General features: G+C 39.3%; 2 protein-coding genes across 8 annotated transcripts; one reads left to right on the top strand and one right to left on the bottom strand.

Annotated features, from left to right (window-relative positions):
• Positions 1–7,364: 7,364 nt before the first annotated feature.
• LOC127427270 (mRNA decay activator protein ZFP36L2-A-like) lies at positions 7,365–9,214 on the bottom strand. Its single transcript, XM_051674767.1, has 2 exons — positions 8,967–9,214; positions 7,365–8,599 (listed from the first exon to the last, which is right to left on the bottom strand). The coding sequence occupies exons 1-2, from the start codon at positions 9,006–9,008 to the stop codon at positions 7,508–7,510; spliced, it is 1,134 nt and encodes a 377-aa protein (XP_051530727.1). The 5' UTR covers positions 9,009–9,214; the 3' UTR covers positions 7,365–7,507.
• A 45,135-nt stretch (positions 9,215–54,349) lies between these two features.
• Positions 54,350–120,752, top strand: LOC127427268 (protein phosphatase 1B-like). Of its 7 annotated transcripts, XM_051674762.1 has the most exons (7): positions 54,350–54,719; positions 66,288–66,396; positions 107,259–108,104; positions 108,848–108,965; positions 109,531–109,642; positions 109,869–109,926; positions 112,233–115,576. In XM_051674762.1, exons 3-7 carry the CDS (start codon positions 107,274–107,276, stop codon positions 112,539–112,541), a joined length of 1,428 nt encoding a protein of 475 aa, XP_051530722.1. In that variant the 5' UTR covers positions 54,350–54,719; positions 66,288–66,396; positions 107,259–107,273; the 3' UTR covers positions 112,542–115,576. The 7 variants fall into 7 exon arrangements, with proteins under 7 accessions (XP_051530722.1, XP_051530723.1, XP_051530724.1 ...); XM_051674763.1 differs by lacking the exons at positions 66,288–66,396; positions 112,233–115,576 and adding an exon at positions 120,071–120,752; XM_051674764.1 differs by lacking the exons at positions 66,288–66,396; positions 112,233–115,576 and adding an exon at positions 115,584–117,180.
• The last annotated feature ends 23,427 nt before the right edge of the window (positions 120,753–144,179 follow it).

Here is a 144,179-nt window from a genome sequence, read left to right as displayed (position 1 = left end):
TCATCTTGTCAGTTAGTGAATGTGACCTGCCAGCTACCTGCCAAAATAATAACAAATAGTCTCTTCTGAGTTCAACCAAAGCTCCCTAAGATTTGCGTAACACCCTACAACAAATGAAGCTACCTGTGCATTAAACATAATATGCATTTCTTGTGTTTATCTGCAAACAAGACTTTCAGGCATGTCTTTCTGTATCTCCCTAAAGGAGGTAGGTAATGACTGCATGTGAACATCTCATTTCCAGTCAGGTGAAACAAAATGGCTGTTCTCTCTCATCAGCCTTGCGCTCAAGGTCAGTTTCGTGTTCCCTTCACATTGACGTCAGTGAAGTCTCCAACCATGGCTAATTGCATGTTAGTGTGTGTGTGTGTGTGTGTGTGTGTGTGTGTGTGTGTGTTTGACCTATTTAGCAGGGGGATCAGAAGGGTGGCTTACTCCTGGACAGTGGCGATTTCTCAGGGCCAGCAAAGCCTTCTCTGCTGGCGTAACATGCCTAATAAATAAACATTTTTTCATCCTTTCATTCTCATTTACCTTTTTCATGTATTTTCAATCGCTTTCCACTTAATCTACAAACAAACAGCAAAAAAACAAAAAAATGTATCCAATCAGAATTTATTTCTCGATGCTTACAAGCAAAGTGTGACAACTGCTTCACAAATCGCATGCCCAAAGCCATGCTCCTTAGCCAAAGCAGCGCGTGAGTCTGAGCTCCACCCCGTCAGGCCTTCAGAATTTCCACAGAATCCCCCAACAGTGTAAGTGAATAGGCATCTAAAGTCAGAGTGTCAGATTCATCAGCCAGTTAGATTTGTTTGTTCTTGTGGGTGTGGTCTTTAGGATATGTCCCAGTCGAGGACTTCTAGCTGGCCTTGAGTGACGCAATCACGCTTTAAGTGATGTATGTAATTTGAAAGCGAAGAGCGCGGGATCTAACTGACGAGTCGGCTGTCATCACTGATGTATTGCCATTGAGAAAGAGATCCTTATGGATTTAAAAACCTAAGACGTTCTGCATGATCGTGCGATTGATCACACAGGAACAGGAATGGAGGAATGATTTTCACTTCAAGTAAATTTGTAAGTGCTTTTTGCATTGTTATAGCAACATCAGGAGTTTTCTAAGTGTAAATTAGGTTGCTTGAGCATTCAGTGTCAGATCAAGTTTTGAAAAGTAACCATGTTCCCTGACAAAACAAAATTTATTGCAAGCAAAATTTAAATTGCAAATATTATTAGAGAGCTTTTTCTTGGTATTAGACCTCCTTGGTTCTGGCTTTCATGCATGGACGTGTTTTTAAAATGTCAATTGGTATTATTCGTTGACTGCCACGTAATATATGATATGCATATGGTGTCTTATTCATTGTGAAACTGTTTTCTTAATGGCATGAATCGCTCTGAAAGCCTAGACTTAAAATACATCCATTAAAGCTAAAACTGGTTGAACACACATAGTAAAACGAAGCACCAGGTCATCACCAGTCTAATGAGAGCATGGATTTCAATCAAGCTGTTTATGTATAAGAACAGTGAGAATTTCCCATCTCACAAGTCATCTCACATCTGCAAGCAAACAGCACAACATACATTCTGTGGAGTGAGCAGGTTGTGCCATTGTTCTTTGCTGTAGTATTATGATTCAAATCCCAGATGGGCCTCTCATTTCCTTTAGTTTAGAGCCCTACTGAGTGCATTGCTCTTTAAGTGCTCTTTGAATTAACTGTTTTGCACTGTGGGCACTGTGTGTCATGGTAGATTCATTGTGCTTGACTGTTTATTTCTGTGTCCCTGATTCTATTATGCTAGTGAATCCATCAACTGTGGAGACTTCCCGTCCTCTTGAGTCCACATGGTGGAGTTTGTCTTGACCCAAGCATCTCTATTGCTTCACTGGATTCTTGCCCATCTTGGAAGAAACAAAATCTATGAGGGCAGTATCCTTATCAGGCCAGTAAACACTTAGCCTACCACACCCCTCTGATTTTGTGTTTTGGATGTGATGTGCACTAACTTTTCTAATGACTCACTGAACTATATTGTGTTGGCCTTCCCCCGGTCACTCTCAGATAACACTTAAGACAATAAGGCCACCACAGAGGCAGAACACATGGGGTTATGAGTATAGAACTGTTTGCTTAAGGAAGGAAGTGTTCACTTAGAGCTTTTCAGACTCAGACACTTGAGGAAGAGGAGGAGGAGGGTGGAACTTCCTTGCCTTGTGCATGGAGGCAATGAAACTCGCACCAAGCACACATTTTGGACAACAAAACAGGAAAGGCACAGTCCAGTTGGTTTGTTTGTCACAGGTGCTCAGCTGCTTATGATAAGCCTGAGCCAAAGTGGAGCCTGTCCTCTATCCTTCATTGAAACAATCCTGTTCTTCAAAATGTAAAGAATTAAGTGGCCTTGTATTAAAAACACAGCCACACCCAATAAAGGCTCTTGTAAAGTCTTATGGTCTTCTTCTACTATGGCTTTCCAAGTTCACATTTTACTAATTTATGAAAGGATAATGTAGTCTTCTATCACCCTAGAGGGGTTTATTTTGCGATAACAACTGGCTGACTGTACATTATCCCCCTTATTACACAGATGTCTACCAAATCAATCAATACATAGACATGAAATATTGATTTGCATAAAATTATGTTATTATGTGTGGAGAAAGAAATCACAGAGTCTCTAGAAACAGCTGAATTCCACCTATTTAGTTCTGTTGTTGTTTATTTAGCAAAAATAACCGTCTGATTGCTCGTTATCTTGCTTATTACACAACTATTTTCCAAATAAGCAAATAAATGGACATGAAACATTGATTTGAATTTATTTTATTAGCTCCCTTTAGAGATCGCTGATTGATACGAGAAGTAGATGACATGTCTCACAATACCCAGATGACTGGTCTGATATCACTTAGTCCCTTTTGAAATGACTGTCAAAGAACATGATTCACACTGACTCAAAGTTTGACAAAACTTATGCGTTTCTGAAAAATGGCCCTGTGCCTCAAGCCCACTCAACATAAATCAGAGATGAGGGGTGTAGTGGAAAAATGTCCAAAAGGAATGGCTCTGCTCCCAAGAGCCCCTAATCAGCGAACAGAGTTGTTTCCTGCTATTGTGAGATATGGTTCATTAATGTCTGAAAGCCTTTCTTTTACACTTGCACATTTACACGCAATGCCCCCCACTACCCTCACACGTGTGCATGATACATTCAGATATGTTCAAATATACAGGTGCATCTCAATAAATTAGAATGTCGTGGAAAAGTTCATTTATTTCAGTAATTCAACTCAAATTGTGAAACTCGTGTATTAAATAAATTCAATGCACACAGACTGAAGTAGTTTAAGTCTTTGGTTCTTTTAATTGTGATGATTTTGGCTCACATTTAACAAAAACCCACCAATTCACTATCTCAAAAAATTAGAATATTTTGACATGCCAATCAGCTAATCAACTCAAAACACCTGCAAAGGTTTCCTGAGCCTTCAAAATGGTCTCTCAGTTTGGTTCACTAGGCTACACAATCATGGGGAAGACTGCTGATCTGACAGTTGTCCAGAAGACAATCATTGACACCCTTCACAAGGAGGGTAAGCCACAAACATTCATTGCCAAAGAAGCTGGCTGTTCACAGAGTGCTGTATCCAAGCATGTTAACAGAAAGTTGAGTGGAAGGAAAAAGTGTTGAAGAAAAAGATGCACAACCAACCGAGAGAACCGCAGCCTTATGATTGTCCAGCAAAATCGATTCAAGAATTTGGGTGAACTTCACGAGGAATGGACTGAGGCTGGGGTCAAGGCATCAAGAGCCACCACACACAGACGTGTCAAGGAATTTGGCTACAGTTGTCGTATTCCACTCCTGAACCACAGACAACGTCAGAGGCATCTTATCTGGGCTAAGGAGAAGAAGAACTGGACTGTTGTCCACTGGTCCAAAGTCCTCTTTTCAGATGAGAGCAAGTTTTGTATTTCATTTGGAAACCAAGGTCCTAGAGTCTGGAGGAAGGGTGGAGAAGCTCATAGCCCAAGTTGCTTGAAGTCCAGTGTTAAGTTTCCACAGTCTGTGATGATTTGGGGTGCAATGTCATCTGCTGGTGTTGGTCCATTGTGTTCTTTGAAAACCAAAGTCACTGCACCCATTTACCAATAAATTTTGGAGCACTTCATGCTTCCTTCTGCTGACCAGCTTTTTAAAGATGCTGATTTCATTTTCCAGCAGGATTTGGCACCTGCCCACACTGCCAAAAGCACCAAAAGTTGGTTAAATGACCATGGTGTTGGTGTGCTTGACTGGCCAGCAAACTCACCAGACCTGAACCCCATAGAGAATCTATGGGGTATTGTCAAGAGGAAAATGAGAAACAAGAGACCAAAAAATGCAGATGAGCTGAAGGCCACTGTCAAAGAAACCTGGGCTTCCATACCACCTCAGCAGTGCCACAAACTGATCACCTCCATGCCACGCCGAATTGAGGCAGTAATTAAAGCAAAAGGAGCCCCTACCAAGTATTGAGTACATATACAGTAAATGAACATACTTTCCAGAAGGCCAACAATTCACTAAAAAATTTTTTTTATTGGTCTTATGTATTCTAATTTTTTGAGATAGTGAATTGGTGGGTTTTTGTTAAATGTGAGCCAAAATCATCACAATTAAAAGAACCAAAGACTTAAACTACTTCAGTCTGTGAGCATTGAATTTATTTAATACACGAGTTTCACAATTTGAGTTGAATTACTGAAATAAATGAACTTTTCCACGACATTCTAATTTATTGAGATGCACCTGTATGTTCACATAAGCTAACATAATTATATGTGCGTGCATCAACAGTCAGACATATACTTGTGAGAGTCCATACATTGTGAACCTTCTCGCACACTGTTAAACAGCTTTGTCTAAGTTCTTAGGATGTAAATATTTGTAGAGCGCCTTATCTTTACAAGCAAACCTTAACAGATACATTTGTCTGCCTGTGTTTTCCTAATTTACTGTGTGAAGTATTGACTTCAAGAATTTCACATACTGGCCCACAGGAAAGTCTCTAAAATCACATCCCGTAGTTTATGACATTGTTCATAACATTCAAAGCCAGACTTTTCAAAAGACTCTATTTTCTGTGGTGATACTGAGCACATCTGGATAAACTGATAGTTAGTGAATTATCGTGAATTTGACCCTCTGGACATTGTTGCACTAGTAACTGGGTGGGTCTATAAACTACCTCCCACAGATCGATGTTGAAGGCCAGCACACCCCCTTGCACTTCTCTGTCTGCCATTCACACAAAACATGCCTCTATTGAAAATTCTGCCAGGAAAGGAGACCAAACTCCAGGACATTGTGGTAGCTATTTTTCCTTCAAAGAAAAGCAGGAGGACAGGAAGAAGTGCAGAGAATAGACAATCATTTACAGTCCCTAACCCAGGAGAACACTGTGTTTGAATGAGCCTTGTTTCAGCGTTCAACCCCTCCTCTTTTCCACAGTCAAGTGAGAAACACAAAACATCCAGATCTTGTTTGAAAAATGCATTTATTAAGTTCTAGGGGAAATATTAAAAACACACAGTACAAATTTACTCTACACACTGTGTATACGCACTCCCTCAAAATCTCCAGCTAACTTTTTACTTGTTACATTCAAAGTTGTGTTTTACTTCTCCAACTACAAAACTTAATGTTCCCAGCCAGAAAGTTTAGAGAGGAAAGTACAGTTGATAGGCAGAGTATTTTTCATTAGGAATGGTACAATATTATCTAAAATAGACAAATTAACAGAATGAAAGAGCATCTCAGTCGCCATAAAAAAGGCACATTGATCTAAGTATAAGCTACATTCAATTTGATTGGCTTTAGATATACACTAAAGCAACTTGCTTTGTTAGGTTAGATTTTGTGGGATTATTAACCCCAGCAGGCACATGTTTATTACGCTCAAGATAGGTGAGTGCTACATTCTCTGGCACTAGACTGCAATCATCACTCAACTGTGTGCAAATACTTTTTTTTTTTTTTTTTTTTTTGGTTGTCCTTATTGTTGCTATCATAAACAAAAACAAAAAATACTCATACTAATAGGTGCGAAGTCAGTTCTTAATAGCCAAAAAGACCATATAAGACAGGCTACATTCTACAAATGCCCATAGATCCTCTGACACCCCATACCAAAAAAAAAAAAAGAAAGCATGAACTCATCAGATGCTCCCACTCTTTAATATATATATACACACACACACACACACACACACACACACAGTAAACAAAACTGAAATAAATAGCATACAATTTCTTAAATTATTTTCCTATTTACAGTAAAATAAATGAGTTAACAAAAATATATTATTGTGAGAAACCCAACTGCTTCCAGATTAATATCGGAGATCACAATTTAAACAGGAATATAAATGTATTGCTTTAGATTTGATAAATACCATATGGACTCAATTTATCCTTGAAGGCTATACTTTCACATAACAATAAATAAGTTAAATAGATTTCATAGCATGATGCAAAATGAAGTGATAAGATTTTTTTTTTTTTTTTTTTTTTTTTTAAATATCATCTGCAGTGACATTCCATGACCAACCTATAGGTCCCTCCAGTCATTGCTTGTGCTTTCTCACACCACAGTGCAGCACTGCCAAACATTTAAACTTATGGAATGTTTTCCCAAGACAGTTACTTTAAAGGAATATTCCAGGTTCAATACAAGTTAAGCTCAATCAACAGCAATTGTGGCATAATGTTGATTACCACAAAAATGAGTCATCCCTCCTTTTCTTTCAAAAAGGCAAAAATCAAGATTACAGTGAGGCACTTACAATGGAAATGAATGGGGCCAATTTTTGGAGAGTTTAAATGGCAGAAATGTGAAGCTTTTCATTTTATAAAAGTGCTTACATACATTTTTCTGTTAAAACGTGTGTATTATTTGAGCTGTAAAGTTGTTTAAATCGTCATTTTGCAGGTTTACCAGGTTTACAGTGTAACGTCGTCGTGGCAATAAAGTAAAATTGGATACAACTTTACTCAGTAAAAGGTTAGAAAGCGATTTTATCACACTAAAATCATTTTAACATGCATATGGTTTATGTCTTGTGACTATACTTTTGAAACGGTGAATATTTTGACGTTTACAGGTTGGCCCCTTTCACTTCCATTTTAAGTGCCTCACTGTAACTTAGATTTTGTTTAAAAAAAAAAAAAAAAAAAAAAAAAAAAAAGGAGGAACAAGTCTAAATTAATTTTTGTGGTAATCAGCATCATGCCACAAATGCTGTGGACTGATCGTAACATGTATTGAACCTGGAATACTCCTTTAACGGTCTACATAAAAGCCATCATCTTGGTATATTATTTGTAAGGGGGAAAAAAAAGATCTAAATCATGAGACAAACACTTAGCGCAAACAAACAGCTGAAACTCATTTGATATTTGACCTGAAACTCATGTTGGCTCTACTTGGATAAAAGGCTATAACAATAATAGCAAGTTAATCGTCTGAAATCGACAGCCTGCTGAAGATTGGCAAACGTCTATTGGCATCCATACTGGGTGACTCAGAGCCACTGATTGTGCCAGAGGAACAGCAAGAGCCACTCAGGTACCCATCTGGATCTGAGAGGGAATCTGGTGGGCTTGGAGGAGAATCAAACACTGGAGACTCAGAGAGTGGATGCATGGAGGGCAAGTGGCTCATTTTGAAAGGAGGTGATGGGGGGCAAGCATTAGCATGGATGTTACTGAACATGGCACCGCTGGTCTGATGGATTATAGGCGCAAGAAAAGCCTTAAGATCCTGATCGGGAAAAGTGAACGCGTTCAGACAGGGGGAAGTAGGAGTGAGCGCGTCCTCGTAGAAGCTGAGCGCGCAGGTGGGCGGTGGGGGCGTGCGTGATGTCGGGCTATCGATCAACGCTGACTCGTTGCCGCGGGAGCTGGAGAATCCCGAAAAGCTCAAGCTGTGATGCAGCTTCGGTCTTTCCCTTCGTGTAAGAAACGGATTTGTTGACTCCTGTCCCAAGACACCCATCTCCCGGTTAAGTCTCAGTTGAGCGTTACTCGTGGCGGCTCTGCGCTCATCCGCGTTATGAATGAAGTGACATCGGGGGCCATACGGGCAGAAACCGATAGTGTGGAATGTGCGGCACGGCTCGGTCTTGTACTTAGGGTGGCGAGACAGATTTCTCAGTTCGTAATAGCCGTGAGCGAACTGACACTTTTCTCCATACTTGCACGAGCCGTTTTCCTCGAAAGGTCTGCAGAGTTCGGTTTTGTAGCGGGTCGAGTTGATTTGAGAGCCGGGCTTTTGTTGAAGAAGTTCCTGAAGTTGTTGGCTGCGTTCCCCTGTCTCACTGAACGCACGGTCTCGGTACTTGTTCTCTTTATTCATGAATGCAGCCGTCGAGCTCTCTAACCCGATCTGGAGTCTGTTGCTCATGTTGATGTCCATGTGGTTTGTCGAGTTACTCCTGAAATAACTAAAAGATCTGTTGTTGTTGTTGGAGGCGGCGAATGGGACCCCGTCATTCCTCTTTTCCAGCAAATTGTGAAGATGGATTGCATTTGAATTTGGGACTTTTTCCTGAAATCAAAGAAACAGTATTTTAAGCATATATGTCAAATACGTTTATGTTGCGCTATGTGTGTCACCAGACGTCTGAGTGGTCACATTAGTAAACACGGAACACTCAAGTTACCACTTTTGCCAGCGCGGCCAACATTTTTCTTTTTTCTTTTTTGCGTCCGTCTGTGTCGTTTTAAATTGTTTAGATTTAGACTTAGTGTCAAGTTAAAAGGAACTTAAACTACTTTTAAAATATGTCTCGTGACACTAACTTTTTAGCGCAAGAAAGTGTTCGGTTTGAACGGCCCCTAAGGGAAGTACATTCAAAGCCATATTGAAAAAGTCTACCTTAGCACTCGTTTTAAAAGAAAACCCATTATCTTACCCTGTCGAAATCATATATGGAAGACAGCACCGAAGCAGACATTTTCTATAGTGAATTCCAGCTCAGGAGAAAAATAAAAAAAAGGTTTAAGACCGAGAAGGATCGTTGCGGACTCAAAGACGTATGCGAAATACACGGCTGAAAGTGTTTTGCCTCTTCAAACTGAGTTGGGAAAGATCGGTGAAGTTGAGCCGCACAGGTTTGGGGAGTGTCGTACATGGGCAAAGTTTGCACATGTGTATAAATGCGTTGCAGCTGTTAAAGGGGAGGAGCTGGATAAAGTTTCAACAGTGAGCCGCCCGAAGCCACGCCTTTCCCGTCACCTCCTACCCCCTTCCCTTTAGGGCGCAGTGCTTGACTCAAAACGATCGGCCTTACACAAATTCAACTCAGGTGCTTGAAACAGGATTCTTCTCTTCCTCCTGTAGCTCTGAACAAGAGGTTGGATACTAGATGCCTTCTTTTGTGAACTCAACGGTATACAAAGTGAGAAATCCACCCTCCCTAAAGACTTAATTTTATGCTGTTGTCCTATCTCTCCATCTAAGCTGCTTGTAAAATTGCACAACTGATAGAAGTGTAGGCCACCATTCATTTTTTGAGAAATTTACTGATTAATTTAAGGAGAATATGTTTCTTTTTGGCCTTTTTTCAAAACCAACATTTGACTTGAAAGTGTAGCGTGAACTGTAAGAAATGCAAGTTTAGCCTACTCAATACCTCAGCAACTGGAAATGACAATGTATTGCGATTTCCAGCCTTCATTTAGTGAAACAACCATTTTTAACTGTTGTAATAATAAGAAAAGATTCTTAAAGGGATAGTTCACTCAAAATTTAAAATTCTCTCATCATTTACTTACCATAATGCCATCCCAGATGTGTATGACTTTCTTTCTTCTGCAGAACACAAACGAAGATTTTTATAAGAATATCCATACAATGCAAGTGAATGGTGACCAGAACTCTGAAGGTCCAAAAGCGACATAAAGGCAGTATAAATGAAATCCATACAACTCCAGTGGATTAATCCATGTTTTCTGAAGATTGGTGTGGGTGAGAAACAGATTAATATTTAAGTCAGTTTTTACTATAAATCTACACTTTCACCTTAATTTCCACATTCTGGTATGGAAGTGACTTTCATTTTCACATTCAGCTACCTACTGGTTGGGGCTGTTCAAAGGTGGAGATTGATAGAAAAAAGGACTTAAATATTGATCTGTTTCTCCCCTACACCTATCATATCATTTCTGAAGTCATGGATTTAACCACTGGAGTCAGATGGACTACTTTTATGTTTCCTTCATGTGCTTTTTGTACTTTCAGAGTACTGATCACCATTCACTTGCATTATGAGGATCAACTGAGCTGAAATATTCTTCTAAAAATCTTCATTTGTGTTCTGCAGAAGAAAGACATACACATCTAAGAAGGCATGGGGGTGAGTAACTGATGATATCATTTTTATTTTTGGATGAACTATCCCTTTGATTACTAAATTATCAAATCAGAATGATTTCATAAGGATTAGGTGACGCAGTATATTCTTAATGTTATGACTGCTGAAAATGGGGTTTGCCATCACTGGTAAAAATAAAATGTCAGAATAAATAAAAATAAACAACACTTATTTCAAACAGTAATAAAAATGTGCATCATTAATGTTTTAGCAGTATTTTGATCAATATGATGCATCACTGGTGAACAGATGCAAAAATGTCTGTGGTCAAAAACTTTTGAATGGTGGTGTATATTTGCTAACTGAGTATTAGTATTTTCATAAACTATCTTAGTGCTGCCTTTCTATAAGAATTTTAACCCTGAGTATCCTGCAATTCTATATTCAAACTCATTCTATTACAGTATATTCATAATTTGTCCAAAAAAAAGTTCAATATATGCATGATTTCAATAAATATAAACATTGTTGAATATAAACATTGTTACGTCCTCCCCAGTCTAGTGCTGGGGAGGAGTAACAAAATGGTTAAGAGTGGAGAGATCAGAAGGTTTCCCATTTCCAGCCCCAGCACTACAAAGACCACAATTCACCAATTAAAGAAAATTGATTTTATTGTATAACAAAGTGGGAGTAATAGAACAAGTTTTCAGGAGAGGGCTAGGCCAAAATAACAACAAAAAAAAAGTCTTCCCTTTAGGGGGAAGTAAATTACCTGTAAAAGAAAAGAACAAACAACAGAAAACTTCCCTACCTCCTTTTGTCCAAAAACGAGAGAAAAACTTTTACACAAACAAAACTGGCATCCACCTCCCTACGAACGTTCCCACATAACTTATAACTTAAAAGAGTAATTTTCAAATTGACAAAATAATGGGTTGATGACCAGAGGGGCGTAAGTGACATTTTGGGTGAGATGGAGATATATATATATATATATATATATATATATATATATCAAATGAAAGCTCTTGATGAGCTCTTTCTACAAGTGAATTCTTAATCATTTTAGAGTTATTCATTAGAAACCAAAAGACTTAACACTGAACATACTAAGTCAGTTGGTGCCAAAAGGGCGTAACTGCACTTACGCCCTTTTGGTATTGTTGGTAAAGCCTGTGGATAGCACATGAGTCAAAATGGCCAACACCACATGTAAGCCAGGTAGGTCAACCATGAGAAGAAAACAGTTTTTAACTGTTTTTATTTCGTGATAAAGAGCTGGATGATGATGGAGAAAATGAAAATATCCACACATTAAGCCTTTCCCCACATTTGAATCACACTACTGCAGGAAAGACACGGCAAAGCAGTACCTTGAGGAAAATCTTAATGTAACTAAGATGTATGACCTCTATGTACAGAAATGCAACAATGAATGGAAACTGAATTCTGAGAACATCCTGGTTACTTGCGTAACCTCCATTCCCTGATGGAGGGAACGAGACGTTGTGTCGATGTAGTGACACTAGGGGTCACTCTTGGGAGCCCGAAACACCGCTGGTCTTTGATAAAAGGCCAATGAAAATTGGCGAGTGGTATTTGCATGCCACTCCCCCGGACATACGGGTATAAAAGGAGCTGGTATGCAACCACTCATTCAGGTTTTATGCTGAGGAGCCGAGACAAGGTCCAGCCATTTCAGCGGGTAGTTCAGCGTTGTGGCAGGAGGGACACAACGTCTCGTTCCCTCCATCAGGGAACGGAGGTTACGCAAGTAACCAGTACGTTCCCTATCTGTCACTCACTCGACGTTGTGTCGATGTAGTGACACTAGAGGTCCCTATACGAAACGCGGCAACTAGCTGAACTGTGATACGTGAACTGGCGGTGTGTGATGGGCAGACCACTGTGTGCCTCGTAGCCAGTACACCAGGCCGACACGTAACCTCCCCCAACATAGTTATGAGTGTCGAACGGCCCTTTGGGGACAAGTCGACTACCCAAAAGATAGAGACAGGCTAACCCAGTCGTGGCCTCTTTTCCCTTTCTTTTTTTCCACTCCCTAAAAAAGAAAGGGGATTATTTGACTGGGCCGCCATGTCTAGTCGGGGGGTGTCCCTCCCAAGGGGAGGACACCACGGAGACCACATCTTGCCCAAAGAGGGGGGGGATATTTAAGTGGAAAAAATATATCACATGGTCTTGCTGACCACGTGGAGAGTCTTATGGTAGATCCTACCCAATGGGGGAGGAGTTACTACAAACATGGAGACTGTGGCAGAGGGGGCTCTGCCCAAGGAAGACGCAGTTTGCCAACAGGGAAACAAATTAGCGGAAGATATACATCACATGGGGTTACCTTACAGGGAACCGCCACATGCGGAGCACCTACCCCAGAACAGTGCTCTTTGTTAGCACGTGTTCTGGGCCGGCAGTGAGTCTCTCCGAAAACTCGACTGCCACAGGGCTCGGAGGAAGTCAACCAGGGAACATAGTTTGTGAACACTACTGGGAATTAATGGCGCACGTCTTCAGCTCAGAGGAGGTGAAAGGCGCTATGTGCAAGCAATACACCCGGCCGGCTATCCCGGGTTTATCCGCTTGTATTGCGTGCCACTACCTGGGACGAAACCGGTTCCACCCGGAGGTTGTAGAACCTTGCAAAGGTGTTGGGTGTTGCCCAGCCCGCTGCTCTGCAAATGTCTGTTAGAGAGGCACCCCTGGCCAGGGCCCAGGAGGCTGCTACACCCCTGGTAGAATGGGCTCGTAGCCCTACCGGGGGTGGCACGTCCTGGGCGTGATATGCCATAGCTATGGCGTCAATGAGCCAGAGGGCGATCCTCTGCTTGTAGACAGCACTTCCTTTCCACTGTGCACCAAAGCAGACAAAGAGCTGCTCAGAGATCCTAAAGCTCTGCGTGCGATCCAAATAGATGTGTAAAGCGTGCACCGGAAACAGCAACGACAGGACACGGTTTCGTCCCGTGTAGTGGCACGCACAAGCAGGTTAGTCTGGGACAGCTGGCCAGGTGTATCACTTGCGCATAGCGCCCTTCACCTCCCCTAAGCTGAAGACGTGAGCTGTTGACTCCCAGTAGTGTTCACAAACTGTGTTCCCTGGATGATTTCCTCCGAGCCCTGTGGCAGACGAGTTTGCGGAGAAACTCGCTGCCAGCTCAGTACACATGCTAACTAAGCCCTGTACTGGGGTAGGTGTTCCGCATGTGGTGGTTCCCCGTAGGTAACCACATGCGACGTATATCTTCCACTAATTCATTTCCCTGTTGGTAAACTGCATCTTCCTTAGGCAGAAGCCCCTCTGCCCCAGTCACCATGCTCATAGAAACTCCTCCCCCGTAGGGTAGGACCTACCATGGGACTTCTCCACATGACATACTTCCGACAAAACTCGGCAAGACCATGTGACGTATTTCCACTCAAAAATTCTGCCACTGGCAGAAAATCAAGTGGCTGCTCTACACAAAAGAGGATCCAAAAGGTATTCAGTTCAAATATAATATGAAATATGATCACAATAGCTTGTTATTTCTTTTAAACTCATTAATGTAATGCTTTGTTCTTATTGTCATCAGATACGCCCATGTTTTTATATACGAAATGGAATGAAACATTGGTGCCAAAAAGGCGCATGTGACTTTTTTTTTTAATTAAAAAAATTTAGAATTTTTTTTCTGAATAAATGTTAAAATAGTGTTCAGTAAATACACTGTCATCCATGTGTGTACACATTTTTATTATAAAAGATTTAATTCAGTACACGAATCAGATCAAACTATGGTAATTTTTTGTTTTGGCCCTGCTGTAAAGTTGGTGAAATGTCACTTACGCCCCTCTGGTTTACATCCAATATAGGCAACATCTCAAGATGGCGCCACGGATGGCAGCCTTGGTGTGAAATACTCCAATTCTTTTGTTGTTTTTGTTTGTTTGTCCTGTGTTTGGTAATTTTTTTCCAATCAGTTTTGGAAAGGGACGAACAGCTGAACATTCTGCAGCACATACCTGACAATCTTTTCCCAGTTTTTGACCATTTGGATGTTTTGCTGGACATTTTAGTCGGCGATGCAACTGTGTTGTTCAAGCGCGCTATGAGAGGCAAGCTAGGCGGCACGCTGGTCAAGCTTCGCCAACGTGGCTTCTGAACAGTGCTGCCGAGTATTCATCTAGCGAATCTCCTCTCTCTTCCTAACAAAATGGACGAACTACATCTCCTCATCTGTACAAACAAGGACTTTTCAAACTCTGCTGCCTTGTGCTTCACAGAAACCTGGCGTGTGAAGCCATTCTGGACAGTGCGTTACATCTGCCAGGCTTTCATCTGTTCAGAGCGGATTGCATTGCGGTGTTAACGGAGAAAATGAGAGGCGATGGAACATGCTTTTACATCAATGAATGTTGGTGAACAGATGTAAGAACATTTAAAGACAATGTGCTGTCCTAATTTGGAAGCGCTCTTTATCAACTGTAAGCCTTTCTACTCACAGCGGGAGTTTTCCTTGTTTATTCTGGTGAGCGTTTATGTTCCTCCACAAGCATGCGTGAACACAGCGCTGCAACAGCTGGCTGATGAGATCACAGACACGGGACAACAATACCCAGATTCACTTATTATTATTCTCGGCAATTTTAGCAAAGCCAGCCTCACCTGTGAACTGCCAAAATACAGACAGCACATTACATGCCCCACCAGAGACAGAAAAATACCAGATCGCTGCTACACAACATAAAAGGATGCATATCGCTCTGTCTCTAGAGCAGCTTTGGGACTCTCTGATCAATGTCTGGTTCATCTTCTTCCGACCTACAGGCAGAAACTTAAATCAGCTAAACCTGTAGTAAAGACTGTAAAAAGATGGACCTATGAAGCAGAGCTGGAACAACAAGCCTGCTTTGACTGCACTGATTCAAGTGTTTTTGAGGCTGCAGACACCAATCTGAATGAGCTCACAGATACTGTGACATATATCAGTTTCTGAGGATATGTGCATCTCTACTAGGACTTATTTAACATACAGCAATGACAAACCATGGTTTACAGCAAAACTCAGACAACTTCGTCAGGCCAAAGAGGATGCTTACAGAAGTGGGGATAAAATCTTGTACAATCAGGCCAGAAACACACTTACAAAAGGGATTAGAGTGGCTAAAAGAAGCTACTCTGAGAAGCTGAAAAACAAGTTTTCAGCTAATGACCCTGCATCAGTGTGGAGAGACCTGAAAGCCATTACCACCTACAAGACACCATCCCCCAACACTGTGGGGAATCAACAACTGGCTGACAATCTGAATGTGTTTTACTGTAGATTTGAAAATCCCAGTCTCACCCCACACCCAATCTGACCTTCACTTCACACAAACATTATCACCTCCTGCGACCCCCCCCCCCTCCTCCCCCCTCCTGCTATTCAACCTGCACTTAAGATCTGTGAAGAGGATGTGTGCCTGGGCTTCCGGAAACAAAAGACAAAGAAACGGTGTTTCACCCACTTGTCTGACCAGCTGGCCCCTATCTTTAACAGATCACTGGAGCTGTGTGAATTTCCCTGCTGCTTCAAAAATTCCACCAATCTCCCTGTCCCAAAGAAACCCAATGCTCTCAAACACAGACAGTTACGATACGACCCCTCAAGTTCTAACACCTCACTGTCCCTCCACTGACTACCTTCGCAGATGTCTTCCATATTCACCGAATGACCAAAGAACTGCCGTTCTTTGAATGGCAAATGTTTGGAATGACTCCCGCCAGCGCACTGAGCTCAGAATTGTGACGAATGTCGATGTAGAGTGACATAAAAGTTGCATGAATTCCGATATGACTGTTCAGACTGAGGTTGCATTGCAAAAAATCAGACCTGTATTGGATTTAGGACGACATATGGAAGTGGCCCAAATCAGAATCGAAAAGATCAGATTCTATGTGGTTTGTGCTGTTCACACTGTTATGAAAAAAACAGATCTGAGTCACATATGAGCAAAAAAATCAGATTTGGGCCACTTTTGCCTGCTGTCTGAACGTAGCCTTAGTGAGACTGGGGAAATTCACTTCCAGCACTTGTACGAACTGCACTGGTGCCCCCCAGGGATGTGTGCTCTCCCCACTACTCTTCTCCCTGTACACAAATGACTGCACCACCAATGACCCCTCTGTCAAGCTCCTGAAGTTTGCAGATGACACTACTGTCATCGGCCTATATATATGTTTTTTTTGTTTTTTTTCCTTATTGTGTATTTCTGTATATACTTATATTTTCTATTTGCTTTTTATTTTTATTCAATTTTTTTATTATCTCTATCTTGTTGTTGCATTGTTTGTGCACTGGAAGCTTCTGTCACCAAGACAAATTCCTTGTATGTTTAAGCATACTTGACAATAAAGATAATTCTGATTCTGATCCTGATTCTGATAAAGCAACAAGTCAATGAGACACACAGCACAACATTGACAGCACACGGCAAACAACAATCCAGGTGGCACACAGCAACACCATTCAACACACAATGGCACACAGCAATACCAATCTATGCGCAACAACACCGTCGGGGCAGAGGTGATTCTAGGGACTCTGGAGGCCCTAGGCAAAAAACAAATAAAAGCCTCACTCAAAAAAAGATGAGAGCTCGCTTTAATGGGCATGTGTGTCTTTATTACATGTTTGTGTCCGTAATTCTCGTTTTGATTTTGCATGTCAGATGTGTACTCCTGGGTAGGGTTGCACCAGCTTTCCGCAAGTTATCACTTAAGTCGGGATGTAAAGTTCAAACTAAAGGCTTAGTAACTACTAGTTAGTTTGTAACTAAGTCAGTGATTAATTTGGTTGCACCACCTGTCTTTAAGGCACGACTTAACTATTAGGTCGTAAGCTCTCTGTAAAGTAACGCGTAGTCGCATTAAACCCCCCTAACAAAAGTTGCTGACCGGAGTTTCGCCCAGGGCATCATACAAGCTAGAACTGCTACTGTTTACCTGTATTGATCCAATAAACAGCCTTCAAATTTGTTCACAGAAGTGTTAAAAAGCCATGCATTTTAGTTTTATCTTGTTACAGTTTGCTCACGTCAGCTGTCACAAATTATATTCTGATTGAAATACCACATGTAATAAAAGTAGATTTAAGGGGAAAGCTTAATAAATAGTATATTTAGTCTATGTAAATAACATTATTCTGTAACTGTGTCTAAAATTTATAAGAGGCAATAAATAAATACTAATACAACAGGCTGGAAAAATGTACATTTATTAATTTTAATATCCTATATATTTTGTATGTGATGAAACTTGACGCACCCCAGAAAGTGTACCGTTAGATCGGTTTCATGCTGAAGAGCAGCTAAGAAGCAAGTTTTTTTTTTAGATAGTATCCTCTCTCGTAAATGTCAACAAGTGTAAATATCAACATCATCATATATGTCTAAAGAATTTAAGTCTGTCACGCAAAACATGAGTTTATCGATGTCATTAAATCAGTCTGCTTTTTTATTCCAACCGTTACTCCTGGTTGGAGGGTTCCATAAATATTTAGTTCATACATAGGTATACAAATCTCTCTTGGTCTCTCTCCTTGAATATGAGGTCTGTTGGGCCTTTAACCTGGCACCCTCCTCCCACTGGCCAATCACAACAGGTAAGGGTTCCGAGATGGCAATGAGAAACAGGTGGCAGTCATCAGTACCTGTTAGAGGAGAGCAGAAGGAGCAACAGGAAAGGTGGGAAACAGAAAACAACATACATCAAAACAGTGGCATACAACACACAGACAATACATCCACAGATGTAATTCAAAATAAAACAAAAATACGTCCTGGGACATAACAGTTTCCACATAGAATTAATAGACTGACAAGAGAGCTGCTCAGTGCAGGCACTATTTGTGCAATTCCATGTGAGAGTCCCATCACTTTAAATTGGCAGTGTATGTTAGCAATCCTCACCACAGTGGCATCCCATATGAAGGATGATTAGACCCATGAATTATGTAATATGTTAGATGAGTTATAGGGACTGTTTCAGTTTGTGTGATTCAACTTGTGTACATGTGTACGAGGATTTGCTGTTCATCCTTTCATAGGAGATAGGAAAGTGGCTGAACACAAATCATAGCATATGCGGGTCCTGGCTACAAACCATAAATTTAGAGTTTGAAATCCTACAGAGAAAGCTGAAAAGATGCACACGCAACATGCAAACCTTAGTCTTGGTATGATCCAGGTAAAATCAAACTGAATCAACCTATGAAAAGAATTCTCAAAACTCTGTCCACAGAAACCACTCATCCATTATACTGACTCCAGTTCTCGCAGAGCTGCTCTGATCCTTCCAAAACATTACATCATTGCACAGAGAGGGAACATCGCTACTATGGCCAGAGCGGCTGCCAAGGCGTGTGCACAGTACTGTACACTGGCTTCTTTGTGATGTCCACAATGTGTATCCAAGGCGACTAGTAGGTAGACAGGACAGCCCATGAGGGAAAGCTTCTTGTCTTACTCTACAACACATGGTAATGTTGCCCATTCTTTCACTCTCAGTACTGTTGCTGTGTTGAGTCCCACACTGACTGGATGCAGTTTTTAAAATACAAATCTGTAGTAGTCTGCTTAGCTTTCTTATATTGTATGGTCTTTGTTTTTAAAGATGGACCATTCAGGGTAAGAAATTAACCGGGGTTTGGGGCTGGCTAGTTGGCTGTGGCAGGCGTGGGCACTGGCTGCAACAGGGAAACAGCCCTCATGGCCGTGGACATAGGCAGTGGCAGGGAGATGGCCTCAATGACCGTGGGTGCAGACAGCAGCAGGAAAATGACCTCCATGGCTGTGGAAGCTGTAGTGTATACCTTTGTATGAAATCTTCAGTTTTTGGCAATTTCAAGCATTGTATAGCCTTCATTCCTCAAAACAACGATTGACTGATGAATTTCTAGAAAAAGCTGTTTCTTTTTTGCCATTTTTGACCTAATATTGACATGCCTGTGTATTGCATAATGTGGCAACTCAAAAACAAACACAAAGACAATGTTAAGCTTCATTTAACTAACCAAATAGCTTTCAACTGTGTTTGATATAATGGCAAGTGATTTTCTAGTACCAAATTAGCAATTTAGCATGATTACTCAAGGATAAGGTGTTGGAGTGATGGCTGCTAGAAATGGGGCCTGTCTAGATTTGATCAAAAATGACTTTTTTTAAATAGTGATGGTGCTGTTTTTGGGCACTGGCAGGGGAACAGCCTTTGTGGCTGTGAATGCAGGCAGGGACAGGGGAAAACCCTCCATGGTTGTGGGCACTGGCAGTGGCATGGAAACAGCCATCATGGCTGTAAATGCAGTTAGGGACAGGGAACGACCTCCATGGTTGTGGATACTGGCAGTGGTGTGAGAACAGCCTTCGTGGCTGTGAACACAGGTAGAGACAGGGGAACGACCTTCATTGTCACTGGCAGTGGCAGGGGAACAGTCTCAGTGGCTGTGAGCACTGGCAGCGACTGTGGAATGGCCACCGTGGCCGGGATTGCTGGTAGCGACTGGGGAACAGCCTCTGTGGCCAGGAGTGCTGGCAGCGACTGGGAAACTGCCTCTGTGGCCAGGAGCGCTGGCAGCGACTGGGGAACAGGAGCCCTTCTCCTCCTCCTCTTCCGGACGGCCGGGAACACTACTGTGGGAGCGGCCATCATGACCGAGGACGCTGGCTCTGGGACGGCCGAGGCTTCAGGCACTGGCTATGGGATGGACGAGGCTTCGGGCACAGGCTCATTGACCATGGCAGATGTAGGCACTGGCTTGTTGGCCGTGGCCTGCAGCAGGGAAACAGCCCTCATGGCTGTGGACATAGGCAGTGGCAGGGAGATGGCCTCAATGACTGTGGGTACAGACAGCTGCAGGGAAATGGCCCTCATGGCCGTGGACATTGGCAGTGGCAGAGAAATGGCCTCAGTGACCGTGGGCGTTGACAGCAGCAGGGAAATGATCTCCATGGCTGTGGAAGCTGGCAGCGGCAGAGGAGTAGGCGTCTGGCTCCTCCTCCTACCCTGGGTGGTGATCAGTTCATCACTGCGTGAGACCAGGTCGAACACTCAACAGAGCTCCATGCCGAAATCCAAGAACGAGGCACAGTGAGGGCATTCATTGTCCCACATGGTGATTCCCCACTCAGCAGCCTTTCCGGTGAGGCGCAGGATGATGTAAGCCACCCGCATACTCTCCGTTGGGAAAGCAGAGGGTTGCGAAGTGAAGAACAGAGCACATTAGGACAAAAAGGCGCTACAGGATCCCTCACCTGAGAATGGAGCTGGAGGGAGGATGCACTCCTCTAGGCGCCATGGGGTGTGGGGAGCCGACGAAGCCGAATGGGGTGTCCTGAGGCGAGCCGGGATCAGAAGATGGGCGGAGTCACTGAACTGCCGCGTGAGTTCCGCAAGCTGCGATGCCTGCCATCCTCTCCAATACGCGGCTCGAATCGGAAATCTGAACCTAGTGCCACCTCAGCAGGGCTTCTCGCTGCAAGAGGGCGGAGCGAAGAGCTGATTCCTCTGCTGGGTCCATGTTGGGTTGTGTCATTCTGTCAGAAGGGTGAGAGACAGGAAATAAGAACAGAGGTGACAGTTCAAAAGGATTTATTAGTCAATACAAATTTCTCTCAAATAAAGCAAAGCCCAGACAAGTTCCCCTCCCCTCCTCCAAGGGAACTGGGCGACGATATCAGGTGAAGTCGAACTGCAAGGTAAACCAATATTAGATCGATAGATTATTGATCGCCTTGAACAACACAACAACAAGAAAATGATCCAACATCGGACATGACAGACGAGGGGATTTAAATAAACGGGGAACAAAGAAGGGGCATGTGCTGCTCGCAGCTGAAGGTTGTAATGAGCGTTCCCATGGAAACAATCAGGGTCCACATGGAAACACAGATTCAGCATGCCAGCAGCACCTGAAACACAATAAGGGCAAAACGTAAACAAACTTTCACAAAAACAGACAGGGAATGATGATACCACGGCCTTCATCAGACAAAAACTCAACCTGGCAAGGTGACAGGGCCGTGACATCACCGGAGGGTGCACGGCGGCAACTCACGCACTGCGGTAACCCACCACCGGACCCGTGTGCTCACACAAGGGGGTACACAAAACACTGAGGCAGGCCGATACTGCCACAGTCCCGTCAGGCAGAACCCCAACCTGACAAGGTGACTGGACAGATGGTTTGTACTATCCAAATGTACAAAGTCACGTCTAATTATCACAACCCATGCGTTTTTATTCCACCAGAATTTTTTTGTGTCTTCATTTTATTTTTCTTCAGCTGAACGTCATAAAAACCAAGATATTAACAGTACAAACTATTGAACAGACTATAAGTCTATCCCTCACAGCCTTGGTTTCAATGGCAAAAAGTTAAATTTGGTGTCTACCCTGACTAAGGACTATTGGGACCACTGATGTCTTCATTTAATATTATGGCAATGGAATGATTGTGTGTGTTGTAAAGACTGTCTGCCACTGACAGGTCTGTGCCCTTGCCTTTGACCTTCTGTCCCTGGAATCTTCCCTACAGGCAGCAGTGCATCCAGAAGCCATGTTTGAGGTCTGCTCTTCTTGTTTTTGTTCGGTTACACCCAGAGCTGAATTTAACCCCAGCTTCCATCTGCAGCAGCACCCAGGCCCCTGTGCAGAGATGAGACTGGTTTGGGTCGGTTTGTGCCGCTCGCCTGCTACTAAGCACAACGTGCCTCTATGTGTTATTATCGTCAGAGGCGTCTCCTCTGTGGCAATATTCATTTTTAGCCAGATTTTCTCTTTTTTTTCTACGTTTACAATGACCTCCAGGTTCATGTGAGGTACTTTTCTGGCAATTTGATATGAAAATATTCCAATATCAAATTATAAATTCAGTGTAGAGTCTTAAAAAATATTATAACAAGCCGTAAAAAAACATGTCTGACGTCAAAAATAAATAAAAAAAATCATATTATTTTATCATTAATAGGATTACATTTTTGTGTTGTCATTTTTGTTTTTGAGAGACTACATGGAATATTTGTATAAAAAAAAATTATTTGTCACATTGCAGGGCAATTTAAAATGAACTAGTGAAAACAAAGATGATTGTTTTGATGATGACCTAATAAACTTTCCCTTATGTATTCAAATAAATTTGAATCTAAAATCTTGATGTGGATAAAAAATTCAATGGATGTCAACTACCCTCGTCTATTATCAAATGATCAAATCTTTGTCAAATTCATACTAATGTATTTATGTGCTCACCCTTGTTTTCAGATTACATTTCAGCAGTCACTCATAAACTAGTGCTATTCCTCCCTCTTCTCCATGCCACAGAGCTGGTATTCTGGGCTTCAGCATGCCCTATTGGCCTAGCCACAGTCAGGCAGCCTTTCATTACACCAGCCGAAGGAGGTGCCCTGGACATCCCCATCGAAGGCAGCATCACCACACCCCAAAGACCAAACCCCAAAGTGTGCCCAGCTCCTCGAACCTGTGTATAATTCGACATGAGATAGGAGCAAAACAGTCTCTCTCCATACATATAATTTTATTGCAAGTCGTAGAGGTAGTTAAACCACTTCTAAATCTTAAAATTTGAGAGCTATTTCCTTGTTATCACATTGCATGCTGACTTAATTACATTGAGTGGTGTCCTTCTCAGTTGACTTAATCATTTTTATTGTGATAATTTGTGAGGTTTAATAAGAAAATAACAATATGCAATGATTTTATAATGAATGTGATGGTTGTAATGGCATGATCACTATTATTGTCATCACAACTATCGTTTCAAAATGACACGTCATTGATGGAGCCACATCGCCCCCTGTTGGTGAAAAAGAACGTGAGGAAATGCAAGGTGTTTTCTCTTTTCCACACCCTCATAGTTTTAAATGGGAAAGGTATTACAATAAATAAATAAATAAACATAAAATAAAATAAAACATTTGTAAGTAGCAAGTAAGATTATACCAGCTAATTCCACTTTGTGATATAATGATGATTACAAAATTTGACGTTTTTACTTTGTTTTACTGGCATTGTTTTATTTCCATTGCTTTAGTAAGAGTTAAAGAGGGTAAGTTTGCAGCCAAATCTTGACAGTTTAAAGGAATATTCTGGGTTCGATACAAGTTAAGCTCAATCGAAAGCCTTTGTGGCATATTGTTGATGACCACAAAAATGAATTTAGACTCGTCCCTCCTTTTCTTTACAAAATAAAAAGCAAAAATCGATGTTACAGTGAGACACTTACAATGAAAGTGAATGTGGTCAATTTTTGGAGGGTTTAAACACAGAAACAGCACCTGCATTCATTCTTCTGTTAAAACTTGTGTATTATTTGAGCTGTAAAGTTGTTTAAATTGTCATATTTACAGTCATTTTAGAGTTTGTTGATATTACATCGCCATGGCAGAGAAGTTGTAAAATTGGCTATAACATTAAACAGAAAAGGTTAGTAAGTGATTTTATCACACTAAAATCATGCATACTGTTTATGTCTTGTGGCTATACTATTGAAACAGTGAGTAGGCTATTTTAAGGTTAAAAAATGGACACCCAGTGCCTCACTGGAACCAAGATTTTTGCTTTTAGTTTTTAAAGAAAAGGAGGGACGAGTCCAAATAAATGTTTGTGTTAATATTATGCCACAAATGCTGTCGACTGATCTTAACTTGTATTGAACCCGAAACACCCTGCTAACACATGACGTAGGTTACCAGTTACGTAATTTATTCGTCCTTTTTGGTAATTTCATGACTTACTAACAGGCAACGTAACTGCAACGTCACAGGCTCGTAATTTCATTACCGTTAAATGACCAATTCACAACATCGTCTTTACGTCCTCCTAATGTTGCAAGCTTACCCAGAATGTTCCAGTTACGTAATGTAGGCTACTGGTAATATTTAGGTAATTCTGTGACGTATTGGCAACGTAACTGCAAGGTCATAGGTCTGTAATTAATTACCACTTCAACTTCCAATTCCACTTTTTTACGTTCTCCTATCTGATCCAAAACACACACACACACACACACACACACACACACACATAGGCCAAGTCCAGTTGCAACACAGGAAAACTGCATTTCTGTTTGTGTTTTAGCAGTTTAATAATTGCTATCACTCAAGTTTTGTACATGAGAGGACAGGAATTAAATCTTACAAAATGTATCATTATAAAACAAAATGTTTACATACTAAGTAGTGTTTCATGTAGGATATAATTTGCTTTTGTATCTGTTTGCTTTACAGTGTCAGATGATGAATCATTTGTACATTAAATATTCTGAATCCTCTGCACAATTTAAGAGCCTGTGTGTCAAATTCAAGTGAAGAAAACCGATTTGAATTAGATATGTTGGGAGACAAAATGTGCATAAATAAAGTGCCTACATATTTACACAATAACTAATTTAAACCACAATAACTTTGCAATGTGTTATGATGATCAGAACTGGCTATCTGACATGTTTAAAACGTCTCCAGTCGCAACATAAAAAAATTAAAATCTCTCTGAAGATAGAATGTGTTGCTTTTCGCAAAGTTAAAACATTTAACATGATACGCATAAACAATGATATTTGAAAATAGTGATGATCTACTGTAATATAACAGCACGCGCCTCCACCTGAACTCGTGCGCGCGCACAACGGAACTGCGTCTGACAGGACCGTTGGTTTTTCGGTGGTAAGACACTTTTTATTTCACAACAAAATATAAAATTGTATAAGTTATTAAATAACATAATAAGTTATGAAAATAACACTTGAATATTTCCATATTCACATAAAGCCTGACAGAATCTAGTCTGATAGCAGATAACCAAGACAACGCGTATTTCTGAGGCACTTTTTTTTATTTTCTTCTGCTGCGTCTGACAGGAGAGTTCGTTTTTCTGAGGTAAAACACTTATTACTTCACAACAAATAAACGACTTTTATTAAAATATTTACTGAAATATTGTGTGTGTGTGTGCGTGCGTGCGCGCGCGCGCGCGCGCGTGTGTTGGCAGGTTTAAGTGGTTTACGAGGACTTTTTTTAGGTTACAAACTGGTAATTACAAGGGTATTATGCTATAAATGTGGTTTATGAGGACATTTCTAGTGTCCCCATAATTAAAATCTCTTAAAAAACATACTAAACGATGTTTTATTGAAAATTTAAAAATGCAGAAAGTTTTTTGTGAGGGTTAGGTTTAGGGGTAGGGTTAGGGGATAGAATCTATAGTTCGTACAGTATAAAAATAATTATGTCTATGGAGAGTCCTCATAATGATAGCTGCACCAACGCGTGTGTGTGTGTGTGTATGTGTGTGTGTGTGTGTGTGTGTGTGTGTGTGTGTGTGTGTGTGTGTGTAATAATATGCTTTCCTTGACCTTTGGAAAGACGCTAAATACATAAACCCTGTTTTTATATAGTACTGTTAGCAGTGGAGTTGCCATGGCAACCGGTCTAAACCCAAACTGCAGAAGACAGCAGCTGCACCTCCGTCTCAAAGTTCAACGACCACATCAGATTGGTTAAGTAACATTATTAACTTCAAGTTGAAGTTCTGGTAATATTTTTGTATCTGTGATTATTTGGCAGCTCGTCTGAAATGTCCGCTAACATTATGCCAAATGTTTATAACGGAAGTGTCCAGGATAAGTGTATGTAAATATGTTTGATGCTATTTGTTAATATTAATGTATACATAATATAATATAAATGTGAATATATTATTCACACACACACACAGTGTGTGTGTGTGTGTGTGTGTGGTCTAAGTAAAAAAGTAATTTAGGCTTGTAATTGCGTTGCAATTCGGTTGCAATAGGTTTCAGTTTCTTTTATCGTTGCATTTTTTCTCTGTTCTCTGTCAAAATAAATGAAGTACATTAACTTTTAGTCTGCATTCGTTATTCATACGCACAACTGTTTAAATAGCCTTTAAATTAATCTTGGGCAAATGAGGACATAAATTATGTTAAACTACTGCATGTTCCCTCATAGAATAATTATTAAAAGCAAAAATTACCAACTGGTTACCAACAAACAGCTATTGATCCTCAACGTTGCCACAACGTCGTTGTCCTGACGCCGTTCCAAAGTTACGTTGTGGATACGAATCCAGGAATTTCACTTTTCCTGTTGTTACGACGTAATCATTTAAGTTGCCACGACGAAAGTTTGGTCATCAGATTACGTTGCAGTTACGACATGGCCACGTTATTTGGCTAGCTGGTGATTCCTTTAACCCGCGCTATGTCAAATTGATTTGTGAATGATGTTGTTAATTAATCAAATTATTGCAGGTTTTATTCCATTTTATTTGCATGAAACTATTATACCTGTCACCAGAGGGCAGTATGGTCATATTTTATATCTGCTTCAAATTTCACAGCACGCACATGGCATTGTTAGGTTTTGTGATTTGTTCTTCCGTTTTTGCCAGTTGTTGATTCACTTAATTTTTTATATATATATATATATATATACAATATAAACATTGTTTAAACCCTTTACAATAAAGGCTCCTGAAAAAAGTATGTTTCTTTTTTTGCTGAGTTATATAATGTTTTATATATATATATATATATATATATATATATATATATATATATATATATATATATATATATATAACTCAGCAAAAAAAAGAAACATCCCTTTTTCAGGACCCTTTATTGTAAAGGGTTTAAACAATGTTTTCCATGCTTGTTCAATGAACCATAAACAGTTAATGAACATGCACCTGTGGAACGGTCGTTAAGACACTAACAGCTTACAGACGGTAGGCAATTAAGGTCACAGTTATAAAAACTTAGGACACTAAAGAGACCTTTCTACTGACTCTGAAAAACACCAAAAGGAAGATGCCCAGGGTCCCTGCTCATTTGCATGAACATGCCTTAGGACTGCAGATGTGGCCAGGGCAATAAATTGCAAAGTCCGTACTGTGAGACACCTAACACAGCGCTACAGGGAGACAGGAAGGACAGCTGATCGTCCTCGCAGTGGCAGACCACGTGTAACAACACCTGATACATCCGAATATCACACCTGCGGGACAGGTACAGGATGCCAACAACAACTTCCCGAGTTACACCAGGAACGCACAATCCCTCCATCAGTGCTCAGACTGTCCGCAATAGGCTGAGAGAGGCTGGACTGAGGGCTTGTAGGCCTGTTGTAAGGAAGGTCCTTACCAGACATCACCGGCAACAACGTCACCTATTGGGCACAAACCCACCTTCGCTGGACCAGACAGGACTGGCAAAAAGTGCTCTTCACTGAATTAGTCACGGTTTTGTCTCACCAGGGGTGATGGTCGGACTTGCGTTTATCGTCGAAGTAATGAGCACTGAGGCCTGTACTCTGGAGCGGGATTGATTTGGAGGTGGAGGGTCCGTCATGGTCTGGGGCAGTGTGTCACAGTATTATTGGACTGAGCTTGTTGTCATTGCATGCAATCTCAACACTGTGCGTTACAGGGAAGACATCCTCCTCCCTCATGTGGTACCCTCCCTGCAGGCTCATCCTGACATGACCCTCCAGCATGACAATGCCTCCAGCCATTCTGCTCGTTCTGTGCATGATTTCCTGCAAGACAGGAATGTCAGTGTTCTGCCATGGCCAGCAAAGAGCCCGGATCTCAATCCCATTGAGCACATCTGGGACCTGTTGGATCGGTGGGTGAGGGCTAGGGCCATTCCCCCCAGAAATGTCCGGGAACTTGCAAGTTCCTTGTTGGAAGAGTGGGGTAACATCTCACAGCAAGAACAGGCAAATCTGGTGCAGTCCATGAGGAGGAGATGCACTGCAGTACTTAATGCAGCTGGTGGCCACACCAGATACTGACCCCCCCTTTGTTCAGGGACACATTATTCCATTTCTGTTAGTCACATGTCTGTGTTCAGTTTATGTCTTAGTTGTTGAATCTTTTTATGTTCATAAGTTTGCTGAAAATAAAAGCAGTTGAAAGTGAGAGGACGTTACTTTTTTTGCTGAGTTTACATATATATATATATAATGTAACAGTATAAGGACGAGCAAGGAGCAGGTGGGAACCGGCTGAATGGTAAACATAAACTTTAATGGTAAACTTAAAACCAACATAAACAAACGTGCAGCGCAGCCACGTGCATCTCTCTCTCGAACCGGCGTCTCCAGCCGCCCCTTTATCTCGTTAAAATGTCGAAAGATTTATTTTACGGATAGGGTTAGAGTGTGGGTGTTGGCCTATAGTAATTAATTAGCTTTATAAAACAGAGTTCCGGTCCTGGATGCTGACTGGTCAATAGCCGTGCTTTATTCAGGATAACTTTTTGTATCACTGTGCAGTAGAGGTCGACCGATATTGGATTTTTCCGATACAATAACTAAGCTGGAAGAAAAGGCTGATAACCGATTAATCGGTCGATAGTTTTTAAAATAAATGTATTGAATGTAAAAAAAAATACAAATACAAATAAATAAATAAATGTTAGTCTTTCCTTACACAGATATAGAGGCAACAACACTCCAAAATGAATAAAATCCAAGATGCAGTTTATTGTGCAACCAAAATCCCAGTTATACAGAGAAAAAATAAGATTTGTTGCATAATGCAGGACTTTAAACCATCAACAAGACCAAAATACATGGGTGTCTGTGCTTGAAATTTTGATTAATTTACTGTATATCTACTTAACAAAACCTATTCAGAGTGCATTGTTGATTTTTTGTTTTGTTTTTTACTATTACTGATGGTTCCAAAAATGCAATTATCGGTGCAGATTAATCGGTAAAACCGATATATCAGCCGATCTCTGCTGCGCAGCACCCATAGCTGACAGGTATTCTTGTTCTGTTTACTCTTTACAGTCAGGCATTAAAGGCAAAGTCCCTTACAAGGCAATTCAGTTCACTCGGCAGTCATCTTTGGAACGCTTCCTGGCAGGCTGGGTGGCTATTTCCATGGATACCAGCTAATGCGCATGCACATTCTCGAGTTGATCGACAGGCGATGTTTGTATCTAAAAGGTCATAGGCTCTTTTACCTGTATGGTGGGACTTCCTTTTCTATATCCGTTGGCTGTTGGGCGTTCAAATTTCTCCCATTCATTTTGATATTTAACTGTTTCTGCTATAGGTGTGTTAAAAATTGCACACTTCTGCACTATTCTATGCCATTTTGTAGTGTAGTGAGAGTAGTATGTTTATACTGAAAATGCAACAAAAAGAAATGTTCTATGAGTACGTAGATGACGGTTTGACGAGTCCACGAGAACAGAAGAACACATAAGAATGCACGTTGGAAACAGCCTATATCTCAATAAGTGTAATGTACACCATTCATTACAATTGTTTTGTCAGGCCTGCATCGTGCCCAGGTTGCTACAGTTGCTGGAGTTACCTGGGCACGATACAGGCCTGACAAAACAATTGAAATGAATGGTGTACATTACACTTATTGAGATATAGGCTGTTTCTCAACGTGCATTCTTATGTGTTCTTCTGTTCTCGTGGACTCGTCAAACCTGGTCTGCAACACACCACACCATAACACACCAGCTTATTGATTTAATTTTCCGGCTCAATTTCACATTTTTGTGTTGAAAAAAGAAATGAAAACATTTCTATTGACTGCTAGTCATGACAACGGGCCCCACTGTGCAAAAATTGTCATAATTTTAAAACATATAAAACCACTGTAAATGTGATGAGTGGATTTTTTTTATAGAAAGTACTAAAATAAACATTATATTGCTCAGACAAATAACATGTCTGAAAACTTTTTTCCCAACATAGAGATGTTAGGTTAAAATGTACATGAAAGTACAAGGGAAAGTGTGTATTTTAGGTGCTGTGACAAGTCAGCATTTCTTCAGAGTTTTTAAAGATTTTAATCACCTTTCAACTTTTTTCTAGATGTGCAAATAAACTATTGTCTTAGTTAATATGAGGTCATGGAAACAACAAGTATAATAATATATTATATATGCGTATACAGTATATAGCTATACAAGTTCATAAAATGTTGTTTAAAATAGTTAGATAAAGAAAGTGTCACACAGCAGGACACTGATGACAATGCTTAAAATTTCATGTTAATTACTCATATGTATAAATTTTTATTTTTTAAAAATCAGTGAAAACAAATTTGGCCAGAATATGTACATATATAAATATAAACAAACATAAATATATGTAAAACAAAATAAACAAACCTCTTAAATTGTTTAACTTTGCAGATATTTTGCTGATTAATTGCTCATATTTTCACTTTATGTGAGTTTGTTGCATCTTTATATCTGCAGTGTTTTAAATCCTTCCCCAGATTATTCTTGAGAAAAAATGAAAAGCCCTGTGCTTTGACAGGAGCTGTTTCTGCTATCCTTTAAACAATGTAGGCCTCAAAGACTCAACCACAAAATAATATTTTTCATGACTTACTTTCTGCAGTTTTATCAGGTGTGAGCATTATTCAGCCAGCTGCACTTCAGCTCCCTGTGGTATGAATAAATTATGCAAATGACTATGTACTGCTCATAGCTTTACTGTTTGCCTATTTTATTTACGCTACTGTTATTGTATTTGTTGTAGCTTACAGTTATTTCTCATTTTGTGATTATTCAGAGCTCATCTAATGTCAACTAATGAGGTCCATGCAAGGTACGGTGTTGATATGCTCAAATGAAAACATACTACAATGTGGAATTTCAAAGTAAAAGTAAATTCAGTTTTTCAAAATAAAAGCCATTTGATTGGCTTTATATTCCAGAGTTTTTTGAATATTCACTCTGTAATGCAGTCTGCGCGAGCATGTTGGAGCCCAGGACGGCTGCCTATATCACCTGTAGGCCGGGCCGGTTCTTGCGCAGCAGCGGGCTGACCCAAATTACCCAACGGGAAAACGCCCAGTACTCCCGACGGCCAGTCCGCCCCTGGCTGTGCTATACTGTGAGAATAGACTATATTCACAATATAGCACAGCCTCTCATATATTACTTAAGAATATAAAAACAATAGCTAAGTAAATACATACATATCATACATTTATTGTGCAGGTTCTTAATTAAGAACCATTTCACATTGGTGTGGGCTAGAGTTTACAGACAATATCTGTAGCTAACCAACCAAACAATTATAAAGACTAACAACTGAAGAACACAGTTTCCCCCAACTGCTGAGCCAAGCCTTATTTGTGCCTTAAAAGCAGTGACTATTTGCTGACTATTCGGCACATAAAACTTTCATTTGATACATTAATGATGCTGAGTGGATTAATGTGCTCAGCACAGGGAGCTGGTTGGCTGAGGCGCCCTAACGGACACTGGAAGTGAAAAGCTGTCTCATGCTTGATTGGACCTCACCTCCCCACCAACTCATACAACTCTGACCCTCGTCTGTGCCTAAGCTGTAGTGACACGGTCAAGGTGACATGGCAGAGTGAAGCTGACTGAGAGAGAGGCCGTGCGCTGGTCTGCACCCCAACGTGGTCACATTAAAGGAGTCCAGCAGTAAATAATTCAGACCAAGCAGTCGCAACAATGCAAACATGTTGTTATTAGTGTTCCGCTTCAGTATTCATAGCTGGGAGTGGGGACAGGGTGCTTGGGACAAGCAAATAGGCGAGGATAGAGAGCAGTGATGCATTTATTCATGTGTGGCCTATACTTATATATGTGTGCTGGATTGGGGCTTTATGGTGTCAGGCCGTTTTTTTCACAACCACTGCCACAATATCACCCCTCTGGCACCCAACCCAGTTAAAAACACTGCACTGAGATACTGAAGAACAAAAATACATAGAAATTAGTATTTCATTAGATACAAAAAAAGAAATAAAATAAAATATTTAATAAGTATTATGCCGCTTCCTGTGCTCTAAATATGAGCAAAGAATTGTTACGCATTCTTCTTCTAAGCTGTTGCCAAGCTGCTTAGTGAACAGTAAAAAACCATATACAATGTGTTCTTTGACTTAAATATCATGGAAAGAATAATCTTTCCCAGATAAAGATACAGTACATCTCAGATATAGATCAGGTAGTGTTTTTTATGATGAAACTAGAGATACTGTATATCCATGAGTACTATGGACTCATCCCTTCTTAACAGCTTTTGGTACAAGCCGGTTAGTCTTCTCAACCCCACCCCCCCCCCCCCATGCACGCAGAAAACAGATCCCTTCATTTTTTCCCTAAGCGTAATTCTCAATCAAACTTGCTCTGTGCCTTATTTTTTTAATACAGAGTCTCAGCAGATTAATCTGGCTGTTGAACTGAGCATCAGCAGCTGCTCCTTATCCTTATCATCGCCGTAACAACCGGCCAGCCGTCGCCCCGCAGAATCCTGCGGGGACCTGAATTAATACTCTGAATAATTCCACACAATCCCAAGAAAAAAATCTCATCCTGCTGCCAGGCCACTTGACTCATGTGTTCCAATAGGCTCTGGATGGCATCAGCAATCTGTAATCGGTCACTAAGCCCCAGCGCTGCTCAGTTCAACTGCTTTTTCAGAGCATTTGGGCAAAACGAGCAGAGCTGGGGTGCAGACATGTATGTTTATCCGGTCTAGTAATTAAAATGGGGTACCCTTGACATGGGTTATCTATGTAAATACATTTATGCTCATGCTAACAAATGTCACATGTGTAACAAACACACACATTGACACCATCATCTCAATATACAACGTGAGGTATTGACATTTTTGACACAGTATCATTCGAAACCATTTGAAGTTGTTCTCATACATTAAAGGGGGTCACATCAATTGACAATGCCAAAAACGGTCATAATTTGTTGTTTTTTTCATATCCATTTTCCATCCTCTCTTTGACTCTTTAGAATAAAGAGACTTATATGTAAGCCAGGGATTTCTGCAGCTTGGTTTTGATAAATTATCATTCTGTTCAGGGGAGAACGTTTCAAATAGTTTTTTTTTTTTAGAAGTTACAGGGTGTTTTCATGGTTTGTGAACCAGAAAGAAAATTTGATTCCACTTGATATAACCCCTTAAGTATACTATTAAAAGTTGTAACCTACTATTGTTACTATAAAGAGCTGTTTCTATTCTTTAAAATTGGTTTATTAGTGTAACTTAATACGTTCTGGCTGATTCAAGGATGGTAATGAATATTTTTGACTTGAATAAAACCAATTACTTTAGATGTTACCACATGAAGCAAATTTCTAGGTAGACATGAGTCCACACATTTAATGTCAGAGAAAGTGTATAATTTGTTTGATTTTAAGAACAATTACTAATTTGCATTTATTACAAATTTTTATGTTCACTGTGAAAAACAGTATGCACCCACTGATGTACAGAGCTGTATGAAGGTGGCACATCAGTTACAAAGCAATAGATTGTTTTTTTGTTGTTGTTGTTGTTGTTGGTTTTTTTTACGATCTAAGTAAGAGATTAATCTATTTTAACTAAATTAAATCTGTACCTACAAATATGAACAGCTCTCCTTCAACTATAAGCATTTCATGAAAGCATACTCACTCTTTGTGCTAGCTTGCTGAATGGATATGCCCTGCCAATGCTATGCCTCATTCTTCTTTTACTATTAAGCTTTAGTTGTAACGTTGGATACGTGGAGTGGAAGAGAGGAGACATAGGAGTAGATATTAGTGGTTAATATTCTTCTACTTTCATAATTCCATGCTCTCCTTGACTTTGTACATTGACTTCAGTTTTTTTGAGACATTTTGCTAGTACTGATGAGACATCAGAATAATAAGAAAATAAGAAAATGTTTCCTCTTATTCACCAGTCCTTCAAGTCGAACTCAGCAGTGTTTACATGAATTTACGTGGGCTTCAGTAGGTGTACAGTATGTGTGCATTAGGCAGGTATATAGTGGTGCATGTGTCCAGGGCGAAACAGACTGTAAATATCTGACCGGTATGTGTGTGTCCTGATCTGGAGGAAGTGAAAATGAGAGTGTGGCTTTGTGTCTCGTCTCCACTGCGACATAATCAGAGCCCCAGATTTATGAGCAACCAGATCCCTCCTGAGGCTTAACGCTGTAAACAACTGGGATAAGGCCACCGATTTAAGAACATGTACCACTTGCACTTGGTACTTTTGGTCAAAGAAGATTAGACATGACAATTTTTAATTTGTCCCTGAATCCATTTTATAAGACGATAAAGTCTTTTTAAAGCAGAGGGTCTGATATTCTTATGAGAAGATGCCAAATCAGGGTTTGAGCAATCAGAGAGATGAGAGCCACAAGAGATAAGGATCATGGGAATCACTGGCACTTTACAAATTAAACTAGTGAGAATTAAGAATCCTTCAGTGATGCTGTTGTCGCTCAGTGCTCAGATTTTTAAGATCAGTGAAGAATGATCACATTTTAGGACGTCTAAATCCTCTTTTTATTCATTAATGAACTGTCCCGCACCATCACACACATATAACAGTAGACTGTAAAATGCTTTCATCATTATGTTACAACATCTTTTTATCCATCTTTTTAACCTGTCACAATAATTTCTGTTATTTCTACTCGATTTTGAGTTTCCGTTTCAACTTGATTTTCTTTACCATGCTCAAAAAATAATAATTTTAAGATTTATGTATTTTAATTTAATAAAATTACATAAAAATAAATTGAGTAAAATTTAATAAAACAAAATAAAAATAAAAAACTAAATATTTTACTTTTTTTTCTTTACTTTTTCTTCAACATTACTCAATTTGATGGAATTTTGTTATGAAATTGAAATGCGTAAATCTTAAAAATAGGCTAAAATAATTTTTGAGTGCAGTAATTATATTAAAAGTGGTCGAAAAAATTATTATTCCTTGTCATTAACTTATCACTGCAGGTTGTACCTTTAACATCACTTTGATTTTGATTCTAAGCAATTAAACTTATGTTAGTGTGTTAAGTTTTGGGATGTTTTAGGTACTCTGCTCAGCTTTCTGTTTGTAGACAATACAGAGAGATGAAAGGCATAGACAAACAGTATGCGTCAAGCTTTATTCTGTGCAACCCTGTCCTGAGACGCCCATGGTGGCTTATCTTGTAAACTTGAATCTCTGATCCATGCAGACAGAATTATTCAGGCCTGGCGTGTATTTAAATGTTGCAAATCTCTGGGACCTTTCCCAAGCTTTGTCCTCTGTCTCTTAAACATTTTCTTATCCTATGTGAGCAGGAGCTGACATCCGATGAGTTTTTCATTAATAAGACTGGACTTAATCGCACTATAAACAGGAATACCAAAAAATGACAATGACAATAATAATCATATTTCAGCAAGGATAAGGCAAGGAGAATAATCTTGGCGTGACACAGATGTAATCCCAGCTCTAGCACATTGTCTGTGAGCATCTAAAGACCACACGTACACACAAAACCTAAAGCCTAAATACCATTCAATAATTAAACTTTGTAATGTGAAAAAAGTTTAATATTTCTTATATGTATGTAAGTGCTATTCAAATATACATTTCAATTGTACGTTAATGTTGGTTTCAAAATAAAATTGTATGCTGTATCCTTCATTAGTCCCCAGAATAAAAAGGAACATAAAAAAAAAAAAAAGCTCTTTATAAAACATTTAACAGACTCATCTGATAAAATGTTATGAGGTCTGGAAGACATTTTTTATTCAAATATCAAATTAAATAAAAGACCTCAATCTGACAAAACATGTTGTTGCAAGCGTAATATCCGGGGTACGTCTGAATGCCTGTTATTAGAAATGTTTTTGACCATTGCCCTGAATTAAAATAAAAGTGGGACATTTAACCTTGCCATCTTCCACCAGAAATTATGAGGCTGACAAAAACATGATTGCAGCTGCAGTGCAGATTTCTATTTTGGGTTAAATTTGAAAGGAGAGCGGCTTAAACAAGCTTATTCTTTCAGTTCTCACTGAGACAAAATGAATATGTTTATAGATTACAGAGACATGACTAATAATGGCAGATCATCCCTGTCAATTAAAATCGTTGAGTTTGTACTTTCATCTCTGTGGGGGGTAATTCTAGGCCTACATTATCTAGCAAACAAAGATTTTGAACTTTTTGAACATATGTATCATTTTCTCACATCATATACATTACTGTGCAAAAGTCTTAGGCACATGAGATGTTTCACAAAAGCATTTGTCTTAAGATGGTTAATAATATCTTCAGCTTTAGTGTGTCAATAGGAAATATAAATGTTAGACTCCCAAACATTACTTTTGCAAATAGAAAAGATTAGAATATAAGAACAGGGAGCCTTGCAACAGATGTCATGTTCCCCACAAAGCCCCCCACTGAACATCATGTCAGTCTGAGATTACATAAAGAGACAGAAGCAATTGAGACAGCCTAAATAGATAGAAGAACTGTGGCAAATTCTCCAAGAAGCTTGGAACATCCTATCAGCCAACAACAAAGAAAAACTGTGTCCAGGTGTTTTAAAGGCAAAGGTGGTCACACCGAATATTAATTTAGCTTTTCTATATTTACTGGACTGAAAACTATTTATGTCATTATGTTTGTGTGCCATTATGTATGTTACACTGTGTATTTGTGTACATGTCAAGCAGAATGTTTGTATATGACTGTATGGTGCAGTTCCCATCAACTCAAGCAAATTCTTGAATGATGATGAGATTATGATGGAAATCATTTGCATGGTGCTGTAACAGGCACTGTTTTAGAGTGCGGAGTGGCACACTCTCTTGCTGTTTCATTCCCATCTATTATGCAAATCAAGCACAGCTTCTTTCTTCTGTCAGAACAATGAGAGAAGGCACAGAGGGGGCATCATCTGGGTCACGTTGGGTTTTCAAGCTCTCTCTTTTGTTTCGTGTTTGGCACAGTCTCGAGGGTCATTAGACAGGAAAGTAGGACATGCCAGAGCTGTAGTGCCGAAGAAGATGAGCGGAGTGAGTGGGACCGCTGGAGCTCTGCCCAGGTGGTTGAGTGGATGGTTAGAGATCACTCAATTAGCACATTTAAATTGGTGCTGACCAGTGTTGGGTAAGTTACTCTAAAAAAAGTAATTAATTACTAACTACTAATTGCATCTTCTACAATGTAATTAGATTACTGTACTAATTACTCTGTCTGAAAAGTAATTGCATTACTTATTACTAATTACTTTCTAAAACCCTCATCAACCTTGACCAGATGAAAAATACAAGGATAGACATGAAGCTTTTCTTTTATTTCTTTCAAATAAATAATATAAAATCAAATAAATGTATTCATGAACTGGCCAAAGAATTTAAGGGGACTGCATTAAATTAGAAAACATTTTACATTATACATTTTAACATTAGATGTTAAATTTCTTTTTCAAATTCACTAATGTTTTATATAGAATTTTTCTATAGTCTATACAGTATTTAACACAATTCCATCAGAAATAACTGTAATTAAATTACTGAAAAATTAAGAGTAATCACTTTACTTTCTTCAATGAAAAAGTAATTTAATTACAGTAATTAATTACTTAGTAATGCATTACACCCAACACTGGTGCCGACATTGTCAAAGAGAGCTGCATCGAACAGTCTGTACACAACCTTTTGAGCTGAGTAGGTGACAGTGTGGGTTCCTGATGTCTGGAGGTGGCGGAAATGGTGGTGAAATGGGCTGAACTCCTCAGTGTTGGCACATAAACCCCCACACACAAACACACCCAGTGAGGCACATTAAAAAAGGGTGACAGGTCTGCTGGTCGGCAGCCAGGCTAATGGCTATGTCGCCTGAGAACATAACGCTTTGGCTTTATGCAGAGTGTGTGAAATGCTCAAAACATTCTCCCATTACTGTCTGACTGAGTCGCAGTCACACTGAAGTGTTAAGACTGCCAAGCAGAGGCATGCTGGAGGCAGGAACAGAAAGGAAAAACAGAGAGAGAGATTAGCAGAGTAAATGTTAATTTATCTGCTTTTTCATGTCCTATTAAAATTAAATTAGACCTACTGCTTTTTTACTGCAGTTGGGTCAATTCGGGAAATCTGTACCTTTCCATTTCAAAAAGCTGATTTTATAAGTACGTTTCTATAATATTTTAAACATTCCACCAGACAAAGAATTTCTTTAAGTGTACATAAAATGCATCGTGCCATCTCAAGCTGATTTTTTTTTCTTAAATTATTATTATTTATTTATGTTCATATAAACTGGGATTTAACTAAGCCTTGGTAACAGGGTTGACAGTTTTACAGTTCATTTAGACATTACTAGATTTATGTTCAAGGTCATGAAACTACAAGGTGATTAATAGGATAATTTAATGCTGATATTTCTACAAATATCCGCTTTTTAATTTTTAGCTATTTTCTGTACAAAACCATGGTAACAGGGATGACCATTTAAGAGTGTCTCTAATTGAAAAAATGTTAGATATAGTGATAAAAAAAGAGGAGACAATTATTTGTACTTGAAGAGTACAAATCCATTCACATCCTGAGAGGAATATGATGTCATTATTACATAGTTTTATTTATTTATGAAATTATAAAAAAAAATTTAAATGATGCAAACAGAGTTGACATAGGGACACTACAGCTTGAAAAACTCTTCTTGCTCCAAAAGGGGTTGTGGGCAATATCAGATGCACACTTCGAAAATCTATACTAAAAGTTATGTCAGCTAATGGAAATCTTTAAGTTCAAAGGGGGTAGCAGTTTCACAAGGCATTTTTGCATGACATCTGTCATACTGTAATATGTGATTTGGTATGAAGTCATTTTCATTTTACACACCGTTTAGGATGCAAAGCATGCATATTGGAATGCACCCCAACCTCTGAGAAATTAAGTGAAGAAACAGGAAAAATGGCAATAGGTGCATTGTAATTAAAGGCACTTTTGTCTTCGGCACAGGTCACAGTGTAACGTTTTACAACCCAAAATGAATTTATAGGCTTTGTGGGTGGGTGCTATCTGAAAACATACACATGGCATCAGTGGTACTGACTGTTGGAAAGTAGCACTATTTATCTGTTTACCACACTGTTCAATCACAGACATTAAATGACAACAGTCAACTCAGTGAGTCAAGGGCAAAATATGTTTATCATACAAGCCTCAGGGAGACTGGAGATGCCATAGTGTAAGGAGTGAGATCAACCATATGCTTGTTACATCATTAGTCCACTGATTCACACCATTAAGTGCCTCTGGCCCCACAGGCACACCTAGTGCCTTGCCTAAAGTCAACCCTATGAGACTTTGTAGTCTAGACAGTGGTACATGAAGGCCCTGGGCCTTTGTAGTGCAGACCCTTATGCATATGCAACAGACTCATTGACCCATGGCTTGAACCACCTCTGGTTCAGAAAGTGAATAATTTTAATGCACTTTTGTGAACTGTGGTTCAAGCAACTGCATCATGGAACACCATTGTTAAACTCTGTTTCAGCACTTCAGGGAGAGAGAAGCTTGCTAAACACTGACTTTGTTACTTTAAGGTCTTGAAGTCTCAATATTCACCCTGTGCTGAATAAAAGATTAATTTGCTTTTATACTCTGTGGTGCCACTAAAATGTTTGGGGAAAAGGGGGATCTGGGAAGGATGTGAATTAAGTTGAACCAGCAGTTATATGGAACATGCGCTGATTGAAATCCTTCCTCTCACACTCACTTCCTCCTTGATGCCCCTTCCATATCTCAATGGACTGCCCTCCATTCATCTTCACACTAACCTATGAAAGGGAAGTAGACTGACCTAGATCCTGAAACCTTTGAATCAAGTTGTTTTCTTCCTCCCACCCCTACCCTAATAAAACAAGCCATTTCCTTTTGAATTATCAATCGCCTTGGTGGTTTGGCACACTGGAGAGTAGATATGGCACAAGGTTGAATGGAGTGCTGCTGCTTGAGAAAAAGGCTTTCACAAGGACAGGCAAGAAAGAGCTCCAAGAAAATGGCATACTTCCTTTGCTGCTGTCTCTGGGAAAACATTAAGACATGTTTGGAACAAAGGCAGGCAGGGACGTGTTGACTATCTGTGTGCATGCTCTGTGTCACAAGAAATGAAACAAACTAGGCTGCCTGACAGTCTGCCGCAGCAGAGAGCCTCTAGCCTACTTTGTTCACTCATTTGATGGCTCATCAAAATGCAGTTACCTCTCATGGTCTCAAAGCTATGGCTGCCAACACCACCTGTGGGGAGAGAAATTATAAAAACAAAATGACCCACTTGCTCAATATTTAATACTGTGTTGGACAGTGTGCCTAATGTGAAGCGAATCCCCTCAAAGCGCTCAAAATTCAAAAAGAATTAAAATCAATCTTAATTCAAAAGTGAGGATTGAGGAGAAAGACAGAGTGAGAGAGAAAGAGTAGACATAAATGGAGTGTTTTTTTGTGAGGTAAAGCAGATGGAGATAAGCCATATCTTTCAAGAGTCTGAGGTCCTTGTTACAGAAAACTGAAGAGCTGGGGAAAAGATGCTCTCATTCATAGTGACAAAAGTCAGCAAAGAGGTTGACTGTCCATACATATCGTGCCATCTCCTCTGTGTATATGCTGTGTACAAGCACACACAGCCATTCATAATTAACCATGCATACTAGATGTATTAATGCAGACATTCACAAATATTTAAACATGATGTTGCTTCCAGGCAAAACTGTCCAGTCAGCAACAGCTGCATGATGTCACCAGTAATAATGATCTAACTCTGCCTCAGAGCAGCACTTCCTCAAGAATGCACATAATGGCAGTGTTGGAATGTGCAATTATTATTACACGTGGCAGTGCACAGTGTCACTCACTCACACAAACACAAAATGCCATCAGGGTACATGTATTCTCTTGTTAAACATAATATACAGTACATTTTTTAGCATTAATTATGTGGTAAAATGATACTTTTTACATAAAAAATTTTTTTTACAACATTTTACAGAAAAATTACATATTGTTTTTAGATACTTTTACTGTTAAAATTACAGAAATTTTTTACAGTGTAGTCATTTGCAATTATTGGATAGGGATTTTAAAATAGCATGTTGTTCAATTTCATGTTTATTAATCTTTATAGCTGAAGTGTGTAACTTTTTCGGTGTTAGAATACTTTCTCCCATCCAAGCTCAGAATGCAGAGAGAACTATAAGTAAGCCATTTGTAGGTTAATTTTCTTGACAACTGTAAACACTGTGACTTTGTGGCGCTATAGTTTTTTTAAGCGACCCATCTAGCCCTACACAACAACACTGACTCAACCCATGGCTTGAGTTGGGGGCGAGAATATGTGTTTGTTCAATCAACGGCAGATAGGGGGTGTATTCAGAAGGCTGTTTTAAAAATAATGCTTATAATTGCAATTCTGTTCAGTGGGCTAGTGGTGCAGAAATTACACACTTCAGCTTTAAAGGAAAAGTTCACCAAAAAAATAAAAAATAAAATGTATTCTCTCATCATTTACTCACACCCTCAAGCCATCCCAGATATGTAAATGTTTTTAAAATTGACTTAAATATTGATATGTTTCTCACCCACACCGATTGTATCTCCTCTGAAGACATGGATTTATCCACTGTCATATGGACTACTTTTATAAACTATGGATTACTCTAACTCTTCTTTCAATCAAAGTGTTTACTTACTACATTTGGTACTCACATGCAATTAGTACTTAGATTTCCTAAAACATGTAATCTAAAAAAAATTACATTATTGATTACAGTTTTAGTTTGTAATTTTTAGTTTTTGTAACCAGTACCAGATTACATTTCAAAGTAATCTACCCAACACTTAGTGATTTTAGGGAAAAATTGCTTTAGTTAAATATAAATGTGTCATCAACAACAGGCCATTTTCCATCAGTTGCCTCTTTTATATAGGCTATGCCAATTTTATCCAATGTTTCACCACCTGGTGCTGACCGTTGCTAGAAAAATGTAGATTCACTATAAACATTTTCATGTCTCATCCATGGTGTTCAATTACAGTACATGAATTTTCCAGGCCTTTTAATAATACATTTAAAAGTACCTTATATTTCCAGGTTTTTCATGATTAAGAAAAGAAAATATCATTTTTTTATAATTTGAAGTTGTAGACAACGTAATGTCTTTGACTCACAGACGACACTGGGTATTTCCTTACTGATGTTCTGTTAAATCTGTGCTGTTGCCACTTTCAGTACCAAACAAGTACAGTAAAGACAGGCTACCAGTGACCACTTGATGGTGCTGTCAAGCAGCCAATGATGGTCTGTCCTCTCAGAACTTAATAAAAGATTATTAAAACAGCAGAGGGACACCTACAGCTGTTAAACTTTCAGCTCTTAAAACACATAACATAAAGGCATTTGTGTTTCTGTGTCTCTGGTTTGTTAACCACAGTATAATGTGGACACACCAGGCAGACCAGCAGACAGTTTGGCCGGTGTATCCACAAGAAGCATTCGGGCAGAACTGTATCAGGGGAGATCTTAACCTATGAAAGACAATGCAACTATTGTTTTGTACTTCCCATGATGATAATTTAATCCCACATACATTAATTCAATCATACACTTAAAAGTGGTAGCCTTCAGGTACACAGGAAATGTAGTCATTGTTTAGGCTATTTTGTGAAAAACGATACAACATACAAGTAAAAACAGCAGAGGCATTGTAATTAAGGTTTGAATGTCCAAGTCATAGTCATAAATGACATTCTATTAATAAGAAGACCAAGTACAGTATAGCAACAACCAGTGCTGGGTGTAATCTGATTATAATGTAATTACAAAGTAACAACATTATTGCTTTTTAGTCAAAAATTGTGTGACACATGGCATTCCTTTTAAATACATTACTATTATTACACATATTTTAAAATAAATGTATTTATGTAAAATACATTTAAAATATTAATTCATATGTTTCATATGTACAGTACCTCTGTTTGGGTTTCTGTGTCAGCTAAAGGCTGTGTGACAATAAACAAGGAGGAAATATAGAATTTGTTTTTTATTTGTTAAGCATACAAACAAAAATGTTTCTGTGAAAAGTGTATTAGAAAGTAAGTGTGCAAGTGTAAGTGTGTAATTTTATGCACCAATAATGCCACCGAATAGAATTTCATAAATAAACATTATTTTCAAACAGCTTTCTGAATATGCCCCCGAACTGCTGTTGGTCAAACAAACAAATAGTCCTGCCCCCAAATCACACCATTGGTTGAGTCAATGTTGTTGTGTCCAGCTGGAAAGGCTACTCAAAAGGAAAATATGAATTTTTATAGAGCCACAAAGACACAGAGTTTAAATTTTTCGAGAAAATTAACCTACAAATGGCTCATTTATTTATAGTTTCTCTGCATAGTAATCTGAAATAGACTAATAATTTGGCAACGTCACCGCCTACGTCACACATGGAAGTGATGGCAGAAAGACCGGCATGAACAGTAAACCAAACGTGTAGTTAGCTGACCCAACATTCCTCAAACAACAGTCCTGTGCAGCAAATATTTTATTACAGATATGCTATTAAATAATAGTATAGCTATAAAACATGGTTACTTTCGTAACCTCCCTGATGGAGGGAACGAGATGTTGTGTCGATGTAGTGACACTAGGGGTCACTCTTGGGAGCCCCAAACACCTCTGATCTTTTTTTTTTAAAAGGCCAATGAGAATTGGCGAGTGGAATTTGCATGCCACTCCCCCAGACATACGGGTATAAAAGGAGCTGGTATGCAACCACTCATTCAGGTTTTGTGCTGAGGAGCCGAGATAAGGTCCCGGCCATTTCAGCAGGTAGTTCAGCATTGTGGCAAGAGGGACACAACGTCTCATTCCCTCCATCAGGGAACGGAGGTTACGAAAGTAACCATGACGTTCCTATCTGTCACTCACTTGACGTTGTGTCGATGTAGTGACACTAGGGGTCCCTATACAAAACGCCACAACTAACTGAACTGTGTTACGTGAAGTGGTGGTGTGTGACGGGCAGACTGCTGTGTGCCTCGTAGCCAGCGCACCAGGCCATCACGTAACCTCCCCCAACATTCTTTATGAGCGTTGAACAGTCCTTCAGGAACAAGTCGACTGCCCAATGAATAGGTGGACAGGCTAGCCCAACCGAGGCCTCTTTTCCTTCTCTTTTCTCCCCAAAAAGAGTGGAATATGTTAACTGACTGGGAGCCCTAAGTGTCTTTGTCGGGGGAAGACACCGCTGAGACCACACCATGCCCAAAAAAGTAGGGGGGTATTTTGAGTGGAAATACGTCACATGGTCTTTACCGAGCCTTGTCGGAAGTATGTCATGTGGAGAGGTCCCATGGTAGGTCCTACCCAAAGGGGGAGGAGTTTCTACAAAGCATGGTGACCGTGGGGCAGAGGGGCCCCTGCCCAAGGAAGACGCATTTTACCGACAGGGAAATGATTTTGCGGAAAATATCACATGGGGTTGCCTTCGGGGGAACCAGCACATTCGGAGCACCTACCTCATTACAGGGCCTCATTAGTGCACTTACTGAGCCGGCAGCAAGTTTCTCCGCAAACTCCACTGTCACAGGGCTAAGGAGGAAAGTCATCCAGGGATCACAGTCTGTGAACACTACTGGGAGTCAAGAGCGCACGTCTTCCCCTCAAGGGAGGGGAAAGGCGCTATGCGCAAGCGGTACACCCGGCCAGTTGTCCCGGAACTTACCTGCTCATGCCTGCCACTACTTGGGACAAGACCGGCTCAACCCGGAGATTGTAGAACCTCGCAAAGGTGTTGGGCGCTGCCCAGCCCGCTGCTCTGCAGATGTCTGCCAAAGAGGCGCAACTGGCCAGGGCCCAGGAGGCTGACACACTCCTGGTAGAGTGGGCTCATAACCCTGCAGGGGGTGGCACTTCCTGGGCCTGATATGCCATCATGATGGCGTCAATGACCCAGTGGGCGATCCTCTGTTTGGAGACAGCGCTTCCTTTCCGCTGTCCACCAAAGCAGACAAAGAGCTGCTCGGAGCTTCTAAAGCTCTGCGTGCGATCCAAATAGATGCATAAAGCTCACACCGGACACAGCAACACCAAGGCTGGGTCTGCCTCCTCCTGGGGGAGCGCTTGCAGGTTCACCACCTGATCCCTAAAAGGGGTCGTGGGAACCTTGGGCACATAGCCCGGTCGGGGTCTCAGGATCACGTGAGAGTAACCTGGACTGAACTCCAGGCACGATTCGCTGACAGAGAACGCCTGCAGGTCCCTCACCCTCTTGATAGAAGTAAGCGCAGTCAGGAGGGCAGTCTTCAAAGAGAGTGCCTTAGCTGACTCCAAGGGCTCAAAGGGGGCTCCCTGTAGACCCTGCAGGACTACAGAGATGTCCCACAGGGGGACAAGGTGTGGTCTAGAGGGGTTCAACCTCCTAGTGCCTCTCAGGAACCTGATGATCAAGTTGTGCTTTCCCAAGTACTTACAATCTACCGCATCGTGATGAGCTGAAATAGTGGCTACATACACCTTCAAGGTGGAGGGGGACAGCCACCCTCCAACCTCTCCTGCAGGAAGGAAAGCACCGATCTGACTGAGCATCTCTGGGGGTCTTCGCGTCGGGAAGAACACCACTTAGTGAACAGACACCACTTCAAGGCATACAGGCGCCTAGTAGAGGGAGCCCTAGTCTGAGTGATCGTGTCTACCACCGCGGGCGGTAGGCCACTTAAGTCCTCTGCGTCCCGTCCAAGGGCCATACGTGGAGATTCCAGAGGTCTGGTCGCGGTTGCCAGATGGTGCCCCATCCCTGAGAAAGAAGGTCCTTCCTCTGGGGAATTCGCTGGGGGGGGGGGGGTTTGTCGCAAGGAGCGTGAGATCCGAGAACCATGTCTGGGTGGGCCAGTAGGGTGCTACTAGGATGACTCGCTCCCCGTCCTCCCTGACCTTGCACAGGGTCTGTGCAAGTAGGTGCACTGGGGGAAACGCATACTTGCGTAGTCCAGGGGACCAGCTGTGTGCCAACGCGTCTATACCGAGAGGTGCCTCGGTCAGGGCGTACCAAAGCGGGCAGTGGGAGGATTCCCGGGAAGCAAACAGGTCTACCTGTGCTCGACCGAATCAACTCCAAATCAGCTGGACCACCTGAGGGTGGAGTCTCCACTCTCCCCTGAGGGTAACCTGATGTGACAGCGCATCTGCTGCGGTGTTGAGGTCGCCCGGGATGTGAGTGGCTCATAGCGACTTGAGGCACTGCTGACTCCAGAGGAGGAGACGGCGGGTGAGTTGTGACATGCAATGGGACCATAAACCGCCTTGGTGGTTGATGTATGCTACCGTCGCTGTGTTGTCCGTCCGGACCAACACGTGCTTGCCCTGGATCAACGGCCAAAACCTCCGCAGGGCGGCAGAACTGCCAACAACTCTAGGCAGTTGATGTGCCAACACAGCTGCGGGCCAGTCCAGGAGCCGGTGGCTGTGTGCCCATTGCATACGGCGCCCCAGCCTGTCTTGGAGGCGTCTGTTGTAACCACCACGTGCCTGGAGACCTGCTCTAGGGGAACCCCTGCCCATAAAAATGCCAGGTCGGTCCAAGTGACAGACCGGTGTAATGGTCATGCAATGTTTCCCGTGGCGCCATGCCCATCTCGGAACTCGAGTCTGAAGCCAGTGCTGAAGCGGTCTAATATGCATCAACCCGAACAGTGTGGCCGCTGCTGAGGATGCCATATGACCCAGGAGCCGCTGAAAGTGTTTCAGTGGAACCGCTGTCCTTCGTCTGAACGCCTTCAGACAGTTCAGCACCGACTGTGCGTGCTCGTTCGTGAGGCGCGCTGTCATCGAGACTGAGTCCAACTCCAAACCGAGAAAAGAGATGCTCTGACCCGGGGAGAGCTTGCTCTTTTCCCAGTTGACCCGAAGCCCCAGTCGGCTGAGGTGCCAAAGCACGCGGTCCCTGTGTGCACACAGTAACTCTCGAGAGTAAGCTAGGATCAGCCAGTCATCGAGATAGTTGAGGATGCGGATGCCCACGTCCCTTAGCGGGGCAAGGGCTGCCTCTGCGACCTTCGTGAAGACGCGAGGGGACAGGGACAGGCCGAAGAGGAGGACCTTGTACTGGTACACCTGGCCTTCGAAGGCAAACCACAGGAAGGGTCTGTGTCGAGGTAAGACCGAGACGTGGAAGTACGCATCCTTCAGGTCTACCGCCGCAAACCAATCTTGATGCCGGACGCTTGCTAGAATACGCTTTTGTGTTAGCATCTTGAACTGGAGTCTGTGCAAAGCCCAGTTCAGTACTCGCAGGTCCAGGATTGGTCGCAACCCACCACCTTTCTTTGGTACGATAAAGTAAGGGCTGTAGAACCCTTTCTTCATCTCGGCTGGAGGGACAGGCTCTATCGCGCCCTTGCGCAGAAAGGTAGTGATCTCCGCACACAAAGTAGTGGCGTTCTGGACCTTCACCGAGGTGAAGTGGACGCCGCTGAACCTGGGCGGGCGCCTGGCAAACTGAATCGCATAGCCGAGTCGGACGGTTCGGACCAGCCATCGTGACGGTTGAAAAGTGCGAGCCACGCACCCAAACTCCGGGCGAGGGGGACCAAGGGAATGTCGAGAATGCGGCGGGGCGGAGCTCGAGGTGCTACGTCGAGGGGATCCGAGCCCCGTGGCCATGCTGAGTCCAGGGACATCGAAGCACTTATCTGGCTCCTGCACCGCAAGCACCTTATCTACTGGGGGATCACTGAGTACCCCCTGGCCGCTCCGCCATCGAGGGTAGCGAGAGCGGCGGAGCTGAAAGATCGGGACCGGGCAGTAAAAGGTGACTCCCACGATCTTGTCAGCTCCTCATGCACTTCCGGGAAGAAAGGAATGGGGGCAGGGCATGGCTGTGAGCGGGCCCCGAGCCCAGGAACCAATCATCGAGCCGCGAGGGTTCCGGGAAGAGTGGAAGGTTCCATTCTAGCCTGACAATCGCGGCCGCCCGGGAAAGCATGTCCATCATTTCCGCATCAGCCTGGGACTAGGCGACCATTCCCGAAGGAGGAAGCCCAGTCGAGGCCTCTACGTCTGACTTTTTCATAATGATATTACAGTAAGATCTACCATGTATAATTTAAATATACATTGTAGGCAGTGTTGTCAATAAACCAACATTCCAGTAGTCGGAACCAATACCAATGAAATTTGATGATTCTTGATGCAAAAACTAATACTGACTAATTTGTTAAGCATTGTTTGTAAACATTGTTCCAAGTTCTCAAGTAATTATTCAAGACAAGGAAACAGTCAGTAATAAAATAAGAACAAAGAAACAAATTAAGAAAACAGTGCTTAAAATTTCTAACAGCAGCATCAAATATTTAATTAAACATTCTTACATTCTCTTGGATTGTCTTCACTCTATGATTATAAAACATTCATATTTGTTTTTTTGTTTTTTTTAGCTACTAAAATTATCCAGCCAAGAGCAATGGCTGGATTTATTGTTTTGTTGTTAATTTGAATGAAATAGACAGAGGCATGTCTATCAGGCAGCATAACAAATCAGGTAGAGCTTTCCTCATAAATATTAATGAGTCTTCTTCTGCCATCGGTGGTGTCTAGACGTCAATCTCGCGAGATTCTTACACAACATTAATTTTAAGTCATACAGCAACACGGAATGCTCGTAAAAGATTATTTTAAATTGTCTGTTTTGATGAATAGTCATTCTTGATTACCAATTCAAGCTCTAAAATAAATATTTAACAGATTTTATAACTTCAGCTCTATGTTTGCTACTGTCAGTCATGAGATATTGTTGGTCAGTTTAGAAGTACATCATTCAGTTCTTTTGCTAGGCATCTGTCTGGGTGGTCTAGTGTAGCTCGTTTTGCCCTTCAAGTAGGTATAGCTGCAGGCCGGAGACCTCCAAATGGGGGCGGAATCTCCAAAAGAAGGCAGGGTTACTCCAAAAGGGTGTGTGGTTTCTCCAAAAGGGGGTTACACCAACTCCAAAAGGGGGTGTCACTTCCACTCATGGTTAAGGGTAGGTAAGGGGCTCTCTATATCTTCAATGGCGATTTGGAGCGACCGGCCCTTTTTGGAGCAATGCCTGCAGCTGTACCCTTCTCCTTGCACTAGAGGCTCCGGGTTCTAATCCACCCATGTGCAACTTTATATTTTAATAAACAAAGATTGCATCCACATCTCAGTGGATGTATATCTTGAGTGGAGACATGCTTGTTTGCATTTTTCTTTGTGAATCGACTGGAAAGGAGCACCAGCTGCGGAACTCGCAGCAATGAGTGCTTGCCACCCATTCTCGTTTCCCCAAGTACATCACTGCAGCAATATGTTGCTATCTTCTTATTACTGTATGGATTGGGGATGGCTCCTAAACTGTGGTCAGCAGCCTCTAAAAAACAGAAAAAAGCAATGGTAGTGACAGAAGTAACTAAGATGGAAGAGTATATGATTCGAGCAGTCAGCCAGCAGCAGCAAGGACGCTGGACAGTGTGGGAAGGTGTATCTAATAGAGTTTTTGGATGGGCTGATCTGTGGAAGATACCCCAGGCCAGGCTAAATTTTCTAATAATATCCACCTATGACACTCTTCCAAGCCCTGTAAATTTGTCTCTGTGGTATGGTAAAGAGGAGAGTTGTCCCCTCTTCGGGGCCCCAAGAGCAAATCTGCAGCACATGTTGGCTGGGTGCAAGACCGCCTTGGCACAAGGACGGTACAGGTGGCGGCATGATCATGTTCTGCGAAAGCTGGCAGAGATCCTTGAGGTGTGTAGAATAAAGACCAACAAAGGCCATCATGCTCCTCAGAGGAAGTACATTGAGTTTGTTAAAAAGGGAGGTGGCATGGCACAGATGGAGGAAAGGACAATCCTGTTACATGAAAGTGATTGGTAAATGATGGTTGACCTTGGCCAGCAGCTAAAATTTCTTTCTGAGATCGCCATTACCTCATTGAGGCCGGACATAGTGTTATGGTTGCCATCAGCTAGGAAAGTCATAGTGATTGAACTTACTGTCCCATGGGAAGAGGGACTGGAGGCAGCCTATGAGAGGAAGAAGCTAAAATATGCTGATTTTGCTGCCAAGTGCAGGGAAAATGGATGGAAGGCTGCTACTTACCCTGTGGAGGTCGGGTGTCAAGGGTTAACTGGAACATCAATGTAGCACCTATTTAAAAACATTGGTATCTTTGGATCATTGTTGAAGAAGTATCTGAAAGAAATGGCAGAGGAAGCAGTAAAAGGGAGCTTCTGCTATGGTTAAGAAGGAAGGATGAAAAGTGGGGTGTGCAGAAGTGAGAAAGTAGGAATAGGGAACAATTGCGATATGTGGTGAGGTAGCATGTAGAAGAAAAAGGGGTGGGGAGGAATTATAGAGTCATATATTATGACCCTCTCGGTTCTTATCCAGCAGTTTCTGGAGGGAGACTAAGTGGGGGAGCAAAACCAAGCCAAGCTAGGCTAGGCATTGCAGGGGTGGCTGACACAGTCTCACATTCTCCTACTTAATCTGTTGGAGGATTGGTTTTAGGCACTGGACGGGCGGTAAGCAGAGATTCATAGCTTGGGTTTTTTCTAAAAGAGAAGAGGCCTTGGACATAGGGTAGGTCTGCTCATGGGGGGGGGGGGGGTTGTATTGAACCCTGGTTGTATGGTTTGTCTCGACAGGAATGGAGGAATGTCTTGATGTGAAAGCAAGAACTGGCTCTGACCGCCGCCCCACCACCAGGATGTTCCAGGTTTAATGGGCGAAACATCAGTGATAGGTGGCTCCCGGCTGATGACCCTATAGCTGGACAACTGCAGGCACAGGCGTAGGTGCAGCAGGCAGCAATGCCAGGCAGGTTTAGTCATTTACCTGTGCATCTGATTATTATTAATCCACATGATGTGTTTTTATATTAAAAGCAGTTCATGAGCATGCCATAATTTACCCGCATCAAACCTTTCTCTCAACTCTCTGATCTTCATCGTGACCAAATCACTGTGAGGAAATCAACTTTATGTTCATTTTATCTATTATTATATAGTATTAAAGAAAAATATTAAGAGTGGAGACAAGAAAAAGAATGGGAAAAACTGGGTCAAAAGGAGGACTAGAACCCAGGTCGTTTGTATGGAAAAAAACACATCTTTACTGTCTTTACACACTAAACCATCGCAGTGACACTTAAGGATGCAGTTTGTCTTTAATTTTTTGTTTCCACCATACTATTTGTGTGCAAATAGCTGCACTGTGTGGCAGGTATGTACACCTAATGTAAATAGTCACTCCTAATAATAATGTTATATTATTGATATTATTGAAGTTTTTAATGCTCTCCATCATTAATACATTGAGAGACAAGCGGAAAAAAACACCATATCATCATAACAGAATGCGCATGCATGAGAACTTGACATGAGAGGGATCCTTTGTAGACATGACCCCTGCCATCCTACATTTTGGAAATCCACCGACGTGTGAGCTGAAATGAGGAAATAAAAAGTGACCTTTAAAGGTGCAATATGTAAAAATGTTCATGTAATATTCGCCTTTTTTTTGCCAATGTGTGAACAGCTTGTAATGCAACTTAAAAAATTATGTTTTTTAACTCTTAACCGGACATCCTAGGTTGACTATTAAAGCCTGTAGATTAATTTTCATGCGAAGGGAGCGGGTCGGTTTTGCCGGGAAAATCCAAAGGATGTGACGTTTATGCGCGCTCCCGAGAGCCTTGCCTCAGTAATAGCTTCTCTTCCGCTAATCAACAGCGTCAACAGACAGTCTGCAACACTAGGTAACATTATCTTAGAAATGGAATCCAGCAAACGTCCGGCTCCCAGCACAACACCGACTCCTACACAAACACAGAGTAATGAAAAAAAAAAAAAAAACATTTATCTACTGAATCCCGTCTGGATAAGCGGGAATGTGATCGTGGTCGAGCGAAAACTAGAGTGAACATCGGCAGGGCACTTGATTCCTGGAGGGACCTTCATTCGGTTTTGGGAATCAAAACCGACCCTGAATTGGCGTTCTTCTTATTGGACAGGTAAGCTTACATAACTGCAAAGCATGTGAAATATAGTGCCATAAGGATTGATCTGTGTACTTTTAGCTAACTTGATCTTGCCTGCTAACGCTGACGAATTCCAAGCTACCTTGCTTCGTAACTTTCAAATAATTTCAACGATCTTCTCTTTATGCTAAAAGTCAGGTATACAGGATAAATTTTAGCAATACGCTGGTTTCTTGATCGTGGTACAACATACACTACCGGTCAAAAGTTTTGAAACACTTACTCATTCTTTATTATAAAATGTTTTTCACATTTTAGAATAATAGTAAAGTCATCAAAACTATGGAATAACATAAATGGAACTATTGGAATTATGTTGTGACTAAACAAAATCCAAAATAAATCAAAACTATGTTATATTTTAGCATCTTCAAAGTAGTCACCCTTTGCCTAGAATTTGCAGAAATGTACTCTTGACATTTTCTCAACCAACTTCTTGAGGTATCACCCTGGGATGCTTTTTAAACAGTATTGAAGGAGTTCCTATCTATATGCTGGGCACTTATTGGCTGCTTTTCTTATTTATTAAGAAACATAACAGTGCAGTGCAACAGTAAACTGTCTGGTATAGTTTGGTAATATGTAGCTGTATGTATGTATAAGTATGGTATGTTAGCTGATAAGTAGTTTTAGTTTAGTCTCAAAGTTTGTAGTAAAACATGCTACCTCATCTGTCAGCATGATGCCAGTGAATCACTTTCAGTGTCTTTGTACGTTACATCATTGTTTTGGATGCTCGCTAACTCGCGTCCCTATGGAGTGTGTGCGCGAGCACGAGCAACAGGTAGCTGGCTGCAGTTCACTTAATGGCCACAGGTGTCATTAATAACAAGGGTTTCTGAATCTTACATACAGCATAAAGAATTTTGTTATTTAAGTAGTTTCTCTCTAAACTCCCTTTACCGTTTGACCTGTTAGCGTGATCGACCAGTCGATAAAGATCAACGTAATGAGCACCCCTGCTATGGGCCTACGTCTGTCCCTCACAGCCTCGTTTTCATTCCTGTTAAAAAAAAAAAACAGAGTTGGTGCTGCTGTGAATAAGGACTATTTAGAATAAAATTAGCCTTCAGGTTCAAAACTAGCTATGTTTGGGTACAATATTGCTAGTAACACAGCTAGTTATAATCATAAATTAAACGAAAATATGACACAAAGTTATTATCTAGCTAGCGCTAGCTGTCAAATCTGTCAAATCGAACACAACAGTTTGCCCGCTTCCTGCCAAAACAAACCCTTTGTAAACAAAGCTTTTAAACCACTGATAAATATTCTAAATCAGTGTTTTAAACACTGAAAAAGTTACACACTTCAGCTTTATAAGTAAAGCAATTAGTAATGTGATTACTTTTTAAATTTAGTAATCAGTAACATAATATGATTACAATTTTAGAGAAGTAATTAGTCAGTTGTAGTGGATTACTTTTTTGAGTAACTTACCCAGCACTGGCTACAACACCTATATCACAACAAATAATTCATTTTTGTCCCTTGACAATTTCCTTTTAAAGACCAAAAATAAATAGATAATAGCATTTTTGAGGAGTGACTATAATTATTTGTATTGTTTTACATTATTATATGAAATAATAATATAATAAATATTATATAATAAATTATACTATTTTGTACTACAAACCTTGTTAGTCTACAACGGTCAAGAGACCAATAAAATATGTATCCTGTGAGTTTTTCTCTACCCAAAATAGAAACCAATAAAAAGCAAACCAAACAGTGACCTCCGTGTCACCCTGGAGATGTATGGAGATATTCAGCATAAGCGATACGTTTTGTGCGTAACGTATGTTTCTCCTCAAGATGTAAATATTTAATTTTGGTTATGTCTTGCAAATAAAAAAATAAAAAATAAAATAAAAATTGTCCTCAAGCGTCATGACGGTAAATGACAACACGAACACCAATCAAATCGTGGGATTGACCCTCTGTCGTCTAAACTGTCAGCAAAATAATCCAGTTAGCAAACACGCTTTGCGGAGTTTTGGCCAACCATCGAGCCACTTGAACAAACTATCCCTCCCCTTCATCAAGACGCACAAGACTCTGAACCGAAGGATATCTTGGCCTCCCCATAGAAGCTCATTATTCGGATATGTGTAGTTATTTATCCTTTAACATGATCCAATATTGATACGGAGCTTGGAAAGATTCAGTCATTAAGTCGACAGGTTTGTTCAGGGACATCTGCGTTGGCATCAAACATGCGCAAAAATTCACGCGATCAAAGCAGAGAATCGCCGTAAACGGAATGATCGCTTCTCATGTGAAGTCACCCTGATTGTTTTTAGAGGAAAAACATATAGACTCAGAGAAATCACCACAGCCTAGAGACCGAAGTGGGAACGAACGCAGACACTCGCAGTATATCTGGAAATGTAAGTATGGGGACGTGTGGGCCTCGGGTTTGTTCGACTGGAACTCATGCTAAGCTAACCAGCGCGAATCTGCGCGTGATTTCATTGCTAAGTATTTCGGAGCTGGTTGTGTAACAAGCGAGCTGACACAAGAACGGCTATAAATATAATAATATTAGTCTCACATTACCGCCCAATTTGCGTTTGGGGGACAACAAAGAAATGTTATGTTGTTGTGACTGTGTGTGGATTCACAGTTTTATGGCTTATGTTTGTCCAGCAGCAGCTCGAGCGATAGACAAACAAGCGCACGTCAGAAATAATCCCATCGGCTCGTGCTCAGTGTTAGTAAGAATTCATTGCATTATGTAATCACATTGGCTACTGTTACCTCTCCTCTATTTGTGTCTTAAAGTGAAGTATGTGTAACCTTTCCACTCACAGTTGACGCTCTTTCTATTTGTCCATTTTACACAGTGTGTTGGCTCACATTTACAGTCGGTTACTTTTGTTTTGCTGGACGTATAGCATAGATTTATGCTGAAATGTTGTCATCAAGCTTGATCTAACTGAAAACTGTTAATGATTTGTTTTATTTGCGTAGTCAGTTTTGTTTTTTTCTCAGCTAAACAATTTAAGACTTTACTTAAGACACTGTTGGTAAGGTTTTGCTCATAGCTGACTAGTAAAAAAGGGTTGGTGATTACAGTTTTGTAGACTTTTAGGATGGCTAAGAATACTTGCCTCGAGGAGATTTTTTTTGTGTGTATTTTTTAGCAAAGGACTGCATGAGGCAAAACTACTTTGCAGACTTAATTATTGATGAGTTACTCATTTTTGTGGCCTAAGATAATTTCTCTATCTTTTCATAGTTTGTGAAAGTATGTCATTTCTGTTTAGAAATTATTCAGATTTAATAAGCAGCACAATAGGCCTAATTTTTCATAATTTCTTATTTTTTTTTTTATTTAATTTTTTATTTTTGAGTGATATACAGCAAACCTTACTCAGATCTAAGCATTGTGGATTCATGCTTTCAAAATGTTATTTTGCACATTGCTGCTGTTTAGGGATGCAAATTTTCATACATTTCCATAATTGCAGCAAAACAGCAAAACGCACATGAATTACTCCAAAAAAAAAAATATATATTTAGCCTACTGTTTAAATATTATTTAAATTAATACACTTAAGAAATGTACGTATTGGCATTTTCATCTTAAAATATTCTTGGTTCAGTGTATTTTAATACATTTAGGCTATGTTTAGTACACATTTGTGAATTGTATAATTATTGTTAATGAATTACTGTTAAAGTGCACCTATTATGGTTTTGAAACGTGCCTAATTTTATTTTAAAGGTCTCATACAAAAGATTTACATGCATCCAAGGTCAAAAAACACTTTAATTTGCTAATAATTTAAATTGCAGCATTACCTTTTTTTTTTTCTCAGTGTCTCAAACAACTGGTTCAATCATCCATTCTAAAGGATTCATTCTAAACTCCTCCTTTCAGAGAGCCTACTCTGCTCTGATTGGCCAGATGTCCCAGTCTGTTGTGATTGGTCTACCGCTGTGTAGTCTAGTGTTTGAGGGTGGGTCAAAGCGGTTCACCAGCAGCCAATGAAGACCAGAGGCGTGTTTTTTTGTTACCAAATTATGTAGGTTAGTACAGGAAGTAAGTCTGGAATTGCTAACGACTCGTTTAAGGTCTTTCTTTTGGGAGTCAAAAACTCCATTTGTCGTGCACTTTGATTTTTGAAACTTTGCAGACTTTTTACATTCACAAACAGCTATATAACACACTACATGAAAGGTAATATTTGAAAAACCATAATAGGTGCTCTTTAATAATAAATTGTGCAGAAGATACAGTTAGAAGTTAGAAGTTTACATACACCTTAGACAAATACATTTAAACTCAGTTTTTCACAATTCCTGACATTTAATTGTAGAAAACATTCCCTGTCTTAGGTCAGTTAGGATCACTGCTTTATTATTTAACTACTTATAATTTAAAGAAATGTCAGAATAATAGTAGAGAGAATTATTTATTTCATCTTTTATTTCTTTCATCACATTCCCAGTGGGTCAGAAGTTTACATACACTTTGTTAGTATTTGGTAGAATTGCCTTTATATTGTTTAACTTGGGTCAAACATTTTGGGTAGCCTTCCACAAGCTTCAAACAGTAAGTTGCTGGAATTGTGGCCCATTCCTCCAGACAGAACTGATGTAACTGAGTCAGGTTTGTAGGCCTCCTTGCTCACACACATTTTTTCAGTTCTGCCCACAAATTTTCTATCGGATTGAGGTCAGGGCTTTGTGATGTCCACTTTGTTGTCCTCAAGCCATTTTGCCACAACTTTGGAGGTATGCTTGGGGTCATTGTCCATTTGGAAGACCCATTTGCGACCGAGCTCTAACTTCCTGGCTGATGTCTTGAGATGTTGCTTCAATATATCCACATAATTTTCCTTCCTCATGACGCCATTTATTTTGTGAAGTGCACCAGTCCCTCCTGCAGCAAAGCACCCCCACATCATGATGTTGCCACCCCCATGCTTCACGGTTGGGATGGTGTTCTTTGGCTTGCAAGCCTCACCCTTTTTCCTCCGAACATAACGATGGTCATTATGGCCAAACAGTTACATTTTTGTTTCATTAGACCAGAGGACATTTCTCCAAAAAGTAAGATCTTTGTCCCCATGTGCACTTGCAAACTGTAGTCTGGCTTTTTTATGGCGGTTTTGGAGCAGTGGCTTCTTCCTTGCTGAACACCCTTTTAGGTTATGTTGATATGACTCGTTTTACTGTGGATATAGATACTTGTCTACCTGTTTCCTCCAGCATCTTCACAAGGTCTTTTGCTGTTCTGGGATTGATTTGCATTTTTTGCACAAAACTATGTTCATCTCTAGGAGACAGAATGCTTCTCCTTTTTGAGCGATATGATGGCTCCGTGGTCCCATGGTGTTTATACTTGTGTACTATTGTTTGTACAGATAAACGTGGTACCTTCAGGCATTTGGAAATTGCTCCCAAGGATGAACCAGACTTGTGGAGGTCTGAGGTCTTGACTGATTTCTTTTGATTTTCCCATGATGTCAAGCTAAGAGGCACTGAGTTTGATGGTAGGCCTTAAAATACATCCCCAGGTACACCTCTAATCAGAAGCTAATTGTCTAAAGGCCTGACATAATTTTCTGGATTTTTCCAAGCTGCTTAAAGGCACTGTTAACTTAGTGTATGTAAACTTCTGACCCACTGGAATTGTGATGTAGTCAATTAAAAGTGAAACAGTCTGTCTGTAAACAATTGTTGGAAAAATGTCTTGTGTCATGCACAAAGTAGATGTCCTAAACGACTTGCCAAAACTATAGTTTGCTAATATTAAATCTGTGGAGTGGTTAAAATTAGTTTTAATGACTTCAACCTAAGTGTATGTAAACTTATGATTTCAACTGTACTTTGTGTTCATTAAAACAGCGTTGTGGATTGTGGGATATTTCTGACATTTAGACTTTTTTTATTTATTTGAAATTAAGTCAAATCATAATGCTGTACAAAACATACTGCTTCTCTGGTGATGGTGAAATGTCAGCTGAATGTGTCTGCTGGCATGATTACTGAATGCATTTGTTCTGAAATAAATTATAGATCAAATTATAAACAAAAATGAATCGATTATCGATTAATCATTAACATCCCTGCTGTAGATTTATGTCTTGTTAAGAAGGTTGTTTTATTGCTTCTGGCAAATACTGTTTGATATCTTGTCTGGGACCCTGCAAATAGGTGAACTCAAACTTTGACACAGAGTTCATCTGCAAAGAGATTAAAGGTCTGATTATAGCTCTAGATAAATGACTTTGATCATCACTTGTTATCCAAATCGGTACGACTATAGAATGATGACAGCAGTTAACAAGTGAAACCTACTTCGTCTTTTATCACGACTGAATACTATGTGAAACTTTGACCCAGGCTGTAGATCAGATAGTGCTGAGCAAGCAGTTGGACAGCTGATGCTGATTGCTAAAGGATGGATTCTGCTGAAAGTGTAGCACTCTAAACAAGTGGGAAGGACGGAGGACTGACAGCATAAAAAAAGAGCAGATGAGGGGACCTCTTTGTTTGTTCACTGGCTTCCTCAAAGTCTGCCCAGATCTGTGACGGGCACAGAACTATTGGCAGGAAACGAAGCACAAGACTGCCATACAAATCTCTTGATTACAATGAAATGGCTAGTGTTGTGGGAAAATACTCTGTATTTAATGGTGGTTGCTTGAGGAAGTAGTAAACCCCTGTGTTATCACTTACAGATATTGTATGTGTCTGCTGTGTGCATGCATTTGGTACCTGATTGGATTAAATCATCTTTGTATTTAATAAGCAAATCACATTGATTCAAATGGGCTGGTGTGATATAACAATAAACATAGTAGAAGACAAAAGCGGTGAAAGAATGGTGGCTAAAATTTGTTTGTGTTGATAAATCTCCTAATAAATAATTATTAAAAACGATCATAATCTGCATCATAAAGGCACAGGTAGCACTCCTGATTTCCTCTGCATGCTCTCAATATGCATATGGTTCAAAATCAGGTCATGTGGATCACCTTCTCCATGCTGTCAGCTTGACACCACTGATGTCACAGAAACTGTAGAATGCGATTTAATGTCAAGAGGCCCAAATAGGTGGAGATCGGACAAGTGGTGTGCAAGCACCACAACATAGGCTGCAGTGTGTGAATACATATACACTGATCAGCCACAACATTAAAACCACTGACAGGTGAAGTGAATAACATTGATTATCTCATTACAATGGCACCTGTCAAGGGGTGGGATATATTAGGCAGCCAGTGAACAGTCAGTTCTTGAATTTCATGTGTTGGAAGCATGAAAAATGGGTAGGCGTAAGGATCTGAGCGATTTTGACGGGCCAAATTGTGATGGCTAGATGACTGGGTCAGAGCATCTCTAAAACGGCAGGTGTTGTGGGGTGTTCCCGGTATGCAGTGGTTAGTACCTACCAAAAGTGGTCCAAGAAAGGACAACCGGTGAACTGGCGACAGGGTCATGGGTGCCCAAGGTTCATTGATGCGCGTGGAGAGTGAAGGCTAGCCCATCTGGTCCGATCCTACAGAAGAGCTACTGTAGCACAAATTGCTGAAAAATTATGGCTATGATAGAAAGTTGTCAGAACACACAGTGCATCGCAGCTTGCCGTGTCAGAGTGCCCATGCTGACCCCTGTCCACCGCCGAAAGCGCCTACAATGGGCACATGAGTGTCAGAACTGGACCATGGAGCAATGGAAGAAGGTGGCCTGGTCTGATGAATCACGTTTTCTTTTAAATCATGTGGATGGCCGGGTGCGTGTGCATCATTTACCTGGGGAAGAGATTGCTGCAGGATGCACTATGGGAAGAAGGCAGGCCGGCGGAGGCAGTGTGATGCTCTGGGCAATGTTCTGCTGGGAAATCTTGGGTTCTGGCATTCATGTGGATGTTACTTTGACACGTACTACCTACCCAGAGCATGTGAGCGGAGCGGTGTGACACTCCACTCAATAACCCGTTCCATGCACGTGCACTCTGCTCAGCCGCTCACGGCCCAAGCGGATGCTCCGCTCAAGTACAGTTCACGCTCACCGGTAAAAAAGCATTCGCTCAAATCCCGCTCCGACATTAAATTACTCTGTAGTATACTTGGTTCCAAACACGCCCCTTTGCCCACTTGGGCTGAGGTGCCCCTCTGGGTGAAATATAGACAATAGGCCGACATTTATTAAATTATCAAATGATTAGTAACGTACACATCTGAAATTATGTGATTGTATTGTTGTGTTTTTGTAAATAAAATCTTGCTGTTTATTTTGGATTGGTTTACAACTGCTGTTAGATAATCGGGTCAACCAGACCTTCCTTATCATTTGTAATCAGTCAAATATTTCTCTGTTAGCACATATGTCATTGAACATCTTCAAATAATGCCTTAAACTGAGTTCAAAATTACCTTTATTTACTTTAAACAAGTCATCAAACACGCCTCTACAAGTGATAAAACATATGTGCGTTGGCACGGGAACTCGCATACGTGCAAATTTGCGCTTTTCATTTTAAACTGGACCTGAGTGATACAACCCAGAAAAACACAATCTTTTCAACTTTAAAGTTTGTTCGGGTCCTTTATGGCAATAATGAAAACATGGACTTATACCAGGAAAAATATTGCAGGTAAAAGTGAAATTCATAATTGATTTTCAGTTGTCTCCACAGAATGATTATACTGTAGATTTGATATGTTTAATAGGTTTCTGATTTATTGCTATCAGACTTTGGGTCTGTAAATTAAAATGAGCAATTTCTCATCCTAATTTTGTGTTCAGTTTTAAAGGGTGTATTAAGTTATCCAGAAAACAACAGTTAAGGTTTTTCTCTTTTTCAATGTTGTTGCTTTATTAATATTCCCTACAATTTTATATGTACGAATCATATGCAATCTAAAGGACTGTGGTTATTTATATAATAATTAATATATTAGTAGATACCATGTGCACCCTTTGTTTTTCCTTGATATTTTTAAAGCATTATAAAGTGAATCTGGACTTTATGTGTGAAATGATCATGTCTTGTGCATGCACTCTTTATATGTACAGCAAGGTTTAACCATGGATTTAACAAATAAAAAATATTTGTCCTGCATAAAGTGAGATTTTGTCATATATATATATATATATATATATATATATACATACATACACTACTGTTCAAATGTTTTGAAACACTCATTCTTTATTGTAATTTTTTTTTTCCCCCCACATTTTAGAATAATAGTAAAGTCATCAAAACTGTGGAATAACATAAATGGAACTATGGGAATTATGTTGTGACTAAACAAAATCCAAAATAAATCAAAACTGTGTTAGATTTTAGCATCTTCAAAGTAGTAGTCACCCTTTGCCTAGAATTTGCAGACATGTACTCTTGACATTTTCTCAACAAACTTCTTGAGGTATCACCACTGGGATGCTTTTTAAACAGTATTGAATGAGTTCCCATCTATGTTGGGCAGTTATTGGCTGCTTTTCTTTATTATTTGGTCCAAGTCATCAATTTAAAAAAAAATTTTTTTATTAAATTTTAGTTTTGTAATGAAATAAATTAATATGGTGGCACAATTATATTTTTGCCTACAAAACTAATTTCAAACATTTAAGCATACGCCTTCAGATCAAAAGATTTTTAAGATCATGAGAAACATTTCAGTCAAGTGTTTCAAAAGTTTTGACTGGTAGTGAATATTAGATTAAATCATGTTTAATGATCCTAAAACAAATAAAAATTTTAATTCACAAATTACACTGCCTTCGTTTAAGAAGTTTTTTTTTTCTCTAATGTACAATCATTTATAGCTTTTTTTTCTCTGCGCATGAATGCAGCAAGCGATGTCGGAAGATGTTATCTGCAACCACTAATCTAGAATCATTCATTTTCACTTCTCGTTAAGGTGTATATTTGGCTTTTGGAAACTGACCAGCAGTTATGAGCCACTTTATCCCGAAGCAGAAATCAAAAGCTGGTCGATTTAAGTGAGATAATTCCGCTATGAAATTCTCTATGTGAGAGCGGAAATCTTTACTAATCAAATGATCAGTTGTACAATAGAAGCATGAAAGCAGAATGCTCTGCCTGCAAACTAGGACACACTGATCTGCAAGATCATACATGTTTATTGGTTTTGTGTGTGTGTAAGCCGGGATTCAAGGCAAAATGCTTTGCCAATATACAGTATTATCAAGCTTACATATTCAATTGAGGGTGCTCTAACGTTCGCAACCCCGCAGAACCGGGCTTTCATCTAGCTGGCAGCTGCACTAACATGAAATACTTATCTATTAATTTATTATCGAATAGTAGTGTAGCCTACTAGCTCACCTTTTGCTGCACTACATCGCGTAGCACATCCTCGTGCTCTCTGGCAATGTGACGCATACAATTCCAAAAGGAATATTTAATAATTCTCACGGTCTCTCCACACTCCCTTTTGATTTCCTCGTTCTTAGCTTTGATTAATACTTTGCATTTATTGAGGTTATAAGGTTTGCAACTTCACTAAAACAATGTTAAAATATTGCTTATTTAGCAGATTCCCAAACTAGCATATCACGAAGTGCATTCTGGGTTGAGCGAGCGGCCTGAGAAAGTGGAGCGGAATCTTTAAAAAGGCACTCAACGCTCCGGTGGAATTATCACCGCTCCGCTCGCATGCTCTGCACCTACCTAAAGATTATTGCAGACTACGTACACCCCTTCATGGCAACGGTATTCCCTGATGGCAGTGGCCTCTTTCAGCAGGATAATGCACCCTGCCACAAAAATTGTTCAGGAATAGATTGAGGAACATGACAAGGTTCAAGATGTTGACTTGGCCTCCAAATTCCCCAGATCTCGATCCAATTGAGCATCTATGGGATGTGCTGGACCAACAAGTCTGTTCCATGGAGGCCCCACCTCGCAACTTACAGGACTTAAGGATCTGCTGCTAACGTCTTGGTGCCAGATACCACAGGACACATTCAGAGGTCTTGTGCAGTCCATGCCTCGATGGATCAGGACTGCGTTTTCCAAAAGCATCGTAAACCTAAGTAGATCGTAGAAACCATTGATGCCAGTGGTGTCTACGATCAACTTTTGGGAGTTGTTTTGGTGGCACAAGGGGGACCTACATGATATTAGGCAGGTTGTTCTAATGTTGTGGCTGATTGGTGTAAGATGTTTCCTATGAGGTAAGAGTGTTTGTATGTTTTATGGGTTTGGCAGGGTGGTGTTGAGAATGACTCAGGATTAACTCTTTACTTCTCACCTCTTCCCTGAGTGAGTTTTGTCTGGGTGTGTGAGAGGGTGTGTGTGTGTGCTCATGTTTGTGCAGAAAGTGTAAAGTAAAGAGGAGCTTTAGTTAGCCCTGGCCTAACAAAACATGCAGGCTTTGCTCAAGCTTAGATTTGCAATGACACCATTATTGTGTTGCTAGTAAATCTGACTATTCATTGGTTGTACCTTTGCCTTAAAATTTGGGATTGTGTTCTCGGATACATATAACTGTATTTGTCTCTTTATCTTTATGTCTGGAATGTGTATATACAGTTGAAGGCAGAAGTTTACATACACCGTAGCCATGTACAATGTCCATCCCTAATTAACACATTATTTCAAGGGATGCACAGTCCCTCCAATACTGACATTACCCTATCCAAATCCAATATTGTGTGCATGGTCATTATCGTCAAGCTACAAAAATGGCATAAAAGCACCATTAAAGTAGTCCTTATGGCTCATGCATTTTATTTAAAGTCTCTTGAGGACATAAAATAGCTTTGTGAATCTTAAAAGTCTGCGTTTAATAAATAAATAGTCTGCATGCGCAGCGCGCTTCAGTAAATGAGTGATGCTCTGTTATCTCACACACACAATATGTGTGCCCCATACAAACTACACTTCAGATGAAGATGCTCGATAGTTCGTTTCGCTGATATCCTATTTCAACTAAAGTTAACAAAAAAGTCCAGATACAGTTTAAAAAAAAAAAAAAAAAAAAAAAAAATGTGTAAAGAGAATTGGCTTTTCTGCTGAAGACTTTCGCTGGAATTACTGTTCATTTTGTTCCTGCATTATCCAGTAGACTATTTAAAAAAAAAAAAAATCTCAATAGACTACACATTTTTGATGTAATTGTTTTGTTTTATCTACAGTATTTTATAATGAAATAATGTGAAGTTAGGTCCACACAGTGAGGTATAGATATTCTAAACTGATTAAGAAAAAAACAACACTGGTATCGGTCGATACTGAGAGTTCAAGTATCTAAATCTGATTGGGAGAGAAAAAATGGTATCAAAGCATATTTCTATAATTGATTTTTAGAAAGACTAGCTACATTGACTTAACAGAAATTAGGAATCATTCATGGCCTTAACTAAATATTAGGGCAAGTGCATAAAGGGGTTTAAAGTCTGGACCTCCAAGACTTACAGTATCAACAAACTATGGTCAAAGTTTTCCTCCTGTCTTATATGTTCTGTTCAAATGATGTTTCATATTCAGAAACAAACTGGCCTTGTTTGCCTTCAGATCTTCCTAAAGATTACTGAAATTATTCAGAGACGAAAGGAAAACAATATCTGTTATGGAGTAGCAGTTCCCATGAGTCTTTTCATGGGAACAGTCAGAATATTATTAATTGCTGAATTTATAAAAAAATATTTATGAAAATATTTATTTTGCTTGAAATTATTTATGAAAAATAGCCTAAACACATTTAGAAACATTAACTACAACTGCCACAGTTATAAAAAAGTTAAATCCACCTAATAGATTAGCATATTTAAAATTAAACTGCAGCATTTTTGTTAAAAATGAGTTACTGTAACTGCTGTTAAATTGTGATACATTTTTGTAAGGGTGAAGGCGTGTATTTGAAACCTTTATTTTGGCACATGTCAAAATAATCCAGTAGAGAAGATCACTTGCACTAGTGGTTCTGTGATGGCTTGCACGTCTCACGATGGGTGGCGTGGCTGCACAAACGCGTGTCTCAGAGAAGTATATTTACTATGTATAAAGCACTGAATGTTTTGTTTCAGCAGCCCAAAATTTCACTTGGGTGGAAATTTTCAATGCAGGAAAAACACTGACTAAACTCGGTCTGTGCCTACCGAAATTCTAAGCACTGCCTCCCAGTGGCCCAAGCGGGAAATGTTTTTGAACATTAAGGCACATGTGAGCTCCAGTTTCTGTGTGAAACATCTGCAGAGGTTTGTAGCTGTAAAAGATTTATTACAGTGAAGAGGAATATATATTTGATTAACTTTACCGCAGTGGAGTAAAAAAATATTGTTAGAGGGGAAACGGAACCTCTGAATCACGCTAGTCACTATTTGTGTATGCGATTACTTTCTGGTTTCAACGCAGGACGAGAACCGGGGTCTTCCATGCGGCTGACTCGACGTGCTTCCAGTTAAGCCACAGGAGAAGAAGAAAATTCTGACTGAAAAACAGAATCACCATTTTTAGCCATTTCAGAGCAAATTTAGAAAATTGTCCAAATGATGAAAAATCTCAAAGATAAAAACTCAAAAATCTGCTAGCTCGATCATAATTATGCATGTTAACTTACTGACTCAATTAACACTCTGATGCTCCGCTCCCACATGCAGCCATCAGTACGATTCCCCAGTTTATATGCCATAACACTCAAAACAGATGTTTTTTTGTGCCATCCGTCCTTAAACAACAATGCTGCCTGATTCAGCCCTTTGTCTTCATTGGTAGAGATTAAAAACTTTTGCCTCTGCACTTTTGTCACAACTTAGAACAAGTGCCAGGTCATAGCTGTGCTCTAACAGAAGGTAAACTGTTTTTGGCTGTGTTAGTGTTGGGGTGGATATACAGTATATAGAATCTTGATAACTCCTTTGAGTATCTCAAACAGACTTGTCTGTCATGTTCAAATACAAAGCTTCTCTTTCTTACAACACAAAGTTGTCTGCCTTTTCTTCTTGTTTTGTCTTTTTCTTCCTAGCGCTGCCGTTTTGTTGATAAAGCAACTTCTCCTTTGCGTGACTGAGCATCAGCATTGTGGCGAAAAGGAGACAAGTTTCTACTGCAAGCATGTCTGAAAGATTCACAAGGTGCAGATTTTTTTATTGAGTTTGGAATATAAAGCACTTATGGGCCTCAACTCAAAATCAGTTTGTATGTTGAAGCACCATTTTTTTTATACTTCCTCTGCACCCGCTTTGGGTCACTTTCCTTATGAATGGTCATCTCATAGCCCTTTTCCACTGAAATTGCGATGGTTCTCCTGCCGAGCCTGTGCTCCGCTGGTTCACAGACAGGGCAATCTGGAGCCTATCGTAAACCGGCCGCACTTTTCCACTGACCTGAGAGCCAAACGATGACGTAACGGGTTACTGTCTACGTGGTAGTTTCATGTAACTACCTCAAACATAAACAAACATGCTTTGCCACAGTGTGTTTGTATACAGCTTTTACTCTTGTTTTTGAGGACATATTTAAACATATGGATTAATGCAATCCATCGTTATTGTCAGAGACGACATCTATGCTAAAGACGACAAGTAATGTAATTACATTATATTGTATGAACTATGGCTTAACTTGTTAAGTTCTGTAAAATGTTACAGTGGAATCATTATTATCATTGGTATAGCAGATGGTTGTTTTTGGATTTTTGCCATAGCATATAATATTATTGATTGAGAATCCCACTGTTTTATTTAACAGATAGCCGCGATCTTCCAAACTTGGTGAGTAGCTGGTCAAAAATTCCCTTACAGAACAATACAATGTACAAAATAAGATGACAACAGTGTAAGAAAAGCTAACAAAGTGTGCAAACTTATTTAGATCAGCTGCAGAGGCCACCGGCGATTTACTGTTTATCACGAGGGTTACTGGCTGAATTCTAGTTTGTTCCGGTTAGTTAGCAAGCTGGTCGTTGTCTGAGTCCAAAACATTGTTGCTCCTACCACTGTCGCTTTGGCTTATGTCCTCCTTATGGTCCCTGTACTCCCTTAAGTGTTTTTCAATTTGTTTATGATTTGGTCAGTTGTCCGATTGAAGGCGACACGCATCATTTCGTGCTGTATCTTCATTCTCGTTTTCTCTCTAGTTGTTTCTCTATTTTATCTCGGACCTTCGGAAATACCATATCATAAGTAGAGCACTTGTTTCGTTGTGTTACCTGAACGCTTGATGTCTGATAATTTTGCGTTTTTTATCGTTGTTATAATTCAAAGAAGTACTCCTTGCTGCTGACGGTAACTACATTTCTTAATAACACAAAAAATACATATTCCTCTTTCGCTTGCTTTTGCTTGCAGGTCAGTGATTACCCATCTGTGTGCCAGTGATTCAGAGATCTTTGTTTGGATTTTTTACCGTTCATCACTGAGAAGTTTGCTTGCAGTCTTAGCACCAAACTGCACAAGCAGCTTCATGAATAGACCAGAGTGGATGCGTCACACTTTTCCTAGCAGAATATCGTACAAGAAATCGCTAAGCTTTTTCGAAGGGGAGAGCACGCTTGAATGCGTGGTTGCCAGATTGGGTAAATTAAGTGAATGTTTCCAGTTTGTGCAAGTAGAATGCTCTGATTGGGCAGTTTGCATCTCTTGTTATCAGGCAACTGTAAGTATGTTACAAGTTCTTGGAGGCACTTTGGGTCCCATTGCAAGATAATTGAAATGTCAAATGGAAAAAAAAACGTTTTCAGGATAAATGTGCTGTGGATTAAACAATTTGGAGGGTCGAATCTGTCCTGCTTGCTGTAGTTTTCCAATGTCTGGTTTAGACTGTCTATTTCTCACTGTGTGGAACTGATTGAAAGTACTCATATATAAATAAATGCAAAAATCTTCATAAACTACACGGTTTATTATAAAATAGAGAAAACACAAGAACTATTACACTTAGAATTTGAAGCCAGTGATGAAAAACTCATCACTGCCTACAAGATAATGCAGCAGCAGCAAAATTAACATTATTTTAATTGTGAATCCTCAGTGGAAAAGAAGCCAGATCTTTATTATTATTATTACATTGACTATTAGAATTGTCTTATACAACCGTTAGGCTTTTATTTAACACATTTCTTATTAGTACTTTCAAATAAGAAATGAATGCTGAAAATGACAAAGTTTGTGAGATTTATTATGGTATTAAAGATTTAAGATTTACCCAAACATTGGTGGTTTAATGTCAGCCAGATGACATTTACCTGACTAAGCTTACTGAGGTCAATGAAAAAAATCATTGCAAAGAGAGGTTTTGTCATGTGTCACTTGAAAATGTTTCTAAATCGCTGGTGTACAGTTTGCATCGAGCATTGGTTCAAATGAATTCAACATCATGTACTAGAATAAGTGTTGCTCTGCTGCATCCGCAGGACACAGTATTGCATGTTTGTGGCCCTCCATATAACTTTTTGGTAAAAACAGAGAATTTAGCTAAATATCTTTAGTTTTGAAGGCCTTTACAGACCTCATTTACTGCATGCTGATAGTCAGCTCACACCCTCAGTAGTTGTGTAAGCCTGCCAAAATCCACTTCCTTCTTAAACAGACACAATGTATTTTGGCTGTGTTTTTGCAGCAGTGGCCTGTGCCTCAGGTTTCACCCTGTGGTTTTTAGAAGAATGACTGGCCAGTGACAGCAGTTTAGATGAGAACGATGTTGAGAGTTTGCGGTTCCAACTGTGGATATTACAGTGTGGGAGGTACTGTATGTCTGTGAGGGGGTGGATAATGCCTACAGTAGAAGTGAGAGCTCTTCTGCGCATTAACTTGTGTGCATGGGGAGAGGAACCCAATGGCGCATCTTTCATCATGCCTCCAAAAGAACATAGGCCACATATGGTGAGAGTGATAGAGAAGAGGGGTAGGTTGCTGTCCTCCAAACTTCATGTTTACTCAGCTGAAGCTAGATGGACAGATATAGCTCTCTATAAAGGGCATGTTATTCTTCTTTTGTTTTGGTGCCTTGGTGATGCAACACATCTTTCTTAAGCTAAAGGGATGCCCTGAAACACTATGAAGTAGGAGTGTAAAAATGCAGCAATGCATTGAGATGCACTGATCTGACAAAGAATCAATATTAATAGTTCGGCTTTCTGTCATTCATAACTGTTTGCATTCATTTGACCAAAGTTGCTTGTCGTTACTTGCTTTTTTCCTCCAATTACAATATTTTATGTTTAAATTGCTTTATATCTCCATAAAATGCTTTATTTCACAATAGTTTAACTATGAATAGAACACAACCTAAATAAATGTGAATCAGTGAAATATCTCTCTCTTTGCAGTGAATGCCACAGTGCACTATATAGGGAATAGGGAGAGATTTCAGACTGTTCTGAAGGGAACTAGCCAGTTAAAAGCTAAATGTAATTTTATTAAAGTTAACTCTGGTCAGTGAGACATGTCGGGCACACAAAGATAACATTCTCGTGAATAAAAATGAAAAGGGAACTTGCAGGTTCAGCATTCAGTGTAAAAATGCCTTTGAACCCTTCTAATAGATTTTTTTATTTTTTATTATTCTATGCTTGATTTAAACATGGGTCTTATCTGTCTGCTCATGACATATATTATTTGTAATTGTTAATTGGTGCAATAAATGTTAACTTCACATGATATGCAAATCTATTATGGTTATTCCACGGTTTACATACCATCTGCTTGTGTTTGCGTCAAGTCATTGTTGTATTATGTTATTCTTTATTCATATCAGATCTATAATGCATGTAACATTAGTATTATTTTTCTGTTTATATATGCAGCCCCTTATAAGCCAAACCTAAATGCATCTGCGACTCCAGTAGGGCTCTAGTGGGCTGCACTGTATGGAGGAAAATGGCAAAATATGTGAAAGTGCAATATGATGATGTTATCAGAGTGCACGGAACACCAACCGCCCAATTAAACTGAATATTATTGAAACAAAAAAGGACCATCTATCCCAGAGATTACAAACATAGATGTCTTTGTTACAGTTTGCATATAGACAGCATTTAATATGTACAGTTTTACTCTTAGTTCTGTAGCAGAAGCAGATATTAAAATTCATCTTCAGTATGTAAAAAGCATATGAATATAAAGTAAAGTTTACCATTAATATGTGGGATATCCTAAAAGAATTTGTGTTGTAAAATATTTTATTTTTACTCTGTAATTCATGACCAGAAGCACTTGCCGTAGACATCCGCTTCTTTCTGCTTTGGTTTAACGTGCTTGTTGTTAGCCCACGCTGAACTTGAGAATGATTGGAAAGATTTCACGGGACATGGCATTAATTGAAACCCATACTTTGATACATCTAAACAGGCCACAGCAGCCAATAAATGAGCCAAGTTTGAGTTTGTATACTGGCATCTGGTGTCCTTATCTGAGCACACTCAACGCAGAGTGAAAGCACAGAACAGCGCCCGTTACAGCAACATGCACAAATTGTGACACACCACATTTGAAGAAAAACATCTCTGCTCACTAAAGGCAGAGAAAGGCACTAGGTCCTTAACCCTCTGGGGTCTGAGGGTGTTTTGGGCCCTGGAGAAGTTTTGACATGCCTTGACATTTGTGCTTTTTTCAGTTGCTTAAAAACATATTAATTGTTTGTATTGTTTGTAAAAACATGTTTGTATTTTTGAGAAAATAACGTTTATGCTTGGTTTTTGAAAAAACAACATTTTAAGTCACTGAAATAAGGCCATATATCACATACTAAACATTTGTTCACAAGACTTTTGAGAACTGGATCTTGTAGCCTAGAGTTTTTGCTACAAAAATGATGTGAAAACCATCCTGATCACTCATTCATACAAAACAATATAGTAATTTAACTTTTGTAAGACACTTTTAGTGTTAGAAAGGCCATATGCGAGGAGGCGTGGATGATCATGAATATTGATGTGATTCACACCTGAGGAGACAAAGACCCCAACCCTGAGAGAGAATGAATGTGAGGAGACTTAATGATTGAATGTATTATCTGACTATACATTTTCTTTACATAAAGACTTTACTTTAGACCTACACTATCATTTAAAAGTTTTAGATCTGTAAGATTTTTTAATGTTTTTAAAAGAAGTCTCTTCTGCTCACCAAGGCTGCATTTATTTGATCCAAAATACAGCAAAAACAAGTGATATTGTGAAATATTTTTACAATTTAAAATTCCTGTTTTCTATTTGAATATATTGTCAAATGCAATTTATTCCTGTGATCAAAGCTGAATTTTCAGCATCATTACTGCAGTCTTCAGTGTCACATGATCCTTCAGAAATCATTCTAATATGCTGATTTATTTTTATATCATATTACATATCATATTTATATCATACAGTATACAATTTAAATACCTGCTTCAGCTGAAACAACATTTAAATGTAACTAAAACTTGCCTATTGGGACATATTTCAAATGTCAATACTCTGAATACTGGTTGGCAAGTCTGGAAATAATCCAACTAGTAAAATATGTACATGTTTATATAAAATAGCATGTCAACTAATGTAAGTAAAACTAAATGACTTATCCGGAATTGTATCCTCGGCTGGATCAAGACGCTCTTCAAAATATAATCATTCATCGTCGGGTCCCACTCTTCTTCTGAGGGAAAAAGCGAACTCTTCGTCACTATCCAGGACCATCTGTAGAGCTTCCTCACCTGTGTAGCGTGGCATCTTCCAAACGCACAGGAAAGTGAATGAATCTGATGATCTTGATGCTTTTTAAGGCATTGTCGGGGGCGTTTACCATTTGCATTGATCACCTCAGCACATTACCGTATGAATAGCGTGCTCTGCTGGTGGGTGTGATCTCATTAGAGATAATGAGCTAAGCCAGCAGAAACTGTACATCGCTTTGTTTCATACAGATTACATTGCAGGAGAATATTTGTTTTAAATTTGAATTGTTTTTTTTTCAAAGTAGACATTTTAAGCTTTCTTTAGACGTTTCATGTTTGTGATAAATATTCGCGGAGTTTCCCTTCATTTTTGTGATGTGTTTCAGAAAGATGCTCGCGGAGACAGAGACGGCTGAAAGCGCACCCTGTTTATTTTCTTTATTTTACAAAAGCACAAGGTTTTGTTGTTATTGTGAGTGTACACAAAAAAAGTACACCCTTTATGGTTTCTAATGATGTCTTACACTTATCTGTATGCCCAAAAATGGAGTATTTTAAATTGTTTCCGCTGTTATACGGAAAAAATCCAGCAGGACGCGCTGGCTCGTCCGTCGACCCCAGAGCGTTAAATTGCAAGTGAATGGTGATCCGACTTTAGAAGCTCAAAATCACAGATAGTCAGCATAAACGTCATCCATACGACTCCAGCGGTTCATTTAATGTCTGCTAAAGTGATGTGATCAATTTTTGTGTGAAAAAAGATCAATATTAAAGAGATTGTTCACCCAAAAATGAAAATTCTCTCATCATTTGCTCACCCTCGTGATATCCCAGTTGTGTGTATGACTTTCTTTCTTCACCAGAACACATTTGAAGAAAATTAGAAAAATATCTTCGCTCAGTAAGGCCTTAAAATGCAAGTGGATGGTGATCAGACTTTTGAAGCTCCAAAAATCAATGACAGTAAGCATAAACGTCATCCATACGACATCTGTTGTGAAATTAATGTGTTCTAAAGAGACACGATTGATTTTGGTGCGAAAAAAAATAAATATTTAAGTACTTAAAAAAATAAATATTTAAGTACTTTTTTTTTAAAACTCTAAATCACGCTTCCGCTCAGCAGCAGTATGTGCATGTGACGTAATCGCACTGGCATTTGAAACACATGAAAACTGAGGCACGTGCATCACAGCCGGAAGAGCAGTGCAGTTTACAAGTGAGGAGGAACGCTGCACAGAAGCTTGGTTGGTTTTGGTTTAGATCTGTATTGTACAGTTTCTTAACTCTCAATGGTGCATTTGTGTTCTTAGCCTGGATGTCTCATTCAAGTAGAGAATGTGAGATTATGTCCGTAACATGGCAAAGTGAATACGTCACACGAGAGACCACTTGGACTCCACCCTCACATGAAGCTTACGGGAAGCCTTGGATTATAGTTAGAAAGTGCTTAAATATTGATGTTTTTTTTCCACACTAAAAGTGATGGTTTTGCTTTAGAAGACATTAAAGAGCCCATATTATGCTCATTTACAGGTTCATAATTTTGTTTTGGGTGTCTACTAGAATAGGTTTACATGCTTTAATGTTCAAAAAACAGATTATTTTTCTCATACTCTACATTTCTGCTAAACCTATTTTCATCCTCTGGCTTAAACGCTCTGAATTAGCTCCTTTCTCTTTAAAGCCCCCCTTTCCGAAAAGCCCAGTCTGCTCTGATTGGTCGGCTGTCCTAGTCTGTTGTGATTTGGTCAACCGCATAGAGCATGCATCGGCAATGTAACGTCCCTTACCTTAACTGAGTTTCAGGCTTCCTTAACAGCTGTAAACACTATTGTAACTATGGTAACAATGGCAGCGGTTTTTGCCGTACCAGTTTGAGTCCAATAATGAAAGTTTGGAAGAACAAGCTGATCGACTCTAACCACCTTTGCAAGCACAACTTGAGCAGGGCGTTTCACAGTGGTAAGTTTTAATTTAGTAGCTTTCTTACAAGGACATTGTTGATTATTATGAACCTAACAAAGCTTCAAGTAAAAGACACATAGTGCATCTAAATTAGTCATCTTTTACTGGAATGGGTGTAGCCGAACTTTTTTTGCCCAAGCTATGAACGGAGAACAACCGGTGGTAATAGAGAGTTAGTGAGCAAGTTAGCCGTGGACTACCAATAGCAGCCATAACATTACAGCTTGTAATTATATAATTATATAGGACTCTTGAGATTGACCATTTTGTTACACAGTTTTAGGTAAAAGCCGTCCCACAGCTGAATAGTAAACCCTTACAAAAACAATAACATTTCATAGCAAGCTAGCCGAGCACTACCATGGATTGCAGATGTAAAATTTCCATTTGTAAAAATAAATCCATCTCCACATTTGATCACTATTTCATGATAGTAAGAACGACAAACAATCTGCATAATTCTATACAATTGTGGGTAAAAGTGGGCCCGCAGATGATTATCAAAACTATTTCAACACAATAACATTAGCTAGCAGGTTAACAGAGGCCTACAGCTGTGCACTGGGTGTACGCCGTAGCTACAACACAAAACTCCGCTTTTGAACTCTCGGTAGCAGATAAATCCACAAATAATCAAACATGCATACAGGCTGTGATCCTGAAGTGCCAGATTGTCCCAACAAAGTGGGAACTGCACCATCTTTCAGGAGTAACCATCTTAAAAATCCGGCATTGGTTGTGGTTGTACTGCTAAATATTTAAAATACATTTTAACCACTGATTCTTCAATTCATCTGCCTTTGGAAGTCCAAACAAAGAGGTTTTGCTTTCACAGTGAAGAAAACCGCGTCTCCTCGACATGGCGACAACATTAACCCAACTCATCCTGGCCTCGGCTATAACTACATTTGTTTGGTGGGCGGGCCAAAGTAGCCCTGGCATTATGCAAATGTGTTACATAGTGACGTATATACGGAAGAAATGGCTGGACTACAATCCAGCCATTTCTTGTAGTTCTTGAGCAGTGTTGTCTGTTGTCTTTGTAACTTTGCAGACCTTTTACATGCACAAACAGCTATATTACTCACTAAAGGAAAGGTAAAATCCCAAAAAGCATAATAGGGCCTCTTTAATTCAACAGCTGATGTCGTATGGATGATGTGTATGTTGACTGATTTTTGGAGCTTTAAAAGTCGGATCACCATCCACTTGCATTTTAAGGACCTACTGAGCTAAGATATTTTCCTTCAAATGTGTTCTGCAGAATAAAAGTCTTACACACCTGGGATATCATGAGGGTGAGTACATAATCAGATAATTTTCATTTTTGGGTGAACTATCCCTTTAAAGTACTTTTTTTTTAAATTAACATTTTTATTGATTCATAGGCATATAACAAATAAAAAACACAACATATATACATTGAATCAACATTTAACATTTAACCCCCACCCTGACCCCCAACGAACACCCCTGTGGTCACAAATAGAATACACACAGAAAAAAAAGAAAACAAAAAAGAAAATATAATAATCATATATAATTAAAACGAAACCGCTCTCTCCACACCCCCTCCCCGAGAGTCCCCCAAAAACACTAAGTTATTGCCCCACTTCCTATCAAACAAATTCCGAACCCCCAGCCTTCTGCTTGACATCTCCTCGAAAGCAGCCACCCTCCCCATCTCCGCACACCACTCCGGAAATGAGGGCGCTCCATCCGGCTTCCATCCACTTAAAATAATTTGCCTGCCAATCAAAATACTGGTCAGAACCCAATTTTTTATGTGTTTATCCCCCAAATTTATGACCGCCCCATTGCCCAAAATACAGAGTCTGGGGCGGAATGAAATTTGAGTGCCCAAAACATCACACATAAAACTCTGAACCTTCAACGAAAATTCTTGGATCTTAACCCCCCCCCCAAAAAAATGGGTTGTGTCTCCATCTTCTGATTGGCTTTGCCAGCATGTGGGTGTGTCTAAGACCAAGCCTAAACAATCTAGAGGGGGTCCAGTAGAATCTGTGTAAAATCTTGAAAGCGAACCCTTGCATCGCTAGATACAGACTTGACATTTTTTAGAATCCTAGCTCACACTCCTTCCTCCAATACCAAGTTTAAATCTTTCTCCCATAATCTCTTGATAGAAGTTGAAGTTCCGTCCCCCAGACTCTGAATTAGCAGGGAGTAATACACTGACTCCTCATGACCTTTTCCAAAAGCAGTAATCACCTCTCCCAGAGTATCTGCCGCTTTAGGGGTGTGTGTGTGCTACTCCCAAAAACAATACAGAGCAGGTGGCACAGCTGTAAATACCTATAGAACTGAGATCTGGGAATCCTAAAATGTTGAACCAAATTTTCAAAAGATCTCAACACTCCACTCTTATATAGGTCACCGAGTGTAGTAACCCCCCTCACATTCCACTCTGACCAGCAAAAAGGGGACTTATTAATACATAGTTTAGGGTTCAGCCATATGCTTTAGGCAACATTTAAATAAATGTCCGAATTAAACACTCTGGACACTTGTCCGTACTGAGTGCAAATGCGAGATAACGGGGTGAAACTTAATTTCTCCAATTAGTTTGATAGAAAGGCTTTGCAAAGGCAAAATAGGGGCAAGAACTTCCTGTTCAATACAAAACCAGGGAGGGGCTCTCTCAGGCGGAAGTGACCAATGAGCCAAATGTCTGAGACCGAATGCATAATAATAAGACAAAATCTTGGGTAGGCCTAGCCCACCTTTGTCAATCAGCCTATGTAATTTATTAAAATGTAATCTAGGACGCTTACCATTCCAAATAAAGGACTTTGCTATGCTATCAAATTGCTTGAAATAAGAGAGGGGGACATTTACAGGGAGAGACTGTAGCAGATAGTTAAATTTTGGAATACAATTCATTGTAATAACATTAACCTTCCCAATCATAGATAAATGTAATGAAGCCCACCTGCCCACATCGCTCGGAAAACCTTTTTATTAAGGGGTCAAAATTAACTAACTAAATCACACAAATTTGCTGGGAATAAAATGCCCAAATACTTAATGCCCTATTTGGGCCACTGGAAGGTGCTCGGCTGGAAAGCCGTTACTGGGCAGTATGCTGTCAGAGCCAAAGCTTCGTATTTAGACCAATTGACACTGTATCCTGAGAACTTAGAAAAGGAATTAATAATTCTGTGGAGGCAAGGCATAGATCTAATGGGGACGGAGACGAATAATAAAATATCATCAGCGTAAAGCAAAATCTTATGCGCCATACCTCCCGCCACCACCCCATTTGAATTGTAGATGTTTACTTATCAATGTAATGACTCCCCTGCTCTTACTTGAGCCAGCACTAAAGAAAAAATATCCACCCCATATCTTCCCAAATTTTTCAGCTTCCTGCGGGGAAATAAGCATTTCTTGAAGAAACACTATATCATATTTCTTACATGTAAGAAAATAAATAAACTACCTTTTTATGGGGTGCCCCAACCCATTCACATTCCACGTGGAGAGAGGGACAGTCCGCTCATATTAACATTTGACATTTTGACTTATGAGAAAAAATAGATTGTGTCAAAAATACAATTATACAGACCACATTCCAACATTGGTGCAACAATCAACCCCCGAGCATCCCCCAGAACAAAAAAACAGAAAAAAGAAAAATGTGCGCATTAACCCCGTGCACGACAGCGCCAAACGCCGTCCATCCCCCTAAACAGTCCGTGTATGCCTACGAGAGTCTCCGTGACAACTTTGCCATCGGATTGCTCAAGTCAATACAAATTTTGTGAGACAGAATTACACAACAAAATATAATCTATAAAACAAACTCCAGCCAATAGACAGAATAAGCACAAAGAACGTATAGATTCATCCACATATCTGTCCCGAATGTGTGTTCCTCCACAAAACAAGCTCCAGCCGCTAGTGTAACCAGCAAAAAAAAAAAAAAAAAGCCGTTTAGTTTCCTCGGGCAGGCTTGTTTAGTGAGCCGGCCCATTCGGCTGTTACCTGAGTGTAACAAATGCCCTAATCATTCTAATGATTTGCAAGAAATATTCTACAAAACAAACTCCATCCAATAGGAGGCATAAGCACAAAGAATGTGCAGATTCATCAACAAACTGTCCCAAAGAGTGTTATTCCACAAAACAAACTCCAGCCGCTAGGCAGAACCAACACAAAAAGAAACAAAAAAGGCGCAGCTTCCTCAGACAGTCAAGAGAATGATCAGCGAGTCAGGCCCACTCGGCCGCATAGAGAGCATCACACAATGACCCACTCATTCCATTGACTTTATGAAGGACATTGCTTGCTGTGGGCATGTAAATATTTTGTGGCCATCCATAATATCTGTTCTCAATTTGGCCGGGAACATCAGTGCAAAAGCGATCCTTCTGTTGATGTAAGAGTTTCTTGCATTCCTTGAATCGATCACATTTCTCTCTTGTCGAATTTGCAAAGTCTGGGAACAAGAAAATGCTGTGGTTCTTCTAAGAATGCCTTCCTTTACTCCTCGCCTCGTGTAACACGAGATCTTTATCGGATGATCTCAGAAATTTGGCCAGAATTGATTGGGGCCTGTCTCCCTCAGCGGATCTCCAAGCCGGAACTCTGTGTGCTCGCTCGATTTTCAGCTTATGACCTGTAATGTCGAACAGACTCGGGAAGAGCTCGTCTAGGAATTTCACCATAACTCTGCCATAGTCTTCAGGAATTCCAACAATTCGGATGTTGTTTCTCCGGTTACAATTCTCAAGGTCTTCCAACTTTTCCCAAACATGCTCCAAGTCTGTCTTGGTCGCTAGCGGATTAGCAGCTAATTCCCTCTCCGATGACTCCAGATAATCGATCCATTTCTCGACGTCCCCCACTCTTGTAACCAACTCAGTGAATTTTGTCTCCATGGCAGTGATCGATCGATGTATTACAGCAAGATCCTCCAAGTCAGCAATGACCTTCGTCAGCATTGCCGTCATGTTCAACATTTGACGCTGAATCTCTTTCACCTCACTGGCCAAATTGAGTCCCTGGTCTGCGGCCTTGTCAGGGGTATAAGCTTGAGCACGTAAGTGTCTTTTAATGTCTCCAGAGCCAGAGGATTTCAAATTCTTTGACATATTGTCTTCATAGAATAGTTATGGAACAGGCTGTATCGAATCTCACCGGTTCATGACACAAAAAGTATTAAAACTAGCAAAGTGCACAGAGTTTGCATTCACGCGTCCGAACCTCGCATGGCACCACGCGACTCTCCCTTTAAAATACTTTTTAATTATAATCTACTAGGGCTGGGAAATAAAATGGATTCTGTTACATATCGCGATTCTTGAGACAAATGATTTTAAAATCGTCTCCCTAATGAAAAATTTATTTTTTGATATTATAATGAAATACACGTTTATATTAATGCTAATACGATAATTTATAGATAAATGTAGGAAAGTATATTTGTGTTTGAGTTCCACATGAACAGGTTTTCAATCTGAGAAGTTTTGTCTCTTTATTTGTTTACATTTAGTCCTTTAATGCAGTGTTTCTGAGCTGGTGGGTCGCGACCCAAAAGTGTGTTGCAGGTCTATTCGGACTGGGTCGCTGACAGCAGGGAAAGAACAATGCCATGGTTCTCCCATTTGAAGATATTTCGCTGGCCGCCCAGGTGATAGCCTATTTAGGACTGCCGGGGCAGATTTAATGATAATCTCGCAATCAGCTAAAGACTTCTCATCTGCACTTTCGCACTAGTGTAACGGAACCAGCTCGCGATCATGATCTGCTCTTCTCTCTGGCACGTGCACATGCAAAAACCGGGATTCCCTCGATATTGTGGAGCGCAGACCTCAAAACAGATGTAACCTATTTCAATTCTAGTGAGACTTTTCTATTTTAAAGCATTACGGAGGAAGTCGAACCGCTCAAACAGTAGACAGCCCTGACATGCCGAACAGCACTGAGGAGGAAAAGAGCAACACTGTGCTATGCGCTGATTATTTTTTTCATTATACATCACCTTTACAAAATTGTTTCACGATTTATATTTTGACAAAGTTATAGTGTCATATGAAATAATCTGAAGGTAGAATCTATTAGACCTCATTTTATATTAACAGTGGCAGTTGTAGTTAAAGTTTCACGATGTGTTTCAGCTAGTATTTTTTTTTTTCATTAATACTATGTTATTATTATTACTATTATTTAAGACTAGCTACACTGACTTAACCATGGTAATGAGGAGCCTTTCATCCTGTGTAATATGTATGTTATGTTTGAATTATGTTTGAAATTAGGAAACAAACAGGATAATAATGGGCTCATGTAAATAAATATGCTCTTAAATTTTTAAAAGGGGGGAGAGAAAAGTCCCTGTCTCTTTTGTTGTTGACGGCAACAACAAAAATAATGTCACTTGATGCATGTACTTGAAAACCATGAACAAACCTATGCAACATAAAAGGAAATGCAACCCAGGATACATTAAATACAGGTTACGTTTTTACTATGGTGGGTCGCCAATTTGATTTCCAATGTAAAATCTGGGTCCTGAAGCAAAACCAGTTGAGAACCAGTGCTTTAATGCACTGCTGCTATGGCCATCAAAGCACCACTTGTTCACTGTTGGACATCAAATCCTCTGTTGTGATCAATGTTCCTGTTATTATGCATAATCCAAAAGTTTATTTGTGAGGTGCTGTAGAGAGTATTTGCCTGAAGTCATTCTGCAGATTCTGTCTGACACTGCTTTAATAGTTTAGCAGTAAAAAGACTTATCAAACTGCTGGATACTGTAAATTATATGTCGCGTCCCCGCAATATTTATAATCTAACAGCCAGGGTATTCGTGCGCAGTGGCGGGTAATTTTGCATATTTTCCCGGCACTGTGGTGGGCGACCTGAAAGACGTTTCGGAGTGACCTATGACAAGAAAGGCCGTTAGACACAGAGACGCGTGCTTGAGGAAACACACCTGATTATATTTTGAAGAACAGATTAAATAAAATCCGGCAATGCACGTATCAGATTCGCTGTGTGTTCAGATGTGTTTTTGGCGCCCTCGTGCATAGCTCGAGCGTGTCTCGCAGAAAGCGCATAAGATGAGTTCTCACTATTTCTTCTCTCTCATTCATCTGGGAGCAGTTTTCAAGAATAGTGTTGTCTATGAGAACTCTGCATATGATCTCAGGGTGCATACACAAATTACATGCAACAACATGACTGCAGATGAATTGTCGTGTGTCAACATAGTACAGCCCCAGAAATGGTTCTTGAACAAGTTTACTGTTTAGCCTCCATTTGTAGGCCTATGTTGTAAAATTATCTTTATGATAAAAATAATAGCTTATGGTAATTTGTTATATTTGATATTATAAAATAACAAAATTAGTTGGTTAAAATTATATATTGTTTATACTATTTATTTGTTGAATACAAATGGACATAATGCAGTCTTATACGTGGGTTCTATGGGCACTAACTAGTCGACCAATTGATTGTTAGTTTTAAGTTGGTAGTTTTGCACATCCCTACCTTTAACCTGCAAATTCTGTATTACAGGGTGAAACTGATGCTTCAGACATAACTGTCCTTCAGTAGACATTTCTTACTGAGAAAGAAGAAATTAATACAGTTTTACATTTTTTCTTTTATGATTGTTTTATCAAAAACATCAAATCACAATACTTAAAGAATCACAATACTTTAAAAATCAAAATACATATCAAATCGACAAGAAAATATAATTGTAATATCGAATCGGAAAGTCTGTGGCAATTCCCAGCCCTATCTACTGCTTCCGGTAAGCTTCACGAGAGGGTGGAGATCACGCGGTCTCTCGTGGCGTATTCGCGTTGCCATGTTACGGACGGAATCTTACGTTCTCCTCTCGGTTGAGACATCCAGGATAAGCACATAAATGCACCATTGTGAGATAAATACAACCTGGTCTCATAGTGAAAACATGACTATATCAATTTTAGAATTTATTTTTTTCTCCAGGTACAATTCCCTGCAGCTTTCAGGTGTAATGAACACTAGAGGCGCTACAGCAACTGTTTTTTTTTTTTTTTTTTACTTTCACTCAAATCATGACTTTAATGGCTGATTATTACTTTATATATACCTATTTTCCTCTCTATTATTCAGACCCTGCTATTTTATGATGTCGACACACTTTTATTCAAACGCATCTTTTGAAAAACTTTTAATGCTTGTATTACAGACCCACCTACATATATACACTTATTCCAACATGATTAGCTTGTGCGGTAGCTCACCTCATATGGCGTTGGACTTAGAGTTGGAGGACCGCGATTCAAGTCCAGCCATGAACTCAAGCTGACACGTGACATTACAGAGTCATGAAGCTGTACGATATGATGTTGTTGCACCAGAAAACGTGATTTTTCATTTTGCTTCTGCAATTTAAAACACTAATGGTTAGATTTAGGCATTGATAAGGTAAGGATGTCTTTTTTAACTTCTCATATATATTTTTAAAACACTAATGGTTATGTTTAGGTGTTGATTTGGTAAGGATGTCTTTTTTTAAACATCTCATTTATATTTTAAAACACTATTGGTTAGGTTCAGGTAAAAGTGTTAGGAAGGTGAGTGATCTAAAATTCACCTTAAAGGAATAGTTCACACAAAAATGAAAATTTGCTGATAATTTACTCACCCTCAGGCCATCCAAGATGTATCTTTAAGATGAGTTTCTTCATCAAAACAGAATTTAAGATTTTCAGGATTTCATTTCAGGCCTCCTCCTTTAAACAATGCAAGTGAATGTCCTCCATTTTTATTTTTTTGATGGTCCAAAATGCGTATTTAGGGTGCATCAAAATAATCCACACGACTCCAGTCGACAAATAAAGTTCTTCTGAACCCAAGTGATTGATTATTTTGAGAAACAAAACAATACTTATATACTTTTTAACTAAAAGCTCATGAGAGGGATGACGTAAGCTCGTTGGTAAGGTCACGCGTGGAGGAGTCCTCAGGCCATACATCTTGGTGAATAAATTATCAGCAAATTCATTTTTGAAACCTCGTCTGAATACGACACCATTTTACTCACTTTTGGTACCCCCAGCTGGACATTTCACTGCAAACATGAAGCCAAACAGGTTATGTATGTTTTGAATTTCAAAAATTTTATCATGTTCATGTAAATTTCATGAGATCAGGCTGGATAAATACAGATCTAAATCAAAACAAAAGAAGCTTCTGTACAGTGTTCCTTCTGCTCACTTGTAAACAGCGCTGCTCTTCCGTGTGTGTCGCATGTACCTCAGTTCTGGTGTGTCTCACGTCCCAACGCGATTACGTCACATGCGCATACCGCTGCTGAACGGAAGCGATGACTTAAGTTAAAAAGTACTTTAAATATTGATCTTTTTCACACCAAAAGCGATCGTATCGCTTAAGATATTCATTTAGCAGCTTTAGTATGGACGACGTTTATGCTGGCTATCTGTTCTTTTTTTTTTTTTGAGCTTCAAAAGTCGGATCACCATCCACGTGCATTTTAAGGACCTACCGAGCTGAGATATTTTTCTAGTTTTCTTCAAATGTATTCTGGTGAAGAAAAAGTCAGACACATCTGGGATATCATGAGGGTGAGTAAATGATGAGAGAATTTACATTTTTGGGTAAACTATCCCTTTAAATGTCATTTTAAAATTACTTTACAAGTTTGATTTCTGAAGGGAATAAACCAATAAATGCTTTAATCTGACTGAAGTCCTCCCAGTCAGTTTTTTCAAAGTCATTCTAACAAGATAATGCAATTGTAGCTCGACTTCGTCCGGCATGTATGTGCTAATCAGGCCACAAATTTTCATCAGACTTGTCCTCTGCCACATTTTAAAAATGTCCATGAAGATTCATACTACATTTCTCAACATGTCATGTCAAAGCTGCATAGAAGCTTTAAGAAGAAATGGACTAAAGACATTAAGGATAATCTGTTAGTGTAACATGTCTAGGCACTATTAAATTTTGAGGTTCCCAACATGTCATTGTTTATCATATTGAAATGGAAAGTGGTTTAGACTGAATCCTATCACTAGCTAACTATATTTACCAGGTTGAGCTCAAAGCCTGTTTTCATCACGCAGAGCTGAAGCATAAATATATTGAGGTCATCTCATGTCCCAAGAAGATAGCAAGTTTGCAGTTAGGTCACTGAATGAAGTTAAGCCCCTTGTTTAGAGTGCTTGGTGAGTTGGAGTTGCTTGGTGATGCTACAGTGTTTATTTTTAGAATGGTGTCTCACAAAGAAAATGGGGGTAGAAGTCAGAATTGTGCCTTGCCAGAACAAGAGCTGGTTATGGCAAAAATGTGGACAGTGTATGTACATATTCCCACATCTAATTAAAGCAACAGTTTACTCACCCTCATGTTATTCTAAACCCATAATACTTTATTCCTTCCATGGAATATGAAATGTTAGGCAGATGTATGATATTAATGTTAACAAATGTTAGGCAGATGTATGGGAAAAAGATGCAATGAAAGTGAATTGTGACTAAGCCTAATATACTGCTTAACATCCCCTTTTGTGTTCAACGGAAGAATGTTATTCAGGTTTGGAACAACAAGAGGTTGAATAAATGATTACAGAATTTATTTTTCCATGAACCATATTATTTTTGCTAATAAAAAATATATGGCTGTATATGTGATTTATTTTCAACACTCCATCCTAATTCTTGACAGAGTTACTAGAGAAAATAATCATGTGTGTCTTGTTTGAACATGTTTTACTTAGAAGGTTTTGGATTAACTAGTTGCTATATCAGTAGTTATCTCTTTGGATCCTTATTGTGTACTATGTGCTGTTTTCGAAACTTTATTCAGCCTGTGGGCTTTTTTTTATCAGGAGGAGTTTGCATTATAGACTTTAGACTAAGGCATATGGACTTAAAGCAAAGTGTATTTTGACTTAAAGCATCTTTTGGACAAAAAGCCTTATCATGGCTGTTTTGTATGCTGGACAGGTCAACATTTCAGAAAGGTCAGTTTGTCGCAATTTTACTATACCAGGCAGAAGTGAATCCACTGTGTGCCTCTGAAGAGTCACCCTCTGTGAATATGCAACCTGTATTCAAAGTGCCCTATATTGGGAAACGTATATAAATACATTCTAAATATAGGCTAACCTGTGACAAATCTATAGTGCTTCAAAGAATAATACATTGGTGTCTCTCTACACACCATTTGCAATGAGCAATGAACTTCTGCGCAGAGGGTCGGTGTATGAGATTTTAATGTTCTGTACTTCCATCTATTGAAGCCCAGTTGCCCCTTAGTTTAAGAAAACCCTTAGTTATAATTGTAAATGAATTGCCACTAAGGTTTTTCTTAACTTGAGGGGTTTCTTGCATCTGGGCCCTGTCCTATATCTTGTCTCTTAGGCCCCGTTTTGATGTTTAGACCAGAATTCATAGTTGTTTTAGTGCAGTACCTGTATTAACTGATCTTCGGGTGTGTGTATCCAACATCTGTGTTTTTGCATGCTGATATTAAGCATACTGAAGAAGTTCTGTGAAGTTCTTGTGCATGTAAATGTATGCACTTTTTCAAAATTTCAGATTGTGTGGTTATTTTCTTTTTTGGCCACACGTAACCGGCATAGTTTAAAGGTGAAGTATGTGATTTCTGTACTATTAGTGGCACCAAACGGAATTACAAAAATAAAGTATATTTTTAAACATCCTTTGCCAGCACCCCTTAGACTCATCACACCCTTTTGCACTCTCTGATTTCATATGAACAAATGGGCCATACTAAATAAATGGTGATATGTTTAAAAGTAATCACAGTAATGAGCTAACTTTTATAAGTTTACTCTGGGTTTTACTCCGTTTTCTGTTTTTGTCTTTTAGTAAGTCTTCGAATTTTGGCGAAGCTACATTTCTTTCCTCTATACATGTACTTCAAACATAGCAGAGAAGTAAATCCTGCCGACTCTCTCGTGTGAAGTGAATTTGAATCACGCTCTTTCTCTCCATGTTTCATGCGATTGGCTGTTCGCTGCAAACGTCACTCATTCATGTGCACAAGCGTGTGAACATCTTAAAATCAGGATCAAAGATTGAGTTGACATAGAAAGTTGATGAGCAGCATTGTGGTACCAATTAAAACAGATTGGACTGGTTCGGTTTTGTCAACTCGAAACCAATCCTGTAACCCTAAGTTTGTTCAACTTGCTTCATGGTGTGGGGCCCAGGTGCAGAACAAGCACTAGAACTGAACAGAACCTGTCCTGAAAACGTATGTGAAAATGTATATTTATTTTTTAATAATTAGTTTGTCATCATTATTATAATCACATGTAACGTTTTACAAATATTTTTGAAGGGTTTAAACACAGAAATGTAAAACTTATAATTTTATAGAAGCACTTGCATTAATTCTTATGCTTGTGTATTATTTGAGCTGTAAAGTTGTTTAAAATGTAATTTTTACTGTCATTTTAGGGTTTTAGGGTCTGTTGACATTACATTGTCCTGGTAACAAAGTTGTAAAATTGGCTTTAACTTCTCACAGAAAAGGTTTTCAAGTGATTTTAACACAGTAAAATAATGTTTACACTCATATCATTTGTCTTGTGGCTATACCTTTGAAACAATAAGTATTTTAAGGTTAAAAAATTGGACCCATTCACTTCCATTGTTAGTGCTTCACTGTAACATTGATTTGTGTTTTTTTTTTTTTTTTTTTTTTTTTTTTATAAAGAAGAGGAGGAACGAGTCTAAATAAATTTTTGTGGTAATTAACATTATGCCACAAATGCTTTCGATTGAGCTTAACTTGTATTGAACCCGGAACATTCCTTTAACGAGAGAGAAGTCTTGTTTTTTAGCGCATCTGTGCTATTTGTGATTTAAAATTAATATTTCTTTTTAATTTATCTTACTGTAAAGGACAGGAAGGGTGTTAAGACATTATTCAATGAAAGTGGAGTGCGCGATCTCATCTTTGATGTACTCACATTACACAGAAGAAATGGTCCGTTTTAATCTCAAGCACTTTTCAACAAAACAAGGCGATTTTCCAGGTATTCCAATACTTACATTTTTTTAAATCTAAATTCAAGCACTTTATCACTTCAAGAACCTTGTGTGAACTCTGTAAACAGTGTTGAAGAAAAAGCATAGTAGGGGTAAAATCAAGCGATGGAGAGATCAGATTATGATCTTTGATGGTTCATTTAATTTATGATCACATGGACAGAAAATGTTGCAAATTTTGAAATAAAATTTTGCCTTTATATAATTCATTTATTTGGTTCATGATATATGAAAATTCGATAAAGCACCCCATACCTAATTGCTTAAAGGACTAGTTCCCCCAAAAATGAAAATTGTCTCATCATTTTCTTGCACTCAGGCCATCCCAGATGTGTATGACTTTCTATCTTCTGTTGAACACAAATTATGATTTTTAGAACAATTACTCTGCTCTGTAGGTCCATACAATGCAAGTGAATGGGTGCCAAATATTTAAAGCTCCAAAATCCACATAAGGGCAACATAAAGGTACTCCAGACAACTCTGGTGGTTAATTCCATATCTTCAGAATCTGTATGATAGTTTTGGGTGAGAAACAGATCAATATTAAATTTTTTACTGTAAATTCCCCTGCCTATTCAGTCAATCTCCACTTTAACTTTCACATTCTCCTTCTGTTTTTGCTGATTCACATTCTTCATGCATATCGCTCCCTACTGGGCAGGGAGGAGAATTTATGATAAAAAAAAATGTCTTGCACTGTGAGGACCTACTGAGCTGAGACAGTATTAAGATACTGATCTTAATTTGTGTTCTGCAGAAGAAAGTCATACACATCTGGGGTGCCTGGAGGGTTAGTAAATCATGAGAGAATTTTCATTTGTCTCCATAGCACCCCCTTTTTCACCTACAGTCAATACACCTACATTTTTAATTTTTTTTATTATTGATATTATTCTTTTCAAGGTTTTGAGTGCTTTTGGGACTTAACATGCTTAAAAGCTCATGAAATTTTGCACACACATCAGAGTTGTCGGCCACTAGGCCTTGGCAAAAGTTCACACATGGGCGTGTGGAGGGCTCTGTAGCGACCCCTTTAACATGGGCGTCTAACGGGGGCTCTGTAGCACCCTCTCTTTCAACTACTGTCACCAAACTCGGTACATATATTGTTCTTATCAAGCTGGACAACTTTCATAATTAGTCATTACCTCCGCCCAACAGGAAGTTGGCCATTTTGGATCACTTGAAAAATGCATGTGGGATTCATGTGACTGTCACCAAATTTAGGCAACATTATGCCAAGACATTGAAGATGCTAAATTGCGAACAGATTTTTGATACATTACTAACGGGGTTGCCATGCCGAGGCAATAAATTAATGGCAAAAAAATATCTTCTGCATGCATTGGGCCTCATTCATGAAAATTTTATAAATATTTGAAAGAATTGGGAGTAATTTCCATGTAAAATGGAGCTTCCCGAAAACTTTCTGCCGGATTCACAAATGCTTTGTATTCCCCAGATTTGTTAGTACAACTGGTGTATGTTAGTGAATTCCAAAGATTCCATGAAACACCACTTAATGAAGGCTTCAGACTCTCTAGTAAATGAGATTAGGAATCTTTTAACATATATGTGAAAGTAATAAAAAAAAAAAATTGTTTTAGTGGAGTGCATTCACATCATAAAATGTTGATTTAGCAAACACTCGCATCTAAAAAGAGATTGAGGAACTTGCAGTCATCTTTGCTGTCATCAGAGGTTCTTTTGTGAATTAAACTGTCCAAGAGGTCAATAAAAATGGTTTGACATGAAGCTTAAGTGTAAAACATGTTCAGTTAATTTCGACAGGAGGATGTCCACCACCTTTTCTGGTTCAGTTGAGCGCATCGCCAGCATCTTTGGAGAAACTTCGAGTAAATCCAAGACTGTACAGTGATACACTATATTGCCAAAAGTATTCGCTCATCTGCCTTTAGACGCTTATGAACTTAAGTGACATCCCATTCTTAATCCATAGGGTTTAATATGACGCGGCCCACCCTTTGCAGCTCTAACAGCTTCAACTCTTCTGGGAAGGCTTTCCATAAGGTTTAGGAGTGCGTTTATGGGAATTTTTGACCATTCTTCCAGAAGCGCATTTGTGAGGTCAGACACTGATGTTGGATGAGAAGGCCTGGCTCGTAGTCTTCGCTCTAATTCATCCCAAAGGTGCTCTATCGGGTTGAGGTCAGGACTCTGTGCAGGCCAGTCAAGTTCTTCCACACCAAACTCGCTCATCCATGTCTTTATGACCTTGCTTTGTGCACTGGTGCGCAGTCATGTTGGAACAGGAAGGGGCCATCCCCAAACTGTTCCCACAAAGTTGGGAGCATGGAATTGTCCAAAATCTCTTGGTATGCTGAAGCATTCAGAGTTCCTTTCACTGGAACTAAGGGGCCAAGCCCAGCTCCTGAAAAACAACCCCACACCATAATCCCCCCTCCACCAAACTTCACAGTTGGCACAATGCAGTCAGACAAGTACCGTTCTCCTGGCAACTGCCAAACGCAGACTCGTCCATCAGATTGCCAGATGCAGAGAACGCGTCTCCACTGCTCTAGAGTCCAGTGGCGGTGTGCTTTACACCACTGCATCCGACGCTTTGCATTGCACTTGGTGATGTATGGCTTGGATGCAGCTGCTCGGCCATGGAAACCCATTCCATGAAGCTCTCTACGCACTGTTCTTGAGCTAATCTGAAGGCCACATGAACTTTGGAGGTCTGTAGCGATTGACTCTGCAGAAAGTTGGCGACCTCTGCGCACTATGCGCCTCAGCATACTCTGTCATTTTACGTGGCCTACCACTTCGTGGCTGAGTTGCTGTCATTCCCAATCGCTTCCACTTTGTTATAATACCACTGACAGTTGACTGTGGAATATTTAGTAGCGAGGAAATTTCACGACTGGACTTGTTGCACAGTTGGCATCCTATCACAGTACCATGCTGGAATTCACTGAGCTCCTGAGAGCGGCCCATTCTTTCACAAATGTTTGTAGAAGCAGTCTGCATGCCTAGGTGCTTCATTTTATACACCTGTGGCCATGGAAGTGATTGGAACACCTGAATTCAATTATTTGGATGGGTGAGCGAATACTTTTGGCAATATAGTGTACTTCCCTTGCAACAGGACCAATCTTCAAAGGAATTGATAGAATGCCTGAAGTAGGTCTTTGACTGAAATGCTGTAAGATATTACAGATTTTAAAGATATACGGTAGTGTGCGGGCTTTTTCTTTTTTCCCTGTTGTATTGTTTATGCACCTGCCCGCAGCGTATTCAGAATGAGCTTTATTGCCAAGTATGCTTACACATACAAGGAATTTGTCTTGGTGACAGGAGCTTCCAGTACACAACAATACAAAACAGCAACAAGTTTTTTAAAAATATTAAAAAATTGAAAATATTGAAAAAGTGTATATATAGAATACACAATAGACAATATATATTGTGTATTCTATATATTATTTTCATTCATTGTTTTACCACTGACCATACTGTACTTCAACTAAATGCGATTTTATTGATGCCTATAGCCTATTTAATTATGAAATCTAAATAATAGTTTATATCAAATAAAAAAACATGTCCAGCCAGTCACGTTAGAGAGCATTATTATTATTGAGGAAATCAAATGCAAACCCATGTCTAGAACTAAAGCTGAAAATAAACAGAGTTGGAAAAAATCTATACTTTGAAAAATAAATGCATGCAGCAAGCATGCAAAGACATTTTTTTTAATGTATTTAAGGTTTATTTCATTCTTTTGTTTTTTTCATTATTTAATTTTACTTCTATTAAAATGTAGATGTCAGTTTGTCTGAAAGAATGCAACACATTTGGATGTCTTACACACAATTTACACATGGTCAGGAGCAGGTGTATGTTTTGTTCGTACCGGCTAATGTTTTGAAAATGAATCTGAAAATTTACGTCAGACCGGCTTTACGAACGATTTACACAATTTGTTCTGCTCATGTTTCATTAATCAGGCTCATTGTGTGATTTTGATCAAAATTGAGCTGTATGTTTGGTAATGGGGGCTGATCACATGGATGTGGCTATTCTGGGTCACAGTCATAGCGCCACTAACTGGAAGCAGGAAGTGTGGCTCTTACAAAAGTCTTTAAAATAGTCTTCTTATATTTACCTGAATTGCTTCAAAATTGTTTAGAATAATGTCAAGACATTGCTGATGTAAAATTGTGAAGGGATTCTTGATATCTTAAATAGTGTTGCCATAGCAATGGATCAAATTACATGATGTTGTAGTGTATTTGTTGTATTTGACACACTCAGCCATATGTTTAATCATGCTTATGACATGAATGTGGCTATGATGGGTCACGGTCATAGCAAATCCAGCTGGCAACAATAGATGTAACGTTTCCAAAAGACTTGGAATAAAACAACCCCTCTTATATTCACATCAAATCTAGTCCAAATAGTGTCAGTTACTTGTTTACTTGACCAAATGCATGTGTCCATCATGCCTTGTTTTCCAAAAGTCACCGGGTGGAAATGGCTCCATAGTGCTTGGGCCCATCATTGCTGCTTGCAGCTATATTTATTATTAATATTACTACAGTTAATATTACATTTTACTATTCAATTGCAATATATTTCCATCACATTTTCTTAAATTTTAGGGATCTAGCTTTTATTTTGAGTCGTGCTTTTATTTTGATGCAAGCTTTTAAAAACAAGTGTTTTTAACTTGTCTGGATAAACAGTTCACTACACTGCCCAGTGTGATCATTAAAGTGCAAGTGCTGTGATTTAATTATATAAATATATAGTCTGCATGTGCTCCATGCTTCATAGTGGATTAGTGCTCTGTTTTGTTCATCTCATACAATACAAATTATTTTCAGTATCTGTTGAGTTTCCAGTGTATGAGCAGTCGGCTTCACATTCATTTAAAGTATGCAGCTCATACAGACTAAGATTGCAGCCTAGTGGTTTAATAATCACGCTAGGACATATCATGATTTTAATTGGATTATTTGTGCTTTTCAGTATAAAAGGAGTAAAAGAGTTCACACTCAAATAAATATGTGAGCGTTTAAAAGCAGTAGTGTTTCAATCAGACAGTGTGCATGTATCGAATTGAGTCAGTGCTCTGTACTACCGGTACTGCAGAAACACTGGTATTGTGACATCTTTATGACAAGACTTAGTATATACTGTATATTTAGCTTCGGACATATTTCATAAAGCCAAGATGGTCAAAGCAGCTTTTGTGTTGAGGCCAGATACATTTTTGGCAGGGCAATTAAAAATCAGAAAAATCCTTCACGTTGAGCCCTGAATTTGAACTGATGAGCGTTTACAACACAAGCCAAACGTGGTTACTTAGGTTTTGGCCACCTCTGAATGTATAAAAATCTCAAAATGTTTTGGACCCAGTTTACATTTGTCTTTTAGCATTGTCCCATTTCTAACAGATCACCCAAAATGCAACGGGGCTTTACTTGGTTGCGAGGAGGTTAGTAAATTTCGCAGTTTGCATTCCCACTACCTTCCTCACACCAAACCACCTTTCCAAACCCCCCTCATTTCCTGATGATGTGCCCATTTATTAGTGTTTGATCTGATACATGTGTGCGTTTACTGCACCTGGTCTTGTATGCGTATCCCTTTATTTGAAGCCTGAGAATTAACAAAGCTTCCTCTCAAGCGTGTCTGCCATGCTAATGGCAGGGTTTGATCAAAGCAATCACTGCATGATGGATAAGCCTTTTACTCTTAGCAGAGATCATCCTAACTAGGGCTGGGTATCGTTCAAAAATGTTCGATATTGATACCGATATCTTGACTTCGATACCGTTCCTAAACTATACATTTTCGATATCAGTTTTATGAAATCCATTTTAACAAGATTACAAACATCACACATTACCTCAAAAAAACGTTGGTTTTATTTTTTCAGTTTGTTGACTTTTTTTTACAGACTCAAAGACTCATCTCCTGATGAGTCTCCAACAAAGGAACAAAAAAGCACAAAGGAACAAAATGTAACCAACACAATAAATCAGTGCAAATAGTTTGAATAAAGTTCAACTAGTTAATATGTGAGGCTTACTACTGCATACATTAGATCTTTAAATCACTCAGCAGTTCTTCTTCAAAACAATTAGCATATCTGCTTTTTCAGGAGACAGTCAAGCCCGCTCCTGACTGATAATGTCCCCGGCAGTAGAAAATGTATACTCTGAGGGTATGGATGGTGCTTGCACACACAGATACCTTGTTGCCAAATCAGAAAGCATTGGCAGAGTGTCCTTCATGTCCCACCACCAGGTTACTGGACTCACTGAGGACAGCATAGATGGAAGTAATCTGTAGTGCTGTATCTCTGCCTGAATCTTCTCTGTAGTGCTGCTGACAGGGGTCTCTGTTCTTATTTCAATTGCCATGTCCTCCACAGCAAACAGCTCCCCAAGGGCAGACAGCTTTGGCCTCTTCTGTGAACAAATAAGTAAAGAAATAAAGAAAAATATAAAACACTATCAAGGTAAATGCAAAGAAGTTCATTTTCTTCTGAAAATTAAATGGGAAAAAATAGGATGTCTGTATATTTTCTTAAGTGTTGCTACTGCAGATGCACTGTCTTCATCAGATGAGCTGTTATCTTGGTCACCTACTCTCTCTTTGTGCCTCTGTTCCATTTGCTGGGCCTGAGTCTGTATTCAGTAGAATATGAGGGTCATATATATTGATCTACAATTGAAGAGAAGTAGAAGATTACCAATAACAATTAACACCTGTTCTTCTGAGGTCCTTCTCATCAGCTCCTCCTCCAGTCTGGTCCACACTTTATCTGCCACTTTTGACTAGAATCTGGGACCCAAGGCTGTGCCCTCCTCCAAGAACTGTCGGATGCTGTCAACCTGCAAGACAAGTCCCTGAATAATCCTAATGAAAACAAGTGAGAAATCAATAGGATTACACTTCACACCTGGTATCTTTTTGAGAGGTCATTCCAGATAGTGTCCTTGATGGTCTTTGTGAAGGAGGAGTCCTCATCATTAACTGTGAAGTGGTGCTGGAGTTTATCCAAGATCGGCAGAATCTGACCCAGGGTTGGGCTCCTTTCAGCAGAGACGCAGATGGCTGAAGTGTAAAGTATCTTTGTAACTTTGACAAACTGTTCTGCTTTTCTGAAATCCTCATCAGAAACTCTCTGCAGTCTGAAAAATATAATCAGTTTTATTAGCTGGACTATAGTTTTATGAGCACAATGAAAATGGTATAAGCTGAAGACAAAGTTCTTTACCTGTCCTTCTCCATTGATTTCTTAAGCCGAGGGTCCATGGAGGCGGCCTGGATGGCAGGGAACTGCTCCAGGAATCGCTCCACCATCAGGAACAGGCTATTCCACCTCATCCTCACATCCAGGATGACAGCATGTTCTGGAAGGCCTAGAGTGAGAGAGAGATAGAAAGAAAGAAAGAAAGAAAGGAAATTGGTGTGTGTGGTTATTAAAGTGGTTATTTTGTTTGCAGAGATATTTTACTAAATGATTTAGCAAAGGAATTTTCTAAACTATTTGGCCAAAGAGTTTTGCACTAAGGTTGATCAATATTGATTTCTACTTACTGAGAAGATGCTGCTTCTCTTTAAGGACAGGTTTAGCCAGGCTGGACCTTTTCAGCCACACCACCATTGCTCTGATCCTTCCTGCCCACTGTGAAACTGAGGGTATAGTGTAAAGCTTTTGAGCAGCAATATTAAGAGTGTGAGCAAAGCAGGCAATTTTTTTAATACCTGTCATCTTTTTTTATTGCTACATCCATGTTTGCTGCATTATCCACTATGACCGCAACTACTCTGTCCTTTATATTGAATTCATCAAGAATATCTCCTATCTCTTCTGCTACAATGTCCCGTCTGGGATGTGTATACTGCCCTGGTATGTAGGACTTTTTCATGGAGCCCTCTCTCACATAGTGGACTGACATTGTCAGATAGTGGTCTTGTACAATGCTGGTCCAGCCATCAGCAGTCACAGCCACATCCCTCACATCTTGTAACTCTTTCTTGACGTTTTCTTTTTCTACTGCATACCATGCAGGTATCTGGGGTTTAAGGCCCTTATCATCCCCCTATAGTTGACAACATAACACAAAACATAAAAATAGCATTGTTTTATCATTGTTGCTCACTATAAAAAGGTAAAAAAAAAAAACATTATCTAGGTTAAGAGATTACCTAGACACCTGGTCAACAACCTTAATGGTAAAGTTACAACAACACCACACAGCTTACTTACCTCCACCATGGAGCCTCCACTGTAGAAAAAGGCAGCAAACCTTTAACAATGAAGTTTGTGACTGCCCTGTGGCACTCATCTTGCCTTCATCATTTTTCCTTTTTCTGCTAGTGTGAATGGATTGACACTTGATGGTCTCCTCATGCCAGGGTTGGCAGGGGCAGAGGCTATAACATTAATGTTAAGAGGGAAAAAAAAACCAAGAAAGTTAAACTGTTCATTCAGCCAACCCTATGGATAAGCATGGTTTAAGAAGATAACTAGTTTAATAGTAGTTTAACTTGATCAGTTACTGTCAACCTTGAAGCATTTTTAGCATCAATTTAGCTAGCTATCTATAGCCATACATCCAAACAATATCTAACATTACGTAGGTCCCAGTTTATAGGACCATGTCACCGCGCACAGAAACATTAATTTAACAAGTACACAAGCATGTACCACTACAAGTTAGCCAATTTTGTTTGTTGGTTTGTTTGCTAAATGTTAACCTTACCTGTTGGAGTCCCAGTCATAGCGCCGCTGCATTCATCAGTAGTTTTGGAGGAGGACTCGTGTGGTGGGCATGTTGAAGGAGGCTCTGTGGCAGGACGACGCTGAGAGGACGGACTGCACCGGCTCAGTCTTCTTGCAGTCGAAGACGGAGCAACTTTCTGCTTTTAAGTTTATTCCGTGCACTGTTAAGTGCTTCATCAGGTTTGTCGTGTTGCCGGTCTTGGCAGCAATTATCTTGGCGCAAATATTGCATCGCACGCTGTTGGCATCGAGCCTGGTGAAATGTAGCCACACTTTTGATCTTTTCCACATCTTTTACATCTATGGGGTTGGGACGCATACACACTACAACCTGACCTGTGAGCCAAGTCTCTGGGCATAACCGGCGTAAACTAGTGTTTTTCCTTGATGCCTAACCACAGCCAATCACCAGCACTTTTAGATTTTGGCACATCTAGCATGCTACATGCTTATCACTGACATTGACAAGATTAACCCCTTAGGTATCGAAATTTTGTACCGAACGACAAGAAATTTTTTGATGCTCGATTGTTTAGAGGCAATTCGGTTGGTGCCTAAAATGTATCGAACTCGATACCCAGCCCTAATCCTAACCTCAAGGCCTTGGAAAAAGGAGGATCTGACAAGAACTTTAGAGACAAATCTCTGGATGGTATGAAGGTTAGGAAGAAACCATGTTCCCCCACTTGAATGACAGCCTTAAGGATTCAATATTATGCCCCTGCCTGCTTTCAGAAGCCAGTAACTCAATCTGGGTTTGAAGGGTTATTAATAGTGCCTTGCTCAGGGGGGGTGGACCGGCCAAGCAGACAGCCTGGCCAGCTGAGCCATGACACTGCACAACAACTTGTGGCCTGATCCAGCCACACACTCCAGCACTCAACCGCCTTTTTTGGGCACATGCTTTCCATTCATGTCGTGTGTGGAGTAGTGAGCAAAAAAGCTAGTTGTGGGCACCACCCCTCTGGGTAAGTCTAGCTTAGTTTCTGATGGGCCACATGTGCCGGCTGTGGACATTGTGCTATGAGCCCCTGATCCTGTGTATGCTGGAACTTTCACTGGAACCCGGCCCTGCTGACTGCTGCCAGTTCTCATTCTCCTGACGAATAAACAAACCTGCAAAGAGGGACTTATCAAGAGAGTGAGAGAGCCCGGCTGGGTTGCGTGGACTGAAATTTGACCTATCCCATGACCCTCCTTGTAATATCTGTGGTTGGCAATCCTTGACTGACTGCTGGTTAGTAGCCTACAAGTTTTTTCTTTTTATTTGCTAGGTCAAGGTCCCCGGGCATTGATCGCATAGCTTATGAGGCGGCTCCTGTTCCATTTGTCTAATGGCTTATTTGGACCTGTAATACATTTCAGTGGCTATTCCTGGAGTCATGTAATGGTCTTAAGGTTGAGGTTTGCCCAAAGCAGCTTAAAGCTGCTCCACACTTTCTAATCCTGCATTCAAATGGAGAATCAGACTCATGCTTCTGTCTTAGTAGTGATCAATAATACATTTTTCCTCTGGCCTTGTAAGTTCTGATAAGCTGCTTTATAGAATGTTTTGTAGGTTTCTGTGATGTTTGTGCAGTGCGTGAGATGGTTGTGCAGTACATGCATTATGGCTATGCATGTGTTTGTTGTCTGTGTGTGTGCATGTCATGAAGATGAGGTAAAGATAGCCAAGGCCAGTTTGTGTCTTTCAAGCATAGTCCATGTTAGAAATGACACTTGAGATGAAAGTTGATGCAAGCGCTTGTGTTACTATCCAGACACACCCCATAGTTCTGTGTTGCCCATGTGCCCATTGGCCTTTTTTAAAATCCCTTCAGGGCATTCTTCTTTAATGCTGTAAAATGTTTAGACGCTGTGTTCCACGAGAAGATTTCATTAATGCATTTACGACCTGCTCTTTCATTAATGGGGCACACTAATGAAATTCTACAGTCATGTTCATAACATTGACAACTAGGGTTAGGAACAGAGAATCGGTTCTTATTCGGAACCGGATTATTTTCTTTACTTTCAGTTCCGTAAACTGTTCTTGAATGTGCATTTTTCTGCCAATTTGGACAGAACACTGTTCTAAAATAGCCTATTCTTGATGCTGTTTCCTGCTGCGATAATCAGTGGCATCGCTGCCCCTCTACTAAATCTACAGTGCGAAACACAGCTCGTTTTAGAAGCTATTCCTTTTGAATATACAGCGCTGAGACTACCGTCATGTCCAGCTCAAAATTATCCAAGAACTGTTATTGTGTTATGTAATTTTGTACTTCAGGCTACTAGCACTTAAATCAGGCAGATTGTTTGTTGTTCAACTAATGTAGTTTAGGCCTGTTGCAATTATTAAATAATTGTCTGATTGCTGATATTTGTTTGCAGTGTTAGTTCAAATAACCACAATCAGTTGATATTATGTGCTTTTCAAATTCCAATCACTTTTCACTGTCCAAATAAGTGAATTTGAAATGAGAAATATATACATACACACACATACAGTATATACAGTGCATTCAGAATGTATTCAGACCCCTTCAATTTTTTCACATATTATGTCGCAGCCTTATGCTAAAATGCTTAAAATTATTTTCTTTCACATCAATCTACACTCCGTACTCAATGATAAAGCAAAAACCAGATTTTTGATAATTTTGCAAATTTAAATATCACATTGACAATTATTCAGACCCCTTAACTCAGTACTTAATTTAAAGTACCTTTGGCAACGATTACAGCCTCAAGTCTTTTTGGGTGTTATGTGACAAGATTTGCACACTTGCATTTAGGGATTGTCTGCCATTCTTCTCTGCAGATCCTATCAAGCTCTGTCAGGTTGGATGGGGACTGTCAGCGGACAGCCATTTTCAGGTCTCTCCAGAGATGTTCGATTGGGTTCAAGTCTGGGCTCTGGCTGGGCCACTCAAGGAATTTCACAGAGTTGTCCCTAAGCTACTCTTATGTTGTCTTGGCTGTGTGCTTAGGGTCATTGTCCTGTTGGAAGGTAAACCTTAGGCCCAGTCTGAGGTCCTGAGCGCTCTGGACCAGGTTTTCATTAAGGATATCTCTGTAGTTTGCTGTGTTCAGCTTTTCTTCAACCCTGACCAGTAGGGCTGGGAACCGAGAACCAGTTCTTGTTCAGAACCGATTTCATTTTTTTAAAAATACCGGAATTGTATGATCTTTGTGACTTTCGGTTCCGTTAATGGTTCTCCTGCGTGCAATTTTCCGCTGATATGGCTGGAACACTGTCCTGAAATACTCTTAACAGTATAGGGATGTGCGAGACTAGTCGACTAAACGGTTCTGATGCTGCTAGTCGACACTGGAATTACTAGTCGGTTAATATTTCCCCCCATTAAACTGATGATAATTTTTACACATTTACGTTTGGCTTTATATTTTTACAGAGGCTGCACTTAAATTACTGTCATATTAATGTTACATATTTTAAATAGAATTAATAATACAAATATTATTTAAAAAAGAGGATTTCTGGAGCAGATACAGAGTTTGATTTCACCTCAGGCTGTGCGAGCTTCTTCCCTCTCTCACTCGCGGCGCGCGCAGGAAAATATCCTCTCGCTAGACAAGCAAACTCAGCAAAGTAGTTATGAAATCACTTCAGTGGTGCAGGAATCGGCTTTCCAAACGTTTGAAAGTCCCTATGGATATTTTCACATTTGAGTCTTCTTTACATCTGTGCATGCTTGTACATTATTTTTCCGCTGAGCAGGCTTTTTCAAGCGCAGGATAGATGCCTCAGGTGAGTCAAGTCCCGTCTTTCACTGGACCATGTCGATGGTTAATTTTGCTCATCCAAAAAAATTATGCTTTTAAGTAGCCTAGAAAATAACTGTTTTTGGCTAGGTATGCCATTTTTTTAATCTGCTGATTAAGAAGGCTATTTTCAACAAGGTGCTGACTGCTGAATGGGTTAAACTATCTTTTATTCTGTGTGCACATCATGTTTAGAATACATTAGGTTTATTGTAGGCTACATCACAGGCCTGTTTTTTTTTTTTTCTATCCTATAGCTACTTTTTAAAAAAAAACATTTACATCGTAACTGTTATTGGTTATCGTTCTTTACCGAACAGCTGTAATATTAGATCAATGGTTAATGCACGACTGCGCGTGGTGAAATACGCACAGCTTTTCAGAGCATTTTTTGCTCTCTCATAGATTTGGCTTAGTATACCTGTTAATTATTTTCAACAATGTCCTCACTGTTTTAATGTTATGTAACTTTTACTTGGTGATTTCCATTTAGAACAGGCTTTTAATGGTTGTTCCATTGATCCTGCACTATTCATTCAATTGTTTCCAATAAATATGTCTGTTAACTATTCGCTAACATTGATTCAGTGAATGCGTGTCATGTTCTATATTTAATGTACAATGATCATAATTCAAAGTGAGGACGTCGCAGATAAATGCCCTTTTTCAGTGGAATTTAGTATCGGATTTGGAATAGATTTAAGTATTTTAAATGGGTCGCAAACACTTTTTTTTTTTTTTTTTTTATTGTTTTCTGAAGGTTGATTTCTCTTTAGACTAGTCGACTAGTCGGTTACAAAACTTCAGTTTAAACGACAGTCAAATTAGTTGTAGCGCACATCCCTAGTTTCCAGCAGAACATTTCTGCAGCAGCGCTGCCCTTTACTAACTCTAAAGCATAAAACACACAGCTCTACCAGTGTATTTGATTCCTATTTAACGAGTCTCAAGCCAGCTCTTTTGAATCTACAGCTCGAAACATATGTGCTACCGGTACAGTTCGATTCCCTAAAGAATTATTCAAAGGAGCCAGTTCTTTTGAATCCACAGTGCAAAACATACTGCTTTTCCTATAAAATAATCAATGAATTAATTAAATGTGCCATCACATTTTTGTTGGTTTAGATTTGTTTATTTAAAATATAGTTAGGATCTATTATTGGATTGTAAGTAACAACCTGCAAACACATCTTTTACAAGAATTGTACTAAATTTATTTCTAATTACTGGAATCGTTACTGGAACCGTTAAGGAACCAGAATCGTTAAATTTCTTATGACCAGTCCCCCAGTCCTGCCGCTGAAAAACACCACCACAGCATGATGCTACCACCACCATGCTTCACCGTTGGGATTATATTGTGCAGGTGATGAGCGGTGCCTGGTTTCCTCTAGACATGATGTTTGGAATTGAGGCCAAACAGTTCAATCTTTGTTTCATCAGACCTGAAAATCTTGTTTCTCACAGTCTAAGAGTCCTTTAGGTGCTTTTTTGCAAAACATTTTGCTTTCATGTGTCTTGTACTGAGGAGAGGTTTTCATCTGTCCTTCTGCAAGTTTTTCCCATCTCCACACATGATCTGTGGAGCTCAACCAGAGTGACCATCGGGTTCTTGGTCACCTCTCTTAACAATGCCCTTCTTCCCCAGTTGCTCAGTTTGGCCCGGCAGTCTGCTCTAGGAAGAATTCTTGTTGTTCCAAACTTTTCCATTTAAGAATTATGGAGGCCACTGTGCTCTTGGGAACCTTCAATTAGGGCTAAAATATAATCACAATATTTTTTTCCATATTGATCAATATCGATATTTATCACGATATATAATTTGATAATGTTGCCAGCTTGAAGAGTATCCCGACAATGACTGAAGCCTGGAGAAACCAGACGGTTCATGAATTAAATTTTAGAATAGTTTATTAACAAAAATAGAATAACATAACGTAAACTTTTAACTGTGCATACATGCTTTATCTGCCTTAACAAAACAAGTTAGGTTGCCTTGAACCTTATCACTTAGTTAACCATCTCTCCTCAGTGAACTGCCTCCTTGGCAGAGGCCTGCACATTTTCCAGTTTAAATATACAGTATATCTGAATAATGAACAATGTAACAGCCTTAAACACTGATATTATGTGCCTTGTAAAATCAATTAGGAAATATTGTAAATCATCATTGTGTGCTATTTTCAGAGCTGAAAACTTAACATTTAGGCATAGCTCTTTTCTCAGATGTGTTTATTAATTTACCAATGGCTAGATGCAGCCGGTGACCGAAACACTGCAGGCGAGTCCAATCTTTAAGTGAAACAGCCTTGACAATATTTGCCCCATTATCCGTTGTGATACACACCTGTCGGTCCTTGCTAAGGCCCAAGATGCGAGTGCATCCTCCAGACCCTGACAGATTATTTCGGCGCTATAGTCCTCTGGAAAATATGCCGTCTGCAAGCAATCTACTTTGAAGAGCCCACTCCTCGTCGATGTAATGAATGGTGAGGCTCATATATGGCTCAGATGTACGGCTGGACCATAGGTCGGTGGTAGTGGCAAAGTATCTCAAGTCCCTTAGCTGAATTTCCAGCTTTCCACAGCACTCTTTGTAAAGATGAGGCAGTGCTGTTTGGTAAAATATTTTCTGCTTGGGAGTTCAAACCTGGAGTCCAGCACTTTAATCAATTTCCTGAACCTGTCATTCTCCACTGTGCTCAGGGGCATCATGTCTTTTGCTATAAAGTAAGAAACTGTGCTTATTATTATCCTTGCACCTTTTTGATCTCTTTTCATAAGGGGCAATGGCCGCAAAAGATGACACGATTGATTGTTGTTTTGGTACAGCCCCACTAGCGCTGCTAAAACTTGTGGACGGATTAACATGGGCCCGCATTTTCATACTCTTGGTGTGGTCGTTGGGATGGTACCTTTTCAGGTGATGGAAAAGGTTTGTGTTTCCCATCTTGGTTTGCACCAACCAGCGACATATTTTGCAGACTGTCTTAATCTGTGCTTCGTCATTTTGAAGAAAGATAAACCACTTCCATATAATTGTTACCTTTTTTGTCAACAATTTCCTCAGCTTTGGAGGATAGTGCGAGTTAGGTTTCACCGTCGCTTTCGTGTCCCTTGCCGGTTCCACTCATTTTTCTCCTCGTTTCCAGAGCTTCCTTCACCAGTAGCTGAAACTTTGTGGTAGGAAATGGCCATGTACTTTAATGTGCAAGCCAAAAACTACAGACTGACTGGCTGTTGTCGTGTTTATTTCTGCTGTGTGATAGGCTGTTAGATTTATCCATATCAAGTTAAAATGTCCAGAGCTTATCATCGTTATCGGCATAAATTTTGTCACGATCCATTTTTGAGATTGTTTTATCACCCAGCTCTACCTTCAATGCAGCCGAAATATTTTTTGTAGCCTTCCCTAGATCTGTGACTCGACACAATCCTGTCTCTGAGCTCTGCAGGCAGTTCCTTTTGACCTCACGGCTTGGTTTTTGCTCTATGCATTTTCAGTTGTGAGATCTTACATAGACAGGTGTGTGCCTTTCCAAATCATGTCCAATCAATTTAATTTGCCACTGGTGGACTCCAATCAAAGTGTAGAAACATCTCAAAGATGATCCAAAGAAATGGGATGCACCTGAGCTAAATTTCAGTTGTCATAGTAAAGGGTCTGAATTAGGTATGTGCGCTACGACTAATTTGAATGTAGTTTAAATGGAAGTTTTGTAACCGACTAGTCGACTAGTCTAAAGAGAAACCAACCTTCAGAAAACAGTAAAAAAGTAAAATGTTTTTATGCGACCCATTTAAAATACTTAATCTATTCCAAATCCGACACTAAATTCCACTGAAAAGGGGCATTTATCTGCGACGTGCTCGCCTTGCATTATGATCATTGTACTTTAAATATAGAGCATGACATGCATTCACTGAATCAACATTAGCGAATATTTATTGAAAACAATTGAATGAATAGTGCAGGATCAATGGAACAACCCTAAAAGCCTGTTCTAAATGGAAATCACCAAGTAAAAGTTACTTAACATATTAAAACAGTCAGGACATTGTTGAAAATAACAGGTAGAGTAAGCCAAATCTATGAGAGAGAAGAAAATGCGCTGAAAAGTTGCGAGTATTTCTCAATGTGCAGTCGTGCATTAACCATTGATCTAATATGACAGCTGTTCGGTAAAGAACGTCAAACAATAAGAGTTACGATGTAAAATAAAAATAAAATAAAAAAGTAGCTATAGGATAGAAAAAATAGGCCTGTGATATAGCCTGCAATAAACCTAAAGTATTCTAAACTTGTACATAGAATAAAAGATAGTTTAACAGTAGGTACCTTGTTGAAAATAGCCATCTTAATCAGCAGAAAAAGCCTGCTCAGCGGAAAAATAACATCCATGCGTGCACAGATGTAAAGAAGACTCAAATGTGAAAACATCCATAGGGACTTTCAACCATTTGGAAAGCCGATTCCCGCACCACCGAAGTGATTTCATAACTACTTTGCAGAGTTTGCTTGTCTAGTGAGAGGATATTTTCCTGCTCGCGCCACGAGTGAGAGAGGGAAGAAGCTCGCACAGCCTGAGGTGAAATTATATCTGCTCCAGATATCCTCTTTTTTTTTTTTTAAATCATATTTGTATTATTCTATTTGAAATATGTAACATTAATATGACAGTAATTTAAGTGCAGCCAAACGTAAATGTGTAAAAATTATGATCAGTTTAATGGGGGGAAATATTAACCGACTAGTAATTCCAGTGTCGACTAGCAGCATCAGAGCCGTTTAGTCTCGCACGTCCCTAGTCTGAATACTTATACTAATGTGATATTTCTGTTTTTCCTTTATAATAAATTTGCAGTTATCAAAAGTCTGGCGTTTGCTTTGTCATTATGGGGTATGGAGTGTAGACTGATGTAAAACAATGTAATAATTTAAAGCATTTTAGCATAAGGGTGGTCTCACCGGCCACTTTATTATGTATATCTGTACATCTACTTATTCATGTGATTATCTAATCAGCCAGTTGTGTGGCAGCAGTGTAATGTATAAAATCGTGCAGATATGGGTCAGGAGCTTCAGTTAATGTTCACATCAACCATCCGAATGGGGGAAAAATGTGATCTCAGTCATTTAGATTGTGGCATGATTATTGGTGCCATATGGGCTGGTTTGAGTATTTCTGTAACTGCTGATCTCCTGGGATTTTCACGTGCAACAGTCCCTAGAGTTTACTCAGAATGGTGCCAAAAACAAAAAACATCCAGTGAGTGTCCGTTCTGTGGACGAAAAAGCCTTGTTGATGAGAGAGGTCAACAGAGAATGGCCAGACTGGTTCAAGCTGACAGAAAGGCTAAAATAACCCCTCTGTACAATTCTAGTGAGCAGAATATCATCTCAGAATGCACAGCACGTTGAACCTTGAGGCGGATGGGCTACAACAGTAGAAGACAGTGTTGGGTTCCACTTCTGTCAGCCAAGAACAAAAAACTGAGGCTGCAGTGGGCATTCCATTTGTGTACCTCAGAAGAAATCCAGATTTGTCAGACCAGGCAATGTTTTTTCCAATTGTCTACTGTCCAGTTTTGGTGAGCCTGTGCCCACTTCAGCCTCAGTTTCCTGTTCTTAGCTGACAGTAGTGTTACCCGGAGGGGTCGTCTTCTGCTATAGCCCATCCGCCTCAATGTTCGATGTGTTGTACGTTCAGAAATGCTTTTCTGCATAGCACTGTTGTAATGCGTGTTTATTTGGGTTACTCTCACCTTCCTGTCAGCTTGGATCAGTTTTGCCATTCTCCTCTGACCTCTATCATTAACAAGCCGTTTTCACCCACAGAACTGCCTCTCGCTGGTTGTTTCCACTCAATGCAAAATAGTGCTGAACTTTAGTAAGAAGGCTATTACTTTCCATGGCAATACTTTAATACATTTCTCCCACACTGGTACCTTCTTCAATGCCATTGCCATCTGAAATTAATAAAAATATTAATTAAATCATAACTGGTCATGTGTTTGTTTAGCAGTAACATAAAACACTGCCTTACAAAGCCAAATAGTGACTGTATGCTTCACTACTGAAAATATTGTATTTTATTGTCATGAAATCTATGAATGATGTACAAGAAAGGGAGAGAGAGAAAAGGGATAGAAAGAAATTCATCTCAATTCTTGTAATTACATTCTCAATTACGTTCTTTTTAAATGTAATTTTAAAATGACATTGTCTTTATTATATATCCATGTACCCTCACATAAACACATTGTATTATATAACAGTGTGCCCTCTCATGAATATCAAATTTATATTTCAGATGTATATATTTTATCATACTGTCAGATGTACGTTTTATATATATATATATATATATATATATATATATATATATATATATATATATATATATGTATATATATAAATAATGTACATACACACACACACACACACACCCACACACAGTAACTATGTCATAAAATTAGGAAGCTTGGACAGAAGTTCATTTTGTCAGAACGGAGAAAATTTGGGAAACTTTATGGTCAAAAAATTATAAAACTGAAAACTATAAAACTGTTCCTGTGGGCATGAATTCACGCAATATAATGTGCTTGCACTTGATCTTCTGAAGCAAGCGAAGTTGCGAATGGCTGACCAAAAGCAAAAACTCAGGCATTAATGATTGATTTACTACTGATAATTCACTTAGAAATTCACTTAGAAAAAAAACCCTCTTCTGAGCGCTCATGTTTATAACCTGACTGGAACAAATTGGACGCCCCTCAACAAATTCAAAACAGCATATTAAGAGGAAAGGTAAGCAGTTTACATCCTTGACTTTGTAACATTTAATCTTAACTCTAATGTTACCTTCTCTCCACCTTGCAATGCAGTTACCCAGTGCAGCGATTTGTTATAATAAAATGTATTGTGTTAAATGACTGAATTATTGTACCATGACAATAATAATAATGTGTGTAGTATACATACCTTGGCTTTTCTCTGTTGATGTTTTAAACCCGCTTTTGAAGCGTCCGTGTCTATAATTAGCCTAATCACGTTGCACAACAAACTCTACTAGAGACTGTTGTTTGTGAAAATCCCAGGAGATCAGCAGTTACAGAAATACTCAAACCAGCCCGTCTGGAACCAACAATCATGCCACAGTCTAAATCACTAAAGGTCACATTTTTTCCCCATTCTGATGGTTGATGTGAACATTAACTGAAGCTCCTGACCCATCTCTGCATGATTTTATACATTACACTGCTACCACATGATGGGCTGATTAGATAATCGCATGAATAAGTTGAAGTTCATGTGTACCCAATAAAGACAAAGTTTGTCTGTTTAGTATCTTGTTTATATCTGCTGTTGCAAGAGCCTTAAGATCACAAACATGTCAGTAACTCAGTATAAGTTATCAAATTCTCAGCTTTCATTCTCATAAATTCATGCAGACACTGTGTTGTAGGTACACAAAAGAGGATTGATTACTTACTGTAAGGCCAAAGATCATTCATGTCAGTGCTACGGCTTTGCTGGCGTGCATGCTTGCTGCTCAAGTGTTTGGCTGATCTCCTGGAAGGCCAGGAGAAGGTGGATTAAACTGCCAGTAACATGTGCAATGTTATGATTGAATGAGATTGTTAACCTCTTAAAAGGCACTTTATTACATTGCAGATATTTTTGTAATATTTACTGTTTTTTATATTGTCAAATACTGCTTTTTGTCATGTGAAGCATCTTTGCACACTCCTCTTGCAGACGGTGTCCTGAGCCATGGGGGCCTTTTTGGACAAGCCGAAGACAGAGAAACATAATGCTCATGGGGCAGGCAATGGTCTGCGCTTCGGCCTGAGCAGCATGCAGGGCTGGCGGGTGGAGATGGAGGATGCGCACACAGCTGTAGTGGGCTTGCCACATGGCCTGGACGACTGGTCCTTTTTTGCCGTGTATGACGGTCACGCTGGCTCCCGTGTGGCCAACTATTGCTCCAAACACCTGCTGGATCACATCATAACCAGCAGCGAGGACTTCCGTTCCGGCCCCGACTCTGTGGAGGGTGTTAAAAGCGGCATTCGCTCAGGCTTCCTGAAAATCGATGAGTATATGCGCAACTTCTCGGATCTACGGAACGGCATGGACCGTAGCGGCTCCACAGCAGTGGGAGTGCTGATGTCGCCCGAGCACCTCTATTTCATCAACTGCGGAGACTCCCGTGCTGTTCTCAGTCGTGCCGGACAGGTGCAATTCTCCACACAAGACCACAAGCCCTGCAATCCACGTGAAAAAGAACGCATTCAGAATGCAGGAGGTTCTGTAATGATCCAAAGGGTGAATGGCTCTCTGGCTGTGTCACGCGCCTTGGGGGATTATGACTACAAGTGTGTGGACGGGAAGGGTCCCACTGAGCAGCTGGTATCTCCAGAACCGGAGGTGTTTGAGATCCCACGCGTTTCAGAAGAGGATGAGTTTGTGGTGCTTGCTTGCGATGGCATCTGGGACGTGATGAGCAACGAGGAGCTGTGTGATTTTGTGCGCTCTCGGCTGGAGGTGTGGGATGACTTGGAGAAGGTCTGCAACTCTGTGGTGGACACCTGTTTACATAAGGTGAGGAGATTGAAGCAGACATCTCAAGAAGTGTTGGTTTTGTTTTTTGCCTTGAACCAAAGCCCAGTGGGGTTTATCAAGCTGAATTGTTGAGCCTTTATGTAAGCATTTTAGTCCTGCTAGACTCGTTAAACAGACCTGCATGTGAAACTCATAATTCTACCAAAAGAAAATCCCCTTCCCCTTTTCCACGCACTGCTGCATTATTTAAGCATTTCATTGCTTCATCTCTCTTTTTTTTTCTTTCTTTTTGATGATTTGGTCTCATTTTTATGGCATTTGAGAATCCAAACCCTTTAGTACCACCAAAAAACGCAAGTCTTCTGACTGTAGACACAAGCTCTCTAGATGTTAGAACACAGCCTGGGACTTTGTCTGGGATGGATTTGCTCAAGTTGATGTCAGAGCTTTCCATTATTAGACTGTCTCTGTAGCCTGCTTCATGTTTTTGTCATGATATATGGCTCATGCTTACATTGGAAACTAAACTCTGAGACACTGAACTTAGAAGATGTTTCTTTTTGATGGTCTGGTTAGTGTTAAAGTATGAATAGATGTCACAAATTTCCATCCGAGGTAAATATTGGCTAAATAAAAGGCAGCCTTGGTTTATAGTGGTTTACAATAGAAGCCATACTATAAACACACATGCACATGCACGCATCATCAGGTTGGATTTTAATCCAGTGAAAAGCCTTTTTTAAAGTTTTTTTAATGTACCATCTTTTTTTTTTTCTAACCAGGGAAGTCGTGACAACATGAGTGTTGTTCTGATATGTTTCCCCAATGCACCGAAAGTATCGGAGGAGGCTGTGAAGAAAGAGGCCGAGTTGGACAAGTTGCTGGAGGCTCGGGTGGAAGGTAAGATACAGCACTCTGTCCTTCACTGCCCTTTATCTACACTGGTGGAAATGTGAGTAAACCATGTAGGCTTTCCCATCTTGTAATTTGAAAACATAAGTCAACAACACCAGACATTAATGCTCTATGTTAGCCATAGAGGGGTTTGAAAATATATTTAGTGCTGGTGTCCTGCTCTCTCTGTGTAAGTACTGTTTGGATTGCAGTCATTCTCTTCCCTGTCTGGTTCTTCTCTCTCAACATCCTGACATGTTCGGAACTGTCTGGAGGCTCATGGGATCTTTTCTAGATGGGGAATGTTAGATCAGATCCTCACAATTTCTGAAGTGTTTTCCACTAGATATGTTGTTAGATCAGCTATGATGAATCCTGTTTTCCACTTTCTGTCTCACCATCTGGACGTTATTGTCTCACACTGTGTCTGTAAGCGTGGGATGATTGATGCCTACACCATTCTAAGGCTTCAGCAGTCATGGTGGATGAAATGTTCCATTTTAAGGCTTCCATTAGCAGGGCTTTCTGCCCATCATATGTATAATCTGATTTCACATTTTTCACTCTGCAGAAATCATGGAGAAGTCAGGGGAGGAAGGCATCCCAGATCTAAGCCACATCATGCACAACCTCCGCCCTGAGAGCATCCCCAACATGCCACCAGGAGGTGGTCTCGCTAGCAAGTAGGGATCTAAAATTAACACGAACATTTGTCCTTGCAGTCCTCATATCACATTTCTGCTGATCAAAGCAGCATATTTTTGTAATTGCGCTACTATTCCTTTTAAATAAATGAATGACTAAATTAAGACATGGACAAAGAGGGCTGTTACAACCTTTCCTTACCAGTATTAGTTGTCTTCTGTAGGGTTTTCAGTGTTTATAATCTGTCTGTTTGTCCTCTTCTAGACGCAGTGTAATTGAGGCTGTTTACAACAGGCTTAATCCACATAGAGAAGAAGATGGGGTGAGTTCTTCCTTATAGTTTTGATCATATAAGTGAAGTTCAAATAAAAACAAAAGGTCACTTGAGTCTTCTTTTCCATACCTGCAAACTTTGCCGTTTTGAATCCAGAATAGGTCATTTACGTGATTCGCGCAGATCCGATCATTTTTCTTTTTTGGGGGTGGGGGTGTAAATGGGAGGTGTATTAACCTATACATCTAGGCATTTTTTATTGTATATACATCCATGAAGTTTACAGATTTGGTAAACTTAAGTGGGTGAACAAACATTTTATTTGGCTGATCGCGTCTGTGATAAGAGCAGCTCAAGCATAGGTGGACGCATGCACACAACCGTGACTGTGTTTGACAGACGCGGCACGTTTCTCTGAAGGGCGACAAAAAACAAGCTCTAATCGCGCTTCTAAACCATGGGTAAGGTATCCTTACTGTTGCAGTGTATGGTAAAAACTGATTTTCTAACTGTAGCGTACTTGTCACGTAATCCACAGAATTTGTTAATAAAGAATATGACTTTAAATTGTAAAATGGCCACAATTAGTAACGCACAAACTTGCTTTATGATGTCTATTTGAATATCGCTTATGTTCTTTACTGTCAGTTGTTGATCAAAAACAACAACAACAATGACAAGAAACAATAATATCAATCACATATAGTGCGGAACTGGCAAAGAAACAGTGCAGCGACTCTCTCGTCTATGGCTTCTCATTTCTAAAACTGTTCCTTTCCTTGTAACCTTTCCTTCATGTCCTGTCAGCTCCCTCTTTGGATATGAGGAAAAGACAGAAGGAAAGGAAACGAGGATGGAAGAATCCAAGTGAAATTTATTTGTCAAGTGAAATGTCCCGCTCATTGAAGCGTCATTTCAGAGCGTTGCCTTTGCGCACCTGCATTTTCTTGGAGCGCTTTTCGTTGTGTTGTTCAAATTTCATTAATTGATATATTAAGAGTAAATCCTAATAATTCAAGATGCACTGTCGTTTTATGTGACAATTAAAGTTTGTTAAAACTGCGGTGAAACATGAATTAAAACTGTTGTGTCAGATGTGAAGGGGAGGAGAATTTATGCGTCCGTCAGGTGCTTTGACGCAAAAGATTTCCACATAGAATCCACCTGTGCATCCTCGCTCAAGCTTCCTCATAAAGCTCCCTTCGTCCTTCAAATAAACATGCGCTAGATTAATGTCTTTTTGCCACGTTTTGCTGTGTTTTTAGACGCTGTAAAAGAACTTCAACTGTTTAAAACGCATCTCGAGAGACCTGCGTTCTGCCTGATTCATAGCGCTGCATCTTGCTTTTTTTTAGCGCAAGAATGCGTTTGGTCCGAACCAGGGTCAGAAATGAATAAGGTCTCAGGGCAAAAATGCCACTGAACATCAGATATGTTTATTTTTCTTTTCTAGATCTAGTACAGGTAGGCCTATATACGTATCACAAGAAATTAGTTGATTTTCATTTAAATTTATAGGTAACCGCTTCTGATTATTCAGGTTGAACATGTATTTTAAGGAATTTATTAATTTGCAATATTTGATTTAACACTGACGTCATATTGTCATATTTTGTATGGTTAGAAAAAATATGTCCTAACAATTCCCTCCTGATGGTAAATTTTTGAGGTTTAGTTTGCAGGTATGTTTTCATTATGACTTGAGTCCATCCATGACATATTAGAAAACTTTTAATGTTTCACACCTTATAATAAATAAAGTGTCTTGATGAAGGTCTAGGTTTCTCTTTCATGCATATGTTTACTCTCTTGATCATTTGAGAGCAATACATTTAGTAAGTGTTTAGGTTATGTCCTGCTTAGGGAAGTGTAACTGGTACTCAGATGTCTTTATCGGTAAAGATAGGGCAGTTTAAACATCCAAACACCACTATCTTTAAAAGCAGTGCCTTTGCATTTAAGTTGAAAATGCAAGGCTTTTTGTTCAAGCCTTGACTTTGTTTGTCCACCTTTGCTTGAGCCTCTTCATAATGGTTTGTATGTGTATGTCTGCATCTTGGTAGTACTTATTTGAGCAAGTTTATTGGTCCAAGGCTTGGACACTTGTGAGATAAGTTCTGTGTTGACAAGATGCTTGCATCTCATTCACTTCAGACCTTATTCGTATTTGGACACTTGCACACATGCAGACGAACACACATTTGCTACCACTTACCTGGAGGGCAGCTTACTTTTGGTACACTCTTCAATCCAGCTTCTCTCTAAATGAAAGCCTTCATAAGGGCAGTGTAAGGTCATGGGCAAGTGGCCCACTGTAACCTGCTCTGTCCACTGACACTGGCGTCTTGCACCAGGACAGCCAGGGAGGAGCAGCCGGTGGTGAGGAGGAAGAAGATGGCAGCGCACTCGCCACCCACCTGCTGGAGGCGCTACGACAGTTCCGGCTCAGCCACCGAGGCGAATACCGCCAAGCATTCGAGCAGGCACTCTCCACTTACCGGCTGTCTTGCTCGACAGGTGCCACTACACGGACCGACCCCCAGGAGGACCCTCCCTCACCCCCACCATCCCCAGCCAATGAACCCTTCAACTCTGAGGAGGGACAGGATGAAGGTGCCACATCGTCGTCTCTGGACAAGCTCTCTGGCGCCCCCACTGCATGACCCTGACATCCAATATAGTACCCACTAATCCCACCCCACTCTTTCAAACCCTGCTATCAAACCCTTCCCCAGACCTGCTCTTTGGCCCGGATTGATAGGTTGCTTATCTGATGGTTAAGTTCCTCCTCAGCAGTTCCAGTGCAGGTTTTGGTCATCTTTATCGAGATGTAAATGCACACAGGAAGACTCTCTTCAGACACGCACTGGAAATACTATTTAATTAAAGGAATGTTACGGGTTCAAAACATGCTCAATCAACAACATTTGTGGTATAATGTTGATTAGCACAAAATAATTTTATATAAAAAAAGAAAAAATCACAGTTACAGTGAGGCTCTTACACCCTGTTTCAAAAGTATAGCCTCAGAACTTAAATTATACATGATAGCATGATTTTAGTGTGCTAGAATCTGGGATTTACTGGCGTTTTGGCATTTAGCAGATTCCAAGGTTTATTAGCGTTATGTCATCATGATGACAAAGTTGTAATATTGAATATAACTTCACACAGATAAGATTAGTAATCGATTTTATCACACTAAAAAAAAAAAACACATAACGTGTTCCATCTCGCGGCTATACTTTTGAAAGTGTGCATTTGAATGTTTATGGTCTGGGCCCATTCACCTCCATTGTGAAGTGCCTTACTGTAAATGCTATTTTTGCCTCTTTTATTTGTATTTTTTTTTAGATAGGTGACAGGTCATTTATTTTTGGTGGTTATCAACATTATACCACAAATGTTGATTGAGCTCGACTTGTTTTGAACAAAAACATTCCTTTAAATATTAAAGGGGGAAGTTTAGAGCAGTATTCTTAGCACTGAAAATCTGCTTTGCAACTGCAAGTGAGGTTAACCTTGGCATATCCCAGTTCTGTCTGCAGTAAGCACTTTCCTTTATCTCTGCACTTAGCCCAGTATTTTTAATATTTACAAGACACCGTAATTGACTTAGGAGTTCTAAATTTATGAATTTAGCAGTGACACAGAATTGAATGATTTGATGGTCACTGTTTTGCACCCAAAGAATTTACCCATGTAAATGGTCATATTTTCAGTGGTAATTGTTTTTTAACTGAGTGGACAATCTGGGCCGTGCCAAGGATACATTTGACTATTTGCCCTTGTGCCATGCAATGCATGTGTACTCTGCATTCTGGGTTGTGTTGTGGTTTATTCTAGTTATAGGATATTAACGTGCTGCAGGAAGCATCAGGTACAGCTTGTATTGTGCTCTTTGATATGGTGGTAGTGTGAGTGTATGTGTATCATAAAATGTGACATGATTGTAACTCTGATCAAAAGCTATTCTTTCACAGTTCAAAACCCTAATGCTGAGTGAGTGCGTGTGTGTGTGTGGTTTTTCTCACTGCCTGTCCCTCTCTCATATCTGTCTTGCAGTGATTTATAATTTGGACTGACCTCTCAAATATGATTGTCCTCTGTCTGCTCTTTGAGTGCACAGAGTTATTATCCAGGTGTCCCCTTGTGGAAAAAGCACAAAATCGAAATGCACTGGCTCTAGAAGCATGGACCATATGAGATTACAATGGCTCAGTGAATATTCTTTATAGTTTACTCTAAGCTCACACAATCTTTTCTCTCAAAATGCTCTTCTGCTGTAAATCATTTCTCCTGCTGTGCTATTCCAGTCAGTTAATGGCTTCACATTTGAAATGTAGAAGTCATTATTAGAAGTGGAAAATACATGCAGACTGCATTACCTGTAGGAGATCTTATTGAACTCTACACATTAGACAATGCTGCTACATGATCTTGAATGAATGTCTGTATTCTGCAGTGTTTGCACAGAGCTTCTTATCAGTAAGCCAAATGTTTGGAAATAAGTGTCATCCCTCAAAAAGTATGTTTCAATTTTCTTTTCTTTCTTTCTTTTGCTGATTTATCGAAATATAAGCAAATTAAATCTGATTACTTGCAGTTGATTTAGAAGTTAATACATAATGCAAACTGTGTAATCCTCTTAACAGTTAGAGTAAGTGCATACATAATGCTGCCATTGTTATTAAACTCATGTTACCAATATATAGTCTCGGAGCAGAATCCAAGAGCTTTACTTAATTGTGCATAGAGCATTGTTTGCTGGTTTGGGTTATGCCTCGGGTTCTGACTTCTATGCTAAGTTTATTTTCATATTGTTTCATGCTGCAATTCTTTGAACAAAATAAATCAAATTAAACTATTGATATCTGTCTTTCCTGCCATTTATTTATTAAATTCCTTCACTGTACTTGTAAGATTTTAAAATCCTGTAAATGAGATGGCACACCTCACAGAATGCTGCTACAGTCACTCACTTATAGCCATGTGATGAATGCTCTTTATGCCACTTCCTACTCATAATGGTGGGTGTGGTTATTTTTATCACCCATAAAAAGCTTTAAAAAAATAATTCATACTCAAGTATTTCCAAAATTACTCCTATTTGGCTTAGGTTCTTACTTATGAGCTCATTATTGGAAGTACTGTTTAAACTTAAGGTAAGTGTGCTTTAAACCTGCATGAGTCAGTCGTCTTCAGGCTGAGGAAAATTCGTTTTCTGCTGAGATGCATTGTTTTTCTGGAAATACAGCTTTCAAAAAACAGGAAAAAAAAAAAAAAGGTTGCTGGTCAAGTCTTGTTGGGCTTTCCCCCTAGATTTTTTCCTGCCTTTTTTTTTTCCTGTCTGCAAACTTATCCCCTGAGCTTGTTTTTTTTAAATAATTCGCTTTTGAATGCTACTACCTACTACCGGTGGTTTTTAAGTGATATTGGGAAGATATTTGTTTTTCTTACCCTGTTTTTGTGCATTTCCTGTCAGAAGTGCTTAATGTTTTTGAACAAAGCACTTAAGAGGGTAATTATGTTCTTCCATGGTTCAATTTTCATTATATGGCATCCAAGAACAAGGAAATCCTCTCTCTTGATTTCAAACCCATTCCCTAATTCTTTAATCACACTGAGTCTCACTAGTCAGTGCTCTACCCTTTTTATTTTTCTGTTTGCTCATTTCTTTCCCTGTCTTGTTTTCTCCGTCACAGACTGGAGGTGACCTGGATGACCCCTGGTAGCCCGAGAAGCAGACGGCTTCGATCTCCACATGAGAATGTCCTCAATTCACACAAGAAAACCCTTGTTCACACACTTTTTTTGCTTTTGATTCTGAGAGTCATAGGAAATATTAAACAACGAGTCTGGAAAACGTACACTTTTTAAAGATGAGAATCTATGGAAATGTCATGATTTTTAGAACTGCATTGTATGGTAGAGAGATTTATTTTTACCCCCCATCCTCGTGAAATCTGTTTCAATTAAGAGCAGTGACAAGACTGCTTAAGCAATTGTTGCTGGATGCTAATTTGGAGGAGTGAACTCTTAACTCGGCTGGATAAGGGTGGGGCCTCTGAGCCCTGATGGAGCGTGGTGTTTGGACCTTCATTGAATGTGGGGAGCCTCTGTGCCGACTCGTTTGGCTATCATAGATAGGCTTTCAGCCCCTTCACACCACACATGTGCAGCTTTTTGGAGATGTGTCCACCAGGCATGATCTCACCATTTCAGCCACCATCTTCTTTAACCTGCAACTGTTAGGGACTCTACCCAACCAGCTGGACCACAGCTATTTAAAAAGCCCTCTCATGCACCTCGTTTGCTGCCTGTTGTGTCATTCATTTTGGTGCTTTCTGTTAAACAATATAACGGGAAAAAATAAAATAAAAATTAAACTCATCTGACAGCAGGAGCCTATGGCAAACCCACCCAGGATTGAGAGAACTTTGAGGAGTGGAGATACAACATATGGAGGAGCTTATGTTGTAGTGACTTCCCAGTCACCCAAGAGACTCTTGTCACTCTGTATTAAAAAAAAACTGAAATCCTCTGATCTCCTCTTTTAATGCCATCTTTACCTCTCTCTCTTCTGCTCCCCAGCTCACCCCACTTGAATTTCTCCCATGAGCTTGCCTTCTGGTTTTTCTCTAACAAAATGGACAAAATATAAATGTTTCCCCCTTTATTATATTGACTCTACTTTTTTTTTAAAGTTTTTTTTCTACAGATTATATGGCGTAATTAGTATTGTTTGATTGCATTCGCATTTGATTACGAAAAATAAAAAATACTAAAAAAAATATATGAAAGAGAAACTATGAGAAGGTAGAGTATTTCTAAATTGAAACTGCAGAAATATGTATGTGTAAATAGCTATATATATTTTTCTCCTTTAACAGTGGAGCGAAAGAGTGGGAGGGGCACTCTCTTCTCAGACTGGCTGATAGGTACTTGAAACTTTTGAGTGGGTCTGATTTTTTTTTTTTTTTTTTTTTTTTTTTTTAAATCAATGTAGGATTGGTTTATGTTTTGAACTGTGCCTGTTAATGGTGAACCATTGCTGCAAGGGTGTACTTATGGGACAGTTGGCTATGGATGGGTTGAATGTACCCCTTTTTTCACACTGATACACAATACATATACTTTCATGCACTCATTTGTACATGCATATGCATAACACTTTCATTTATCAATGTGCATTTATCGTTTGATTAGCTTCATCGTATACATCACATTGTTACTTCATTTACTTAACAGATCAGTTTTTTTTTTTCTTTTCTCTGGTCTGTGCATACATTTAACACAGACAGACATGCTCTGGAGGCCTTCTTTGAGTTGTTTTTCCCCCTCCCTTTTCTTCTTTATTCATTGACTTCACCTGGTCTGGTGTGTAGCTTTAAAATGAGTGTTTAATTGAATTTTATGAGATGATTGTTGATGTATATATATTTTTGCAGTTTTCCCCCTTCTGGTACACTCAAATTTTAGCCGTATGCTGGAAAGTTTAATTTTAAGATGAATAGATCAAGTAAATTTAATACTTGATTTTTCAGTTGAAATGGTTAAAAGATATATTTTGTGCAGTGAGTGCTCGAGGACATTCATTTGGGTTGTGTACTTCAACAATTATTGATTAATAGAATAATGGAAACAAAGTATCATTTATTCCAAGTTTTTTTTTTTTTTTTAGCTTAAGAAATGTTGTGACGGAGGGTTCTTTCTGGATGGGGGAAACTACTGTAACCAATGTGTTTTGGAGAGCGAGATAGAGAATTCTCTTGCTCTCGCATCCTTCCTCTATTTCTCTCTGAATCTTTCTAACCACCTGATGAGCCCGTGTAATGATCGTCCCCAGTATGATGTTGTGATGTTTCAGTAGCAACCAGTGAATATGATCTGTTCTCAATAAAGGATTGCTAAAGTTTGATGTTAACACAGTGGCTTGTGTTTGAAATTTGGTAATCTTCTTGATGTTTAAGCAAGGGGGAAAAAAGATTCAAACTATTTTTAGATACGTCTTGAAGTGCATTGATAGGAATCGTTTTGTCTGTTTATTCTTACTCCGTTTTAACCCTCAAAGAACCACTATGCAGCCCTTTAAATGCTAAAGTGAGTTATGACAAATTGGGTCTCGTAGTTTTTAACCTGAGGCGTGATTAGTTTGAATCCGTTCTACAACAATTTATTCAAATGAACCATTCAAAATAACTAATATAAATAATTTACACCAATAGGTGGTGCCACATAAGCGTCTTGTATTATAAGCGAGTCATTGAATAATTGATTAAACTGATTCATTAAAAACAGTCATTCAGGACCTAAAGAATGGAAGTGATAGAGAATGATTCGTTCACGTTAAAGATTTGTTCAAAAACAGATTTGTTCACGAAAGAACTACAAATAGTGGTACTACTTTTAAGGGAATCATTCGGCCCAAAATTTTAATTCTGTGATTCTCACCCTCGTGCCATCCCAGATTGTGTATGACTTTCTTCTGCTGAACTCAAACAAAGATTTTTAGAAGATTATTTCAGCTCTGTAGGTCCATACAGTGCAAGTGAATGGTGGCCAGAAAGTTGAATCCCCAAAAAGGATGTAAAGGCAGCATAAAAGTAATCCATAAAGGCCTTGATATACTTCCGGAGAAGTTCTTCTTTCTTAGTTCAGGGGTAAAAAGTTCTAAACAGCCATCTGAAAGTAAAAGTGGACATTTATTGTAAAAAAAATAAAAAAACAATTCTGTTTCTCAACCACACCTATCGTTTCGCTAAAATGGATTAAACCACTGGAGTCGTATGGATTAATTTTATACTGCTTTTATGTGCTTTATGGAGCTTCAAAGTTCTGGTCACCATTCACTTGCATTGAATGGACCAACAGAGCTGATATATTCTTCTAAAAAATATATTTTGTGTTCATCAGAAGAAAGTCATAGGCTACACATCTGTCCTGGGATGGCATGAGGGTGAGTAAATGATGAGAATTTTAATTTTTAGGTGAACTATTCCTTTAAACTCAAGATAAGCGAAAAAGATTGCACAAAACTACAGAAGTACGACGAACAGAACACAAAATACGGATTCACGGGCATCATGCCAAAAAAACGAACCACGTCCAAAGTGTGTCTGTTGTGAGGTGCTTGCAAATGACAGTTTAAAACTAGTGAAACTAATAAGACATCCAATGTTCAAAGATAAGCCGGTTAACTTAAGGCATAAAGAGTCAGTTTTGACAACAGTGAAGGATGATTTACGGATAACGGCATCGGGTACTGGTCCACATTTTGACGCGATTTGCTCAAAAACAGGCTCAGCCATCACGCTGAATAAGTCTACGGTAAGCTGAGGAATTTATATTTTATGTGTCGGTATACGTATATGGTACATAACCTTACTTATATTATTTAAATGGTGTGTCAATTGTGTTAGCACTTATTTCTTTCTCAGTAGCTTTTCGGTTGAGTGTGTGTGTATGTGTGTTCGTAGCTCATATTTAATTATGTTCGGAATGAGAGAAAACAAAGATTCTCTCAGTTTCAGTGTTTACGAAGTAACTGCGTTTTGGCTTTGTTGTGCAGTATAAAGAAAAACTGATGAATTCAATGTGGTTTTTGAGGTGTGAACAATTAAAACTGTTATGGCAAAGGGTTGACACGAGAGGGCGTGATAACTGAACTGAAGGAGTTTTAACTTCCAGTGTAGATGTGTGGTGAATTATAAAAACACAAGCTGTGATCCATTGGATGAGTTTTCTTAGCTGTAACTATTCTCTTGAAGTCTTAATGGACCTAGAATTAGTAATAGAATTAGTTTCAAGAAATTAAGCAAATCACAGACAGTCATTTATAATTTTAGGCCAATGCTGTATTTCCCCTGAAAAACTAAAAGGGATAGTTCACCCAAAAATAAAAATTCTCTCATCATTTACTCACCCTCATGCCATTCCAGACATGTATGACTTTCTTTCTTCAGCAGAACACAAACGAAGATTTTTTTAAAGAATATCTCAGCTTTGTTGGTCCATACAATGCAAGTGAATGGTGGCCAGAACTTTGAAACACTAAAAAAACCCATAAATGCAGCATAAAAGTAATCAATATGACTCCAGTGGTTAAATCCATGTTTTCAGAAGTGATATGATAAGTGTGGGTGAGAAACAGATAAATGTTTAAGTCTTTTTTTTTTCTCTTTTCTCTCAGTGCACTCTAAGTCCTCGTGGTGGCATAGTGACTCGCCTCAGTCCGGGTGGCAGAGGATGAATTTCAGTTGCCTCTGCGTCTGAGACCGTCAATCCGCGCATCTTATCACGTGGCTTGTTGAACGCCTTACCGTGGAGACATAGCGCGTGTGGAGGCTTCATGTTATTTTCTGTGGCATCCACGCACAACACACCACATGCCCCACCAAGAGCGAGAACCACATTATAGTGACCACGAGGAAGTTACCCCATGTGACTCTACCCTCCCTAGCAACTGGGCCAATTTGGTTGCTCAGGAGACCTGGCTGGAGTCACTCAGCATGCCCTGGATTCGAACTTGTGACTCCAGCGGTGGTAGTCAGTGTCTTTACTCGCTGAGCTACCCAGGCCCTTTTTTACTATAAATCGACACTTTCACCAGCCCACCTATGTGTGTTCACAAGAGGACCGAGTTCTTCTGTTTTTTTGCCAATTAGCATTCTTCGTACATATCACCACCTATTGGGCAGGTAGAAAAAAGAAAAAAAAGGGGAAAAGCAAAGAAAAAAACAAGAAGAACTCTTGTGAATATGCATAGGAGGACTGTGTAAAGTCATGGTGGCATGAGGGTGAGTAAATGATGAGAGAATTGTAATTTTTTGGTGAACTTTCTCAGAGTTATTAAAAACTATTATAAAGCTGAACATTTCAGGTCTCATTGATATGATATGTTATTTTACCCCCAGCCTCTGTGGTCTGTGTGAATAATGTGAAAAAAGGGGCTTGACATTAACGTTTGTCTGCTTGTCCAGGACAAGTGGATTTTTGAAGAGAATTTTACTTGCCCGACCAGACAAGCAAACTGATTAAAACATCAATAACAAAAAATAAATAAATAACCAGCTTTATTTGTGATAGCCTAGGCCTGTGTCACTTATTAGAAAGTTAATATTCTTATTCTGCTGTTGAAAATAATCCAGAGTGTGTAATTTTATAATTCGCTAGCGATCTAGTAACAGCTGCGCCCTGTTTGATTGACAGGTGGTGTATGTGTGTGTGCTGAAAATGCTCACGCTAATGCGCACCTGAATGGTCAAATATATTTAAAAATTCCCCCAAAATGCCCGTCTTGGTGAGGTATTCATGTAAACACAGAGAGTGATGTCTAACATAACGTAAACAGCTGAGAGAAAAGTGGATTTGTATTAAAATGTCGGACTTGTAAGTATAAATGTAAGCTAATAGACCTGCCGCCGTCTGGTGTGTCATTATAATAATCAAACAACCATAACAAGAAAATGAGAAAACACTCACTGCTCTTGACTGAGTAACTTTAGTAGCTTTAAAAAGTATTCATGTATAATAATCATACATTGAAGACAGTAGTAATTTTATGTTGCATTTTATTCTGAATGTTTTCTTGAATACTTGATAGCCTACTGCTGTTAAAACTTTTAAAGCTGTTAAAGCACTGAATTTTCTTAATTTGTATTTTTTGTTCTATTATTTTTAATCTATTTCTATTCATTGCTGTTTTTTTATTGTTATTTTATTACTGACTGTTTACTAGTCTTGAGTAATTACTTAAGAACTTGAAACCATTCTTCCTTAATTAACAAACTAGTTCGTGTTATTACTTGTGGTGTTAAAGCTGGTGTTGAGAATCGTCAAATTTCACTACTGAAATGTTGTTATTGTGATAATGTATAGCCTTTATTGTACATTGTAGATCTTGCTGCAATAACATGATGAAAAAGTAGATCTCATTCCATAAACTATGAGCATCCCTGCTGTTAATGGTGGCGATAGAGGCTTATCTTTATTTGACTACCATACGTAACATAAAATAATGACCAAATGACAATAGCCTCCTCCCCTACCCAGTGCAGTTTACATTTCTGTCGCAGAGAATTGAGTTGATTGCATAGATACACTATTAGGTTGGGCATCGGTCATAATTTTAGAAAAATATACAACATAAACTTTGTTACCTCAGCATGGAACTTAAATGTCTTTTTTTCTCTCTGGACAAGTAACTTTTTTTTATTCGGTCAAGTGAATGACCAATTTACTTGTCCAGAGAGAAGCCCTGGTTTTAAATTTGCTGAGGTGCAGAATCAGGGTAACAGACAGTGTGCATTACACCATAGCAGACTGCACATGCTCACCTGACTGTAGGGTGTCGAGGGATCATCACCTCTGACCCCATCTGCTAATCAACAGCCCCAATGAGCAGAGACATCCTCTCTAAAGCTCTGAGCAGGCTTTTTTGCATCTGCACCTCATTACAATGTCACCCACTGCAAAGTCTAAATCCCCTTAATGATCCAGTGTAGTTCCACTCCCCCATCACCCCTAAAAAGTGTCTTCCTGCACGGTTACAATGTGTTGTCACCCTGGATCAGGATGCCAAACATGTGGATTAAGGCAATCCACACTTTTCAGGCTGAGGCAGTGGGGAACTTGTCTACATTGTACACAACCTCTCAGGTTTGTGGATTGGGAGATTAAGGCAAGTAGGTTAGAATCAGAATAAGCTTTATTGCCAAGTATGCTTACACATACAAGGAATTTGTCTTGGTGACAGAAGCTTCCAGTGCACAAACAATACAACAACAAGATAGAAATAACAAAAAAATAGAATAAAAATAAAAAGCGAGTAGAAAATATATGTAGAAATAAGACTATATACAGTGGTGTGAAAAAGTGTTTGCCCCCTTCCTGGTTTCTTATTTTTTTGCATGTTTGTCACACTTAAATGTTTCAGATCATCAAACAAGTTTAAATATTAGTCAAAGATAACACAAGTAAACACAAAATGCAGTTTTTAAATGAAGGTTGTTATTATTAAGGGAAAACAAAATCCAAACCTACATGGCCCTGTGTGAAAAGGTGTTTGCCCCACCTGTTAAAACATAACTTAACTGTGCTTTATCACACCTGAGTTCAATTTCTCTAGCCACACCCAGGCCTGATTACTGCCACATCTGTTCTCAATCAAGAAATCACTTAAATAGGACCTGCCTGACAAAGTGAAGTAGACCAAAAGATCTTCAAAAGCTAGACATCATGCCGAGATCCAAAGAAATTCAGGAACAAATGAGAAAGAAAGTAACTGAGATCTATCAGTCTGGAAAAGGTTATAAAGCCATTTCTAAAGCTTTGGGACTCCAGAGAACCACAGTGACAGCCATTATCCACAAATGGTGAAAACATGGAACAGTGGTGAACCTTCCCAGGAGTGGCCGGCCGACCAAAATTACCCCAAGAGCGCAGCGACGACTCATCCAAGAGGTCACAAAAGACCCCACAACAACATCCAAAGAACTGCAGGCCTCACTTGCCTCAGTTAAGGTCAGTGTTCATGACTCCACCATAAGAAAGAAACTGGGCAAAAATGGCCTGCATGGCAGAGTTCCAAGACGAAAACCACTGCTGAGCAAAAAGAACATTAAGGCTCGTCTCATTTTTGCCAGAAAACATCTTGATGATCCCCAAGACTTTTGGGAAAATACTCTGTGGACTGACGAGACAAAAGTTGAACTTTTTGGAAGGTGTGTGTCCCATTACATCTGGCGTAAAAGTAACACCGCATTTCAGAAAAAGAACATCATACCAACAGTAAAATATGGTGGTGGTAGTGTGATGGTCTGGGGCTGTTTTGCTGCTTCAGGACCTGGAAGACTTGCTGTGATAAATGGAACCATGAATTCTGCTGTCTACCAAAAAAATCCTGAAGGAGAATGTCCGGCCATCTATTTGTGACCTCAAGCTGAAGCGAACTTGGGTTCTGCAGCAGGACAATGATCCAAAACACACCAGCAAGTCCACCTCTGAATGGCTGAAGAAAAACAAAATGAAGACTTTGGAGTGGCCTAGTCAAAGTCCTGACCTGAATCCTATTGAAATGCTGTGGCATGACCTTAAAAAGGCAGTTCATGCTCGAAAACCCTCCAATGTGGCTGAATTACAACAATTCTGCAAAGATGAGTGGGCCAAAATTCCTCCACAGCGCTGTAAAAGACTCATTGCAAGTTATCGCAAACGCTTGATTGCAGTTGTTGCTGCTAAGGGTGGCCCAACCAGTTATTAGGTTTAGGGGGCAATCACTTTTTCACACAGGGCCATGTACGTTTGGATTTTGTTTTCCTTTAATAATAACAACCTTCATTTAAAAACTGCATTTTGTGTTTACTTGTGTTATCTTTGACTAATATTTAAACTTGTTTGATGATCTGAAACATTTAAGTGACAAACATGCAAAAAAATAAGAAATCAGGAAGGGGGCAAACACTTTTTCACACCACTGTATATATATATATATACACGTTTGTACAAATACAAATCTGTTATATACAGGCAGTGCAAGAGAATGTAATGGCAGAAGAGGTAGGATATGTTGGATAAATATAAATAGACGAAGCTGTGTATTGCACATAATTATTGCTTAATGGGGCAGTTTAACTGTTCATGAGATGGATAGCCTGAGGGAAAAAACTTTTCCTGTGCCTAACGGTTCTGGTGCTCAGAGCTCTGTAGTGCCAGCCAGAAGGCAACAGTTCAAAAAGGTAGTGGGCAGGGTGAGTGGGGTCCAGAGTGATTTTTCCAGCCCTTTTCCTTACTCTGGAAGTGTACAGTCCTTGAAGGGAGGGCAGGGGGCAACCAATAATCTGCTCAGCAGTCCGAACTGTCCTTTGTAGTCTTCTGATATCCAATTTCATAGCTGCACCAAACCAGACAGTTATTGAAGTGCATAGGAGAGACTCAATGACTGCTGAGTAGAACTGTATCAGCAGCAGGTTAGATAGATATTGGAGAATGGTCTCAAAAGAGTTTTGGCTATACTGAGGCTAGTTTGCTTGAAACATCTGTTGATTGGGGCAGAGATGATATCTTGTATTGTTAAACAGTAGAGATGGGCTGCAGTTTTCCTCGTATCCCATAAAGGTCTTTTGAGTCTGTGGCATGTATGCTCAGCCTAACATAGTATGAAATGCTTGTTATTAACTGAAACTCAAGAGTCTAGTGTCACACCTCCAGACAAATCTCACCTGAGAAGATTCTCACTGGATAAATAAACAGCTAACCACTTTGGCAAACGTGTGGTGGTTTTAACTGTTTACCTCAAACAAATAAATGATCTCAGTGTGTGATTAAATAGTCCTTTTAAAATAATGAAATTCAGGCGAGAACTGACATTGATTGGTCCTGGGTTTCTGTCATTATTTTCTCACCCTCATGTTGTATAAAACCCATATGAGTTTCTTTCTTCCATGCAACACAAAAGGAGATGTTAGGGTTAGTGAAAGCCTCAGTCATTCGCTTTCAGTGCATTGAGAATAGGCCTGTCACGATTATTAAATAATCGTCTGATCGCGGTTATATGAGACAACTGGTTATTTGAGACAACCGCGATTACTGGGCATTCAAATTCCAATCACATTTTAATGCCCAAATAAGGGAATTTTAAGTGAATATTCTGTATAAATGTGTGTGTCATTCAGTTGAACTCTGAGTCAGAGCGTCACTGAGCCACACTGCCAGCTCCTGTTCGGAAAAGTGCGTGAAACGCTCTGATGCGCGCGCTGTCAGCAGAGGCTCACGCCAAACTCCCGCGAAAGTATAAACTATGATACTGAACACAAAGTGCTCCAGTTTCACTTTAAACAATCGTGTAATGGCAAATATTCCTGGTTCATACAAGTTGTGTTAATGACATGCAGTGACAAAGAGGAGGAGACGCACACTTAATCTGTTTCTGTGGAGTGATGAAATGATGAAACGAAATCTCAAAGGTTTTGCCCCATGAGAAATAAGGGCTCGTGGGTTTAATCAGAACATTAAAATAACATGTGAAAGTGAAGAAATTAAGAAAGAAATGTTTTACTATTGCATAATATAATATAAATATAATAAAATATAAATTTTATATATATATATATATATATATATATATATATTTTTTTTTTTATTATTATTAAAAAAAAAAATGTTACAAAAAAATTTAAATGTTAAATTGACCAAAACAAAAGTTGACCAAAAAGAGAGACATATTTTAAGTATTTAGGAATATTTTGATATTTAAAACATTATTTTTCATGCCTTTCATAAGTTTTTAAAGCCTTAAAAGTAAATCATAGTTTATTCCTATTTTATTATTTGATTTATATATTTGAAGTTAAATATGTAAAAATGACTTCTTAAGGTGTATGAGCACACATGCAGAAAAAAAAGCACACCTTTAAAAATATGACAATTTATATGACAATTAATCGTCACAGCCCTGAAACAGACAATTAATCTTCATAATTGCAATTATTTCATAATAGTGACAGCCCTAACTTGAGAAAATATGTTTTGAAAGTGAATGGTGACCGAGGCTGTTGTTCTGCCTAAAGGCCGGTTTATACTTCTGGGTCGAACCAAAGGTTGTGTCTCGTTTGAAAGGCTGCGTGCTAGGTAGGACGTGTCCTTTGAAGGCTGCAGTATACCGAGCGTCCTCCTTTAAACAAGTCTTCTTTAATCGAGACGGCCTTCGTAGGACAAACGGAACTTATCATGGTTGCTATGACAGCACGCCAATCTTTAACAAGTGCGAGCGCTTGGAGTGTGAAGGTAACAAAGTCCCTTTGGAAGGGAATGTATGAGGTAAAATTTAGGAGAATTATAATGATGTAGAGATAAAATAAAATAGATTTTACAGGTGTACTTTTAGTCTAATACTTTTTTAATTATATATTAATATAATAATTATTATATACTCTGCACCCATCTACTGAGGTACTTCAACTTGGGAGTTAACATTACTTGCGTTTGAACATCATATTTACGGGCAAATTGGCATCATTTTTTTAGACATTTCCGTTGAAGCAAAGAATTGTGGGTTGTGAGTGCCCAAGAAGGATAGACCTCATGTATCCTCCGAATTCCCATGAAAGAAGGTCGCATTCAAAGGCTGCATTCGAAGTGTCCTACTCACTTTTCTGAAACGAGACAACCTCGATGACGTATGCGGCCGACAGATGTGACCTCCGGATGACGCTGCCTTCCAAACGAGACACAGCCTTTCTAACAAGTCAGTCCCCTGGCGGCCATCTTTGGAGCGCTCCTGGGAAACTATTTTCAGTCATGACAGTACAGCTCCTATCTACTTGAATGGGGAAAGGCCGAAATCTCCAAAACGGTTGGTCAAGATTACGATCAAAGAAAAATTTCAAATCAGCAGTAAAATCTGACAACGCTTTTATCATAAATTGTGCTTCTTTACCTCAGATTATTAAAAAAAAAAAAAAAAACTATAGCAATTACAGCTAATGCGCATGCCCATTCTCGAGATGATTGACAGGCAATGACTGTATCTAAAAGGTGATTGGCTCTCTCGCCTATAAAGCGGAACTTCCTTTCTACATCAGTTGGCTGTTGGGCGCTAGATCTCCTTGTTTGGGCATTCCAATTTCTCCCATTCATTTAAATAGAAGTGGCCCATCTCTGATAAATAGTCTCTTGTCGAACCTTTGTTGTAGATTTCGCGAAGTGACAAACGCGGTGTTTTGCATTTATATTGTCTGCATCGCTCTGTGAGTACACAGCCAAAATGCTTGTGTATTTAGAGAAAATGTCTCTGTTTATGAAATGATTGTACATTTAAAAAAATAAAATCAAATTAATTTGTATTGTATTTAATAGTATTTATTAAATTATTATAGCATTCAAAATGAGCTCATCAAAGTATGGTAAGTAAATGTTGTTTATAGGCTACATGTTGCCTGCCATGCAGAGAGAAAATAAATCAGGCATATACTGTATTTTTGCTGTTAAGTTGCTTAAATAATAATTAATAAATATTCTGGCATTTCTTGATGCTCCATGCTAAATATACCATGCACATACACTGCCGGCCAAAAGTTTGGAATAATGTACAGATTTTGCTGTTTCGGAAAGAAATTGGACCTTTAATTCACCAAAGTGGCATTCAACTGATCACAAAGTATAGTCAGGACATTACAGATGTAAAAAACAGCACCATCACTATTTGAAAAAAATAGTTCCAAACTTTTGGCCGCCAGTGTAGATAGGATAACAAACTCTAAACAAGTGCTTTTTACTGTACACCTGTGGTTCTCGACCTTCTTTTGATGAACGTACCCCTACTTCATTCCCCTACTTCAACCCCCTGTGGTTACATTGTTGTAGAGGTGCACGTCAGGCTAAGGCATACTCTACGCCTACGGTGTGGGTTCAGCGCAGAAGTATAAACTGGCCTTAACATCTCCTTTTGTGTTACACAAAAAAAGAGAAGAAAAAGTGTCGATTGAGGGTGAGTAAATGATTACATAACTGTAATTTTTGGGGGTAAACTATACCTTTAATTTGATCCCCTTCACTGTTTAGCTTGTATCTGCAATGTGATAACTCATCTGTGCTCGTTTAAATGCCCAGTATATTGATAACTGGCATCATTGCCTGTAACGCTCTCCTAAAATACCTTAACTCTTGTGTGTACAGAGTTAGCACTGGGGGTCTGAGTGGTGGATCGGGAGGGTGAGCGTGGGGGGTGTTAGGGATTACCCCTTTTCCAAAGCCTAGTTACATTGCAGAAGTAAATGAGCTGTTGAAAGAATGCACCCAGGGCTGGAACAGCCGAACATCCTGGGGGTTGCAGCTTAACTGCAGCCCGATTGGTGGGATTACAGAGGAAATGAGAGGACAGAGCAGGGGACCGAGAGCCAGGTAATTCAGCTCTAATTAACCACATTCACCAACCTGCATGTTTTCTTTCCCACCTTTTCTTCTTTCCCGTAGGATTTGTTCCTACCTGTTGAGAGACACTGTTGCTCTCTGCATTCTCAGACATCATTGTTAAGGAGAAGAATGACAGTAGTTTGGATTGTGGCAACTTCAGGGTGGCCTTGTTTATGATTCATACATATTTTGTTCATACAGTATATTTTGTGTGCTGCCTCCTTGTAGTTTTTTGCAGCATGCAAATGATTGCAACTCTTTTGATCAGCAGGTGCTCCTTTGTATAGGTACAGCTAACGTATTACTTCTTGATTGTGTGATAATGTTTCTAAGTCTCATCTGACTTTGCATTCATCAAGTGATGTTAATTACAACTCTCCCCCGCTATTTCTTTCTCTCTGGTTCTCCCTCTCGGAGCTGTCACCTCTGTGTCAGTGGATATCCCTGAGTCTCAGCATGCAGCATCCATTGGAGCTGAATGTACCCTCCCTCTCAGCCACTGGCCCACCAGTCGGCGCTGTCCTGACATGACAGCCCATTGTGTTTGTCCAGCCAGGCCGAAACCCCTGGCCACAGGAAGGAATTAAGGGAGGATAGGAGGGGAGAAGTAATTATGTTTAGTCACTGAATTCTGTAGATCCCTGTGTTAATTATGCAATTCACCACAAAGCACTGTCAAGTCAAGTGAAAAGAGCAGGAATGCCGGTGAGAGTGGCTCAAAACATGACACCTCAGAGCCCCTGTGAGGTCAGGGAAGGACCATGTGTTTGTAAAGGTAGGATAAGCTCCTCACGTATACCAGGCTCCAATTACAGGTCTGCCCATTCACATGCGGCTCAGCTCGGCTCGTTTGGCTTGTCAGCAATTTTATTGCAATTAATGGAGCGTGAGATACTAAGTATACTGTAGCACAGATCTACCAAGTTAAATGCACACTGTACACTGTGTAACCCCTCTGAAATACTTAATATAAACTATATTAAAGCTGAAGTGTGTAATTTGTTTCGGCACTAGTGTCACAATACAAATTAGCAAAAATTTGTGTTTACATGCACAGCCTAGCACCTATTATGCTTAAAGTAATATTCTGGGTTAAATCAGCTGCATTTGAGGCATAATGTTGATTACCACAAAGAACAATTTCGACTCGTTCCTTCTTTTCTTTACAAAAAGTAATTAAATGAAGGTTACAGTGAGGCACTTACAATGGAAGTAAATGGGGCCAAATTGTGGATGGTTTAAAGGCAGAAATGTGAAGCATATAATTTTATACAAGCACTTACATTAAAGGAATGTTCCAGGTTCAATACAAGTTAAGCTCAATCGAAAGCATTTGTGGTATAATGTTGATTACCACAAAAATTAATTTGGACTTGTCCCTCCTTTAAAAAAGCACAAATCTTGGTTACAGTGAGGCACTTACAATGGAAGTGAATGGGGCCAATTTTTGCACTTTAAAATTCTAACTTTTTCAAAAATATAGCAACAAGACATAAAGGATATGCCTGTATGCATGATTTTAGTGTGATAAAATCACTTACATATCTTTTCTGTGTAAAGTTATAGCCAATTTTACAACTTTGTTACCATGACGATGTAATGTCAACAAACACTAAAACCCTAAAATGACTGTAAAAATTAAAATTGAAACAACTACAGCTCAAATAATACACAAATGTAAAATAAAATAATGAATGTAAGTGCTGTTATAAAATTATAAGCTTCACATTTCTGTGTTTAAACCCTCTAAAAATTGGCCACATTCAGTTTAATTGTAAGTGTCTCACTGTAACATTGATTTTTGCTTTTTTTTTTGTTTTTTTTTTTTTTTTCAAGAAAAGGAGGAACGAGTCGAAATAAATTTTTGTGGTAATCAACATTATGCCACAAATGCTGTCAATTGAGCTTAACTTGTATTGAACCCAGAACATTCCTTTAATTCTTCTGTTAAAACTTGTTTTACACAAAACTTGTGTATTATTTGAGCTGTAAAGTTGATTAAATAATTTTAGGGTTTTAGGGTTTACATTACATCGTCATGGCAACAAAGTTAAAAAATTGGAAATAACTTTTCACAGAAAAGATTAGAAAGCGATTTTCATTACTAAAATCATGTTAACACGCATACTACGACGTATGGCTACTTTTGAGTATTTTAAAATTTACAGATTTACCCCAGCACTGCCTCACTGAAAACACTTTGCCTTTTTTAAAGAAAAGGAGCAACAGGTCGAAATTAATATCTGTGGTCATCAACATTATGCCTCAAATGCTGTCGACTGAGCTTATCTTGTATTGAACCAGGAATATTCCTTTTTATTCCTTTGCTTAAACTCTTTTACCGGTGTTCTTATCAGCTTATCCAATGTGTGCAAGTGTTGTGCGCATGCCTGTTTTTGTTTTGACATAAAAAAGCAAAGAATAACCCAATGATATCAAGTCTCATGTAAATGCAGTTTTCTAGCTTTGTCTGATTTTTTGAGTAAGATGATTCTTTTTTGCAGTTAGCAGTGTATTGGTGTGCAACTGTACGTATTAATGTGTTCAATGTTGATTGTTTTTAAACAGGTTTCTCGAACACTTTCCCAGTCCACCACTGACCAGAGAGATAGTCCTGCCCCAAACTCACGCCATTGATTAAACCGGGATACTCAAACAAACAGAAACATTTTTGGATAGCTTCTCAGTATTTGCACTCTTCAGGGAAATCATATACAAATTGCTTACTTTTAGTTGAATATTAAGCTGCGATAGGAGAAAGTATTTTAACAGAAAAAATGGCACACAGCAGCTTTAAAAAAGGAAGAAGTGATCTCAGTACACTGTACAACTTGCTTCTTAAAGACTCTGCTGTCCCGTAGTCCTTCTATAGTATCAGTGAACATGCCATTGTATTCAATTCTGCATTAGGAAGAATGTGAATTAGTGCTAAAAAGGAGCCCTTTATTTAAATTCCCCTTCACAGAAGTGCTCTAGCCTGGGGAACCAGACCAATGTGCTCCTAATATCTGTCCCCAGATTATGGCTTCTCTTTTGTAAATGAGGAGAGAGAGGCAGATACGATCAGGTGCAGGAGCCGTGGTCCGCGGGCTAGTGGAGGAGAGAGGAGAGCAAAGGAGGAAGTCATTTATGGGCTGAACATTTTTCATGCCTCAGAAACCATGTTGAATTAAATAGAGTAATCACAGCTTGAGGCCACCTCTCTCTGGTTCACTCTGTCTTTCGCTCTTTGTACCTCATTTGCTGTATAGAGGAGTGGATTATCACTAGATCACTGTGGAGGCCGGCCCAACAAATGCACACACACTTTCACCACAATGCTTCTCATCAGGTGTTTGGAGACGCTGGGACAGAGGGCTAGTTTCTTTCACTTTTTAAATGTTTTTTGAGATCCTATAGTTCCTATATATAAGGAGCAGCAAGGTCATGGGTTCAAGTCCTAGGGGAAACACACAAACTGATAAAATGTATATCTTTAGGTCACTTTGGATAAACGCATCTGGCAAATGTGTAAATGCATATCTTGGAGTCACATGCAGTTTTGTTTTGTTTATCAATCTTTATTAATCGATCAAAGCTTGCCTTCTTTCCTAATAGTTCAACTTTCAGATCCATAGCATTTGACAGTGACTAAACTGCGATTTGCCCATTAACAGCACCAACCTGTTAGTCATTTGTCCCTCTGTCCTGCAGCCAGCCCAAGGAGAACCACTACAAGGTCAGTGAGATAAAAATAGTTTTGATTCAGATCAAGTGAAGCATTTAATTCTGGAGGTGCCCTCGGGCCACTTCCGTGAATGCTCTTAATCCACTTCTATAATGCACATTGCCCAATTGTGTATGTGCATTATCTGGACGCAATGTGCACTCCTTTGGGCTGTCATTGTGAAACACATTGCTGAGTGTCTCCCATGAGCCGTATGAATTTAGATGATGACAGCTGAGCGTAGAGACAAGGCCATATATCTTATTTATGGGGTGGAGGGAAAGGTGGCAGCAGTACACGGGTGTCATATTGAGAGACTTAAATGAGGGATGTAGAGAAGGATGGAGTGACACAGCGACTGCAGTCAACTGCTACCTCCAGCAATTGCAAGGGAAATACTGTAAGTTACAGATAACAAAGAATGGCAGAGCAGTGCTTAAAGGGATGTCTCACCCAAAAAAGAAAATTCTGTCACTATATAGTCTTCTCATTGTAATTTTGTTCCAAACCCAACTACTTTTTTTCCTCTGTGGGACACAAAATGGGAATTTTTGAAGAATATCTAAGGCTACTGTTTTACATATTGTATAATGAAAGGTAGTGAGGACTGGGACTGTCAAGCTCCAGAATGGAAAAAAAAAAAAAAAAAGCCCCATAAAAGTATTGTAAAAGTGGTCCAAATGACTTGTGTGCTAAATAGCATTGTGTGAGGAGCAGACAGAAATTTAAGTTGTTATTCACTGAAAATCATGACATCTGCCCTAGGTCACCTTGGCACGTTCATGAGAGTGCATGAGAGAAGTGGCGATTTTCGATTCGTTCTTTTGGGTTGGATCTTTTTTTAATGAATTGGTTGATCCAGTTCACAAAATCCGGTTGCAACTTTAATAGTTCGCTAGAAGGGAAGATTATCATTGAATGATGACTTAAATTTTGGTCTGTTGTTCAAACAAAGCTATCGTATGACTTCTGAAGACTTTGCCGTTTGGACCACTTTTATGATACTTTTATGGTGCTTTTTTGTCATTTCAGTCTCCTTTCACTTTCATTATGTGGAACAGTGTGACTCAGGATGTTCTTCAGAAAATCACCGTTTCATGGTTTTTTGGGTGAACTATTCCTGTTTACTATTCAGCGTTTTCATTTTCACTGGCCCCCAACAAACACACACACACACACACATTTTATTTTGCTCCCTGTTTTTATGTGTACCAGAAAAAAATGACATTTTCATAAAATGTTAAGTTTTCATTTAATAAATAAATAAATTACTAAGTTTTTATTGTGCAATCATAGCTGGAAATTAACAGCTATGATCCATTACATATATTTGTATACAATCCATAACATTATTAACTTGAGCTCTCAAGACTATCACAAATAATTCTCAAAATATTGACAAAACCTCATCTGTCGGGCAGCTAGAAAGCATTACCTGGATGACAAGTTTAAATCAGCAAATTTTGCAACAGCATTACATACATCACAGGAAACCAAATATTGTAACAAGCATGATATATAACATTATAAGCAAGCAAGGTCACACCCTCTGTAAAGTTTGGTATTTGCACCATCTCTTTTGGCCTCTTTCTAGCCATATCCTTATTTGTTCAATTTGATTGGCCAAAGCAAGCCATGTTAATTGCACTTACAGTCTGTGGGCGTCACAGGGATTATCGACCTGAATCATATTAGTCGAGCTTCCCAATCATTGGGACATTTACTGATCTGTTGCTTAAAGTGCTTTATCCTGTTTTACTGTTCAGTGTGGAATGTTTTAATCAAATAACAGACACTATGCTGACAGAAAGACCTACAGTACACATTGCTGTGCTGCCTCATCATGGGCCGCCAGCGGGTGGCAGCAGTCTCCACTCTTTGCACGGGGAGCTTTTTATGGGTTCCTCTGGTGGTCTTTAAGAATCTGACAGTTTCAGTCAGTAAAATGTCCTGCAAACATGCAATATTCAGAGCTTCTAATTTGGGCTTTAAGCTGTGAGCTCAAATGCGCCAAATGTTTGCGGGGTGCCTCTGAGCAAGAGCAATCTGTGCCGAAGACTGCAGAGAAAGTTTACTTAAAGACACACACTTACCAAATTCCAAGGGGAGTGTTTATGTGTGACTGGGAGTATGACGGTTAGTGATTCTTTTCAGGTTTCTGTGCTGTTGCCTTTTTGGTGTGAGGGTGCACTTTGGGTTAGGTGCCAGCTCCTGAAATTTGATAAAGACTACGAAAGAGGAAACCAATGGAAAATTGCCCCAAATTTGTTTCTGACATATGTATTTATTTATCTAAAACAAATTCCCCCAAATAATATCACTATATATTCTAAAGTATTGTTTGCTTAGATACCCCCTGCAGCACCCATTAAAGGGATAGTTCACGCAAAAATGAAAATTCTGTCATCATGGACGTACCTTCTTGCTTTTCCAAACCCAAATGACTTTCTTTCTTCTGTGCAATACAAAAGAAGGTGTTACTTAAATTGTTAGGGATTGACAACCTCAGTCACCATTCACTTTTATTGGAAAATGAATCATTTCAATTTAAATCAGAAAATCATACAGGTTTGGAACAACATGAAGGTAAATAAAAGACAGCACAAATTTCATTTTTGGGTGAACTAACACTTTAAATCCACACTATAGGCTGCAGATGTACTGTGATGAAGTCACTACTGAATAACCAGAGGACTGAGGTTTAGATCATGCATATGACAGTAATACTAAAGCACTTAAGAGGGGATTTACAGCTCTTCTCATTCTCTTCCAGTCCCATCACTATTCCACCTGTTACCTTGCTCTCTCTCTGTCTGTCTCTCTCTTTTACAGACAGAAGAGCTTCTCTCATGCTCAGTTTAATCCCTGAACTTTGTCACCTTCAAAAATCTCCATATATCCTTATTTCTCATCTTTCTTTCTCTCTCTCATCCTTCTCCTCTGTAGGATGCACCTGTGGTGGTCTTATCTGTGCCTCTGCTGCGTGAGTGTGGTATTATGAGATTAAGGATGGAGCTCTGATGATCGGATGCAGCTCTTAATTGGAGTGGAGGTGTGCTTGGCTTCAGCCAGTGATTTTGGCTCACGGATATGACAGTGGAGTAGGGCTCAGAGCAATGATACAGGACTAGACAGCGCAGGTTGGTGGAAGGATGTCAATATAATTCTCTAATTGTTTCTGATTGGTCCAGGCAACTCAGTAGGATAGATGGATAAGGAGAATGATTCCCTGCTCTCTCTTGTATTTTGATGTCTTCGCAATCTATGTATCCATGAGCTTAAAATCGGGCTGTCCAAAATAATGCAATCATAACTGAAAGGTGTTCCCAATCAGGATAGCGGATTAAGAGATTATGCTCGCTTTGTCAGTGCCCATTGTGAGGGGTCAAGCCGACGTAATTTTGGTGATGGAGGACTATTGCATTTCCGTGGACTGCTACCCAGGTCACCCTGAGGGAGAGAGGGCTTGTGGCAGGTGTGGCCTCTGTAATGACAAAAGACCATATTGATATAATTGCTCTCTTTTTATGATTAATTTCATATTGTAATGGGACAGGATTTAGCAAAGCTCCCCCAAAACGCTCGACCATCAGTGCAAAGCTTCTCATTACAGGAAGAGCCCTGTTATATTGTCTCACTGCTATGTGTCCGCAGTTAATATGGGTCACCATAGTAAACGAGAGCACCCATTAGGTTATTATATTTCATTGTCTTTAGAGTTGCACCTCTAAGCACCAAAACAACCTAAATTAGGATAAGAGGCTCATGGGAAGATTAAAACCAGAGTTGGTTCCTCTCATCACTTCCAGTGTTGGGGGAGCTACTTTGAAACAGTAGCTTCCCAAGCTACAAACTACTTATAACTAAAAGTAGTTAAACTACAGTCAAGCTACCATTTTAGAAAAGTATTTAGCCATGCTACGAGCTGCTAACAAAAAGCAGCTAATTACATTGAAGCTGTTAAAGAAATTAAATCTGTTCAATATTTTAACAGATGATATCATTTTATTCTGCAACCAAAACCACATTTATTTTGCATAAAAACACTGAAGATCTCTATTATGGTGATATTAAACAATTAGGATGGCAACATTAAATTGAAAAAAATGCCACATAAGTACATTTGTTAACACTTTACAATAAGGTTCTATTTGTTAACAGTAGTAAATGCATTAGTTATCATGAACTATTAACAATATTTTTTAACAGTATTTATTAATCTTGATTAATCTTAATTTATAAAAAATAAAAGTGCTGTAAAAGTATCGTTCATTGTGAGTTCGTGTTAACTACTATGCTAACTAATGTTAATGAATACAACCTAAAAGTGTTATTGTTGAAGGTTGTTGTAAATTTATACTAAATACAATTTATGCTAAATTGAACATTGTACATTAACACTAAACACTAAACACTAAACACAACTAATAAATCTAGAAATTACCCTATTTTATTTGAGTTGAAAATACGCAGCAGCAATTTCCTAAATATTTCTCTTCAAAAGAAAAGATGCAGCAACTTCTGCACAGTGGCTCGAGTCAATCAGTGAACTGTTTATATAAACAGGTTTGTTTACACGATTCACTAAAATCGTTCCTTGCGTTCCTCGCGGGTGGAATGACCTTCCCAACTCCAACTGCATAGCCAATTCTCTTGCAGCTTTCAGGAAACATTTAAAAACGTATCTCTTCCCTGAGCACTTGACCAAATCCTGCTAATGTCTTCTTTCTTAAAAAAATAAATAAAAAAAATGCGACTGTCTCTCACTTTCCTCTCTGCTTGTATTTCTCTGAGCAAAATTGAAACTTCACATTGTATTATTATTAATTCAATAATTGCCTTGTATTTTTGCCTCCTTAGGATGATTAGTTTTTGCTGTATTCCTCATTTGTAAGTCGCTTTGGATAAAAGCGTCTGCTAAATAAATAAATGTAAATGAATAAGTATAAAAATGAATTTATCTTTCCAACGCAAATCTGTGAATCGTTTAATTTATTTTAACGAACCTATTCACTTAAATGTTTTGGAAATCCCAAATCTACTCGAGAGAGGACTTTTAATGTTAGCATGTTTAATTATTGCCGAGTGTGCAATATAATGTTACAAAAATCTAGCATTTTGTGTTGCTTGTTACTAGAAAATCTGCACTCTAGCTGTACTACTGTCACATTACTGAAAAATTTAGTTAAGTTAGTGGCGTTGCTACTTTTAGTTAGTTACTCCCCAACACTTCTACATTCAAAATAACCTCCCACACCGTGAACAAATCCCTTGTAGATGTGCTTGGAGACCTAGGGACCATTTCAAGCAGGTGTTTTTTTGGTCGTTCCCTGCACAGATTGCTCTTGCTCTAGGGCATCCTGCAAGCATCCACAGCCACCCAATCTGCCTTTAAAAGCCTGAATTAAAGCCTTTGAATATTACATATATGTTATGGGCTTCTAATTTGGAGAGATCACCAATATTGTTCTCTATATTGTTCTCTGCAGGTAAAAATTGGATCATAATTACAGCATGACCTCCTATCAAACAAGATAGAGCTGGTCAGTCCCATTCACTTTGCCATGTGGATTGTGAAAGCGCAGGGCATTGTTAGGTAGGGAGGCCTTTAACTGAAATAGCCTTTGACAGACCCCCTTGTCACCACGTACTGCTTATTGGGCCTCCTCTGCCCTGTACGCCACGTTTTCCTCCATTGCTCTCCATTCATTCCTTCCACCTCAGCAGGCCTTCATAAAGAAACAGGGCCTGCCAGTGACCCCAGCATTCAGGCTAGGGTTCTCTGCTGTGCCCAGCATCCTGCCCCCATTTCTGTCTAACAAACCCTGCCTTTGCATCTTCAGCACTCCAGTTCTGATGGCTAGAATTGCATGGTACCCTGGGGGTCAAATGCAGGCATGGCATATGCCCCCAATTCACACAAGCTTTGGGTGGCTACACCGGAAACTTTGCCTACTAAATCTTCTTTACAATTCAACTTAGAGTTTTACTGTCTTTCACAAGTTTCCCTCGCCTCAAATGCAGTTACTTTCCTGAATTTTAAAGAGCACTTATCCCCATATCAATTAATGTGGGCCGCATTGACTAAATCAAAAGGTAATCATCACAAAATGATGTACTTGAGAGAGACATGATAATGTAAGGACCCATAAAACAATAACCATCACTTTCTTAAAAGTTCTTCTTTCTGGTAAAACGGCAACATGCCTGTTGCATCCCTCAAAACACGGCGTGTGAAGACATTACTCAATTATTGCTCTTAAGTGCCTCTTAAAATTTAAGTGCTACGCTGTCTGTCAAGCTGCCATTATTTTTAAAGGCTGTTCCCCTTGTGTCTGTTCATCTTATCACTTTTAGGGCAATTTCATAACAGAGCAATTTAATCCACCGTGTGGTTTCAATCCATCGACTCCTCTAGTCGTATCAGTGGAGTATAGACACATATGCACACAGGCAGTGAAGCAGGAGAAGACCGTGTTTTCCACAGTATGTTAATGGCCGGTGAGGTCACTCTCTCTCTCTCTGATAGTGAAGAGTGGAAGATGAGCAGGCCTCTGTGGAGTGAATAAATGTGTAAATGCAGCTCGTTCTTCTCTAATCCACAGAGGTGGAAAAGCACTGAGCCGTTAAATAAGCAGAGTGCTGAGCCGCTTTGCTCTTTGCCTGCATATTGACCAGAGACTTAAGATGATTAATGCAGCACTTTAGCGCTGCAGAGAAGAGAGTGTGAGAAATAGAGAGAGAGAGAGAGAGAGAGAGAGAGAGAATGGGAAAGAATAGAGATGTTAAGAATTTTAATTGTTTAATTTCGCTGATAACATGGTAGATTTTGTAGTGTTCACGAAATGTAAATACTTGACCATATATGTATACATGTCTTGTTTTCCAGGAAGGATATCCGAACATCCCTAAAACAAGCTAAATTTACTTGAGAAGCAAAAACTGTGTAAAATAATAGGAGAATGTGTCTTTTTCAATCAACATCTATTTGACAATGTGGTAAGAAAAATAAACTTAAAGAAATGTTCTCTGAAAACAACTCTTAATATCTTACACAGTTATGCTTCTCAAGTAAATGTAGCTTGTTTTAAGGATATTTAGTTATTTTTTTACTGAAAAACAAGACAATACTGATTTTTTCCAAATAAAAAAGCCCATTGTTATAAAATTTACTGGTTGTCAGCACAACCAAATAGTGAAAAATTCCCCAGAATTGTTAGATGAGAGAAATGACAAGACCTGCACAAACAAGGCTCTCAAAGAGGTTTTGCGCAGCTCTACCTAAATTCAAGAAGTTACATTTGACGTCCCAATCCCAAGGTTGCAGCACACTCACAGAGGGGGGTTGTAATTGGCTACTGACAGCAGGGTGAAGGGTCAGATGCAATTGGGCCTCAGGTAATTTACTGGTGGAAGTGTGTGTTTGTTTTTCATATTCACCACTCCATGAGAAATTGCATTTTTAACAGGGCGGGAGGGAATGCAGAACAGTTGGATGCTGATTGCAGATATTCTGCATGTGCAAGTCTGTATGCGTGTGTGTTTGCTATGTGCATTTTTATTTGCTCACTTGCAAGGGTGTAGTTGTTCTCCACTTTGACAAAGCCTTACAGATGCCTCCGACAAAGCATGTTTTCACATAAAAATGTTTTCACATAAAAATATGAATAAACTTGTAAATGTAGCAATATGATGCTGGTTGAGCAGAAAATGTCGGAACCGAAATACCCAGCAAAGAGGATACAAAAATAAACATGTGAAGCATTTGATAACAGGATTTTCATTGATGTGGGCTCTGCTGTACAGGGCATATAGAAAGACACTGTCTTTTCAATGTAGCTGCATGTCACAATAGGCCGAAAGGTGAATGCCATCAGCTATAGACTTTACCAAATAGGCAACATCAGATCTTGTAAAGCAAAAAACCTTTTATAATACAGGGGTCATACTTTCTGTCTGTAGATTACTTGTACAGCTGCAGAGCCATTAACCTTGAGTGAAACACGTGACCAATCTCTGAGCTTTCTGGTTGGGAAGCCACATCAAACTTGTAAGAGAGAAAATGGGGGATGAATATCAAGCTGTGAAAAAATGAGAAAGGTTACTGATAAAATTTAGATTCAAACTAGCGATCTTAAATTGGCATGATGTTTGGTAGACTGAAAAAAGAAATATGATTCTTTCAAAAGCCACAGATAACTGTTGTTGACTAAAAAATGAATCAAATAATATTTTATGTGGCCTGTCATTCCCTGACTAGATGTGTTTCTTCAAATTTAAAAGAGAAGTGGCAGATTACACATAGTGGTAAGAATGAGCCTAATGTATTCTTGCATATCAGCACTAAATACCTTGGTTTGAGTGTCCCTTGCAAAATACTGACCATTTGTGGTTGGATTCAGGAATCTTGTTCTTTTCCTAGTGCTCATCTTGCCAACATAAGTGTACAATTTTGACATACTGATGGCAAAAAAGCAAATCCTAGGAAAATGGCTTATCCACAGTGCAGTTGCTTTCTGGGCTGTTAGAAAATAATATTTATGCTGGAAACATTATAGTTGGAATTTGATATTAGATATAAAAACATATAAAAAATAAAAAATAAAAAAGGTCTTGTATAGGGGAAAAAAAGTGGAAAATGAAATGTTTTTGTTGAAGTTTTACTTGTTTTATTAATAATAACAACCAGGAGTTAAATTGTACCAGAACAGTCTGGAACGGCATTCTGGCACCTTCGATTTAAAGAAAAAAATGACAGCTTGTTTGTCAGTCCATTCGAGTTCTTGAATGCTCCGCTTTTTTTTAAATTTTTTTTATCCATTTCGCACTTCTGGAATCATCATCCGATTTTAAGGTTCCCCCAACACCAAAATCCAATTTTAACCTTGATAATTAACAACTAAACACCAATTATTTCGGTAGTACTCTAGTGTTGATGCTTTTTAAGAACTCTCTTTTTTTAACACTAATCTTAACCCCCTGCTAATATTCAATATCACCAAATGATATGATCTTTAAAGACACCTTTCTTATATCGGTGGCAACAGTTATACTGCAAGTTAGAGTCTTGCAAGTTTCTGTGCCAGTTGTGTCTCCTGTAATTAGCGGTGTAGGGAGGTGGAAAATCGTGAATGTTGGATCTGCCAGGCAGTGACGAATTGCTTCTGTGGGGAATAGCTGGAAAGAAAAGGCAGGAAAATGCAAAGTGCTTGAGGGTCCCTGGGAGCCATTTCAGCACTCTCTCAAAATAATTTCTGCAGATAAAATATTCAAAAAAGCAGTTATGTTTTCATTTAAAACATCATGTCCTCTGTAAGTTTTATTTAATGTCAAACCAAGCACTCGGTTTTATCTCAGACTTTTGTGTTTTTGTAGCTGGTCGTTCACAATTCATTTTAACCATTGAATTGCTGGCTCCTTAGCACTTGATGCCTGCTCTTATAGTATCTATGTAACAACACTACAGTATATGGAGCAAAGGTCAAAATGTGTTTAGTGCGTATGATATTATTCAAACTACTTTAATGCTCTCAGGATTTACAATAAACTTTTTTAAATCGTGTTGACATTCACCTTCATTTAAAATAATTTTAAAAAAAGGCAAACATGTATAGAATGCATGTCCTTGTGGATTATAGACAAGTTACTCATATCCTTCCTTCTCAAGTGTTAAAGGAATAGTTCACCCAAAAATTAAAATTAGCTGATAATTTAATCTCAGGCCAACCAAGATGTATATGAGTTTCTTTCTTGATCAAAACATAATTTAAGACTTTTAAGATTTCATTTCAGGCCTCCTCCTTTAAACAATGCAAGTGAATGTCCTCCATTTTTTGACGGTCCAAAATGCATATTTAGGGTGGATCAAAATAATCCACACGACTCTTGTCGACAAATAAAGTTCTTCTGAACCCAAACGATTGATTATTTTGATAAAAAAAAAACATTACTTTGTTTGCACGTACATCTCTGTGACGTGCGCTCATGAGAGGGATGATGTAAACTCGTTGGTAAGGTCACACGTCACGTAGAGGAGTCAGGAAGCACGTCATTGTTTATATTGTTTTTTTTTATTATTATTATTTGGAAATATTTTTTTATTTTATTTTATATTGTTTTGAAATTGTTTTGGACTGTTTTTGGTTTGGTTTGAACTTTGGCACAAGTTTCTCTTGTAAACAATGACGCGCTTATGTCATCCCTCTCATGAGCGCACGTCACAGAGATGTACGGAAGCGAACATTTGTAGTTAAAAAGTATATAAAAAATTTTTGTTTCTAAAAATAATCAATCGTTTGGGTTCAGAAGAGCTTTATTTGTCGACTGGAGTCGTGTGGATTATTTTGATGCACCCTAAATATGCATTTTGGACCGTCAAAAAATGGAGTACATTCACTTGCATTGTTTAAAGGAGGAGGTCTGAAATGAAATCCTAAAAATCTTAAATTCTGTTTTGATGAAAAAGGAAACTCAGATATATCTTGGATGGCCTGAGGGTGAGTAAATTATCAGCAAATTTTCATTTATGGGTGAACTATTCCTTTAATGGACAACATTCCCTTAAAGCAGGGAAATTTGACAGAGATTCATTATATCGTTTGATGATATGACTTATTTATTATTCTTACAAAAAGTGTGGTTCTTCTAGCACACATATATGAGCCACAACATTAAAACCACCTGCCTAATATTGTGTAGCTCCCCATCGTGCCGCCAAAACAGCACCAACCCGCATCTCAGAATAGCATTCACCATCAGAATGGGGAAAAATGTGATCTCGGTGATTTCAACCGTGACTTGATTGTTGGTGCCAGACGGGCTGGTTTGAGTATTTCTATAATTGCTGATCTCCTGGGATTTTCACACACAACAGTCTCTAGAATTGACTCCAAATGGTGCCAAAAACAAAAAACATCCAGTGAGCGGCAGTTCTGCGGACGGAAATGCCTTGTTGATGAGAGAGGTCAACAGAGAATGACCAGAATGGTTCAAACTGACAAAGCCTACAGTAACTCAGATAACCGCTCTGTACAATTGTGGTGAGAAAAATAGCATCTCAGAATGTTTAAAAAATAAAATTATTGAGATTAAACATATCTATAAATTTATTTTTTTTACTTTATATAATAAATTGTGTTTAAACTTATTGTCACTGTACATTAATCTGACTTGTATATTTTTATATTGTTGAGAATTGGTTAGATGTAGAGGTAGGGGTAGCATTAAGGTATGAAATGTAACAACAAATATATTTAGAATATAAATGATTCGTACATATGTTTACGTTTCTAAAGCTTTAAATAAATAAAAACATATATGTTTTAGATGCTGTCAATATGTCCATACTGTACGTTTTAGCATCTGTCCAAATGTACAAATAGCTATGAATAATAATGAGATCAGGCTGTTATAATTTATTTTAATCTTGAAAATATATGTTTTCTTTGCTATGTAGGCAAACAGGCAAAAAATACTGAAAAGACTCACGGCAAACTAATCTAGGACTGTACAAATTAGAGAAATTAGATAAAAGTAGCCAAATATAGGGGAAAAAATGAGCAATATTCTCTCCCAGTCGTGCTGCACTTATGTTAGATAGTAATTGGGGCCAGTAATTACTGTAAGTGGTGGGTTAACAGGCAATTAACCTGAAAGAAACAGTAGAGAATGTAAGAGATCAAAA

This window comes from Myxocyprinus asiaticus, chromosome 36, assembly GCF_019703515.2.
Source record: "Myxocyprinus asiaticus isolate MX2 ecotype Aquarium Trade chromosome 36, UBuf_Myxa_2, whole genome shotgun sequence".
In the NCBI taxonomy this organism is placed as follows: domain Eukaryota; kingdom Metazoa; phylum Chordata; class Actinopteri; order Cypriniformes; family Catostomidae; genus Myxocyprinus; species Myxocyprinus asiaticus.
The sequence above is the reverse complement of the archived record's forward strand: the minus strand, read 5'-3'. Positions and strand labels throughout refer to the sequence as shown.

Bases quoted from the DNA above. Each gene is read 5' to 3' on its own strand.
- LOC127427270 (XM_051674767.1), bottom strand. From the start codon at position 9,008: ATGTCTGCTTCGGTGCTGTCTTCCATATATGATTTCGACAGG. The intron at 8,600-8,966 runs GTAAGATAATGG...CTTTGATTTCAG, and splicing joins CCATATATGATTTCGACAGG to GAAAAAGTCCCAAATTCAAA.
- LOC127427268 (XM_051674757.1), top strand. From the start codon at position 107,274: ATGGGGGCCTTTTTGGACAAGCCGAAGACAGAGAAACATAATGCTCAT. The intron at 108,105-108,847 runs GTGAGGAGATTG...TTTTCTAACCAG, and splicing joins TGGACACCTGTTTACATAAG to GGAAGTCGTGACAACATGAG. The intron at 108,966-109,530 runs GTAAGATACAGC...TTCACTCTGCAG, and splicing joins GCTGGAGGCTCGGGTGGAAG to AAATCATGGAGAAGTCAGGG.